Source organism: Somniosus microcephalus, chromosome 7 (genome assembly GCF_052327205.1).
Source record: "Somniosus microcephalus isolate GS21.2 chromosome 7, FLI_Smic_1.0, whole genome shotgun sequence".
In the NCBI taxonomy this organism is placed as follows: domain Eukaryota; kingdom Metazoa; phylum Chordata; class Chondrichthyes; order Squaliformes; family Somniosidae; genus Somniosus; species Somniosus microcephalus.
The window spans coordinates 268,306,412-268,411,411 of record NC_140993.1 but is presented as its reverse complement, the minus strand read 5'-3'; the positions used below and the strand labels follow the sequence as shown (position 1 = coordinate 268,411,411).

The 105,000-nt window shown below is 45.7% G+C and overlaps 2 protein-coding genes and 1 long non-coding RNA gene across 6 annotated transcripts; 2 read left to right on the top strand and 1 right to left on the bottom strand.

Moving 5' to 3' along the window:
* Nucleotides 1-13,166: 13,166 nt before the first annotated feature.
* Nucleotides 13,167-30,704, top strand: LOC147115318 (cartilage-associated protein-like). 2 transcript variants are annotated; one of them, XM_085993757.1, is made up of 5 exons: nucleotides 13,167-13,325; nucleotides 17,161-17,306; nucleotides 20,915-20,998; nucleotides 28,723-28,817; nucleotides 29,197-30,704. In XM_085993757.1, exons 1-4 carry the CDS (start codon nucleotides 13,292-13,294, stop codon nucleotides 28,780-28,782), a joined length of 324 nt encoding a protein of 107 aa, XP_085849883.1. In that variant the 5' UTR covers nucleotides 13,167-13,291; the 3' UTR covers nucleotides 28,783-28,817; nucleotides 29,197-30,704. The 2 variants fall into 2 exon arrangements, with proteins under 2 accessions (XP_085849883.1, XP_085849882.1); XM_085993756.1 differs by having other exon boundaries at nucleotides 28,723-30,704.
* susd5 (sushi domain containing 5) lies at nucleotides 30,353-58,091 on the bottom strand. 3 transcript variants are annotated; one of them, XM_085993755.1, is made up of 5 exons: nucleotides 57,624-58,091; nucleotides 54,130-54,307; nucleotides 46,238-46,353; nucleotides 36,824-37,012; nucleotides 30,353-32,642 (listed from the first exon to the last, which is right to left on the bottom strand). In XM_085993755.1, exons 1-5 carry the CDS (start codon nucleotides 57,706-57,708, stop codon nucleotides 31,390-31,392), a joined length of 1,821 nt encoding a protein of 606 aa, XP_085849881.1. In that variant the 5' UTR covers nucleotides 57,709-58,091; the 3' UTR covers nucleotides 30,353-31,389. The 3 variants fall into 3 exon arrangements, with proteins under 3 accessions (XP_085849881.1, XP_085849878.1, XP_085849879.1); XM_085993752.1 differs by lacking the exons at nucleotides 54,130-54,307; nucleotides 57,624-58,091 and adding an exon at nucleotides 46,467-46,799; XM_085993753.1 differs by lacking the exons at nucleotides 54,130-54,307; nucleotides 57,624-58,091 and adding an exon at nucleotides 46,532-46,799.
* Nucleotides 58,092-101,187: 43,096 nt separating this feature from the next.
* Nucleotides 101,188-103,102, top strand: LOC147115316 (uncharacterized). The gene is made up of 2 exons (XR_015079113.1): nucleotides 101,188-101,824; nucleotides 101,907-103,102. It is a non-coding gene; the product is annotated as an uncharacterized LOC147115316 (long non-coding RNA).
* Nucleotides 103,103-105,000: the final 1,898 nt, after the last annotated feature.

Sequence of the window (105,000 nt, the reverse complement as noted above, 5' to 3'; positions counted from 1 at the left end):
ATTTATTGTTTGTATACATTGATTTCATTACATCATATGTTTTTCCCCTACACCACTTTCAGTAAGTTTTAAGAATAGACCGTTGTGCCAAATAGAATCGAAAGCCTTCTGGAAATCTATAAAGCAGGCAAAAATGTTGCTTTTGTTTTGGTGAACATGTTTTGTCAATTAGGGTGTGTAGGGTGAAAATATGGTCCAATGTTCTATAATTTGGTAAGAATCCAATTTGGCTTTTACTCAAGACATTGTGCTCCATAAGGAAGTTTATAAGTCTTTTGGTTATGATACTACAGAATACCTTCCCCAGATTACTGTTCACACAGATGCCTCGGTAGTTATTTGGGTCAACTTTGTCTCCACTTTTATATATGGGCGTTATGAGTCCTTTGTTCCAGACATCAGGGAAGTAACTGACACTCAGAACCAGGTTGAAGAGTTTTAGGATAGCCAATTTCAGTTTATCATCAGTGTGTTTAAGCATCTCTTTTAAGATGCCATCTGCACCACAGGATTTTCTTGGTCGCAGGTCCTTGAGTTTTTTAAATAGCTCTTTTTCAGTTATTGAGGAGCCTAAAGGGTTTTTGTAATCTTTTATGGTCAGTTCGAGCTTTTCCAATTTTTTACATATTTGATCTTGCTCTGGGCATAGTGTGTTTTTCTGGTATAATTTTTCAAAATGGTTTTCCCATATTTCTCCATTTTGAATGGGCAATTCATCGTGTTGCTTTTTGTGTAATGTATTCCAGTTGTCCCAGAAACAATTAGAATCAATAGATTCTTCAATGGTGCTGAGTTTATTCTTAATATACTGTTCTTTCTTGGTTCTGAGTGTTTTTTGTATTGTGTTAGTGCCTGACAATAAGCAAGGCGTAGTTCCTCGTTTTCTGGTTGTCTGTGTTTTTGGTTTGATATTTTTCGGAGTTTTTTCCTCATGTTATAACAGTCTGAATCAAACCATTTTTTGTGGTTTTGTGTTTTGGATTTACTCTTGGAAGATTTCAAGTTCGACATTGATGCCAAATTATCAAAAATATTATTTAGATTATTCACTGCCAGGATTACGCCTTCTTTAATTTGAGTGTATGTGTTTTCCAGAAAGGTGTCTGAGAGATTGAGTTGATTGACTGCTAATTGCTTTCTGGTATTTTTCAGTGCTGTTCTGGGCCCATCTGTAGGATTTTTTAATGTTGTACAGCTTACTGGGCTGTGTTTCTGTGTTGGTTGTTTCTGTCCTTTTAAGATACGCAGTAATTTGGCTGTGATCTGACAGTGGTGTTAGTGGTTTGACTGTGAATGCTCTGAAAGAGGATGGGTCCAGATCTGTAATTATATAATCTACGGTGCTGATGCCAAGAGGTGAAGAATAGGTCGATCTTCCTAGAGTCCCCTCTGAACCTACCATTGACAATGTACAGACCCAGGCTTCGACAGAGCTGCAGGAGCTGCTTTCCGTTTGCATTTTTCTGTTTGTCGTAATTATTCCTGTGTGAATGAAAAGGAAGATCAAAATGGTTATTCCCAAATATGTAATTATTCCCCATAGTACTGATAAAGTCTGGTTCTTCACCAGTTCTTGAGTTGAGATCACCACAGATCAACACATTCCCCTGGGCCTGGAAATGGTTAATCTCCCTCTCAATGTTGGAGAAGGTGTCCTCTTTGAAGTACGGGGATTCTATATAGGGGGGATATAGATTGCACAAATGAAAACATTTTGCATGCTAGATGTTACGTCCATGTAATAATAAAAAAAGGACTGCAGAGAACGGTACAACAGGTGTTTACTCAACGTGGTTCAAACTGCAACTGAAACAACAGATTACTACTCAGCGTTATATACAGGTGTGGTCACTGCCGGTACTACAGTATACATGAGTTGTAGAAAGTAGTTCCCCCCCTTAAAGGTACATACATTACAATTCCTCCCCTTTTAGATTAACAGTACCATAACACTCATTTAACAATTAAATATCAAACTAATTACAATTAACACTTTTAACATGCAACATTAGCTGAAAATAGTCTATTTATAAATTCAGTCTTTGGGGAGGCTTCCTGATCCTTTCTGGATAGCGCCTTTCCCGAGTGTCTTGCTCTTGGTGCGGAGGCGATTCTGGCCCCCTGTCGTCGGTTGGTTCATCAGCTTCCGATGCTACTGTTTCTGGGGTAGATGTTACCTGTACATCGGGTTCATCACCAGGTACGTATGGGCGAGGCATGGGGTTGACTCGTTCCTGTGACTCTAGGATCTGGTCAGCATGGCGTCTCACAATGCTCTCCCCAACGTCCACTGTGTACATTAGTGGCCCCTGCCGTGTGCATATCGTTCCTGGTTGCCATTTCTCTGTTCGGTAGTCGCGGGCCAAGACTGGTTGCCCTACATTGAAGCTCCTTGTCGGCTTCTCATTGATGTGCTGGAATTGCTTACTCTCAACATCTCTTCGTACATTTGGTCTGAGCAAATCCAGACGAGATCTCAATCTTCGGTTAAAGAACATCATGGCCGGGGCCTGGTTGGTGACTGCATGTGTCGCATTTCTGTAGGCTAACAGGAAATTGTCCACCTTATGCTGCAGTGGAATGTCGTCATCGCACATGGCCTTTACTGCTTTTTTAAAGGTTTGTACGAACCTCTCAGCCAATCCATTTGTGGCTGGATGATACGGGGTGGATGTGTAATGCCTTACCCCATTCCTTTTCATAAATCTTCGAAACTCTTCGGACACAAACTGTGGTCCGTTATCAGAGCAAATCTGCTCTGGCAAGCCGTTCCTGGCAAAAATGGTCCGTAGGACTGCAATAGTTTTCTCCGTGGTGGTGGAGGACATTTTGATGACCTCAGGCCATTTCGAGTGCGCATCCACGGCTATTAAAAACATTGAGTCCATGAATGGACCAGCAAAATCAATATGCACCCGTTGCCATGGAGATGAGGGCCACTCCCATGGGTGTAGAGGGGCATGTGGTGGTGCATTTTGGATCTTCTGGCATCCTGAGCAGCTCTGTCAGGTCCTCGATTTGCTGATCGATCCCCGGCCACCACACATAAGCCGTAGCAAGGCTTTTCATTTTCACCCCTCCCAGATGACCTTCGTGAAGCTCATTGAGCACTCTCTCCCTTAACTTGGGTGGAATTTACCACTTGGGATCCACACATCAAGGTCCCCTGGCATACTGACAGCTGTTCTCTTCTGGATGAGAATGCTGGCAACAGTGAGTCGCCATGTGCTGGCCATCCCTTCACCGTCAAATCATATACCCGAGACAGTGTCGGGTCATTTCGGGTCTCCTTCTCTATACCAGCGTTAGTTACTGGCAAGCATTCAATTATAGTCGAATGAAATATTTCGACAGGATCCACTGCTGGTGCTTCCTCCGCAGTAGGCAGTGGCAGGCGTGATAGCCCATCAGCGTTTCCATGCTGTTTCGTGCCCTTATACTCGATTTCATATTGGTGCGCCCCTAGAAAAAGGGACCATCTTTGTAGCCGTTGCGCAGTCATCACCGGAACGCCCTTCTTTGGATTAAAGATGGAGACAAGTGGTTGGTGGTCAGTCAGCAAGGTGAACTTCTGCCTGTGCAGATAGTGATTGAACTTTTTCACTCCCCACACTAGGCTGAGGGCCTCCCTGTCAATCTGGGCGTAGTTAAGCTCGGCTGAGGTTAGTGACCGAGACGCAAAGGCTACTGACCTCTCCATGCCGTCCGGGAATTTGTGCGACAGCACCGCTCCAATGCCATAGGGTGATGCATCACACGCCAACCGAATTGGTAGTGCTGGGTTGAAATGAGCCAACACCTCTCTTGATGTGATCAATGCTTTGCTCTTCTGGAAAGCTCGTTTACATTCGTCACTCCACTTCCATGGTACCCCCGTTTGCAGTAGGGTGTTCAGTGGGTGTAGTACGGTAGACAAATTCGGCAAGAACTTATGGTAGTAGTTCACCAGCCCGAGGAACGACCTCAGTTGTGACACATTTTCTGGTGCTGGAGCCTTGACTACTGCCTCAATCTTTTCAGGGGACTTATGTAACCCCTCTTTATCAATAACGTGGCCACAATACGAGATCTGCTTCTGGAAAAACTCGCATTTGTGGCGATTAGCTCAGAGCCCATATTCCTTCAATCTAGTGAGCACCTGCTCCAGGTTGGCGAGGTGATCACTATCATTTTCGCCCGTGACCAGGATGTCGTCCAAATAACACTGGGTCCCTGGAATCCCTTGCAGGACTTGTTCCATTGCCCTTTGCCAAATAGCCGGAGCCGATGCTACCCCGAATACCAGCCGGTTGTATTGGTAGAGACCTTTATGAGTGTTGATCGTGAGGTACTGTTTCGAGGCTTCTTCTACCTCCATTTGCAGGTACGCCTGGGCCAGATCAATCTTAGTGAAGCGTTTCCCTCCAGATAGCGAGGCGAAAATATCTTCAATCCGCGGAAGCGGATATTGCACAGTGTGATGGACTGGGTTCACTGTCACCTTAAAGTCCCCACAGATGCGAACCTTCTTTGGTTCCCCAGGTGTATTACTCAACGACCTCTTCATTACAGGAACGATGGGTGTAGCCCACTCGCTCCAGTCCACTTTGGACAGTACTCCTGAACGTTCCAAACCTTCCAGCTCTGCTTCGACGGCTGGGCGGATCGCATAAGGTACCGGTCTGGCCTTAAAAAAAAAACAAAAAAAAACAAAAAAAAACATTGGGCTTGCATTTTCCTCTATTTTGATCATCGCTGTTATGCCTTTTAGTGTTCCGAGTCCTTGCTGGAACACTTCTTGTGTGTCAGTTAGCATTTTTGACAGTTGTCCAGGTGTGACGTCGTCATCCTTTTTGGCATCTACAGTCAGTGCTTGTATGGAATGCCAATCTAGCTGCATCTTCCGGATCCATTCACGTCCTAGTAGTGGTGGTCCTCCATCTGGCAATACATATAGGTCCATTTTTGGTGTTTCCTTGCCGTTATATATAACGTTCACCCTTATTTTTCCTTTGGGGTAGACTTTTTGCCCCGTGTATGTCTTCAAGACAATCTTTGTATCTCTCAAGGGTATATGTGAGAATAGCCACTTGTAGTCCCTTCGGTTTATGACTGTTAGGGCTGATCCTGTGTCCAATTCCATTTTCACTTGGACTCCTGCTATCTTGAGCGTGACCCAGATAGTTTGGTGATCCTCCGTTTTGATCACATTATGTAGTTTCAGACAACCCAGCTCCTTGCTTCCGGAGTCTGTATCACTCTTCTGTTCGTCTGAACTACTCTCCGTCACCTTATGTACCTTCTTGTACTTCTCCTGTGGAGATTTCTTGCTGCTGGTTTTCTTTCCCGACCTGCAGACTTGCTATGTGTCCTACTTTTCCACACTGTCTGCACACTTTGTCCTTGAACCAGCAATCATTATGGTCGTGTGTTGTTCTGCCGTAGCGATAGCACTTCACTGTTCCGTATGACATTTCATTTGTGCCATATTCTTGCGGTCTCCGTTGTATCTCTGCAGCGCCCCGTGCTGCTGCTTCGTGTGATACTGCAATGCTGAAAGCCTTGTCCAGCGTAAGATCCTTTTCTGATAGAAGCCGTTTCTGGGTTCCTTCACTTTGAAGCCCACACACAAACTTGTCCCTTAAGGTATCTGCTAGTCCCGTTCCAAACTGGCAGTGTTTCGATAGCTTGCGCAGTTCCGTTAAATACTCAGCATTACTTTCATCTTTATGCTGGTTCCTTTTGTGAAACTTAGATCTTTCTGCTATCAGCAGCGGTGTGGGGTTTAAGTGGTCCTGTAGGATTGACACTATGTTTTCAAAATCCTTTTCTACTGGCTTCTCTGGGGTTACTAGGTTTCGTAGTAAGCCATATGTTTTTGCACCCATTGAATTCAACAATAGCAGCGCTTTCTTGTCATCTGGCACTTCATTCGCCTTGCAGTATACTTGTATGCGTTCGACATATGTCGTCCAATCTTTGACTTCATTGTCGAACGCTGTGATACTGCCACTCTTCGGCATTTTTGGGTGTGGTTAGACTGGCTTAAAATGGCATCTCCTGCGCTTTCCTTTCTTCCCCGCTGCGGCTTAAAATGGTGTCTCCCGCGCTGCTGCCAACGCCGCTCTTGGCGGTCCTCGTGGCAAATGGCGACGCCCTGTGGGTTTCGTGCGCTGCTGCCAACGCCGCTCTCTGTGGTCCTCATGGCAATGGCAGCGCCTCTCCTCCCCCCCCCCCCCCCCCCCCCCGTTGACGCTGCTCGGCCCTTGACCACCGGCTGCGCTCTGCTCTCTCTCGCCTCTCTCCCCCGTTGACGCCGCTCGGTCCTGAACACCAGCTGCGCCCTGTGCGCTCTGCCCTCTCTCTCTTTCACCCCCCCCCCCCCCCCCCCCCCAGTCGACGCTGCTCGGCCTTTTTCTGTGCCGCTCGGTCGGGCTCTAGCCCGTCGCTGTCCGGGAAGGGTCTGCGCAGTACCTGTTGCCAGCCCGTTTCGCTGGACCACCGTGACTGGAAAGCCAAGCCTGGCTCTCGACAACCTCCCCTGCGATGCTTAAATCTCCGCTGGATGACTGGGCGGTTGCCCGTGGTCGACGCCCGTGCTTCTGGATTCGACCTTCTTCCACTGTTCTCCAGGAGCGAATCCCTGGGAGGTGATGCAGAGTTGCAGGTAGGTTCGAACTTGCTCGTCGCCACTGTTACGTCCATGTAATAATAAGAAAAGGACTGCAGAGAACGGTACAACAGGTGTTTACTCAACGTGGTTCAAACTGCAACTGAAACAACAGATTACTACTCAGCGTTATATACAGGTGTGGTCACTGCCGGTACTACAGTATACATGAGCTGTAGAAAGTAGTTCCCCCCCCCTTAAAGGTACATACATTACACTAGAAATGATGACTTAATCTTGAGCCATAAATGATTTTCGCCCTTTTTTATAAATTCAATGTAATTCCTAAGCTCTGCTTTAAACCAAATCGGTATGCCTCCAGAGTCTCTGCCCTGGGTTACTCCTGGCAGTTTATTGGAGGGAACCACCAGCTCTGTGTACCCAGGGGGACAACCAGTGGACCATTCTCCTCTACACCAGGTTTCTTGCAAAATGATAATGTCTAGATCTTTGATTTCATCTAAGAACTCAGGTCCTGCTCTTCAAACCAAACACAGAAGAGCGTAGGCCTTGGATATTCCAGGTTGAGATGCACAAGGATTTCATGTTAAGATTGGTCTTTTACTGTAATAGGTGTGTGTGTGAGTGAATGTGTGTGTTTGTCATGTTAAATGAGGAAAAAAGAACATTTCAAGTGTCTACAAATACTGAGAATATATAACTGCAACTCTTTCTAACAATCCCACCTTTTTTTTTGTCAGGTGTGAAATGGGCTAGTCATTATACTTCCTGTTCCATAAGGCGGGAGCAGATGATGCTGAGCATCTGCTGTATGTCTCTCAATGGATTGTCTCTGTCTGTAGTATTGCTTACATCCTGAGCATACCTCAATCTGCCGGGCTGGAGTTCCTGCTGCTGGGGTGGTCCTGCTCTCCGGGGGGGGCAGGAGTGGTGGTCTCTGTAGTGGTCCTGGGCTGTACCTCGCTGGTCTCTGATAGCTGGGGGGGTGTCCTTTTCCTCTTGGAGTCTGGGTGTGGTCACGGTTAAGAGCGACGTCCTTCAGGGCCTTAGCAAAGACAGGCACTAGCTCCTTGTAAAGATGGATGTGGTCGTAAAGGCATTCCACATCGAGGGTGGGATGTTGGGCCAGGTACACGTTTTGTTTTAATGCACAGTCTCGTGATATGCTGGCATTTACCTTTTGGATTGTTTTGTGGTGAAAGTCTTTTCTCGGCAACAGTGTGGAAACAGTGATCTTTATGTTTGGGAAGGTGGTGCTTGCCTTCTCAATCACTGTTCGGAGGGACGTTGCCACCCTCTCCTGCTGGGCCCTTAGGCTCCCCCCCAACACATCATAATACACACCGGCACTAATGACCTAAGTGGCTTGTGGACAACATTTCCAGGGCTTTGTCTGATGTTGGGCACCAGAGCTTGGCTACTTTGTTTAGGGAAGAGCTTTTTCTCCTGGAGGAATTTCCCATTTGAGTCTATTAGTATTACAATGTCAGCCTTGTTGGTGTTTGCTGGCTGGTGACTCTCGCCTGGACTCACAGGTTGTGTGTTGGACTGGGGGGGTCATGTCCGGTGTGGGTGCTTCTCTTGTGAGACAGAGGCTGAGGGGCTCGGCTGTGATTCCAAAGTGGGGTGGCGGCAGACTGGGCTTCAGTCATAGAGTCATAGAGTCATAGAGTTTTACAGCACAGAAAGAGGCCCTTCGGCCCATCGTGTCTGCACCGCCCATCCATCCCTGTCCAGTCTAATCCCATTTTCCAGCATTTGGTCCATAGCCTTGTATGCAATGGCATTTCAAGTGCTCATCCAAATGCTTCTTGAATGTTGTGAGGGTTCCTGCCTCCACCATCCTTTCAGGCATTGAGTTCCACATTCCAACCACCCTCTGGGTGAAAAAGTTCCTCCTCAAATCCCCTCTAAATCTCCTGCCCCTTACCCTGAATCTATGCCCCCTTGTTATTGACCCCCCCACTAAGGGGAAAAGTTCCTCTTTATCTACCCTATCTATGCCCCTCATTATTTTGTACACCTCAATCAGGTCCCCCCTCAGCCTTCTCTGCTCCAAGGAAAACAACTCCAGCCTGTCCAGCCTCTCTTCATAGCTGAGGCGCTCCATCCCAGGTAACATCCTGGTGAATCTTCTCTGCACCCTCTCCAAAGCAATCACATCCTTCCTATAGTGAGGCGACCAGAACTGCACACAGTACTCCAGCTGTGGCCTCACCAGCGTTTTGTACAGCTCCATCATAACCTCCCTGCTCTTATATTCTATGCCTCGGCTAATGAAGGCAAGTATCCCATATGCCTTTTTAACCACCTTATCTACCTGCTCCGCTGCCTTCAGGGATCTATGTCCATGTACACCAAGGTCCCTCTGACCCTCTGTACTTCCTAGCGTCCTACCACTCATTGTGTATTCCCTTGCCTTATTTGTCCATCCAAAATGCATCACCTCGCACTTTTCAGGGTTAAATTCCATTTGCCACTTTTCCGCCCATCTGACCAACCCGTTTATATCGTCCTGTAGCCGGAGGCTTTCCTCCTCGCAATTTACCACCCCACCAATTTTCGTGTCATCTGCGAACTTACTGATCATACCTTTTACATTTTCATCCAAATCATTTATGTAGATCACAAACAATAAGGGACCCAGCACCGATCCCTGAGGTACCCCACTGGACACAGGCTTCCAGTCACAAAAGCAACCTTCGACCATCACCCTCTGCCTCCTGCCACTCAGCCAGTTTAGGATCCAACGCGCCAAGGCACCCTGGATCCCATGGGCTCTTACCTTCTTGACCAGTCTCCTATGCGGGACTTTGTCAAAAGCTTTACTGAAGTCCATGTACACCACATCCACAGCATTTCCCTCATCCACCCCACTAGTCACCCCCTCGAAAAATTCGATCAGATTTGTTAGACATGATTTACCCTTGACAAAGCCATGCTGACTATCCCCGATGAATCCTTGCCTCTCCAAGTGGAGATTAATTTTGTCCCTCAGAATTTTTTCCAATAATTTCCCCACCACAGATGTTAGACTCACTGGCCTGTAATTCCCTGGTTTATCCCTGCTACCTTTCTTGAATAATGGTACTACGTTAGCTGTTCTCCAGTCCTCTGGTACATCCCCTGTGGCCAGAGAGGTTCTGAAAATTAGTGTCAGAGCCCCTGCAATCTCCTCCCTTGCCTCCCACAGCAGCCTGGGATACATCTCGTCCGGGCCTGGGGATTTATCCACTTTTTGGCCCGCTAAAACCGCTAGCACCTCCTCCCTCTCGATGCTAATATGTTCAAGTATGTCACAGTCCCCTTGCCCGATTTCTATGTCTGCATCGTCTTTCTCCATAGTGAACACAGATGCAAAAAATTCATTTAAAACCCCGCCTACATCCTCTGGCTCTACACACAGATTGCCACTTTGGTCCCTAATGGGCCCTACCCTTTCCCTGGTTATCCTCTTGCCCTTAATATACTTATAAAACATCTTAGGATTTTCCTTTATTTTGCTCGCCAGTGTTATTTCATGGCCCCTCCTCGCCCTCCTAATTTCTTTTTTAAGTATGCCCCTGCACTTTTTATACTCCTCTAGGGCTTCTTCTGTCTTTAGTCTTTTGTAACTGCCAAAAGCCCCCCTCTTATTTCTAATGCATTTCTGTATATCCCTTGTCATCCAAGGTTCCCTTTGCTTGTTGGTCCCACCCTTGACCTTTACAGGAACATGTTGGCGTTGTACTCTCTCTATTTCCCTTCTGAAAGTCTCCCACTGTTTTGATGTGGATTTTCCTATAAGCAGCTGCTCCCAGTCCACTTTGGCCAGATCCTGCCTTATCATATTAAAATCGGCCTTCCCCCAATTTAGAACCCTTATTTCCGGGCCGTCTTTGTCTTTTTCCATGACCACCTTAAATCTCACCGAATTATGGTCACTGTCGCCAAAATGCTCTCCTACTGACACTTCCACCACTTGCCCGGCTACATTCCCCAGAATTAGGTCCAGTACCGCCCCCTCTCTTGTAGGACTTTCTACATGTTGGCTCAAAAAGCTCTCCTGGATGCACTTTAAGAATTCTGCACCCTCTAAGCCTTTCACACTCTGACTGTCCCAATTTATATTGGGGAAGTTGAAATCCCCCACTATTATTACCCTATTATTTTCGCACTTCTCGGAGATTTGCCTACATATCTGTTCCTCTATCTCCCCCTGACTGTTTGGGGGCCTATAGTACACTCCCAGCAAAGTGCTTGCCCCCTTTTTGTTTTTAAGTTCTACCCATATGGCCTCATTAGAGGAACCCGCTAATATATCATCCCTCCTTACAGCAGTAATTGACTCCTTAATTAATATTGCAACACCCCCTCCCCTTTTACACCCCCCTCTGTCTCGCCTGAAGATTCTATACCCCGGAATATTGAGCTGCCAGTCCTGACCCTCCCTCAACCATGTCTCCGTGATAGCAACAATATCGTACTCCCATGTGTTCAACAACAACTTCAGTTCATCCACCTTATTTGCCAGACTCCTTGCATTAAAATAAATGCCTTCCAGCCCTGCCATATTCTCTTTTGCCTTCACATATTTGCTCTGCCTTCCCAGCTGACTTGTTTTTCCCTCTGTATTTGGCCGTAAATCACCCCCTACTATAGCTCCACTCTGTACCCCAACCCCCTGCCAGTGTGCTGGTTGGTCTGTGTGGCACTCCCTGTAGTGTGGGTCTGCTGCTGTTGCTCAGTGAATGAGTGCAGCTGCTCACTAAGGCTCTGTACTGTCCTGTCTCTGGCCTCTAGCTGCTGGGCCAATGTAGCTATCTCTCCCTGTCCCTCTGCAGCTCTCTCACCTGCTCTCCAAGTAAAGTCAGCTCTCCCTCTCTTGCTTTAGTGCTGAAAAGCTGCTTACTTGATCACTTTTCAGTTTTGTAACTGCTTTGTTGTGTGTTGCTCTGGATTCTGAGTAAGGACCGTCTCTCTGAGCTGAACCAGCTCTATCTCCAGCTGGGTGAACTCCTTTAATTGTACCAGGGAGCTGTGGGGCAACAGTGTGTGTGCTTGGTCAGAACTGGGGGGCTCACTCTCCTGGCTAAGCTGCTTTACTCCTGGTGAGCTGCAAGTGGTGGGGGGGAGTGTGTGTGGCTTTCTCCCTGACCGTTACACTGGGGCTGGTCTCTCCCTTCTCTACTAATCCTCTCAGTGTCTGGAAGGCCATTTCAAAGTCTTTGAGGTTGCCTTGCACCATTATTGTCCTGTTGTTGTACATGTTGACAGTTGTCATTGCTCTATCAAGGTCCTCTGATTCCCTTATTTTCAGTTTGAACCCATTAGTGGTTTCCTCATTCTGAACACAGGGATAGTGTGTGGTGATTGCTTTGTGCCCAAGCAGTGGACTGATCTGAGTAAAAAAATAAGATTACTCCTATTCCCATTTTTGTACAAGTCAGCAAAGAGTCTCTGGCCTCTCTCTCATCAGCTTTTGCTTGAACTGTTTTCTTTCACTGTCTTTGATGTCAGGGGGAAACTGAAAGAGGGTGCTCTCAGTGCAGTGGGGGAGGGGAGTACTGGTTGCTGCTCTGAGGGGCAGACAGTCTGTCAGTTCTGCTGCGCAGCACGGGAGCTGCTGCAGCTCTTCTGATTCGCTCATTTCTGAAGCTAATTTGCACACAACTGTGGATGCTGCGGGGGAGGGGCTGCAGCTCTTCTGATTGGTTCATTTACAAGTTAATTTGAATGGTTACATTTGAAATTGGAGGAGAAAATGTCTCTCGACTGTCGACTGTCAACTTTAGCATTAGCCTAGCCTAGCGCTGAGCAGAAGCTAGCTTTAGCAATATTACAACTGAAGAAGAAATGCAGGCTGTTTTTAGTGTAAAAGTAAAAAATTCTTGTTGTCCTTAGAATATATGGGTGTCCTCCTCAATATTGTTGTACTCACTCAATTCAGATTTTGATAGAAGGCAAGTTTCCTTGAAGTGTTAGTCTTCCCTGCTATTTGCTGTTCTGTGAATGTCAAATCCCATTAAAAGTGTATATTCCTTGATTTTTGTTGTTTTTCCTTAGTTTGACCTCTATATCCTCCTCTTGTTGCTTTTTGCCTGAGGTTTATGTTGAAATTAAACTTTTCCTCATTTTTTAATGACAAAAAACACAAGTTTCAGGAGCTCATCTTCAGCATGTCTCTCTCTCTCCCCCCCAGTCTCTCTCTCTCTCTTCGCCCCTCTCTCTCTCGCGCGCTCTCTCTCTCTCTTCGCCCCTCTCTCTCTTCGCCCCTCTCTCTCTCTCTCTCTCTCTCTCTCTCTCTCTTCGCCCCCTGAAGCTTTTGAGGTTAGGTATACGAATGCTGGGCAGAGTAAAGCTCCCTTTACTTTTCATTGACTGGGTAGTTATTGATACTGACATTCGGTATTAAGAATGGGATTCAATCTTGAACAGAATTTATTTTAAAGGTAAATGAATGATATTGCTTACTTTCCTGTCTTTTGTTGCAATTTCCAGTGTTTATTGCTGTTCAGAAATGACAAAAACCCAGATGAATGTAAACGAATGTTTGTTTGAGCTAGTACAGTGTCGCTGAGTAATGACAATGTGATTTAATTTTCAGATCATTATGCTGAGGTTCTGCAGTGCAAAGTGAATTGTGAGCATGATTTAACTCCAATCGTTGGTGGGTTTTTCGTGGAGAAGTTTGTTGCTACAATGTACCACTATTTGCAGTTCACTTATTATAAACGTGAGTAAACGGCTGGTAAATCGGGTTTGAGGAGTGGTGCTGGTTTAAAACAATTATATACACAGAATTGGCTGCAAATGTCATACAAGTGACCAAGTACATCTCTGCTGATGTCCAGTCGCTTCTCTCAAGTAAAGATGGAGTTCACAATGTGAGCTCCCAGGGCAATGACGGTGAGTTTCCGCTGAGCTTGTACCAGGGTATCTAACCGGCATCTGTAGATCCTGGTGTGGCACTGGATTTAATGTGGCCAATAAACCTGCAAGGGCAGGCTGGAGTTTGGCTCGCAGGATGCAGCACATCAGGAAGGCCCCTTCTTGGATATCAACCGTGGCTCTCTGACCTCTGCCATAAGGTCATGGGTTCAAGCCCACATAATCAAGGTTGACATTTCTCTATTATTGAGGGAGCGCTGCATTGTCGGAGGGGCAGTACTGAGGGAGCGCTGCACTGTCGGGGGGGCAGTACTGAGGGAGCGCTGCACTGTCGGGGGCAGTACTGAGGGAGCGCCGCACTGTCGGAGGGGCAGTACTGAGGGAGCGCCGCACTGTCGGAGGGACAGTACTGAGGGAGCGCTGCACTGTCGGGGGCAGTACTGAGGGAGCGCCACACTGTCGGAGGGGCAGTACTGAGGGAGCGCTGCACTGTCGGAGGGGCAGTACTGAGGGAGCGCCGCACTGTCGGAGGGGCAGTACTGAGGGAGCACTGCACTTTCGGGGGCAGTACTGAGGGAGCGCTGCACTGTCGGGGGCAGTACTGAGGGAGCGCCACACTGTCGGAGGGGCAGTACTGAGGGAGCGCTGCACTGTCGGAGGGGTTGTACTGAGGGAGCGCCGCACTGTCGGAGGGGCAGTACTGAGGGAGCGCTGCACTGTCGGGGGCAGTACTGAGGGAGCGCTGCACTGTCGGAGGGGTTGTACTGAGGGAGCGCCGCACTGTCGGAGGGGCAGTACTGAGGGAGCACTGCACTTTCGGGGGCAGTACTGAGGGAGCGCTGCACTGTCGGAGGGGCAGTACTGAGGGAGCGCTGCACTGTCGGGGGCAGTACTGAGGGAGCGCTGCACTGTCGGAGGGGTTGTACTGAGGGAGCGCCGCACTGTCGGAGGGGCAGTACTGAGGGAGCACTGCACTTTCGGGGGCAGTACTGAGGGAGCGCTGCACTGTCGGAGGGGCAGCACTGAGGGAGCGCTGCACTGTCGGGGGCAGTACTGAGGGAGCGCTGCACTGTCGGGGGCAGTACTGAGGGAGCACTGCACTGTCGGTGGCAGTAGTGAGGGAGGGCTGCACTGTCGGAGGGGGCAGTACTGAGGGAGGGCTGCACTGTCGAGGGGCAGTACTGAGGGAGCGCTGCACTGTCGGAGGGGCAGGACTGAGGGAGCGCTGCACTGTCGGAGGGGCAGGACTGAGGGAGCGCTGCACTGTCGGAGGGGCAGTACTGAGGGAGCGCTGCACTGTCGGGGGCAGTACTGAGGGAACGCTGCATTGTCGGAGGGGCACTACTCGGGGAGCGCTGCATTGTCGGAGGGGCAGTACTGAGGGAGCGCTGCACTGTCGGAGGGGCAGTACTGAAGGATAAATATTAGCCAGGACAATGGGGAGAGCAGCCCCTGCTCCCCTTCAAACAGTGCCATGGGATCTTTTACATCCACCTGAGAGGGCAGATGGGGCCTCAGTTTATCATCTTATCCAAAAGACAGCACCTCCGACAGTGTAGCACTCCCTTGGTACTACACTGAAGTGTCAGCCCAGATATTGTGCTCAAGTCTCTGGAGTGGGACTTCTGATTCTGAGGTGAGAATGGTAGCACTGAACCATGGCTGACACTGTTGTACGGAGGAAGTTGGCTCAGGCGTGGAGACGGACCACTGTGGCGAGGGGAGAGTTACCCATGTGAAAATACACCCCAACAACGGGTTGGTAGTTTGAAGGGGGGAAAGGAAAGGGCAGGAAAATTGGCAATGAAATATAATAATCGAAGGTGTCCCCATTGAGCACAATAAAAGCATCAGGATAAGGTATACTGTGACTTCCATTATATGCTTTAAATAACCTCCTTATCTCCACACCTCTCAGCAGTTTGAGTCAGTCCCCTCCTTCAGATACATTGGGGTAAATCAGATTTATTTTACAAAATGGATTCATGTTCTTTGAGTCTCCTTTCCTTAGAGCCCCAATTTCTGGCATCAACCTTTTCCTCTTCAAACTCTCGCCATTATGTTAAGCAGTCAACCTCCTTTCTCCTGTGATTCACAAGAACACGTTTCGAGTAAGCACGAGACTTCATAGTGTAGTATACGGAACAGATTTTATTGATGCGCAGTAAAGGTGGTGGGTCTTTAACTGTATACGGAGAATGGATATTCGGTTTCTGTATCTTTCGCGTACACTCTGACAAACTGTTGAAAACCATGTTCCTTTATACACCATATTTTGACTGCATCAAAGGAAAATGCCATAGATAAGCCTGTATGATGTATCTATTTCCCAAATCCTTTGAAAATAGAATATCCATGTCAACAGTTTGCAATTATCTACCTCACTTCCCCTACATGAGACTTCCTGATGTGACATTTGCTAGCATCATTGAAGTAAAAGCTGCACCAACTGCTATCTGTATCGAATGGATTCTTACTACCCTGTTTATTACCCTAAAATGAAACCACTCATGGCTGACGTCATTGCAAACACTTATTCCCTTACACAAGCACTTTACATCTCAGAAACAAGCAATGCGTTGCTTTTACCACCCTTCAAAGCCATCCTGCTTATATCTTGGGAAGCCTGTTAATCCAAGATACAAAGAAATTCGACTGTTAACCCTTAACTCCCCAAGATGTCCAACACACTTCAGGGTAGGGTCCATTTAGTGAAAATGGTCTGTTTGCTCTTTGTAACCAGATGTTGTATTTAATTAGTCTTTATCTTCAGGTTCCTTGATGATCTATGATTTAAACGCATATGCTGAACATTTACGTAGGGTTGAAATTCCTCTTTGAATGAATTTCTAGACTTTGTGAAAATGAACAGCAGCAAGAGATCCTCTGATACTAAAAGCCTTGGAGAGAGTTTCCCCTCACTGGTCAATCTGAGTTTGTTGCTAATAGACATTCGGGGAGATGTTGAGTGTTCAGACCAGTACAGTCTACAGACATTTCAGATACATTGGGGTAAATCGGATTTATTTTACAAAAATGGATTCATGATTAACCATGTTTCTCTCCACATTGCCTGGGTCCTTTTGTTCACACTTACCACAAATCAAAGTGATTATTGTGCAGAATGCACTGCGCTGCCTGAAAGGGCGGTGGAAGCAGAGTCAGTAATAGCTTTCAAAAGGGAATAGGATACATGAAGGGGAAAGTTTTGCAGGGCTATGCGGAAAGAGCACGGGGGAGTGGGACTAATTGGGTCGCTCTTTCAAAGAGCTGGCACGGGCACGATGGGCCGAATGGCCCCGCTATGTCATTCTATGAACACAAGTTTCCTGTAACTCAAGGACTCGTAGTCATGATTGAAAAAGATAAAGACTCATTTTTCTATAGTTCCTTTATCTTCAATGTCTCCAAGCACCTCGCATACAATGAATTACTTTGGAACAGTGAGGGTAAATCTTGACTTGCAATGACGTAAATCAGGTGATAGCAAATCAGCTGCCCGTTTTACACCTCCCCCGATTGACTTCGGTTGAAATAAAAATGGAGAACGATGTAGAACGGGCTGCCGACTCGATATTGACACTGTGTGTAACACTGGGTGCGACATGATGTAACATTGAGCCCCTGCACCATGTAAATCTAATGCTGCTGCCTTAACTGTGACCTGTGTGTTTTTGCAGTCAACAACATGAAGAATGCAGCCCCTTGTGTAGTGACCTACTTGCTGTTTGACCCTGAGGACTCGGTGATGAAACAGAATTTGGTGTATTACCAATACCATAAGGACAAGTGGGGCCTGACCGAGGAAGATTTCCTGCCCAGACCAGTACGTTAACAGCTGTGAAAACACGTGCAGCTAACCTGAACTTGATTGGAGGGGAGGGGAGGGGTGTCATTGGAGAGAAAAGAATATAGAATTATGTTGTTTCATATCAATAATTTATTTTTCAGAACACAAAAATGTCAGACAGAAAATGATCCACTGGTCCATGCAGCCTATCCCATACAACAGTGATGCCTTGAGCATCACAATATTTACACTCCCCTCCCCACCCCATCTGGAAGCAATATAACCTCCCTTTTGAGAGGTGATAAAAAACAGATAACGACTCAGGCTGATTAGGGGGTAAAAAAATCTGGAAAATTCCTCTCTGGACCCCCCCCTTAGGTGATCAAAACTAGTCCAGGAGATGACATCGGCCGTGATTAATGTTACACAGCACCTACCTCCTGTACGAGGTGATCTCCGCCCCAGCCAGAAACAGGTCCAGCTCTCGCTCGAAGGAATTCAGTGAATCGCCGTTTACCGCACGCGATGGCAGCCTGTTCCAGAGATCCACTATTAGAGTTATACAGCACAGAAAGAGGCCCTTCGGCCCATCGTGTCTGCGCCGGCCATCAAGCCCTGTCTATTCTAATCCCATTTTCCAGCATTTGGTCCGTAGCCTTGTATGCTATGGCGTTTCAAGTGCTCATCCAAATGCTTCTTGAATGTTGAGGGTTCCTGCCTCTACCACCCTTTCAGGCAGTGAGTTCCAGATTCCAACCACCCTCTGGGTGAAAAAGTTTTTCTTCAAATCCCCTCTAAACCTCCTGCCCCTTACCTTGAAACTATGCCCCCTGGTTATTGACCCCTCTGCTAAGGGGAAAAGTTCCTTTCTATCTACCCTATCTATGCCCCTCATAATTTTGTACACCTCAATCAGGTCCCCCCTCAGCCTTCTCTGCTCTAAGGAAAACAACCCCAGCCTGTCCAGTCTCTCTTCATAGCTGAAGCTGGGAAAAGATCCACCTCCTAAAAATCTAACCTAGTTGTGGGCTTGCATAACTTGAGATTGTGATCCCTGGACCTCCCTACTCATTGGATAAGGTGCACGTTAAAACAAAACTGTCTACTCAAACATAATCTATTCCCTTCATCATCTAATAAACAGCAGTCAAATCACCCCTAACTCTACGCTTCTCTAAAGTGTAGAGTTCCAGCTCTTGTAGCCTATTTTGCCAACAAAGATGCTTCAAACTGGGAATCAATCTTGTGTCCCTCCTTGCGCACCTTTTCCAAAGCCTCAATATCACCCACCATGTGTGGAGACCAAAACTGGACACAGTATTCTAACTGAGGCCTAACCAAGGTCTTGTAAAAAGACAATATACAGTAAACTCTTGTTTAAACGGCACTTAATCATCCGGAATTCTTTAATAACCGGTAATCTTGCCGAATCCATCCATTTTTCATTTTTCCGAGTCAGAGTTTCCCGCGGTGGCTGAGTTAGTCCGTGGTTTTTTTTTTGTGTTAAAAATTGCCTACCTTTCTGTTATCTGAAATTTTTCATCAACTGGCACCATCCCGGTCCCGGAGGTGCCGGATACGAAAAAGTTTACTGTAGTATGCTTTGTCTTCAAGTGAATTGTCCTGTGAATACACCCCAACACCCTATTTTCACCCCAACACCCTATAACAGTATTTGGCAGAATCTCGTCAGTGTGGTGTGGGGCAATGAGGCATATATTCAAATTGATCTGCAAAATATTAACTTATTTTTAAGTGGATGGGGATTTCTTTTTAAAATAAAAGGAAGCTTCTGGTATTTTGCAAAGTATGTTTGAAAGTGTCTCGTAGCTGTTGAAATATTTCTGTGCCAGAGTACTACCACGGAGAACAGTTAGTGGGCACACAACACACGAGTGACTGTGTAACGTGTGTATTTACATAAATGTAACAAAACGGGATAGTGAATGTGAGGTGGATGGTAGCGAGGGAGCACGGTTGATAAAGGAATGACGGAGACAGAGAGTCTGGGAGGGAGATGGTGGGGGGGGGGGAGAAAGATAGGTAGGGAAGGATAAGCAAGTGGGAGAAGGGGAGAAAAGAACATGTAAAATGCATGTTGTATCAGAAATCATCTTGAGTTTGCTCCACAGTGGGTTTTTGAGAATGTGATGGATTTTTCACAGGTCAATTGAGTAACCAGCAGGGTAGATAAAGGGGAACCAGTGGATGTAGTATATTTGGATTTCCAAAAGGCATTCCATAAGGTGCCACATAAAAGGTTGCTACGCAAGGTAAGTGCTCATGTGGTTGGGAGTAATATATTAGCCTGGATAGAGAATTGGTTAATGGACAGAAAACAGAAAGTAGGGATAAAAGGGTAATTTTTCGGTTGGCAGGCTGTATCTAGTGGGGTGCCGCAAGGATCAGTGCTGGGGCCTCAGCTATTTACAATCTATATCAATGATTTAGGTGAAGGGACCGAGTGTAATATATCGAAGTTTGCTGAGGATACAAAGCTAGGTGGGAAAGTATACTGCGAGGACACAGAGTCTGCAAAGGGATATAGATAGACTGGGCAATAAGCTGGCAGATGGAGTATAATGTGGGGAAATGTGAGGTTATTCACTTTGGTAGGAAGAATAGAAAAACAGAATCTTTTTTAAATGGTGAGCAACTATTAAATATTGGAGTTCAGAGAGATTTAGGTGTCCTCGTACAGGAAACACAGAGAGTTAGCATGCAGGTACAGCAAACAATTAGGAAGGCAAATGGCATGTTGGCCTTTATTGCAAGGGGGTTGGAGTATAAGAGTAAGGAAGTCTTGCTACAATTGTACAGGGCCTTGGTGAGACCACACCTGGAGTACTGGGCACAGTTTTGGTCTTGTATGGGGAAGGATATACTTGTCTTGGAGACGGTGCAACGAAGGTTCACTAGATTGATTCCTGGGATGAGAGGGTTGTCCTATGATGAGAGATTGTGTAGATTGGGCCTATACTCTCTGGAGTTTAGAAGAATGAGAGGTGATCTCATTGAAACATAAGGTTCTGAGGGGGATTGACAGGGTAGATGTTGAGAGATTGTTTCCCCTGGCTGGAGAGTCTAGAACTGGGGGCATAATCTCAGGATAAGGGGTCGGCCATTTAAGACTGAGATGAGGAGGAATTTCTTCACTCAGAGGGTTGTGAATCTTTGGAATTCTCTACCCCAGAGGGCTGTGGAAGCTCAGTCTTTGAGTATATTCAAGACTGAGAGAGATAGATTTTTGGACTCTAGGGGAATCAAGGGATATGGGGATCGGGCGAGAAAGTGGAGTTGAGGTTGAAGATCAGCCATGATCTTATTGAATGGCGGAGCAGGCTCGAGGGGCCGTATGGCCGACTCCTGCTCCTAATTCTTATGTTCAATGACCTCTTGTACCTCCTCGAATAAAGGGATATTGTAGTATGCTAGGAGGCCAGGAAAAGAACAAATGGTTGCAATTAAATAATGCCTCATCACATCATCAAAACTTCTCAAAACACTCCATGCAATGAATTACTCTTGAAGTGCAGTGACTGCTGTTATGTAGGCCAGATTGATGAGCGCACAGTAGTTTAATCACTGAACAAGGGTGTTAAATGTTGGTGTAGAAGTGTTCTCATTCCGCTGTTAATTTGCAGGAGGCCATGCGATATTACAACCAGACCAACTTTCAGCTGCAGATGTATGAATTCGCCAAACAACATCTACAAGCCGATGATGAGGTAAGTAGCAGACACCCTGTGATTAAACCATCACGGCAATTATTGGCCGTTGATCAATTTGAAGAGGCTATGACGGGAAACAAATGTGTGGATTCGATGCGGCGTCACGTTGAATGAAGCTGAGCGGATTTTCCCTTTGATTTGGGTTTGGGTATAGAGGAGCACCTGGGCAGGAAGAGAAGTCGGGGGTACCGCTATGGGCACACGACCCCTGCCCAACCCCTCCGATTTTCTTCCATGCGCGATCCTTTCCAGCTGCGCTCCATGAGAGCAATGTCTGCCCGCCATCTCCAGCAGGTCCCTGTGCAGGGAATTGCGCGGCGTAGCACCACCCGGACTTGCGGCATTCCTGTTCATCAATAAAATCGAAGTTAGAGCAACTTGTTTATGTGTAACGGGTGATGCCCACTGTGTGTGCTTGGGTGGCACAAGTGTACCGCAGCTTACTGTGCCAGCGCGCGTTCACAGCTGAGAGTTCCTGCCCGTTGGCTGTCCTGTTGTTGCGGGAAGGGGGAGAGCAGCAGTTTGGTGCTTTCTCACCGAGGGGAATGTGCAAGATTCTCTGTCCCTGTTCGCTCGCTTCCTGCTGCCTGGTCACAGGAGTGCACTTTGCACACTCTGTGTGGAGGTAGGCCTGTAACCGCGAAGGGAATCGAATAGGAAGAACATACAAAAAATGGGCCTGGTTTATCCAGGTAGACTTTATTTTACACTGTGGTGCAAGACATAGATTAATTGCTAAAGGTGACTCAGTGCTGATGAGGTTATTTACATGATCCCAGAGACCGATCACAGAACCTGTTCTTCAATATGCTAAGTTCTTTTCTCCCAACATTAGAACCCCAGGAAAGCTTTTTTATAATTTTATTATTCTGCATGTTTTGCAATCCTCTCTCAAACATTCCTCTGGGGAATTAATCATTTTTGTGAGCAGTTTGCATGGATTCCGGTAATCTAGAATTCTGGCAAACTCCAGCAGGTCATTAGCACAACATCACCACCAGGTGGTGGCAGAGACTGTACTTTGGGGAAAGTCTATCGGAGTGAGACAGCAGGCAGCTTTCAAACAACATTCCCTCATTTGTTTGTGTTGCTTCCATCTTGAAAGCGCCGCTCAGAGAAATGATTGAGCCTGACACTTAATTCTGAAGAAAAGATTTGTGTGTTTTGAAGCTGTATTTAAACCAGGTTCTACAGTGCAGGGTAATGAGGACATGACAAGGGAGTGCTTTTGTTAACTTCAGTCCCCACTGAGGCATCGTTCCCAAAGAACCTTGTTACCTTCACTTTAGTACCTTGTGTGTGTAACTGCTGTGTAACTGTTCTGTGTTACATAGAATATACATCACAGAACAGAAAAGCGGCCATTCGGCCCAACTAGTCTGCTGGTAAAATTGACTTGCATTGGAACGGACAAGCCCTAACTTTTTCTGGCTAGTTTTGTGGATATCTAATCGCATAAGTACCGTAACTTCACGCTGTTCCATGTAATTCAATGGCGAGTCTCTTGCCGAGATACTGTTATTGCACAGCTTCTGGAGGAACAGGACAACTCTGGTTTCCGTGGTTAACTGCGCATGTGTGGTCGCTGGAAGCTGCTTTCTGATTTACACTTTAATAAAAGTGAACGCTGTTAGCATAGAAACATAGAAGATAGGAGCAGGAGTAGGCCATTCGGCCCCTCGAGCCTGTTCCGCCATTCAATGAGATCATGGCTGATCATCCAAACTCAGTACCCTGTCCCTGCCTTCTCCCCATATCCCTTTAGCCTTAAGAAATATATCTAACTCCTTCTTGAATATATTTAATGAATTGGCCTCAACGGCCTTCTGTGGTAGAGAATTCCACAGGTTCACCACTCTCTGGGTGAAGGAATTCCTCCTCATCTCTGTCCTAAATGGCTTACCCCTTATCCTTAGACTGTGAGCCCTGGTTCTGGACTCCCCGCCATCGGGAACATCCTTCCTGCATCTAGTCTGTCTAGCCTCACCGTTTATTTCTGCCGCAAAACCCGGCCCATAATTAGTGAACCAGTTGGGTTTTTACAACAATCTGACCGCTTCATGCTCACTTTTTACTGATCTTTTTATTACCAGATTTTGTTTTAAACTAAATTCAAATTCTCTGGCAGGGGATGAACTCACCTTCCCTAGTCCAGGTCTCTAGATTACTTGGCCAGGACCCTGACCGCTACATTACCGTACCCACATGTGTGTAAACTCCCTGCTGGGCGGATAAATTCATAAGATCTATCCCCTCCCCTCCCCTCCTCCTTGAGCAGACGCTGAGACAAATGGGCATTGCTTGTTCAGAATCATCAGGGCTCTGGTATAAAGATGATTTTTCTGTTCTGTCTAGATTAGCATACTGGGCTATTGTTAGAAGACTCTGTGGAATAGTAAGGAACGCGCTTTAAGTATTATACAGGGAGTCCTTAGAATTGCCTGTTCAAAAATAAACACAAATTCTGAAGGACAAGATTGGCAACTTCTGGGACTGAGTTTGTTATTCCATGTTTGCTCATTTACATAATTTATTCTGGTGGCGAGACTGGGCTATTTCCCCATGAGACATTGCCCTCTGATTCTGCAATAATTTGCTAGCTTAAATTTCTGGCTATCCAATTTATTGGGACTGCAAATATTCCCTAAATACAAATTTTAAATATCACAGCACTGCTGCTGTCTGGCTTCTCGCTTGGCTCTGTGGTGAAATAGATATTCGCCTTTATTAAATTGTTACCTTCTTTACATCCCCAGTCAGTCACCAAGAAAGATATTTAAACTTTCGTTTAAAAACAAGACTTTGACTTGCGGCAACAAACAGGATCCAATCGTAACTCCAGATATTTTTTAAAAATCTGGTCACTGCTAAAGGCTGCTTTACAACGAGAAAGCCAACGGTTTTTTGAATTACTGTAATAATAATTACAAAACTGATTCAACAGTAAGTCACTGAATCAGAGAAACAGGCCATTCAGTCCACCAGCTCCATGCTGCTGTTTTTCTCCATATGAGGCACCCAGTCTAACCCACTCTCCTGCTCACTCCCCGCACCCTTTAATATCCCACCCAGTCTAATCCCATTCTCCCCCTCACTCCCCATACCCTTTAATATCCCACCCAGTCTAATCCTGCTCACTGCCCATACCCTTTAATATCCCACTCAGTCTAATCCCACTCTCCTGCTCACTCCTCACACCCTTTAATATCCCACTCAGTCTAATCCCACTCTACAGCTCACTCCCCATACCACCCAGTCTAATCCCTCACTCCCCGTACCCTTTAATATCCCACTCTCCTCACTCCCCACACCCTTTAATATCCCACCCAGTCTAATCCCACTCTCCCCTTCATGCTCCACCCCACCCAGTCCAATCCCACTCTCCTGCTCACTCCCCGCACCCTTTAATATCCCACCCAGTCTCATCCCACTCTCCTGCTCACTCCCCGCACCCTTTAATATCCCACCCAGTCTCATCCCACTCTCCTGCTCACTCCCCGCACCCTTTAATATCCCACCCAGTCTCATCCCACTCTCCTGCTCACTCCCCGCACCCTTTAATATCCCATAAATTTAATCCCACTCTCCTGTTCACTCCAGATGCATTTCTCTGTTAGTTATACTATAGGAGCAACAGATTCTATTTGGTGAGCTGTAAGTCCGGTTTCTAGTGCCGTAAATCTGCCATTCATGGCGGGAGCATTCTGCAATGATGTGCTGCTGTGCGGTACATAATCGGCAATATAGCACTGGGAGCAATGTTCCCTTTAAGCTGCACTCCTGGGAACCGCGCAGGACCAAAGAAATTGCAGGGAACATTGACTGAGAGTTGTTATTTATAGAAGTTCTGATTGAAGCATAAGCCTTTCGGTGCAAACTGACTGCATATGCTTTATATACATATATACATGAACAGGCTTAATCTCTAGAACTATATAAATATTTATTATAAAAGTACGTAAACGGATCCTAACGACTCTCCATCGACTTTGCTTAAGAAGCACTGAGATAACTTCTTTGTGTAGCTCTGGTGATCAGCAGCGTCTTTGTTTGATGAGTTTCTCCATTGAGTACGTTTTTTAATGAATTTCAGTATAATTCTCTCAATATAAATCAGTCCGGAATGGAGCAGCTTTCAAATGTTTTTTGGAAGGGAAAATGAGAATTAATACATTTTATTCATTCTCGGGATGTGGGCGTTGCTGGCAAGGCTGGCATTTATTACCCATTCCTGTTCGCCTTGAGAAAGTGGCAATGATCCTTCCTGAACCGCTGCAGTCTGTGTGGTGAAGGTGCTCCCACAGTGCTGTTGTGGAGGGAGTTCCAGGACTTTGACCCAGCAACGATGAAGGAATGGCCGATATATGTCCAGGTCGGGATGGTGTGTGACTGAGGGGCTGGTGTTCCCATGCACCTGCTGCCCTTGTCCTTCTCACCTGGGAATTCTTATCGAGACGGGGAATAAGAGAATGTTTTTGATTTTGGCAAATTGCTTTCAAATAACTGGGTCCACCTGATGACCACACAGAACTGCAGAAAACGGACCCTTGTTGTCACTGATTGGTGAGTCATGCTGAGAAGAGTTACACTGATGGCTATTGGGCAACTGAAGTCCGATTGAAGCCATCAAGGACTTTTCAGAGGTCGGGACTTGGGCAGTTAGAATCAGTAGATCTTCATCCTACATCTAACCTGTGTTAAACTCGATACTGTCACAGAGTAAAACATTCAATACCTTTTTACCTGGTTATTTGAAAGCAATTTGCCAAAATCAAAAACATTCTCTTATTCCCCAGCTATTGTGATAAATGTAACTAATGGTGACAGCATGACAAAATGTACATAAAACACTTCTTACCCCACAGTCTATATATTGGGCACATATTTCTCATGTATGTGAAGATATCCCTGTTTGCTTGCAAGAACACTACTAAAGTCTAACAGTAGCATGAAACTGCTAGTATAGGTGCTAAACATACAGTGTGTAATTACCATCTTACACTAAGACAAGACATGAAAGGAAAGTTGGACATATTTAGATGACCCTGAGAATATGTTCTGACCAAAATATTCTTTTTTAGTGTAGTCTTGGGTTTAATTGGCATAGTTTGGAGTAACTGCTCATGGTTTTAACTGCTGTTCAGTGGGAGAGTATATTTGTTACTTAACAGGATCAATCCTAGTTTAATCTGAGTGTACGATGGAAGATACTTAATGTAGGCTGCGTTCACACTATAGTGTCAATGAGAAGTGGCTTTGTTGCACACCAGTTGCAGTGCGACTGCAGCCTGAATCCAGAGTCACTGGACCGAAGAGGAGTGAGACTCAGTCGAGAAAGCAGTCCCACTCTGCTTTACTTCAGAGGCAGTTTGGGCCTCGATACCCAATTTACACTCCAAGTTGAAGCTTCGGTCTGAAGCGCAAACCACTTTGTACCAAAGTTAGACGTACAGTGTGACTGCACCATAAAACACAGCTAACTATGGGTATGGTTACGCTTCGAGTTTAGTGTTGGTGTGGAGCACTTTCCAGGATCTTATTGAATGGCAGAGCAAGCTCAGTATGGCCTACTCCTGCTCCTAATTCTTAGGCTGCCACTTCTCACTTGTGTTGTGTAGACCCAGAGGTCAGGTCAACTAGCTCTAGAGCGAAGCAACGTGAATCTCCTTCTTCCTCTGGAACATTTCAATAAATCTCAAAATTGCCAGTATTGAACATTTAATGAATTACTTACAAAAGTGGATTCTAATCCCATAAATATTTTATACTTGGGTCATCACAATTTATTTTTGATGTGTTTTTTCTTTTAGACAGTAAAGGGAGACCTAGTTACGAACAGGAATCCATGCTCATCCCATCACTGCAAGAGTATTTGTTGAATCAATAGCGCTGACAGGTTTTGGGTTTTACTCTTATTCCAGGCAATGCTGTAGCTCAGAGAGTCTAATGATCTGATCTCATTTATTCTACACCCTGCGCTCTCAACAATTACTTGAAGCTGCCCATAATGGGAACTGTAGCCTGGATTGCACAGAGAGACGACTAATTTAACCGTCATTTGTAACACTTATCACCTTTAATCCAGGATAGAGTTCAGCGTAATAACTATTTGTAACACTGTCTCACTTTTTATTTAAAATCTGTATCAATGAGCTATGCCATTGGTATTCAAAACTACATTTTCTCAAAAGTTTAAGAACAGGTGCAGTATCTTTTTCACTGGCCTCTTTTTGATGCAGAGACACAATATAGTCACGTATGAAATTTCACATGTATCATGTGGCGTTAGCTCACACGTGCAGTTTATATTTTTGGGCAAATATTTAATCATCTCTGCTGTCCTGTTGAGTTGGGCAGATATGTGCTAATGATGTAGAGAGTACAATCCAAAATAAAGCACAAGATCTGAAAACAACATATAATTACAGAGATAACAACAAAGTGCTGGAAACACTCAGCAGGTCAGGCGGCATCAAGGAGAGAGAAACAGAGTCAATGTTTCGGGTCGAACCCTTCAATGCTTAAGAAAGGACATACTTGCTCTCGAGTCAGTACAAAGAAGGTTCACTCGGTTAATCCCGGGGATGAGGGGATGGCCATGAGAGGAGAGGTTGAGTAGATTGGGACTCTAATCATTGGAGTTCAGAAGAATGAGAGGCGATCTTATTGAAACATATAAGATTGTGAAGGGGTTGGATCGGGTGGATGCAGGGAAGATGTTCCCGATGATGGATGAAACTAGAACTAGGGGGCATAGTCTTAGAATAAGGGGCTGCTCTTTCAAAACTGAGATGAGGAGGAACTACTCCACTCAGAGGGTGGTAGGTCCATGGAATATGCTGCCCCAAAAAGCTGTAGAAGCTACATCATTACATAAATTTAAAACAGAAATAGACAGTTTCCTAGAAGTAAAGTGAATTAAGGGTTACGGGGAGCGGGCAGGAATTTGGACATGAGTCTAGGTTCGGATCGGACACGGCCCTGTGGGTAGCGGAGCGGGCCCAGGGGCCGTGTAGCCTGATCCTGCTCCTATTTCGTGTGTCTAATTCTGTTCGATTCAGGAGATGGTTCTGTGATAGTAGATTGGCGGTTAGGATCAGATCAGCCATGATCTTATTGAATGGCGGAGCAGGCTCGAGGGGCCGATTGGCCTACTCCTGCTCCTATTTCTTATGTTTCCCAGCACTTTCTGTTTCAGATTTCCAGCACCTGCACTATTTTGCTATTATATAATTAGAGAATAGATTTTAACTAAATATTTCAAGGATTTTGATAGCTGAATTTTAAGGTATGTGATTAATCCATAACCGACTGTGATGTAAAATGAAATCAGCAAATGTGTGTGCGCCACATTTGACTATAAACTACAATCTTTCATATTTGTTGGAATTGTGGAAATTGAGTGTGTGATTTGCAACGAATTGCCTTCAGTGGGAAGTGACTGAACTGTGCTTTCCCAGCCCTGCACACCGTGATTTCAGAGTATTTCTTCATTGCAAATAAATGTCACTGCAGGATTAAATAGAAGAAATATGTTCAAAAATTGAGAAATTTTGATGGTTTGTTTAAGAACAAAAACTATTATTTCACAGGAAGAACAAAACTGGATCAGTGTGTGTATAAGTTGGTCATTTTGCAGTACGGCTAACGGTGAATGAACCTAGAATTATAATGTGTGTCGGGCTGCAGTCCGAGAGCTAATGTTTGCTTTTCCTGTGTAGGGTGAAGTACTGGAATATATTGACGACCTTCTGGAAGCACCAGAAGCACCGGACAGCTAATCTCAGCAACGGAACAAAATCTGCACAAAAAAGTGGTAAAACGGTGAAAAATCCATAATTAATCGGTTTCTGCAGCTGCCTCAACTCGGGACACTTTCTGCAAACCCTGAACTGTGTTTCTGCGTGGCAGCCCTGTAATTTTCTTTCAAAGATGTGCCTTTTGTTATTTAACAGAAATCCTTTTAGGTTTTGCCCCGTTTTGCATTTAGCCACCACTGTGCTAGTTTGTCCTTCAATTCATTTTTTCTCCAAACTAAATCAGAAATAGTTTCTACGGCTGAAAACCATTGCATCATCACTAGCTCCGCCTTCTCCTAGGCTGCTACCCTGACACTGTTGGAGTATTGTGTGTTTTTATTGGTAGAATGACTAGCTCTTTCCTTAAAAGGATTTTTATTCTCTTTTTTCCTACAGAATCTAAAATGATGTTTAAAGACACTGGCACACAGACGGCATGTAGTATCTTTAACTAACGTTCTTTCTGTTTTGTTTCTGTACAAACTCGGGGTGGGTTTCACTGCTGAATGTTGTCCCGGATCAGCCCCAAGCTTATGTTGTGCTTGGCCGGAGGAGAACTGGTTCTTGGGTGCAGTCTCTCTGAGCAAAATCCACTCCCTGGGCTCATGCTGCTGATTGCTGGGGCATCAGTCACTGATCGTTGTTCATACTTTTAATCCAGCTAGATGTGAAGGATAATAATTTAGAAATATCGGCGGACAATTTTGAGGGGGTGGAAACCATGGAGATGCCATTTATGCTGATTGGTGGCAGGAACCCCATTTAAAAATATTGGGAAATCCCCATATTTAGAATGGGACTGTGTGTGAGTCTTAGTCAGGTTCTTAATAAACACCAAAAGGGGGAATGTTTTCTGTAAGTTATTGGGCAAAGTTTGGGTAAAATTATTTTTGTTTAAATATGTGACTGAGAATTATACAGGTGGGAAATTCAGAAATGTGTATTGATAATTCTATTGCAAGAGCTTGAACCAAACTTGTTTCGTACTTTGCCTCGGGCTCCCGCTAGCTATGCTGCCTCGACGCCAGAGAAAACATTGACTCATTTATTAATGTTTGAACATAGACCCTTGATGCCGTTTGTAGCGAGTCAGTGCGAAAAACCCACAACTAATCCTTCAGTGCAGCTGCCCTGCTCCTGGACACTTGGTTGCAAGCCATGCCTGAAACAGCAACTCCTTTTACACTGTGACTCGCGACTTGAATAACCCAGTGTAGCGTTCCCTTCAACTCTTTAAACTCACTGAACGATTAGAGATTCTCACAAAACAACCGTCGCTTTGATAACCTGAATAATCTGCAACCTTTATGGCCCTAAAGATGGTTTAAGGGGGGGGGAAAAAAAAAGTAAATCCGATGCCATTTCAAATTGCGAGGCGGTGTGTATTACTGAGAATCACATAATGCAAACCTTTGTCGGCCACTTCCAGCCACCGCGACCAAAAAAACCCCTCCGAGCTTGCCCTTAAATTCTTTCCATATTTACCTCTGGTCACAAACTGTCTTTTTACGAATAATCTAAACCGAACAAACAGAAAAGAAATAACACTGAATATTTTTGACAGATTTATTGTTGATAATTTAAAGCAGATTGTCAGACAAAGTATGAAGTGGAAGGTCAATCGCTCACTGCTCTCACACAGTAACACCCCCACCCCCTCTCTGTCCCTGTGATATGATCCCGAGTCTTTCTGCTTCTTAGCTCATCCTATGTTGACTGTGAACTGCAATGTTCTTGCGGTAAATCTTGCTTCTTTCATGAATCATGTCAATGTAACAGTATTAATCTTTCTTTTTACACTACAGCCATTGTGTTCAAATATGTTTAAAAAAAAAAAAAAATTGGATAAGAATCTGTACAACTGACTTGGTGCCTTAAAACTAATAAAAATGTTTTTAACCTTTTCTGAAAAGATTACATTGATTTATTTATTTAAGTGGCCCCACACATAAGCCGACCACATTTTATGGAAAATGAGATCTCATTCCCTTGTAGGCATTTTTCAGAGCAGTTTGAAGTCATTTAGCAAAAGGTGGTTGCATATAAAAATGGAATAAATATGTAGGAAGTTTCCACCTATTGTACGCATTTGCGTTTTCTTTAGAAGTAACGTTTGTTTTGATTAGTTACAATAGTTTAAGATTACATTATAGTTAAACATATGCAAACTGACACAGAACCTAAATAGAAATTATTTACAAATCTTTACATGTTCCTGGGCAGCATCCACTTAAAGTTCCCACCCTCCCTTTTACAAGATTCCCGTGTGAATGTCTAGGCTAATTTATAACGGCCCCCGTCGCAAACCCAGTGAGACTGCGTCCCTACAAAGAGGGTCAATGCTACATTCATCTTCCATTGGAAAAGGGTTCCACCCTCCCCTCCTATCTGTGCTTGACTGATTAAACTCAGTGGTCATTCTGCATTTTCCAGGTATTTTAAGCAAACTTCTCTGTAACGTTGATTATTCAAAGCGTATTAGAATTAAGACAACTCATGCGGTATCGCAATGCTTCCCATTTAAGATGGGTCAGTTCTGGATGTCGCCCCTGTGATGGTGGCGCCTCCCTCAATAAGCGGGTTTTCCGATTACACTTTCTGCTGCATTTCGATGTGCTCACGACGTCTCACCTGCCCCTTCCCGTTCATCTCATACACTGATGTTTTCTGGTGTCTGCGTTTGTAGCACCACACAGCCAGGATAGCTGCCAGTACGAGCAGACCAATCACCGTGACGATGATGGCGATGATGGGGCCTTTGCTTGAGCTCGAGCAGTCCCCGCCCCTGCAGCTTTCAATGGTGGGGAGCAGTTTGGCCTCAGTGCCGTCGCTGAAGTTCTCTCTTTTGGTGAAGCCATCATATGTGTCTATTTCTGTAAAATCCAACGAAGTCTGAGTACTTGCTTCAAGCGTGCCTGAAGTCAAAGTATAATGGGTTGAAATCTCAGCTATTTCTGTGGGGACTGGGGCATGATCTACAGGATAGAAACTGTCACTTACTGTTTCTACAATGCTTGTGGCAGACTGTGAAGGTTCAGTAATTGCATCAGAGGATTTCCATGACCCCTCGGTGCCTATACCCGAGAGCGTGGTTGTGTAGAACTTGGCCTCTTCAATAGCTTTACTGGCACTGACATTTTCAGGTGCTGTGGTTGGTGTTAAGCCTATGTCCACTTCTTTAACACCTTGGTCAGGCATCCCAGTTGGTGCAGTTATGATCTGTGTGTAGTGAGGGACCGAGGTTGTGCTTGGCGTGTCTGCCCTGCTGATCTCAACATGGTTGGAATGATCTGTGGTGACAACAGTTTCATCCTCGGTTTCCAACGATCCATCAACCTTCTCACCTTCCTCTTCGGTTTCTGATGCAATGGGATAGCCATCTACCCACGATTCATCCGTACTGGCCACTGTTTCCTTCGTAACTTTAGTCTCGTTGTGCACAATGGATGGTTCAACAGGCAAGTCGTCATCTTCAGCTGTTTGGACCCCTCCGGTACTATCAGTCTTTACTCCAATTTGATTATCACTTGAAGTAATTTGGATTTTGGACTCCACACCTGGTTTCTTGGTGTCGGGCTGCTCAATGTCAGGAAAGGCCTCAGAGGGGAACCAAAACAGGTGTTTCTGGCTGAGTAATGAGACTGGTGATTCAGTTGGCTGTAGTGTTTCTCGGCTACCTTCTCCTATCGAGCCATCCGTTCCCTTGTCTAATTCATCGTCCATACCTTCCGCACCATCTTCAGAAACGATGACTTTATCCTGCTCCTCGTTAGGCTCTGGAAATGACATGGAGTCTTCATCGGGGAACTTGTCTTCATAGTCGACATGTCCCTCTGTTTCATCTGTAAAAAAAAATAAACAAGATTAGCATTGACTGGCTTATCTTGCATTTAGCTTTCAGCTGTAAATGAGTTGTGGTATTCATGGAATGTAGAAGATTGCATTACTAATTTACCAGTTTCTAACAACTCGATAGAAATGTGTTCAAATCCTCGATCTGATGGCCACTGAAATATATTTGTATCACGAATGGTCTAATGAGGTGAGGATTAATTTGCAATGTTGGTTCAAGCCTTCCCTCTGCTGAAGTGCAAGCATTCGATCCCTCTATAGACCCTTGTCCGAGCCCCACCCCAAACCCCTCTCCCAACCCCTGGTTTTAAGGAGTGTCTTAAAGGAGGAGAGAGAGGGAGGAAGCAAGGTTTAGGGAGGGAATGCCAGAGCTGAGGGCCTAGGCAGCTGAAGGCACGGCCGGCAATGGTGGAGCGATTAAAATCAGGGATCTCAGGCCAGAATTGGAGGAGTGCAGCAATCTTGGAGGGTTGTGGGGCTGGAGGAGGTTACAGTGATGGGGAGGGGTGAGGCCATGGAGGGATTTGAGAACAAGGATGAGAATTTTTAAATCGAGTCGTTGCTTAACTGAGAGCCAATGTAGGTCAGCGAGCACAGGGGCAATGGGTGAACGGGACTTGGAGCGAGTTAGGACACAGGCAGCAGTGTTTTGGATGACCTCAAGTTTACATAGGGTAGAACATGGGAGGCCAGCCAGGAATGCGTTGGAATAGTCAAGTCTAGAGGTAACAGGCATGGATGAGCACAAGCAATAATGTTACATTAGAAAATGACCTCAAATGCCTTGAGTATCTAAATCAGTTTTAGATTAAGGCTGAACGACAGAACTGAATACTTAAATATAAATAACAGAAAAATTAATCTTTTAAATTTTTCTTGTGATGTAAGGGTTAAACTGAATGAAGTTCTTATATATTCAGCACACTGGCATTTCAAAGGTTTTTTTTTACTAAATTGATGAGATTGGGCTGAATGCAGTTGTCAACTTATAGGTATGAAAACCATGCTTCCAGTTTGCAACAAATGGTAAGAGATTCCTTTTCCTCGCTCGACTCAGTCCAACTACAGAAAGTTAGTTCTGGCACAGACAACCCAGCCGAGATACTGAGTGTATAAAAGCTTCTATTCATCAGTCTAACATCAAAGAAAACAAACTCTGTTCCCCACCCCCCCACCCCTCACCATCCCAAGGTTCATGTTTCAATTCCCAAAATGACACTAATGGGTTTGTGCAATATTGGGTAATAATTTCTGTCTGGCTTTAGTAGGTTACCTTTGTAGAAAGTGACCCAGCCCCGGTGCTGGCATTTCGCAAGGAAATGCGATGGCAGTTATATTTAGCAGCTGCAAATGAATGGCATTTTATTTATCCTCTTGCAACCGTTATTTTTAAATTGCAGAGGTGAAATTGGACAGAATGCAGCAATACGGGTATGCCTTTAGTCACCAAACATGCACAATATTCTTAGTTTCATTTAAAGCCAGTTTCTGTGCTGCACAGTCATCTCTAACCAACCCACGGGGGGTTTAGAGACCCACACAGTGTCACAAGGTCAGTGCTATCAGCGCAGAGAGAGAAAATCTAACTTCACCCACAATCGCTGCCGCCTGGGCTCTCTCTCTCTCTGCCTCAGTCTCCATCAACAAGCGAACAGTTCTATGTGAGAACAGGGAGTGGCTCTAGCAGCATGATCTCACGTCCCCTCAACACTGGCCTCACTTCACGGCTGAGCTGTGATAAATTGTTTTGCAGTAATTGTGGTTCCCCCCTCCCCCGCCCCGATACAGAATAAATAAAGGAGGTCTCCAAAACCACACTTCTTGCCCCAGCCTGCCCCGAGTAGGCTGAATATCCCTATGTTCTCAGTGGAACAGTGTTCATTCACGCCAAGAAAGGAAGCAGGAAGCACTAACTATGAGCAATCATTGTACCTTTGAACGTCCCTCAGCTACTCACCAGCTCCCATTACTTCATGCCCATGACATCATCCTACCGAGTACTTGTTGAGCTATTTTATATATAACAGGAGATATATCTCAAAAGCAATGCTGTAGGAATATATATTTTAAAAAACTTGCATTTATATAGCACCTTTCATGACCTCAGGACGCCCCAAAGCACTTCACAGCCAATGAAGTACTCTTGAAGTGTAGTCACTGTTGTAATGTGGGAAACGCGGCAGCCAATGTAGATACGCAGCTCTGAGCGATACCTGCGGTTCCGAGAGTTTGGCATTCCATGTGACAAAACGTGTGCTAAGTGAAATTCATTTTAATCCTGTGTCTACTGGCAGACAGTGTGAAGAGTGACATTAATACTCAGAGTGACGCCCTCAGCCCAGGGACAGTCAGTCAGTCAGGTCCAGCTCCTCATGCGTGTTCTTGGAAGCCACATTGTTGCGCACTTTTAAGAATTAGCGAGCAATGGTTTTAAACTTCAAAAGAAGGGTAAAAAATCTCTCGCAAAAGTGTGACCTAGGCTGGCAGTTAGCGTTGGTGGCAACACTGGAGAAATTTGAAACGTGATCCCGTGTCATCCATCTGTTATTTCACCATCCATCTGTTGGCCATGTTTATTTTAATTTATTTTAAAGTTGGATTGAAGTCCTTAAAATATCTGTAACCCTTGCAGGTGGAATTAGTTTCAAATTGAAAGTTAGAATTATAAGAATGCCAGAAAATACACCAATTAAAGTTTCAAAAATTAAAATCCACTGAGAGGACTTGGCCTTAGATTCCTCTCGATATAAACCTCACACCAGCAGGACTCACACCCCATTCAGTCATTTCTGAATTCACCAACTGTGCTTTTGTGTACCTACAATAAAAGTGATCAAAAGTTGGGTGCATCTTAAGCTTAACCTATGACCTGTCCATGTCCCGCTGCACTTTCAGTGCAATCATTTATTTTCATGTGTCATGAGGCCTATATTCAAGGTTGTTCTTCAGCAGGAAGGTTTTCTGGGGGTGCATCAGCTTTTGCTAGTTTTCTCAGTTGGCTTGTCTGCTTATAGCCAGTGTGTGCAAGCCTGTGCTTATCTAGGCAAGTCACCATGAATGCTAAGGGACATGTGAGCAGTGAATTAGACACAGAAGGGGAATTTGGGTCACCCTTTTAATCCAATTATTATAATTCACGTTATTTATCTACCCTGTGCCCTAGAGGATGGGACCATTGGCCAGAATTTCGAGTTGGCAGGTGTCAGTTCCTATATTTAACGAGGTATACCCACAGTTTTATTTTTAGGTATTTTGATATGGGTCATATCCTGGTAAATAAACACACATGACTGCTAGCCCTGTTTCATAATGCCTCATAACTCCCTTTCTTAGTTATTCATGGTTAGCCATAAGCTCTTAACAGATTCATACAACTCACGTGACACTGTAATTATAAAACCCACCTTCCTAGAGCCCTTTAAGGTGCTTTGTCCCACTCTCTCTATTGGATAAACTGGCCTATGGTCCAATGGAATATGGTTTTTCCTCAGATAAATGCCCATGCAGAATTGGTTGCAATAAAATCATTGGCAATGAATCACTTTCCCTGACAACTGCAGTTTTGATCACATGGGATGGAATAAGAGTTGGGTCGAATCACGATGGAGGCTGGGATGGATGTGGTGGAGTGAGTTAGCACACTCGCTTTCACCTCTCCAGACTGGGGTTCACATCTCAACCCAGACTGATGTATTGAAGTAAAACAGCTCCTGGTTTCTAAAATTAAAACAGTCTCTCAACCCAGTTCCTGGAGGTCCCACAGTTGGAGCTAATTGTCTTGGGTTGGAGCAGAGTAGAGGAAGCATTACTCTCTGTATAATCCTACTTTAGAAATGCTTGGTACTGATACAGGGGCCTTAACCTGCAAAATGTTCCATTTCCTGAACACATTTCACCCTCTCTGAAATCAAGGAGTTCCGATGACATTGTAAAGCATCCCCGAGATGACCGGACCAGCCCTAGTTCATTCCTACTTAATCTACCAGTTGCATTCTAGTCGATTGGCACATGATGGGAAACAAAGACATTTCTTTTACAAATAGATCTTTAATATTTTAAGACAACTTTGGGGCACTGTAACTGACTGAGGAGCCAACTTACAGAGCGTCGCAACGCCTCCAATCACTGGGTGTATTGGTCGTCAGTATTTGGTGTTGCGCGTCTCTCTCACCTTTTATACATGCCTGGACGAACCCGTACCATTCTCCGCAGCTATCACACAACAGACTGAAGGCGTTCTCCCTGTTGGCCATAACGTAGCCTTGGGCGCAGACGTAAAGCAGCTCATCGCCCATTTCAATCCCGGTGTGGCCCTGGAGTATGGTGTTGGGAAAGGAGGGGGGGTCTCCACAAGGCTTACCTGCAGAAAAAGGAAGATGTTCAGTGATACACCAACTTCTAAAACATTCTCTCGGATCAGTTTTATCCCCCCCCCCCCCCCCCACCCCCGGAGATTTCGGCCCCTCACTGAGACTTTCTCTGGGAATGTAGAGTTCTGGAATCAGTGGAGAGGATTGTGACAATTCACTGTTAGTGACAGATCCATAAGAATGTATTTTAGATCAGAGACCGAAGTAAAGAAGCATGTTCTCCTTTTTAAAAAGTACATATTTAATAAGATGTTGCAGAGATACATCTCAATTATACAGTGAAACACTAGATAGAAAAGTATCCTAAATAAATCATATACCTCAAGAATTTTATAAATAAATTTACCTCAAGAAAAGTAATCTGCACAAAGTTATGATATTGCAGGTACTGAACTAGCAGTCCTGAGAGGGTGGGAGGGTAAGCTGTGAGGAGGATGTCGTGAAACTCCAGTACGATTTGGACAGGTTGGGTGATTGGGCAGAAACATGGCAAATGCACTATAATGTGGATAAATGTGAGGTTATCCACTTTGGTGGCAAAAACAGGAAGGCAGATTATTATTTGAATGGCAATAGATTGGGAGAAGGGGAAGTGCAAAGAGACCTGGGTGTCCTTGTGCACCAGTCGCTGAAGTTAAGCATGCAGGTGCAGCAGGCGGTTAAGAAGGCAAATGGTATGTTGGCCTTCGTAGCAAGAGGGTTCGAGTACAGGAACAAGGATGTCTTGCTACAGTTGTACAGGGCCTTGGTGAGACCGCACCTTGAGTATTGTGTGCAGTTTTGGTCACCTTACTTGAGGAAGGATGTTCTTGCCATGGAGGGAGTGCAGCGAAGATTCACCAGGCTGATACCTGGGATGGCAGGAATGACGTATGAGGAGAGATTGTGTCGATTGGGCTTATACTCACTGGAGTTTAGAAGATTGAGAGGGGATCTCATCGAAACCTATAAAATTCTGGCAGGTCTGGACAGACTAGATGCAGGAAGGATGTTTCTGATGGCCGGGGAGTCCAGAACCAGGGGTCATATTCTAAGGATAAGGGGTAAGCCATTTAGGACTGAAATGAGGAGGAATTTCTTCACCCAGAGAGTGGTGAACCTGTGGAATTCTCTGCCACAGAGGGCAGTGGAGGCTAGTTCATTAAATATATTCAAGAAAGAGTTGGATATATTTCTTGAGGCTAAAGGGATATGGGGAGAAGGCAGGGACAGGGTACTGAATTTGGATGATCAGCCATGATCTCATTGAATGGCAGAGTAGGCTCGAAGGGCCGAATGGCCTACTCCTGCTCCTATCTTCTATGTATCTATGAGATCGAGAGTTCAAATCCCAATAATTCTGGTAATCTGTGGGTTAGCGGCAGATAAAATTACCACAAAAACTGCCAGATCGTCGTTAAAAACCCAACTGGTTCATTAATGTCCTTCAGGGAAGGGAACCTGCTGTTCTTACCCAGTCCGGGCCTACACATGACTCCAGTCCCCACACCACACGGATAACTCTCAATACCCTCGGGGCAACTAACAAGAGGCAGCAGATGCAGCCTCAGGGGAATACAATGAAACGTTGATTGTCTCGTGTTCAGAGATTGATCGCATGTGATCACAGGGTGAACCATCTGATTCCCGGTGTTCCTGGTGTGGAGCCTTGCCCTCTGGGAGTGCTGCGTATTGGGATCATGTATGTGCAGCCCACAATTCTACAAGATGCCAAAACACAAAAGGTCGTCACGGGTTACGAGCACGAGTTTCCAGTATGAGCCCCAGGCGAGGCTCTGTATGCAGGACAACAAACCTACAGGCGCGGCCAACAGACTTACACGCCAATAAATATACAGGCGCGGGCCAATAAATAAATATTCATGCCGACAAACATACACGCATTAACCAAAAAATATATTTGCATAGACCAATAATTATTTACATACAAGTTTATATACATACAAGCCCATACATATATACAGGTAAGCCTATACACATATAAGCTGAAATATATATGCACCTAAATCAATTAATAAACAGGATAAAAGCCAATAAATGGTTAGCAGTGGCCAATGATGCCGTATCAGTGTCCTAGGCAGGACCTTTAACATCACCCGACTGCACCAAGGCAAAGCTGTGTTGGCCTTTCACCAGGGGCACGTCTCACACCAGTGAGTTTCCATGTGTAACTCCCACCCAATGTGAAACCACATTTTAAGAGTGACCAGCAGGTTAGGGGGGGGGGGGTCTTTTAAGGCATGGGGGCCCTTTTATATCTTTGTATGGAGTCTTTTACTGGCATGCGCAGACTCAGAATCTCCTGCTCACTGTCTTTAACATTAAAGTCCAGCAGTCCAGGGAACAGAGCTTCGCGCCTGCATCTAAACAACCAGGCTGACCTCACTGCCACCTGGACCGATGCGCCGCTAGCAGTATAACTCCAGTCTATTGGCTGCACACAGCACTTCACAGGTACGTGTTTTGGACTGGTAGCAGCAGTCTGAATCAAAGGTTTCCGCTGACATCATGAATTGAATGGTGAGGTTAAATTACAACCCTGCACATCTGCCAGGAATTTTTTTTTTTAATTCTTTGTAAGAAGTAATGTTTATACTTAGAATTAACGCTCAGTTACCCGTGCTGATTACTGTTTATTTTGGCAGTGTTTCTCTTCAGCCGTTGAAGAGTGAACTTTATGACTAATTTACCTCAGGTTAACCATACGGTAGAATACTGTGCACACCATTCCCTCGCTTTAATGAACATAGCAAGATATTGTGCTGAACTATATTCCAATTCGACATTAACATTAACCCGCAGGACATCATTGCGAGACACTCGCGGTGCAGGTGTCTTGCTTAACAGAGATCTGGATCAGAGGAAGAACTAAAGCCTCAGTTTTTCCACAGATGGTGCCCGACCTGCTGAGCATTCCCAGAGCTCTCAGTTTGTGTTGTCAGATCAGTGAATCGAGTGGGAGGTTAGCGCACTGACCGGCCGGCTGCACTCCCGATCATCCGGACACAGTGACCGCCGCACCTGAGCGAGATCCTGCACTGAGAGCGGACTCGCTGCTTTGGGATTCGCGTGTTTAAGTATGTCCAAAACATTCCCTTCCTCTGCAAGATTGTTTATTTTGTATTAATGTCATTTGAATGGATCCTTGAATCAAATACAGAAAGAAAGAACTCACATTTCTATAGCGCCTTTCACAATCTCAGAATGTCCCAAAGCTCTTTACAATTCCAAAGTACTTCATCGGCTGTAGTCACTGTTGTAATATAAGAAATGCGGCAGCCAATTTGCGCACAGCAAGATCCCAGAACCAATTAGAAAATGACCAGATAATCTGTTTTTAGTGATGCTAGTTGAGGGATAAATATTGGCCAGGACACCGGGGAGAACTTATCTGCTCTTCTTTAAATAGTGCCATGGGATCTTTTACGTCCACCTGAGAGAGCAGTCGGTTTAACGTCGCATCTGAAAGACAGAACCTCTTACAGTGCAGCACTCCCTCAGTACTGCACTGAAGGGGTCGATTTTCAGTGTGCCGTGAGGCGGGCTTTTAGGCGTGCGGGGGGGGGGTTAAAATCCCAAATTCGGGGGTCCCGACACCATCCCGCCCAAAACCCGCCTCCATGTAAGTTGCAAAGGAGGCGGGTACCCGCCCCACACTGGGACCCGCCGACCCGAGGCGGGAAGGGATTAGTGCCAATTAACTGCCTGTTAACAGGCAGTTTTTAGCCTAATCCCTATTTTGAAGGTTGTCGTGTGGGATTCCCGACGGCTCCAAACTACACCAAGTTAGAGTCGTCGGGTTGAAGGACTTGGAGGGGTCGAGATGTCGGTGTTCAGGTGAGTGATGGGTGCATGAGTGCAAAGGTAAGTGTGTTGAGTGTGTAAAGAAGTTTAAATTACCTGTCCTTACCTTTACAGCCTTCCTTCCTCATCATCTCACCGGCACCGAAAGCAGAATGGCCGCGATCTGTCAAAAGTGACAGCCTGCAGCTTTCAGTGCCGGTGAGATTTCTAACTGAGTCTGCGTAGAAGGACTCAGGTTAGAAGTAAGACGGTCAGTGTTTGACAGCTTCAAACAGCTGTGAAACACTGATATTTCATCTGTCAAGACGTCTTGACAGATGAAATTTCAGTCTGTGACATCACCTGTTGCCGGGTGGCCCTTAATTGGACTGCTGAGCCCGCTGGGCGGGCTCAACAAGGCCAATCAAGTGAAAATCGCGTGGATTGGCCGCATCTCGATGGAGGCGGGACTACAACCCGAAAGTTGTAGTCCCGCCTCCTTCCCGACTTCTGAATGAAAATCGACCCGAAGTGTCAGCTTGGATTATGGGCTCAAGTGTCTGGTACGGGACTTGAACCCAGAATGCAATCAATGTATGCACTTTGAGCTGCTACTTTGATTAGGGAATAAACACTCAAAAGTGGTGAGCTCTAGAAAAAAAAGAAAGCTTCTGAAGCTCTTCAAATGTTTTTAGCACTGGCACTTTGTTTGTTTAACGATTTGTTTTTTGGGCGAACTCTGTGCTGGAGGCGAGGACTGCTGGTTCAGAAGAAAGGATCTTTCAGAGACTTTAATTCCCAATGTCAATGCTAAGCACTGCTGGGTCAGTTATCACGCGCAATGACGCAGAATAAGTTCACTCTACTCCGCCCCAATAAACTGCTTTGACCCCGGGTCGCAGAGTTTGGTCCAGTGAACCATTTCCTAAATCAGCCATCCAGTGACCGCGCTATCCCCACCGCCCTCCGAGACCTCTATGGACGAGTTTGCCAAATTATGGAGAGTTTTGTGTTGTGGACTCCTGGTCACAATCATTCCATAAACTTGCACAGCTCTATCAGAGAGGAGACATTCAGCTCTCAATTCAATCCCAGATTCCAGGGATGAAAGGATAGTGTCCTGAACCAGTGCACTGACCAATCCTTGTAGCCTGCAATCTTTATTTCATTACAGTACTGGTCACTCAGGAACTGTCAATGGGGGTAATTTTGACTAAACCACACAGATTTACAGAGACCTCTTGCAGCTCTTTGCGAACCACAGTCTGCCCCCCATCTTTCCCCCAGCTCCCATCCCCCACTTTCCATTCCCCTCCCCACTCTCTGTGACCGTTCCATCGGGGTTTTGTACAGACCCCCCCTGTGGTGTGAAGACTCCATCCTCATCATTATTTGTAGTGGGGTCTTCATGAGAATCCTGCATCGCCGATTCATCGACCAACTTCGGATTCCCCGCAGACCGCCAGGTTTACGAAGGGCAATGAGTCTAGTCAAGGACGGCACTCTTGCAAGTTCCCCGTTTGAATGATCAGCTTTTCTTTAACCAGTCATCCACGTGCAGCCCGATGGGTGGTGAGACACCATGGCCCAGATTTTGCAGTCAGTATGACGGCGTACTTTCAGAATACACCATCATAACGCATTTGAAATAGATGATATGTCAAGTTCCGACTTGACAGATGATCTGCACCAACATGGAAATCCTAATTGCCCACCAATGGCCCAGCAATAACGCCGGAAAATTTTATGACTGGTGCAAACAGGTGCATTAAAAAATCTTCATTTTGGTGAAAATCCTTTCCTTTAATGGTTATTAACTGTCTGCAGACTTTGACACTTAAACAGGATTTAGAAAAAAATCAGTTCAGCAATGAATATTATTGCATTATATGATAATATGGTTTTATTGTGAGGGCTCCACAACAATCTTACTTTCTCCCTTTTACCAAACTGGAACCAGCTGGCCATGAACCATCTACAGCCAAGAGGGGAGACTTGTTCCCTGGCCTTTCTCCAAAGCCCACTCCATCCGAGTCACTGGAAGGTGTACAATCTGATTGGAGCACCGGCCCAAGTGATCCCAGGTACGCTTCCGCACACGGTCCGTGGGCCACTACGCTTCGCTCAACTCTGCGGCGTCTGACAGCAACTTTTCATTTGGGGCCTCGCAGCAGGTAAGTGCGCATTCTGTTCGGAGACCGGCAGCGTAATCCTTAATTACGCCGCCGACCGTAAAAATCCAGATCCATGGGTCCTCATTGCCTCACCAGCTCCTCAGTGAGCGGTGGGCGATTCTCGGACACTGAACACTTCATGTCGCCAGAAAAGGAAAGCCACAGGACAGTTGTTGATTTAGTTAAGGTCTCCTAGCAACAACCTACGGAATGCACAACTCCCAGCCTTAAAGGTGTATGACACCATCATTACAAAAAAAAACAAAATACACCAAGGGGCAATTGCCATTAACGATTAAATCAGGCTGGAAATCATTTTTTAAAAGGTTTATTTTACAGCTGTGCTTCAATAATTTTGCCAGATGAGGGAACAGAAGCAGCTCCCAGATTAAATGGAGATGGTGCCAATCATCTGACGTACAGGTCGATAGACTGGCGTTCGAGCAGGACAGAGATAGTCCTCCAACACTTCAGCCTTATTCAACGAACCTTACAATTCAATATAAACAACAACATGGGTTTTAAATGGTCACTTTCCACCATTTATTTTAGTCTTGATAATTAAATCGGGTTTTGAGGAGTTTTATTGCTTTATCATTTAACCATCTGCACAAAATATCTAACGAGATCACAAGTGAGCTTACTAACCTCTAAAACAAACATTTATTGTTGAAAATTAGTGGAATTAAGTGAAATTATTTTATTCAATTAATCTTATTAAGCAAACAATTTGGAATGGACAAAGGATCAATCAATTGGCATCTGCTCCAACATTGTTTAGTGGGATGTCCCTGTGGTTTAATGGGGTGCCCTTGTTAATACAGATATTTAAAAACACCAAGTCTATTATCAACCAATTAAGGTTAACTAAATGACAACCCATCCAAAACTATTTCCAGCTGAACCCACAGACCCTCAGTAAGATTGCAGCCCACCTTGTCCGCACCTCAATCATCAGCCTGCACTCAGCTCCCAGATCCCCCATTCCTTAACAGGAACTGCAGGAGTCTTCTGTTATCCTTCAATGAACCAGTGCAACCAGCAAATCCCAGCTCCTCCCACACCCAAACAGCTGACCCGGCCTCTCTGTCACCAGTGCAAACAGCAGCTGCTCAACTCCTTCAGACATCATTACAACCATAGCCATCCAAAAGCAGTTCCGGCAGAAACACCCCACGCAATGCCAACCCTCCGCAAAAGTAAATAACAGACCATAAAACAGGCTCTCAAAACGATTACACATATGACAGTAATGGGATGGAGTCTTTTAAATATGGAGCTGGGCCAGTGGAACCCAGGCTACACAGACATTTATGCTCTCAATTCCCTGATAGACTATTGTCCATATTCAACCATTTGCAAAGCACGGTCAGGATTGATACTTTGAATATTTAAAATTAAATCATTAAAAAGGACACCGTCACTTTCCCAGGCTGGTAACAGAATTGACCGCTGTCTCACACATGGTGGGTCAGTGGGAAAAGGAACTGTCCGTAATATTGAGCCATAGAGACAAAGAAGGTTCCAGTCTCTATCCCTGATCTGTGCGGCCTTAACCCATCTCAGCCAGGGCAGTACCGGGGGCTCTACAATTCCCTGCAGCATCCCTGGACTAGGGAGCAGAACCATCAGCAACGATCCCTGCTCCTGATCGTCATCTCGTGACTCCTCCCCCGAAAGCTACATGCGAGTGTGAGCACAGAAAGCGTGGCGAGAGCACAGGATAGGGCAGTGATACTCAGTGGAGTCACACCTGACAGTCAGTGCCTAGGATCAGAAGAATGGTCACTAAGGAGGTATTTGGTACCCATGGGAATGTGCTCCAGCAATGAATCACAGTGTACTCTTTTGTGTGGACACTTAAAACAAATAGACTGTAACTAATAAAACTTTAAAAGAACTTTAACAAATTAAATTAAAATTTCATTGGCCAGGGCGATGATGCACTCCAGTCCCCGCGGCGCCCACCGGTTGCGGAAGGATGAATCATGGTGTACAGGAGCAGAGGGGAAACAATCGAAGGAAAGAAGAAACCTCAAATAACATTCATTGTTTTCTTTGCACTAGCTTTCAGTTGCCAATTTACCATCAGCCAATGCAAAATCTTGCTCATCTTTTTAAGGCAAGGGGTGGCACTGTGAAGTGGTGACTATGGTGGAAATGATCCAGACTAACCAGCTGTAGACAATTAAAGGGGCAAGTACTTCATTTTTGCAGGGCAACCAGCTGTAAACTCATAGGAACAGGAGGAGGCCATTCAACTACATCATGGCTGAGCTGTACCTCGACCCCAGTTCCCTGCCTTTGCTCCATCCCTTGATGCCGTTACCAACAAAAATCTGTCAATCTCAGTCTCGAAAGCTCCAACTGACCCTCAACATCCACAGCCTTTGGGAGGAGAGAGTTCCAGATGTGGAAAAAGTGCTTCCTGATTTCACTCCTGAACAGTCGAGCTCTAATTTTAAAGTTATGTCCCCTTGTTCTCGATTCCCTCCACCAGAGGAAATTGTTTCTCTCTATCTACCCTAGCAACTCCTCCTCACATTTTAAACACCTCAATCAGATCACGACTCAACCTTCTATACTCAAGGGAATAAAAGTCTAGTCTGTGTAACCTGTCCTCATAATTTAACCCTCGAAGCCCCGGTATCATTCTGGTGAATCTGTGCTGCTCTCCCTCCAAGGCCGATATAGCCTTCCTGAGGTGTGGTGCCCAGAACTGAATGCAGTGACTCCAGAGAGGGTCTGACCAAGGCTTTGTACAACGGTAACAAGTCACAGAGCTCAATTTTCCGGTGGGTTTAACTGAAAAATATCATGAGTGAGGCAAGTTCAACGTAAAATCAGAACCCAATTTATTTTACAGAACACAGAGGATTATATTTCCAGACATTTCTAACTTCTACAAAACCGCACTAAACTGTCCCGACTGGAGGACTGGACACTCACTCTTGAATTTTCCTTCCTTTCTGGTCAATCTTGGGCCGTAAAAACTGACTGACTATACCTCGATTCCCAGTCCTGCCTCTCGGCCTTTGTGGAACTCCCTGAACACGTGTTTTCTCTTTCTGTTCCGTCAGCCCACGGGAAGAATCTTAAACCTGTGTGACCCCATTTCAATTTAAAACACCTCTTCAACATAACTGACTTCCAAATCCTTTCTGTGGAAAAATGGTTCAAAAATCCCAAAATGTGGCAGACATTGTTCCCATTTTAAAGGGCTGACATGTCGAGTATGTGAAGTGATGCAGCACTAACCTTGGTCTTTAATGCAGAATGAATCATATCGACCACTTGAAGAAGCTGCTTCAGTTTTTACATGGATGGTTTGGAGGTCCTGTTGGCCAAAGCCCACGTTACTGCACACAGTCATCCTGGGTGTAAATAGAAACACAATTCATCAGTGTTCCGCTATAATGTGGATTGGGAGTTGCTCGTTAATTTACATTCGATTTCTTTCTCACACTGTATATCTCTTATTGTTAACCTGTCTAAGATGCTCTAGAACTCCATCCTTGCACCATTTTGGGACCAGGAACTCCAGCAGATTACCTGTTCCAGGATTACACTGTGCATTCTTCACGTGGTTCTTATACACGTGGAAGACTCCATGGAATTGTTGACACTTTGATGTCCCCTCCCTGTGGGTAAATATCCCGCCGATGGGGGAGCCGAGATTCCTGTGGGGTTTGTCCAGTGAGAGATCGATAGAATCCCTTGGGAAATGGCGTAAACGGTTTTGTCTCCAGGGTTCCGCCAATTTCTGGCCAAGGTTATGGCGGGAAATTTGGGATGACCTCGTGGAAATTTACCGCGTGAGGATCCACAAGTGGGAATCAGCGCTCCAGTTAGGGACACCAACTCTAGTCGGACGTATTCCGGGAAGTTTCATCACATGACCTCCCGCCTTCAACCATCCCCCATCCACACTCCTGCCGCTGGTTGCCCATCCTCCTAGCGCTCCACAAATTATGAGGGGTTTTAATAGAGTAAATAAGGAGAAGCTGTTTCCACTGGCAGGAGGGTCGGTAACCAGAGGACACAGATTTAAGATAATTGGCAAAAGAACCAGAAGGGAGATGAGGAGACGTAAAATGTGGCTGCGAGGTTACATTCAGCCAGTCTCCTGAGATGAAAGGCTCCTCCTCCTGCTGTTTGTAAATCTTCAGTGCGATGCGTTTGAGTGACCGGAGCTCAGTGCAGACTGGGCACACAATGCAAAACTGTTCATATTCGGACACCAAACACCCAGAAGACATTTGAAATGTAAGATGTATGAGTGAAAACAGTATGGGATGCCCTCGAGAGAATGGGGTTGAGGAAGGAGAGGTCCCTTCACTCAGCTTCTTACTCTGCTCTCTTGGAACTACGTGAGGCTCAACAATAAGAACAGAAAACCGGAGAGTGTTCCATTCCTGAGCAGTGTCTCCGACCTCGGTACAATAAAACAAAGAACAATTTTGTTTTTAAACTAAAGATGTACAAATGCACACCAGACAACGGGAATGCAGAATTGTTATTGCCAAGACAAGGTTAGTCTCTGATTCAGATGTGGTCATGACCTGCAATAAATATTTCAGTCTAAAATTATGGTCTCTCTTGGATTTGCTTCCGTTTTTTACTGAACCTGTTACTTAGAAGGACAAAACTGTTAAAAATGTGGTCATTCTGTGTCATCTGGATAGGTTATAAATCTAAAAATGGGTTCATTTCTCACTATTTAAATAACATTCCTAGACTGATTGAATCAGTGATAGACACAGTATAGTAGGAGCTAGAATTGACTAGAGTGCGCAATGTTCATGAGTCATTGTAACAGACATTCTAGGGGCAATAAAAATGTCAATGGTGTTTTATGTTCTCGCAGAACATCTTCAGATAATTCTAATTACTGATTACGACATTGACACTTTTCTGATATTCACCCGACAGTGTAAAGAGTGACTCATTAAAACACAAGTCATTGGGCGGAGACTGAATAACAGGAGTCTCTCCATACTCAGCCAAAGCTTTCTCTCAGTACTTACTGACCCACAACCAGTTCTGTCCACTGAGCAACTAAGGCAACATGAACAGCTACACCATTTCTCCTCGGAGAGATTAGTGCTCAGCTGTGCTTCCTCGCCACAAAAGAAAGGTAACAGCACATAACCATCTCACGCCACGAGTGAGGGATTGGTGCCTGACCATCTCACACCACGAGTGAAGGATTGGTGCCTGACCATCTCATGCCACGAGTGAGGGATTGGTGCCTGACCATCTCACACCACGAGTGAGGGATTGGTGCCTGACCATCTCACACCACGAGTGAGGGATTGGAGCCTGAACATCTCACGCCACAAGTGAGGGATTGGTGCCTGACCATCTCACACCACGAGTGAAGGATTGGAGCCTGACCATCTCACACCACGAGTGAGGGATTGGTGCCTGACCATCTCACGCCACGAGTGAAGGATTGGTGCCTGACCATCTCACACCACGAGTGAGGGATTGGTGCCTGACCATCTCACACCACGAGTGAGGGATTGGTGCCTGACCATCTCACACCACGAGTGAGGGATTGGAGCCTGACCATCTCACACCACAAGTGAGGGATTGGTGCCTGACCAGCTCACACCATGAGTGAGGGATTGGAGCCTGACCATCTCACACCACGAGTGAGGGATTGGTGCCTGACCATCTCACACCACGAGTGAGGGATTGGTACCTGATCATCTCACACCATTCAGGTTACCTTCCCCATCACTGAACTGTACGGCTTTCTCTGGCATTAGAAATCTGTAAGTAAGTAGCTTCCACGAACACTGAAGAAAAGAATGTGTGACTATTTTCTCTAAAGAATGAGAGATGCTGGTGATTGACGTCACATTTGCTGCCATTGGACAGAGGCATCAATGAGCTCACTATCCTCTCCATCACCAGAGAGGCACAACTGATGCTTCTGTTGATCAGACCAAATCAATGGTTGGGCATGTTCATAGCTTCCTCTACCATTCAGGAGAGGTAACAGGACACGGCTGCAGTCTCCCTCCACTATTGTACCAGTGAGGAGCAGCACTGACAATCCATTGTATGGTGTGTCACTTATTTTCACACATACTGATGGTCTGTCCGATGTAAAGAGCACACTGAAACTAGAGGAATTCAAAAGTAGAGGGCATCAGTAACTGAAATCTAGAGCAATTAACTGTAATCTAGAGAGAGATTAACTGAAATCTGGAGAGAGATTAACTGAAATCTGGAGAGAGATTAACTGAAATCTGGAGAGAGATTAACTGAAATCTAGAGAGAGATTAACTGGAATCTAGCGAGAGATTAACTGGAATCAAGCGAGAGATTAACTGAAATCTAGCGAGAGATTAACTGGAATCTAGCGAGAGATTAACTGGAATCAAGCGAGAGATTAACTGAAATCTAGCGAGAGATTAACTGGAATGTAGAGAGAGATTAATTGGAATCTAGAGAGAGATTAACTGGAATGTAGAGAGCGATTAACTGGAATCTAAAAGAGATTAACTGAAATCTGGAGAGAGATTAACTGAAATCTAGCGAGAGATTAACTGAAATCTAGAGCGATTAACTGAAATCTAGAGAGAGATTAACTGAAATCTAGCGAGAGATTAACTAGAATCTAGCGAGAGATTAACTGGAATCTAAAAGAGATTAACTGAAATCTAGTGAGAGATTAACTGAAATCTAGCGAGAGATTAACTGGAATCTAGCGAGAGATTAACTGGAATCTAGCGAGAGATTAACTGGAATCTAGCGAGAGATTAACTAGAATCTAGCGAGAGATTAACTGGAATCTAGCGAGAGATTAACTAGAATCTAGCGAGAGATTAACTCGAATCTAGCGAGAGATTAACTGGAATGTAGAAAGATTAACTGAAATCTAGAGAGAGTTTAACTGGAACCTGGAGAGAGATTACCTGGAATCTGGAGAGAGATTACTGAAATCTAGAGCGATTAACTGAAATCTAGAGCGATTAACTGAAATCTAGAGCGATTAACTGAAATCTAGAGCGATTAACTGAAATCTAGCGAGAGATTAACTGAAATCTAGCGAGAGATTAACTGAAATCTAGCGAGAGATTAACTGAAATCTAGCGAGAGATTAACTGAAATCTAGCGAGAGGTTAACTGGAATCTAGCGAACTGGAATGTACAGATTAACTGGAATGTAGAGAGAGATTAACTGGAATCTAGAGAGAGATTAACTGAAATCTAGCGAGAGGTTAACTGGAATCTAGCGAGAGATTAACTGGAATCTAGCGAGAGATTAACTAGAATCTAGCGAGAGATTAACTCGAATCTAGCGAGAGATTAACTGGAATGTAGAAAGATTAACTGAAATCTAGAGAGAGTTTAACTGGAACCTGGAGAGAGATTAACTGAAATCTAGAGCGATTAACTGAAATCTAGAGAGAGATTAACTGAAATCTAGAGAGAGTTTAACTGAAATCTAGCGAGAGATTAACTGAAATCTAGCGAGAGATTAACTGGAATCTAGCGAGAGATTAACTGGAATCTAGCGAGAGATTAACTGGAATCTAGCGAGAGATTAACTAGAATCTAGCGAGAGATTAACTGGAATGTAGAAAGATTAACTGAAATCTAGAGAGAGTTTAACTGGAACCTGGAGAGAGATTACCTGGAATCTGGAGAGAGATTAACTGAAATCTAGAGCGATTAACTGAAATCTAGAGCGATTAACTGAAATCTAGAGCGATTAACTGAAATCTAGCGAGAGATTAACTGAAATCTAGCGAGAGATTAACTGAAATCTAGCGAGAGATTAACTGAAATCTAGCGAGAGGTTAACTGGAATCTAGCGAACTGGAATGTACAGATTAACTGGAATGTAGAGAGAGATTAACTGGAATCTAGACAGAGATTAACTGGAATCAAGCGAGAGATTAACTGAAATCTAGCGAGAGATTAACTGGAATGTAGAGAGAGATTAATTGGAATCTAGAGAGAGATTAACTGGAATGTAGAGAGCGATTAACTGGAATCTAAAAGAGATTAACTGAAATCTGGAGAGAGATTAACTGAAATCTAGCGAGAGATTAACTGAAATCTAGAGCGATTAACTGAAATCTAGAGAGAGATTAACTGAAATCTAGAGAGAGTTTAACTGAAATCTAGTGAGAGATTAACTGAAATCTAGCGAGAGATTAACTGGAATCTAGCGAGAGATTAACTGGAATCTAGCGAGAGATTAACTAGAATCTAGCGAGAGATTAACTCGAATCTAGCGAGAGATTAACTGGAATGTAGAAAGATTAACTGAAATCTAGAGAGAGTTTAACTGGAACCTGGAGAGAGATTACCTGGAATCTGGAGAGAGATTACTGAAATCTAGAGCGATTAACTGAAATCTAGAGCGATTAACTGAAATCTAGAGCGATTAACTGAAATCTAGCGAGAGATTAACTGAAATCTAGCGAGAGATTAACTGAAATCTAGCGAGAGATTAACTGAAATCTAGCGAGAGATTAACTGAAATCTAGCGAGAGATTAACTGAAATCTAGCGAGAGATTAACTGAAATCTAGCGAGAGGTTAACTGGAATCTAGCGAACTGGAATGTACAGATTAACTGGAATGTAGAGAGAGATTAACTGGAATCTAGACAGAGATTAACTGAAATCTAGAGAGAGATTAACTGAAATCTAGCGAGAGATTAACTGGAATCTAGCGAGAGATTAACTGGAATCTAGCGAGAGATTAACTAGAATCTAGCGAGAGATTAACTCGAATCTAGCGAGAGATTAACTGGAATGTAGAAAGATTAACTGAAATCTAGAGAGAGTTTAACTGGAACCTGGAGAGAGATTAACTGGAATCTGGAGCGAGATTAACTGAAATCTAGAGAGATTAACTGAAATCTAGAGCGATTAACTGAAATCTAGAGCGATTAACTGAAATCTAGTGAGAGATTAACTGAAATCTAGCAAGAGATTAATTGGAATCTAGAGAGATTAACTGGAATCTAGAGAGATTAACTGGAATCTAGAGAGAGATTAACTGAAATCTGGAGAGAGATTAACTGAAATCTAGCGAGAGATTAACTGGAACCTAGCGAGAGATTAACTGGAACCTAGCGAGAGATTAACTGAAATCTGGAGAGAGATTAACTGAAATCTAGAGCGATGAACTGAAATCTAGAGCGATTAACTGAAATCTAGTGCGATTGACTGAAACCTAGAGAGAGAGATTAACTGAAATCTGGAGAGAGATTAACTGGAATCTAGCGAGAGATTAACTGAAATCTGGAGGGAGATTAACCGAAATCTGGAGAGAGATTAACTGAAATCTAGTGAGATTAACTGGAATCTAGAGAGAGATTAACTGGAATCTAGCGAGAGATTAACTGAAATCTGGAGAGAGATTAACTGAAATCTGGAGAGAGATTAACTGAAATCTAGAGAGATTAACTGAAATCTAGAGAGAGATTAACTGGAATCTAGAGAGAGATTAACTGGAATCTAGAGAGAGATTAACTGAAATCTAGTGAGAGATTAACTGGAATCTGGAGAGCGATTAACTGAAATCTAGAGCGATTAACTGAAATCTAGTGCGATTAACTGAAATCTAGTGCGATTAACTGAAATCTAGAGAGAGAGATTAACTGAAATCTGGAGAGAGATTAACTGAAATCTGGAGAGAGATTAACTGAAATCTAGTGAGATTAACTGGAATCTAGAGAGAGATTAACTGGAATCTAGAGCAATTAACTGAAATCTAGAGTGATTAACTGAAATCTAGTGCGATTAACTGAAATCTATTGCAATTAACTGAAATCTAGTGCGATTAACTGAAATCTAGAGAGGTTAACTGGAATCTAGAGAGATTAACTGAAATCTAGAGAGATTAACTGGAATCTAGAGAGAGATTAACTGAAATCTAGAGCGAGATTAACTGAAATCTAGAGAGATTAACTGGAATCTAGAGAGAGATTAACTGAAATCTGGAGAGAGATTAACTGAAATCTAGAGAGAGATTAACTGAAATCTGGAAGTGCAAGTGCGAGACATTTATAAAGTAGAGGCTGCCTTAGAGTGTATTTGACAATTAGATGGCGTTTTTATTGAAAGTGAGAAGGCACATTACAGAATTGACAATGCGCACAAGCATGAAAATTAGCGGATGAGAGTAACTCAAAACTCTGGATGTTAGCGACAAAAACTAACGTAAAAGATGAAAACCAAAGGGTGTGAATATTGACTAGGAAGTACAAGTACAAGTACTGAAAAGCACAGTGGGAGCAACCAAAAACAGGAGATAAAATAATTAGAAATTAAAGGGGGCAGGTGACAAAGTCAGAGGCTGAAGAAAGTGGAGTGATGCCTGGGAATTGGTATTTATAAATCGGCAAGGGTATTAATATGCTTTAATTTAGATTGGATAGTCTAGTGTTACAGATATTCACTTAGATGTGTTCCTGATACTGGACTAAGAGGTCCGGGGGCACTGGTAGGAATCAGTCAGGTTATTTCAGTCACTCACCAGGGCAAACCAAACTTTTCCAAGAGGTAATGATCTTTTTCATTTGACACTTCATTTATTTCTACTGAAAGTGGCATGGTGGGATTGGGAAGCAAAGGTTATTCAGACATTCAAGAGTTCCAAGTTCTTGGATCTCCTCCAGATCCTTAACCAGTTAACTAGATCTGGATTGGCTCCTCCTTCACAGATTCACAGATTCACAGAATCTACAGTGCAGATAGAGGCCATTTCGGCCCATCGAGCCTGCACCGACACATATCCCACCCTATCCCTGTAACCCCACGTATTTAATCCCCTAACACTAAGGGTCAATTTATCATAGCCAAATCAACCTAACCTGCACATCTTTGGACTGTGGGAGGAAACCGGGGCACCCGGAGGAAACCCACGCAGACACACGGAGAATGTGCAAACTCCACACAGACAGTCGCCCGAGGCCAGATTTGAACCCGGGTCCCTGGCGCTGTGAGGCAACAGTGCTAACCACTATGCCACCGTGCCCCCCGCCTCCCGTCATTTTTCCCCAACCAGCACAAATGTGTGAAAGGTTTGGGCTAAAGCCTTGAACCAGTGGTCGCTTGGAGTCAGGATGACTGCTGGCTGATGCTGGTTCCCCCGTTATTTGAGGGTAGTCCTTACCCGATCCGGTTGCCTGCAATCCAGCCGGCGGTGCACTCTGTGAACGCGCATTCCTCCACCGCTCGCTGCAGCTCTTCAGCCGTGGCCAGACGTGCTCCCTGCTCTGTGCACAAGCCTCGGGCCGCGGTCATGTCCCATTGCGCGGTCCCGTTCTTTGGCCGGAGCACGAACATCTTCCCTGGGACAAGAGAAATGAATAAGACGCTGTCTCGTATCTCAGCTCCAGGAGTGACATAGGTGTAAAGTTCTGGAACTGCATCCACTTTTATTCATGTCACAATAATCCAGTTTTCATTGACTTTGATTCTCTTGGTTGAGAATTACACCCATCATGTGACCTCTACACTGTTCTAATGAAGCTCAATGGCAGCTCGAGGAACAGCACCTCATCTTTTGATTAGGCACTTTACAGCTTTCTGGACTCAACATTGAGTTCAACATTTTCAGACCATAACCACTGCTCCCATTTTTTCGGGCAGCAGGTGTTGGTAATGATTCTGCTATTGCCATTTACACCTCCTCTAGACCCATCTTTAGTTTCTTTACTTGTCCTATCACCACCCCTTTTCGCCTTGCACCATCATCCCATTTGTCATTTAATCTCTCCTGCCTTCCATCCTATCACAGACCTTCCCTTTTGTTCTTTCCTCCCTTCCCCCCCCCCTTTCCCAGCCTCTGCATTTCCTTAAAACCCGTTACATCTCTAACTTTTTCCAGTTCAGATGAAAGGTCATCGACCTTAAACGTTAACTCTGTTTCTCTCTCCACAGATGCTGCCTGACCTGCTGAGTATTTCCAGCATTTTCTGTTTTTATTTCAGTTTTCCAGCATCCGCAGTATTTTGCTTTTGACCGCTACTCTAACCCGCTCAGTCAGGTGACCTTCACTCCAACCCTTTCACTCCATCCCTGTGTAGCCATATTACAAATGTTGAGCTTTATCTGTTGAAATTATTTCACTCTCTTCACCCTCCCCCGCCCTCAGTTCTACACGGAGAGATTCTATTTATGAAAGAGTGCAAGATGGCCTTTCGTTTAACAGAAACTCAGAATTTACAACAGAGAAACAGGCCATTCAGCCCAACCAGTCTGTACTGCACAGGAACAGTGTCCTAATCCCTGTTCCCATATCCCTTTATTCCCTTTTCATTCAGCCACCTCTCTAATCTGTTTTTAAAGTTGGCATGGTTTCTGCTTCAATCACTAACTCTGCGAATGATTCCACAGCCTCACAACACTATTGTAAAGAAAGTTTATCCTGCTATCTCTCCCCAAAATCTTAATTTAATCTCATACCTACGTCCCCTCATTCTGGGCCCCTCAACAATTGGACTAATTATTTATCCAATATGTTTAATCACATTTGCCTTTACAATTTTTATTTTAAAAGAATATTTTCCATACTTTACACAATATTCTGGATCAGAAGGTCATGGGTTAAAGGCCAACTCCAGAGACTTCAGCACAAAATCTAGGCTGGCAGTCCAGTGCAGTACTGAACAAGTGCTGCATTGTCAGAGGTGCCGTCTTTTGGATGAGATGTTAAACCGAGGCCCCGTCTGCCAAGATCCCATGACACTATTCAAAGAAGGGCAGGGGAGTGCTCCCCGGTGTCCTGGCCAATATTTATCACTCAACCCACATCACTAAAAAACAGATTATCTGGTCATGATCACATTGCTGTTTGTGGGAGCTTGATATGTGCAAATTGGTTGCCGTGTTTCCTACATTACAACAGTGACTACACTTCTCATTGGCTGTAAAGCACGTTGGGACATCCTGAGGTTGTGAAAGGCGCTATAGAAATGCAAGTCGTTCTATTTCACAAATGTAGTTTTTTTTTACAAGCTATCTATATATTGAAGTTTTTTTTTGTAAATTGGATTTCAAAATAAAATGATAGCTCAGAACAGGCATCAAATATGCAATAAATGTAAACCTTTAAGTCGATAGAACATACAAGGGTGTAAAGCAAACTCATTAATGATCAGATACAATAGCAAAATACTGTGGATGCTGGAAATCTGAAGTAACAACAGAAAATACTGGAAACACTCAGCGGGACAGGCAGTATCCGTGGAGAGAGAAACAGAGTTAACGTTTCAGGTCTGGGACCCTTCATCAGAACTTTGATGCTGCCTGGCCTGCTGAGTGTTTCCAGCATTTTCTGTTGTCATTAATGATCAGAGGCTGTGCAAGATCAGGTCATGAAACTTCATGTTCCTCATGAACCCATTTTGATCTCAGAAACTTTTTGCAATTCAATAAATAATTTGGACTCTCCACAATACAATTTGGTTCTGATCAGAAAGATTCACAAATCAATGGCTAGCTTGTAATTGGGTCTAAGTCTCTTAGCAACTCAAATCAAAAAAGTTTACATTAAATTATAGCCATTTTATTACAACACAAATTTATTCAGAAAGATGGACCTACACAGTAGACCTCTGATACCTGGGCTAAAAGGGTTAAATTATGAGGACAGGCTGCATAGACGAGTCTTGTATTCCCTCGAACATAGAAGATTAAGGGGGGCGATCTAATTGAGGTGTTTAAGATGATTACAATGAGTTGATAGGGTAGAGAGAGAGAAACTATATCCTCTGGTGGGAGAGTCCAGAACAAGGGGGCATAACCTTAAAATCAGAGGTTCAGGGGTGATGACAGGAAACACTTCTTCACACAAAGGGTAGTGGAAATCTGGAACTCTCCCCCAAAAGGCTGATGAGACTGGAGGTCAACTGAAAATGTCAAAGCTGAGTTTGATAGATTTTTGTTGGGTAAGGGTATTAGGGTTACGGACCCAAGGCAGGTAAATGGGGTTAAGATACAGATCGGCCATGATCTCATTGAATGGCGGAACAGGCTCAAAGACCCACTGTTCCTATGATCTAAACTATATTCATGGATCCTATTAAATAGGCATAGGCCTCGGAGAGGGTGCAGAAAAGATTTACTGGAATGGTACCAAGGATGAGGGAATTCAGTTATGTGGAGAGACTGGGATTGTTCACCTTAGAGCAGAGAAGGTTAAGGGGAGATTTAATAGATGTGTTCAAAATTATGAAGGGTTTTGAAAAAGAGTGGATAAGGAGAAATTGTTTCCAGTGGCAGGAGGGTCCTTAACCCGAGGATACAGATTTAAGATTATTGGTAAAAGAACCAGAGGGGAGATGAATTTTTTTTTTTAAATGCAGCGAGTTGTTGTGATCTGGAATTCACTGCCTGAAAGGGTGGTGGGAACAGATTCAATAATAACTTTCAAAAGGGAATTGGATACGTCGGAAAAAATTGCACGTTCTAGAATTCTCTCTCTAAATCTTATTAGACACTCTCCTGCGGACAAGCTTCGTCTGTGCAACTTATCAGAAAATCACTTTTGAAAACAATTTAATTTGACACAAATCACAGCGAGAAATGACAGTTTCCAATGAACGAGACGGCGCTTGCTGCTGGCAAACTCTCATTATCAGAGGTTCTTGTGACTGGACTGACCGTGTGCTTGGACCCGAACACCGTTGATGATGAGAAGACAAGCGATCCTGAGCAGGAGGGAGTGTGAGGGAGAGCGTGGAGCCATCGCCGGGACACTGGCACGGTGGAGACCGACAAAGAGAACGGACCGGGCTGGACAGGGTAGACCGAGCCACAGACACAGACAGCGAGAGAGAGGAAGTAAACCACTCCACCGAATCCACACACACACGGCAGGCGAGCACCGGGTCCCCAGGGGGAGAGAAATCTACTGCGAGCGGACGACAAGTTCGGCAGCGGTTTTATCCACACGACATTGTAGAGGGAGGGTAAACTATTGGAGCGATGTGAAAACTCGCACCGGTCCGTCAATAAACAGGCGATGGATCGTGGCGAGGAAGTGAAGGAAAAGCGAGCAGATAAAAAAATCCCGAAACTTGTAATCCCGTTAGCTGAGCAAACCCATCTCAGGAACACCCAGCGCTGGGAATCCGATCCACTTTCGTCCCCGCGTCATTTCATTTCCGTTTTGTTCCCATGGTTTTTTTTTTCCGCGGTCTCTCCCGAGTTCAGTTCACGGAATTTCCAAATACCTGGAATCTCGAAGGAGCTCAGACTGGGGATTGAGGGATGGACAGAGTGTCCGTCAGTCCCGGGGGAGCCCGTCACAACACCAACAACTTGCCTGTATAGAGCACCTTGAATGTAGGCGCCCGGGGACAATGTCTGCGCTTCTGGTCTACTCTATAAAACCAACACCAGCCTCCACACTGCAAGCGATGGGCACTTACTGCTGTCCAGAGTTTATTTTGAAGTCGCTGGATTCTGAAAACATCAACAAACAGCGTTCACATATACCCTGATGCCGCTCTCCACTCTGGGGTGTTTATAGTTATTTAAATCCATTATAAAAATAAATAGATTTCTGAAATTCTTCCATCTCTATTTGTAGTTCTCAATCTCACTGCAATAAACAGGAATGGTCAGAAAATGAGCATAGCGGACAATCAGGTCGTTTGTGAAAAGGTTATTTTTAAAATCGCCTTATTCCGTTTTGAAACGAACCTCAATCTGTGGTTGCTGCTTTCTGGGGCCGCCAATATCAGCAGGCAACGAAATAAATCAGCAGCCAGACAGACTGGGCCGTGTGTTTCACCTGGTATTGGTAAATAGGCAAAGGAATAACAGGAATCTCCCGTCACAAAGGAGAGCGCTCGGGGTGCGCAGGGATTCGGGATTTAATGGCATCTCCTCACAGAAGGTGACATAACAAATAAATAATCCCCAGTCCAGCGCGTTATTAGACATTACTTGGTCCCACTTTCGGGATTTCTCCAGAGAAATCGAAAGAAAGGTTAGGCCCGTGTATAAATTCCCCAATAATAACTCGCTCAAACTAAATGCGCGACCATATCTGTTGAGATCCCTATTTGGACCACGAATACAGGGGAGAGAATACAGGGTAAAAACTGAAAATGTTGGAAACGCTCAGCAGGTCAGGCAGCATCTGTGGAATGAGAAAAACAGAGTTAACGTTTCAGGTCGATGACCTTTCATCAGGTAATCTAGTCCGAACAAGGCGAATGAGTCTGAAGGCAGTGCTGACGAAAGGTCATCGACCTGAAACGTTTAACTTTGTTTTTTTCTTTGCACTGCTGAGTATTTCCAGCATTTTCTGTTTTTTTATTTCAGATTCCAGCAGCCACAGTATTTTGCTTTAGTACGGGTGCGGGGTATGTGAGTACAAGCTGTCTCCCGGTGATGGTCGATCACCGAGCGAAATTAACAGCGGTCGGGGGAAAGGCGGCTCTCCCGTTCCGAATACCTTTTATGGAACAAGATGCATTGATCAGGAGATGTCAAGACTCTGGGAGGAGTGAGACTCTTGGTATTTTCTGCAACTAACCCACGCGGGGCTCTTCAGAGAACAGCTGATATTCTGCATTTTGTATTGTCTGCGGGTCGGTTACAGACTCTCTGGGGCCGGGGTCGGTTACAGACTCTCTGGGGCTGGAGTCAGGCCGGGGGTGCCGTGAGCTATAGATTGAAACCATTTTACTGATTATATCTTCACCGTCCTGTAGCATCTTAGGAGGCAGGCCGCAGGTTCTGCCCGGTGTCCTGGGGCCAACATTTATCCCTCAATCAACATGACACAAACAGACTATCTGGTCACCCTCTGTGCCAAATTGGTTGCTGCATTTTCTACATTATAACAATGACCACACTTCAAAAGTACTTCATTAGCTGTGAAGCCTTTGGGATCTCTCATGGGTGTGAAAGATGCTATATAAATGAAAGTTCTTTCTTTCTAAATCACCATGTCCCAAGCCATTCTACACGGTTCTTCCCGTCAAGCTCTCAGACACTTGCCACCAGGTGCCAACTTTCATACTGTTGGTCTTTTAAGCCAGTCCATGACACCTGGGGCCGAGCCAGTCCATGGCACCTGGGGCCGAGCCAGTCCATGACACCTGGGGGCGAGCCGGGGTCAAGCAAGGCTGTGTCATCGCACCAATGCTCTTCTCGATCTTCCTTGCTGCAATGCTCTATGTCACCCTCAGTAAGCACCCCACTGGAGTGGAGCTAATTTACAGAACACAGGAAACTGTTCAACCTCCATCACCTCCAGTCCAGATCCAAGGTCGTCCCATCCTCTGTCGTTGAATTACAGTATGCAGACGATGCTCAAGTCTGCGCTCACTCGGTGGTCGAACTCCAAACCATCGTCAACACCTTCACCGAAGTGTACGAGAGCATGGGCCTTACACTAAACATCCGTAAGACAAAGGTCCTCTGCCAACCTGCCCCCACCACACAGTACTGCCCCCTGATGATCAAAATCCACGACAAGGCCTTGAACAACGTCGACCACTTTCCATACCTCGGGAGCCTACTGTCAACAAGGGCAGACGTCGACGACGAAGTCCAACACTGCCTTCAGTGTGCCAGTGCAGCCTTCGGTCGCCTGAGGAAGACAGTGTTTGAAGACCAGGACCTCAAACCCGGCACTAAGCTCATGGTCTACAGAGCAGCAGCGATACCCACCCTGCTGTATGCTTCAGAGACATGGACCATGTACAGCAGGCACCTCAAAGCACTGGAGAGGTACCATCAATGCTGCCTCCACAAGATCCTGCAAATCCATTGGCAGGATAGGCGCACCAATGTCAGTGTTCTTGCTCAGGCCACCATCCCCAGTATCGAGGCTTTGACCACGCTCAATCAGCTCCAATGGATGGGTCACATTGTCCGCATGCCTGATACGAGACTCCCAAAACAAGTGCTCTACTTGGAGCTCCGGCACGGCAAGAGAGCCCCAGGTAGGCAGAGGAAATGCTTCAAGGACACCCTCAAAGCCTCCTTGAAAAAGTGTAACATCCCCACCGACACCTGGGAATCCCTGGCCCAAGACCGCACAAAGTGGAGGAGAAGCATCCGGGAAGGCGCCGAACACCTCGAGTCTCTTCGCTGGGAGCAAGCGGAAGCCAAACGCAAGCAGCGCACGTCAACCCAAGCACCCCACCCACCCGCCCCTTCAACCATCGTCTGCCCCACCTGTGACAGAGACTGTAGGTCCCGCATTGGACTCATCAGTCACCTGAGAACTCATTTTTAATGTGGAAACAAGTCATCCTCAGTTCCGAGGTACTGCCTAAGAAGATGATAAATGAAAGTTCTTTCTTTCTAAATCACCATGCCCAAGCCATTCTACATGGTTCTTCCCATCAAGCTCTCAAACACTTGCAACCGGGTGCCAACTTTCATACTGTTGGTCTATTAAGCCAGTCCATAACACCTGGGGCCGAGCCAGTCCATGACACCTGGGGCTACTAATTCCACAGAGCAGTCAGACCATTTGGCCAAGTGTGACTCTGCCCCAGGTAATAGTGCAAGTGTTGTAATATCAGACTGCTGTTATCATATAGTGACGTGCAGAAAGTGGATACTGGAAGTACACGAGAGGAAAGAAAAGGAGGTAATCTGGTCAGAGCAGGGTGAATGGGTCTGATGGCAGGGGCTTTGAATATCTTCGCAGAATGCAGGTTCAGGAAACTAGATCCACATTATGAGACTATTGATGCAGTGACAGTGGAGATATAAACTCAGTGGGAAGACAGAGACTGGAGGAGCAGAGAGAGCTAGGGACCAACACATAATGCTGTGAAACTGTAAGTGCAGGCAGAGAGAGTTACAAAAAGGCAAACAGCATTTTGGGTTTTAAAAATAGGAGCTTAAAGTGGTAATGATAAATTTGTATAAAGCATTGGTTAGACCACAGTTAGAATCTGTGTGCAGTTTTGGATGCCTCATTATAGAAAATACTTTAAAGCCATAGACAGCATACAGTGTAGATTCACCAGGATGGGAAACTATAGTGATGAGGAGAGACTTAAGATCCTGGGATTTTTTCCAATCAGTGCAGAGATTATTTAATTGAGATTTTGTTTTTATTTATGGGGAATGACTTTCCTTCAGTTGGGGTATTAGTGATGAGGAGCCATGAATATAAAATTATCACTAAGCAAGTGATTAGGAAAAAATTCTTTACACAGAGGTTTGTTGAAGCACAGAATCCATTACCACAGGGTGTGGTTGAAGCAGAAACCATTGCATTTTAAAAGGAAAATGGGATATATACTTGAAGAGGAGAAAGATACAAGGCTATCGGGAGAGCACGGGGTAGTGGGATTAGTTTGGGATTGATACAGGGCTATGTGGAGAGCGTGGGGCAATGGGATTAGTTTGGGATTGAGAAAGGGCTATAGGGAGAGTGGGGCAGTGAGATAGTTTGGGATTGAGACAGGGCTATGTGGTGATTTAACTCTGGAGTTATATTAAAGTATTTCCTGGATGAACTGTGAAAGAATCTGCCACACAGATGTGTAACTGAGCAATGGATATTATCCGGAGCAAACTGTTTTGTGCAAAGGGTATGGGTGGGTGACCTTATTGACAAAATATTTGAGTCGAGCTAAACAGTCAAGGGGCATATTTAATATGACATTATGGACTCGCCTCTGCATCTATCTGCTGCATTACTTCTACACGAAGTCATGTTTTGTTCTGATAACACTTGATTCAGGATTTACTCAGTCTGTTGATCTGAAGTGGCTCACTGCGGTGACATCATCCAGCAGTGTAGAGGGCTGGAGTTACTCCAATCTTCATCACCCAGAAACAGCTCACTGAACACAGGCCTATATCCAACACCCACCTGATATAGTTTTTGTCTCCATGGAAATGGGGCAGTATTCACAGTTGGGTTAATGATTAGCACCAACCAATCCAATTGACTGGTGTCCCCCGGACTCCATGTGGCGTTTTCATGCTTCATGGTTTCAACAATCTCAGCGCATGAATCCAATAAATTAATACCCCGATGGTACATCGAATACTCCTCAAACAACCAGCTGCCCAGTGCTGGTTAGCACAACAGGGCCATGAGGAGATTGTCCAATCCTTGTGGCCACTGCTTGAATCACATGGAGGAAAACAGAAGATTTAAGCAGTGGCCACAAGGATTGGACAATCTTCTCATTGGTGGCCTGTTTAAAAAAATAAATAGATGGACCTTTCAGCCCACTAGAGTGTCAGGCTGCCTGGAAGTGAATCTGAGAGAATCTGAACTCTGGGTTAGCAACACAAAGGGCCAGGAGGGACATCAGAAACAAGTTGCACCAATCTGCCAACATATAAAAAGAGTGAGAGAAAAGTCATCAGGGCCCACTCTACCCATGAGACCATGCAGCCTTGCACACCACCAGTAACGGGTAACAGCCAGTGCAGGCAAACAAAAATCCTCTGGGAATTTCCTCCTGATCGAGCTCCGGGAGTCCATGGTCACCCCTTCACATCACTAGACCCACTTAACCAAACCAGCCCCAATATCATTAAGAACCACGAACACCAGAAAAGACCATCTCTATCCATCAGCTGATCCCAGAGGTCACGGAGTTCATACTCAATTTTTATCGCTCACACCCTTGTGTCAAAAAATATTGATCACTTTCTTGAATGTAGAACTTCCTCCGCTTCCATACGTGGGTTAATCTTCATTTTCACCATCCTGTGTGTGAATAAGTTTTATCTCAACTCTGTTCATCTTTCCTTGCCTAAACTGAATCGATGTCAATTTGTTCTAGAGCTTGTATAAATGTTGAACATCTTTGTGGAATCCAGTTAATCACTTCCCCTGAAAGTCTTAAATACTGCGAGAAGTTGAACTCTAAGCTGTCTATATCCAGTGTAGATATCCCTAGTGCCTGTACTTTCTCAAAGCACAGATGTTGAATCACATTTACTAACTTCATTGCCCTTTCTACTCTTTCCAAGGCCTGGACCCTCCCCTCCCTATGGTTCAGTGCCCAGAACCATAGACAATATTCAAGTTGGTGCTGGACCACTTTGTCCTTTCCAACTACCTTCCCGTCTTGAACCACCCTTCCTGCTCAAAAGTTCATTGAATGTATCATCATCTCAACTCCATGCCCACCTCTCCCCAAACTCCTCTTTCTAATCTCTTCCAAGTACAGTTTCTGCCATTCTCTCAGCACAGAGAACAACCTGGCCAAAGTTACAGATGACATCCTCTGTGATTGCTACCATGGTGCATTATCCATCCTTATCCTCCTCGACCTCTCTGTAGAGTTTAACGTAGTTGATGATGCCATTCCCCTCCAGTATCTCTCCTCTGTTGCCCAGTTCCATGGGCATGCTCTTAGGTGGTTCCACTCCTGCCTGTCCCATCAGAGCCAGTGTATCTTCATCAATATCTAATTCAGACCCAACATCTTATCCATCACCGAACTGTTTACTTCCTGCAACATTGGTCTCTTCCATCTACCTCACTCCAACTCCACTAAAATCCAAATCCGCACTTTTGTCACCTGTAGAATCAATTACCAGAGTATCCGTGTTACTAGTCTTCCCTCCTCTACCTTCCATAGACTTCAACTTGTCTAGACCTCAGTTGCCCATATCCTGACCTATAATAGGTGAGTGTTGTCCAACATCCCATCTTCACCAGTCACCCACCACATCATCCTTAACTTCAAAATCACTCCTTTGTCTCTGCAATATCCTCCCCCACACCTTTTGTCCTCCAACTGATCTTCTGTGCACCCCCTCCTCCACCATTGGTAGGACAGTTTTCAGCTACCTCAGTGCCTCTATACAGATCTCCCTCTCTAAACCTCTCCACTCCTCTTCTCTCTCTACTTCAAAACCCATCTTCCCTACCTCAGAGCACTGGTGACCTTCACTCCACTGAGAGCAGTTCTTCCACTTCACTGTCTTTGCAAAAATATCTTGGACCAGACAATACGGGTTGGATTTTCATGGGGAAGGCGGGTTGGGGGCAAGGGAGCTCTGATGCGGGTGGGAAACCTGGGAGAACGGGTTTCCCGCAGGCCCTGCTGACTTTAATGGCGGGGCCTGATTTGCATCTGAAGCCTGTTTCCCATCCGCAGCCAGCCAGATGGAGAGGCTGGCTGGCTGCAGGCAGGAAGGCCACACAGAGGAGGGAAGGAGGGATCGGGTGGGGGCTGGTGAGAAAGATTGGGGCTGTTGAGAGACCGGGGGTGGGCGGGGCGGTGAGGAAGATTGTGGCTGGCCTCAAGATCATCAGCGGGGGAGGGAGGTCCGGGAAGGAGATCGGAGGTAACAACAGAAAATGCTGGAAAAACTCAGCAGGCCAGGCAACATCCGTGGAGAGAAATTAGAGTTGACGTTTCGGGTCAAACCCCTTTATCAAGACTAAAGAGGCACAGGGAATGAAATAGATTAAGAGGCCAGGCTGGGAGAGAACAAAACAGAAGAAGAGACATTAAGAGGTATTCAAAATGAGACAAGATGGCGATAGGACTAGTGGAGACAAAAGACGGCTCTAGGTTAGGTGTGAAATGCGCTGGCAGAATGGGAGACAGCTGCCATGTGGGAGAGAGAAAAAAAAGGAAAGCGGGGGGAGGGGGGGGGGAAGGGAAAAACCAAAACAAAGGTGTGGATAAAAAATAAGTAAAAATGTAATAGGGGCCGAGGTTATGATCTGAAATTGTTGAACTCTATATTGAGCCCGGAAGGCTGTAAAGTGGGACAGTCGTGAGACGGTCTTCAATTGTGGGGGGTGGGCTAGGCAGGGACTTTGGATTCAGGAAGTAAGTGTAAAGGCAATTACCTCCTGGATGTAGCAGTCCTCGCCTTGCTGTGACTGCTGCATGTTACAATGTGTGCAAAACCTGACTAGCTACAGTTAAACACAAAATGGTAGTTAAAGAGGCGGCTTCCAGTCTCATTGTAATATTTACATTGATGTCCCGCCTCCTGGCAGCGGGTTGGCTGCCTGCCCCCATCCCACCTCCATTAAAACCAGAAGTGGGCGGGTTGAGGTCGGGATTCCGATTTTTAACAATTTAACTACCCCCCCCCCCAACACTCCAAACCCACCCTTTTTTTCCCCCCCAGGTAAAAATGCCCCCACAACTCAGTGACTGTTCCCTTCCTGAAGCTGAGCTTCATCAGACATCGCTCCTCAGCAAGGTTCAGGCAATCGTATCAGGCGCAGTAGTTCCTTGCCCCGTGGTTGGCACCCTGACTATTCTATGACCTCCCCACATTCTCCCTGTCTCCTCCTCCATGGTATGATTACCCACACTTAGTCATGCACCCATTTTCTGGTGACTTATAACAACAATAACTTGCATTAATACAGCATCTTTAACATAGCAGTACATCCGAATGTGCTTCACAGAGGAATGTGGAAAATAAGGAGTAATTAGAAGGAATAACCAAAGGGTGTGGTCAAAGAGGTAGGTCTCGAAGGAAGATCGGGAGGTAATTCTAGAGAATGGGACCTCAGTAGCTGAAGATGTGGTCGCCAATGGTGGGGCGAAGGGAGAGCAATGCACAAGAGGAGGTCAGAGGAACAGAGAGTTTGGGGAGGGTCGTCAGACTGGAAGTGGTTACATTCCTCTCTTCCCCCCCCTCACCCGATCCCCAGTTTCCCGCCCTGGCTCACCTTTGGCTGTTCAGCACTTTACCCTTGGGAGGGATGGTGGTGGGAGTGGTACTGTTCATGATAATGATCCGCTGTTTATCTTTTGTTGCTCTTGACTTCCTGGAGAGAGAAAAAAGTAGCCCATATGGTGAAGGAAGCAGATGCGTCAGCACATCAGGTTGGTAAGACGTTTACAGGAAAATGATAAAATGTACCGAGGCTGCACGAGGAGTATCTGTGTTGTCAATACAAGAAATGTGAGGAAAGGAGGTAAAGAATGCTGGAACTCAAATAGAAACAGGAAATTCACAGCAGGTCAATCAGTACCTGAAAGGGAAAGAGGGATTAGTGTTTCAAGGAATCCTTCATCAGAAGAAATGTCTTGTGTTGCCAAAAAATCCAAGTGAACCACCCTGTGGTCAGGTGAACTCAGAAAGGACCCGTTCTGGTCCAATGAGTGTGTGAATAAGACCAGTGTCTGTTACCATCCCCAAAGTCAGAGGCAATTCCCTCATCTTCTAGGATTACATGCAATTGGACAGTTTGATTTCTGTGAAAATATTATAGACAGACAGGTCCATGTAGATGCGTGTCATGGGCTAGAACCACATGATCCTAACTGGAAATAGGTGGTTTGGAAGATTCCAAATAATAATAGCCTAAAACACACTTGGGCAGTTGTGAAGGATTTCCTAAAGCAGCAATGAATCAGTGATTTGGAATGGGCCACCCAGACTGGAGATTTACACTCAGTAGAGAGGGATGTTACCACAGTACTTCAAGGCTGAAGGCTAACATTCCTCCAGTAACTGTGGCCAGAGATGAGGGTCTGCATCGGATCGTACCCCTGCCAGTCCCTGACTGACTCTGTGCCCAGAAGGCTGCACCCCATGTTCAGTGCCAAAGCTGGCAACACCAAGTATTGACTGACCAAATAATTTCGGGATAGACTAAATTTTTCTTCAGAATTGTTTTTGTGTAGACTCTTTGGAAAAGAAAAATTCATCTTGTTAGAAATTTGCTTTGTATTAAGTTCACACTAACTGAAGCAAGATCTTTTTCACATTGCTTTAATATGTATAATCTCAACTGAAAACATATGTCTGATGGGCTTTTCACTAAAAGACCCTTGTATTTTCAAAGCAAGCAGTTAATACTCCCCTGTTCACCAGGAGAGTAAGCACTGGGTTCAATTTCAACTTGAAGCAGAGATTTAAATGATCCAGTGTGCTGCCCTGTTCAGAGTTTCGATCACTCATTTCTTGCATTTAACTAAAATAATAAGTGTAGAAGGGAGGATATTTATTTTAAAGGCAGTCAATATTTCATGAGCTTTCTCTGTGCTCCAAGCTAACTAGAGTGAGTGGTGACAAAGGCTGCCTCCTGACACATGCCACAGTTATACTGCACGTCTGGGGTTTGTGCAGTGAGATTTCTTTCACTGTATGAAACTAAAATTCTGCTAGTTTTTTTTTACTGCTATCTTTGTGCTTCAGTTGGGGTGTAACTCAGCAGAGAGGGGTTGGAATTTTCATGGTTAAAGTTTACAAAGACCCCAGGTCTCCTGGCCTCCCATCTTTAAGTTTTGGAATGAGTGAAGATGGTCCGAATGGCTTTCCTCATCCGTAATTATCTTGTGATCTTGTAGTGAATGAAAAATCAGGACTGTTGTAATAGAAATATATATTTGTAAGTGGCTTTCATAATTTTTGTGTTACATGGACTGTCATTTCGGAGTTGCGGCCATTCAAAATTATAGGCTTCCTTTTCACTCCAAAACATTGGGATAACTGAAAAGTAGGAGCTTGAGTAATATGGAGGAGCTGGATTTAGTTAAGAACCGTGCTATTTTTAACACCAGAGGTGCACTCTTGCCACCAACCCCTTGGCTTCATCGGATGCTGTAGTATTAGTTGGAGTCTCATCGAACTGCCTTTTCACAAGCTGCCTACACATCCAGCTCTCTGGTGACAGCTTCAGAGCAGCTGCAGACTCAGCGAAGTCTGGCCCGAGAGTCGTCACCTCAATGTCCCGACTAATGGTCATGACGCTGGCTGTGTGCCTGCTACAAATTACAGGATGTCGAGCTACGCAACAAATCACATTTCTCAACTAAACAGCCGGTTACAGCGCGAAGAATAGCTGCAGTCAGGCTGCCTAAATAAGACTTTTGTGAGAACACGGAGAAATCAGGTCAGGAGATTAGGAATAAATACAGGGTCCCAATTCTTCTGACTAAAATCTTATTTATTGTTGAAATTGTAAACACCGATTCAGCCGGGAAAATAGTGTTCGTTGCCTTGCACCAGAAACATATTTTTCCATTCAGGATTGCAAATTCACTTCACCCTTTCGCATACACAACTTGTTGATTTTAGCAACGCAGGAATTAATAATTTGTGCAGTGAAAGTGTGCGAGACACAATGCAATAGGTGTGTGTGTGTGCAAGCAAAGATGTAAAGTTTCAATAAGACACAGTTGCATATATAAGCATATACTGCAATAAAATCACAACTGGGCACATACACAAACATAATAAATAAAATCTAAACCTGGGAAATGTACAAATAAATGAATCAGATTTGGGTGTACAGGATAACCAAATAAATCAGACCTGGACATGTCGAGATACAAAATAAAACAGACCAGCCCTTTCAGAGCGGGTTATTTCGTTTCTTTCCATTGCTGCTTTAAGATGGTGCCCAGTCTCAAAAACCTTGAACTATTGCAGCGGTTACTATTGTCATTTTAATAAAAATTTGGAAGTTCCGCGAGCGAACAGACAGGTTACCATTTTGTGCCCATCTCGTGATCTCGAATGTGATCCTTCTGACACAGTTTGGGTTTTTTCCCCCCCCCAATACTTTACCTTGTATTCACAGATGTACGACAGTCTCCATAAGCGGACTGGGTTTCCCAGGAGTGACAATTGCCTCCTTATACAGACTGTGTTATGAGTTAGTGTGCCCAGGGTTAACAATTAACTCCCAATCACTGGGGATGCCCAACACATTCTCCCGTTCCCTTCCTAAAGAAGGAAAACAACACACTGTTAGAACAATGTCTACAGGCTAAAGCTACTTGGTCCGATTTATTTCCAGGTTAAATAATAGAGACGTCAGCAAGATACCAGAACAGCACAAAAATTCAAAAACGAGTAAGTTTTGAATCAGACTACAAGGAGTTAATACATCTTAGAATGATCTCCCTAACTGAATCGGAAAAGAAACAGGGCGGTTGGATGAAAGAGTCAAATGTGTCTCTTGATAAACCTCGAGGATGAGATGTTGGGGGTGATTTTCATACATGGCGTGGATCGGGCAGGTGCTGGTGGGGTGGGGGCGGTGCAGGGCTCGAAGGGGCATTTGCTTCACCCGCCTGATGACGTTGGCGGGAAGCCCGACCGACTTTCATGCTTGGGCCTGATTTACAGATGTAAGAAGTCACACAACACCAGGTTATAGTCCAACAGCTTTATTTGAAATCACAAGCTTTCGGAGCGCTGCTCCTTCGTCAGGTGAAGCTGTTGGACTATAACCTGGTGTTGTGCGACTTCTTACATTTGTCCACCCCAGTCCAACACCGGCATCTCCACACCCTGATTTACAGAGACTGACGAGCCGCCAGCGCTAATCGCCGGCTCCCCGTGTGGGAATTCTGATGGAGCAGTGCCTTAAACCCCCAAAGCTGCTTCATACTGTGGGTGCTCCAATAAATGAGCGGACTAGACGCCCAATAGATTTGGCACTTTGTGAGGTGAGGCTTTGCCTTTAAGTGCGTGGAAAATGCCAATTCTTTCATGCAATTCCCCTACATAGAGTCCCTCCCTCAGAGAGCCCAGCTAACAGTACAATATTTAAAGAAAGTAAGAACCTGCATTTATATAGCTGCTGTCACATCCTCAGGACATCCCAAAGCACTTTACAGCCAAATGAAACACTTTTGAAGTGTAGTTACTGTTGTAATGTAGGCAACGGCCGCAGCCAATTTGCACACAGCGAGGTCCCACAAACAGCAATGTGATAATGACCAGATCATTTGTTTTAGTGATGATGGTTGAGGGATAAATGTTGGCCACGAAACCAGGGAGAACTCCTCTGTTGTTCTGTCAAATAGAGGCCATGGGATCGTTTACATCCACCCGAGAGGGCAGACAAGGGCCTCGGTTTAACGTCTTATCTGAAAGATGGCACCTCCGACAGTGCTGCACTGAAGGGTCAGCCTCAATTTTGTAGTGGATCTTGAACCAACAGCCTTCTGACTCGGAGCCAAGAATGCTACATACTGAGCCAGAATGAGGCCGTGGAAGCTCTATGGCAGTCACAGTGCAAACCACAAACTACACATTTTCATTTTGATGCAGCCTTGTTTGGACTTACAAGGGACTTTACCCAGACAGGATTGGCTCTTAGTAGAAATAAATTTGCCTTCATCTATTGGAGAGATAGTGTCCCCTCGGAATGAGGTCCATTACAGGTAGCTCCCCACAATCACCCTGAGCTTTCTCTGGCAAAAACCTTAGCCCAGAAAATTAACTTAATTGCCTTGGCTCCCATTTTCTCTATCGAAAAGGCAGGAAATTGGGAGCACCTGGGAAAATCCAGCTGATACATTGGGTCGATTTTCATTGACCCGTGGAGTCGGGATTGGAGGCGTGCGGGGGGTTAAAGTCCCGAATTCGGGGGTCCCGACACCATCCCGCCCCCATGTAAGTTTCAAAGGAGGTGGGTACCTGCCCCACACTGGGACCCGCCTACCCGAGGCGGGAAGGGATTAGTGCCAATTAACTGCCTGTTAACAGGTAGTTAACAGGCAGTTTTTAGCCTAATCCCTATTTTAAAGCTTGAAGTGTGGGATTCCCGATGGCTCCAAACTACGCCAAGTTAGAGGAGTTGGGTTGAAGGACTTGGAGGGGTCGAGATGTCAGTGTTCAGGTGAGTGATGGGTGCATGAGTGCAAAGGTAAGTGTGTTTGGTGTGTCTAAAGTGTGTAAAGAAGTTTAAATTACCTGTACTTACCTTTTAAACCTTCCTTCCTCTAGGTTTTGGGAGTCCATCATCTAACAGGCACAGAAAGCAGAATGGCTGCGAACTGTCAAAAGTGACAGCCTGCAGCTTTCTGTGCTGGTGAGATTTCTAACTGAGTCTGTGTAGAAGGTCTCAGGTTAGAAGTAAGACTGTCAGTGTTGGACAACTTCAAACAGCTGTGAAACACTGATATTTCATCTGTCAAAACGCCTTGACAGATGAAATTTCAGTCTGTGACGTCACCTGTTGCCAGGTGGCCCTTAATTGGCCTGCTGAGCCCACTGGGCGGGCTCAACAAGATCAATCAAGTTAAAATCGTGTGGATTGGCTGCATCTCGATGGAGGCGGGACTACAACCCTGAAAGTTGTAGTCCCGCCTCCTTTCCGACTTCTGAATGAAAATCACCCCCATTAAATTTGCTGTTGTCAAGATCAGGTCAAAGGAAAAATAAAAGTTTATCGTTGGTCTGAGAGATCAACGTGCTTTGAAGCAGTCCTGGGCTACACACTCTCTGGAACCTACATTGTGTTCGGTCAGATAGGCAGGGAGACCTAAGCAGGCAGTCTCTGGCTGAAAGCTTGCAGCTGACTGTGGACAGAGTGAGGCAGTGATGGGGTCTGCAGCTGGTATTGGTTACAAACTTTGCTCTGCTCTTACTGCCTTTCGAGAACCGTACCGTGCTGCAGAGCTCACTGCACAATCACTGCTGTGTCCGCACCTCGCCCCATGGGGTTTCATACATCAGTGTTACATGGAATTACATTACAGCACAGAAACAGGCCGCTCGGCCCAACTGCTCCATGCCGACGTTTATACTCCACACGAGCCTCCTCCCACCCCATCAGCATATCTTTCTATTCCTTTCTCCCTCATGTGTTTACCTATCTTTCCCTTAAATCCATCTATGCTATTCACTTCAACCACTCCTTGTGGTAGCAAGTTCCACATTCTAACCACTCTCCGGGTAAAGTTTCTCCCGAATTCCCTACTGGATTTATTAGTGACTATCATATATTCACAGTCCCTAGTTTTGGTCTCCCCCACAAGTGCAAACATCTTCTCTACGTTAGAATGCAAGACACGCCTGATGGGATCTCAGTGTGAGCTCACCTGCATTGGCCATTTTATTCCTGGTTTCCCATGATTTCCCTTCAAAATTTCACTGGCGAGATCCATTCATTCTTTTAATTAAAGACAAGTTGTGTCGTGTCGCAAATTGCCCTTTCAGACATCTCTTCCCTCCCCTGTGGAATTGTCTTGCAAACCCACATTTCTCTCTTCCTGCTTTAAAAGCCTCCGCAAGACTCATCTCTCTGCGCTCATTCCTAACTCACATTTTCTGTCTGGCATCCAGTTTCTCCTCTTTAAACACTATGGGGTTGAAAGTCCTCATAGTTTTTGGGGTGCAATGCTGGTGCACCTCGGTTGAGGGCTGGATTTTAGGGCCCGACGTTTCTGCCAGGTTTACATTCCCTTGAACTATGCAATCTGGGTGGGACAGCATTTGGATGAGCACTTGAAATGCCATAACATACAAGGCTACGGACCAAATGCTGGAATATGGGATTAGATTAGACAGGGCTTGATGGCCGGCACGGACACGATGGGCCGAAGGGCCTCTATCCGTGCTGTATAACTCTATGACAGGCTATTTCCTCAGCCTGCCCCATCACCATAGTGACAGCTTGACTCCCACCTCAGTCAGAGGGCGGTGGTTTCCAGCTCATTACTTGCACTGTTACTGAGGGAGCGTGTCATTGCTGTCCTTTAGCCGAGATGTTTGAACAGGCAGACAAGGGCTCAGTTTTAGAATGTTTCAGCACAGAAACAGGCCATCCAGCTCATTAAGCCTGCATCAGTCGACATGAGTCATCAAGTCTAATCTCACCTTCCTCCTTGCTCATTGTAACACAGAAGATATGAGCAGGAGTAGGCCATTCGGCCCCTCGAGCCTGCTCCGCCATTTAATGAGATCATGGCTGATCATCCAAATTCAGTACCCTGTCCCTGCCTTCTCCCCATATCCCTTGATCCCCTTAGCCTTAAGAAATATATCTAACTCCTTCTTGAATATATTTAATGAATTGGCCTCAACTGCCTTCTGTGGTAGAGAATTCCACAGGTTCACCACTCTCTGGGTGAAGAAATTCCTCATCTCTGTCCTAAATGGCTTACCCCTTATCCTTAGACTGTGACCCCTGGTTCTGGACTCCCCTGCCATTGGAAACATCCTTCCTGCATCTAGTCCTGTTAGAATTTTATAAGTTTCAATGAGATCCCCTCTCATTCTTCTAAACTCCAGCGAGTATAAGCCCAATCAACCCAATCTCTCCTCATGTCATTCCTGCCATCCCAGGTATCAGTCTGGTGAATCTTCGCTGCACTCCCTCCATGGCAAGAACATCCTTCCTCACATAAGGCGACCAAAACTGCACACAATACTCAAGGTGTGGTCTCACCAAGGCCCTGTACAACTGTAGCAGGACATCCTTGCTCCTGTACTCTAATCCTCTCGCTATGAAGGCCAACATGCCATTTGCCTTCTTAACCGCCTGCTGCACCTGCATGCTTACCTTCAGCAACTGGTGCACAAGGACACCCAGGTCTCGTTGCACTTCCCCTTCTCCCAATCTATTGCCGTTCAGATAATAATCTGCCTTCTTGTTTTTGCCACCAAAGTGGATAACCTCGCATTTATCCACATTATACTGCATCTACCCAATCGCCCAACCTGTCCAAATTGTACTGGAGTTTCTCAGTATCCTCCTCACAGCACACATGCCCACCCAGCTTTGTGTTGTCTGCAAACTTGGAGATATTACATCTAGTTCCATCGTCTAGATAATTAATATATATTGTGAATAGCTGGGGTCCTAGCACCGATCCTTGCGGTACCCCACCAGTTACTGCATGCCACTTGGAAAAAGACCCGTTTACTCCAACCACTAATATTCAATTTTTCCAAGCAATTATACAATTCCCCTTTAAAAGAATTTATAGACTTGTTAATGGCAGAGAATTCCATATCGTAATAACTCCGTGTGAAGAGATATTTCTGTCCTTTTTAATTCTTTGGTGATTATTTTATTTGTGTCCTCGTTAGTACCTCTCTATCCAGTGGAAACAATTTATCATTATTTTCTTTATCGAAATCTTCATTAGCATGAAGACTTTAACAGGTCACCCCTTAACCTTCTAAACTCTAGTAAAGAAAAGCCCTCATTTCTCAAGTCTCTCTTAGTTACTGTAATCCCTCACCCATGCCAATATCCTACTGAATTTATGATGCAGCTTATCCACTTTTATATTCTTCCTATAAAAAACAGGCCATCCAGACATCACAATTTCAGGGCCATCGCCTTTGCTCCTTTACTCCATTTATAATTTTACCATGCAAGGTGAATTTTCTTTCCCTGTTTTTATTTCCAAAGTGGTTTATTTCACATTTTTGTACATTGAACTGTATTGTTAGTGAATGTGTTCTTATTTATAAGTTTACCCCTCAAATCAATAAGGTTCTCATTACCTTGAAAATCAGGTGTCACAGATTTATTAAGCTGACAGTACATGTAATAGAACTTAATCATACACTTAAAGGACAGGAAAAAAAGAAAAAGACTTACATTTATATAGCACCTTTCATGACCACCAGACGTCTCAAAGTGCTTTACAGCCAATGAAGTACTTTTGGAGTGTAGTCACTGTTGTAATGTGGGAAACATGGGAGAACTTACAATGGAGCTTGCAGGTTTAGTCAAGGGACTCGCGCATGTCACGGTTCCGAGCTCAGTATATAGATTGATCAGACCTGATCGAATCCTACGTATCTAACACCCACTTTTTATACCTTCTTCTTACTCCCTCTAGATGACAATCCACATGTTTCTGAATTATATGACTGTACAAAAGTTAAGTTACAACCCCATATAAAGTGAATTTTAATGAGCTTGACTGTAATCAATAACTTTAGTTTTCCTTAGTGTTATTTTTCTGTACAACTCCCTTACTTTGTTATCTTAGCAATAGCTTCACTTTTGCTATTCCACCAGGTGAAACCTTTAATTATAAGTCTTTGATCCAGTACCATTCCGTACCACTCAATCTTCTGCTTCTACAGAAACTCAAATTAAAATGAATGATGTATACCCAGATGTTTATAGAATCATAGAAATTTATGGCTCAGAAGGAGGCCATTCAGCCCATCATGTCTGCGCTGGCTGAAAAAGAGCTATCTAGCCCAATCCCACTTTCCAGCTCTTGGTCTGTAGCCCTGTAGGTTACGGCACTTCAAGCGCATATCCAAGTACTTTTTAAAGGTGATGAGGGTTTCTGCCTCTACCACCCTTTCAGGCATTGAGTTCCAGGCCCCCACCACCCTCTGGGTGAAAAACATTCTCCTCAACTCCCTTCTACCAATTACTTTAATTCTATGCCCCCTGGTTATTGACCCCTCTGCTAAGGGAAATAGGTCCTTCCTATCCATGTCATCTCGGTCCCTCATAATTTTATACACCTCAATTAAGTCTCTCCTCAGCCTCCTCCAAAGAAAACAACCCCAGCCTCTCCAATCTTTCCCCATAACAAAAACAATGAGGAGTGGAGACTTTTAGCTATCAACTGTTTAAAGTTCTCTCAAATATACGAATCGGTATGCAATGGCATGTTTTTTAATTAGGTTTACGAAACTGACCATTGCTTTAAAGGTCAGTGTCAGTTCAACTTCTTCTTAGGCAGTCTCTCGGAACCGAGGATGACTTGCTTCCACACTAAAAGTGAGTTCTCAGGTGACTGATGAGTCCAATGCGGGACCTACAGTCTCTTTCACAGGTGGGGCAGATGGTGGTTGAAGGGGCGGGTGGGTGGAATGCTTGGGTTGACGTGCACTCCTTCCGCTGTTTGCTCCCGAAGAGACTCGAGGTGTTCGGCGCCTTCCCGATGCTTCTCCTCCACTTTGTGTGGTCTTGGGCCAGGGATTCCCAGGTGTCGGTGGGGATGATGCACCTTTTCCAAGGAGGCTTTGAGGGTGTCCTTGAAGCATTTCCTCTGCCCACCTGGGGCTCTCTTGCCGTGTCGGAGCTCCGAGTAGAGCGCTTGTTTTGGGAGTCTCGTATCGGGTATGCGGACAATGTGGCCTGTCCATCGGGCGTGGTCAAAGCTTCGATGCTGGGGATGTTGGCCTGAGCAAGAACACTGATGTTGGTGCGCCTATCCTGCCAATGGATTCGCAGGATCTTGCGGAGGCAGCGCTGGGGTACCTCTCCAGTGCTTTGAGGTGCCTGCTGTACATGGTCCATGTCTCTGAAGCATACCATTGCTTTAAAGGTCAGTGTCAGTTCAATAGTTTGGAGCTCACTGCATCAGAATTGACTTATACTTCCCTGTTTAACAGGCAAAGGCTAAAGATTACTGTTACTACGATATAAAAAAAGAGAATCAATAGCAGTTTAACATTAACAGACTTCAGGACAGTCTGATTAACCCTTCCCTTACAGTATGTGTCATCTATTTACTCATCCTGTACATTATCTAAATCAACAATAACTTGCATTTATATAGCTCCTTTAATGTAGTAAAACATCCCAAGATACTTCACAGAAGTGTTATCAAACACTGAGCCACATAAGGAGATATTAGGACAGGTGACCAAAAGCTTGGTCAAAGGGGTAGGTTTTAAGGAGAGTTTTAAAAGGAGGAGTGAGAGAGGTGGAGAGGTTTAGGGAGGGAATTCCAAGCTTAGGGTCCAGGCAACTGAAGGCACGATCGCCAATGGTGGAGCGATTAAAATAAGGGATGCGCAAGAGGCCAGAATTGGAGAAATGCAGAGATCTTGGAGGATTGTAGGAGGTTACAGAGATAGGGAGGGATGAGGCCATGGAGGGATTTGAAAATGATGAGAATTTTAAATTGAGGCGTTACAATCCTCATCACAATTTGGTGTCATCAGTAAGTTTCAATATTGTTCCCTCAGCTCTTAAGTCCAGAGATTGTGAGTATAAATCCCACCATGACAAGTTGTGAATTGAATTCAATAAATCTGGTAATTTGTGGGACTGGAAAAAACCCCATGAAAACTGACGGATGTTGTTAATACTCAACTGGGTAACTAATGTCCTCCAAAGAAGGAAACTTGTCACCCCTACATGTGACTCCAGTCCCACACTGTGTGGATGACTGTTTATGCCCTCAGGATAGGCAATAAATACTGCCCACACCCCAAAATCAAATCTAACAAAGATTAACTAGTTATCCATCTCATCGCTGTTTCTGGGACATCGCTGGCACGCATTGGCTGCTCCCTTGCCTCCAATGTAGCAGTAGCTTTGTGTACATTTACCACTCCACTATTTTATAACACCATATATAACAACTTGTATTGAAATAGCATGTTTAACACAGTAAAACGCCCAAGGCACTTCACAGGAGTGTTAGAAAACAAAATTTGCCACTGAGCCACATAAGGAGAAATTAGGGCTGATGGGCAAAAGCTTGGTCGAAGAGGTAGGTTTTAAGGAGTGTCTTAAGGAGGAAAGAGAGGTGGAGACGTTTAGGGAGGGAATTCCAGAGCTTAGGGCCTTGACACGGCCACCAGTAGTGGAGTGATTGAAATCGGGGATTCTCAAGAGGCCAGAATTAGAGGAGCGCAGATAGTTGAGAGTTGTGGGGCTGGAGGGGATGACAAGAGATAGGGAGGGCGAGGCCATAGAGGGGTTTGAAAACAAGGATGAGAATTTTAAAATTGAGACGTTGCTTAATCGGGTGCCAAGTAGGTCAGCAAGCACAGGGGTGACTGGTGATTGGGACTTGGTGCTAGTTAGGACATGGGCAGAGTTTTGTAAACTTAAGTTTATAGAGGGTAGAACGTGGGAGGCCAGACAGGAGTTCGATGGAAGAGTCAGGTCTAGAGGTAACAAAGGCATGGATGAGGATTTCAGCAGCAGGTTAGCCAAGGCAGGGGCGGAGAAAGGCGATGTTCTGGAGGTGGAAATAGGCGGTCTTAGTGATGGCGCGGGTATGTGGTCGGAAGCTCACCTCGGGGTCAAATATGACACCAAAGTTGCAAACAGTCTGGTTCAGCTTCAGATAGTTGCCACAGAGAGGGATGGAGTCTGTGGCTAGGGAACGGAGTTTGTGGTGGGGACCGAAGACAATGTATAGTCATAAGTGGTACAAACACATCTATCAACACAAAGCAAATTAGATTTTGTGCACCAGTATATGAGTAATTTGAGACATGAGGTGTGGTAAGTGCAGCACGCTCAGAGGAACAGGTGATTCGACCTATGGTTCCCAAAGCTCTCCACCACTGGGGGTTTTCCTCGCCTCATGTCTGGGTCTGTTGGTAGAGATTGGTTGCTGTGATTAGTCACCAACTCCATTACCGTTGTATCATGGGACTACCACGCTGGTAGAAGGCGAACTAGATGGAACCAGCAATTCCCACATTCTTAAGTCCTAATTAATAAAGGGCTGATTTTCCTGTGATGTGTGCCGGGAGACGCTACTTCCCCGGGCGCAAAGCACAGGTAAAAGAGACAGAGTCCCAAGATACCGGTCCCGCTCGCTTTGTTAACTCGGGATTTCCGGAGCTCTCTTTAAAAGGGAGGGAGGGTGGGTGGTGGTTGTGGACTGATGGCCATGTAAATCAGGTAGGAGGCTGCTCCCTGCCCCTCCCTGTCCTCCAGTATTCCTGGTGGGGTCTGGACTAATGTGTGTGTGTGCTATCTAATTATGTATATGTATGATGTATGTATATCTGGTGGTGTGTGCGCGCACCTGGTTCTGTGTATATCTGATTGTGTGTGTGTGTGAGTGAGTGAGAGGGGTCCACTGAAGATTGATAAACATGTGGTGCCATCTAGTGGCAACAGTATCAGTTCCAGAATCTAGCTCAGACCTGACCCTGTGACTCCAGCTTCGCTACTGGAGATGCATTGAATTCCGAGAGAACTCGTCTCACCTTGTTGATTGACCCTTTAGAAAGTGACTGACTGCTCAGAGACCCTGCCCTTGATCTTGGTCACAACAGCTCTGCACTGCACCCATTGCCACAACTGCTCGACAGTAACTCGTCTGTGGAAGGAGACGAGTAAAGTCTGCAGGACAAATTAAAGGGATGCTGAGGAGTTTGCAATGTACTTTTCCAATGTTTGATCAGAACCCAATGTGCTATCACATGAATTAAACAGAGATACCCCACAGCTCAACAGTGTGTTGGTGTCACACGAGGGCGAAATGATATTCAGTTTATACCACGATTCAATTATTGTTCGAAATCACAATTTAAATGGTGGTTTGAACACAGTTTTCACTATTGTTCAGGAGGGCAGACGGTGGCTGGTGAATTCGACATCAGTCACTATGAAGTGGGTTTCCTTTGCCCCAGGGGTGAAGGCAGTTACCAGCCGACCTGCTGAAGTCTGGTGTTTCTAGTGGGTGGATATTGCAGCGGTTAGCGGACATGAGTTCACATCTGTACCCTGCCACCCCTGCAGCCTGCCACCCCTGTACCCCGCCATGACTGCAACCACTGTAGCTTGCCACCCCTGCACCCCGCCATGCCTGCCACCCCTGCACCCCGCCATGCCTGCCACCCCTGCACCCCGGCATGTCTGCCACCCCTGCGCGTTACCGACCTCAGCCACACCCAAGGGAAGGTGCAGCATGGCACCTGGGCATCTAACCAATGGGGAGCAAGGAAAACCCACTTGGGTCACTACCTAACAACCAATGATAGAGCAGTGCTGGGAGCAGGTCACCTGTTCACCTATTGGATGAGAATGGATAGGGGGAATTGAATCATATAAATAATAAACGCTTGTTTAGCTCCTCCAATGACAGCTTGTGTAGAGAGAGAGAGAGAGAGACTGAGACTATTTCCTCTGGTGGGGAAGTCCAGAACACAGGGGCATAATCTTAAAATTAGAGCCAGGCCATTCAGGAGTGATGTCAGGAAACACTTCTTCACACAAAGGGTAGTGGGAATCTGGAACTCGTTCCCCAAAAAGCTGTTGAGGCTGGGTGTCAATTGAAAATTTCAAAACTGAGACTGATAGATTTGTTTGGTAAAGCTATTAAGGGTTACAGAACCAGGCGGGTAAATGGAGCTAAGATACAGATCAGCCATGGTCTAATTGAATGGCAGAACAGGCTGGAGGGGCTGAATGGCCTCCTCCTGTTCCTATGTAACCTGAGTGTGCAGTGGACCCTGCCCCCGCATGGGTTAGTGGCCTCGGGGGGAAAAGAGGGGAAGAAAATGGTTCCTGTTAAACACAATACATCGAATACTCAAAATTAATGGTACCCCCCTCACCGACATTTCTTCCAATCAAATATAATTTTGGTTGGCTGCTGTGTTTATAGTTTTAGAAAGTGTAAGTTGGGTGTTGGTTTTTGAAGGAGGTAATAACACTTTAAATCAAATCAGTAACTAATGAACCAAATTGCTTTATAATCTCTATTTTCAAATGATGTGGCTGCAGAATGTAAAGGCATATCCCTGACAATGTGAGAATATATTGTACTGCTGCCTCCCTTGCTACATATATGAACATGTTGAGAAAGTGGCAGCGCTTCGTAGGATTACGACATCAAGTAACAGTTTAATTTTAATATACACGCGGAAGTATCTCCTCACATCATCCCCCAGACATTTCACTGAACTGATCCGAGTATCTGTGGCCTCTCCTCTCAAACAAATAACGGAAAATGTAAAAATCCAGCTTCCCTCGATAAAGTCACAGTCCTGGAGAGATTATATTTCCCATATGTGGGCAGCAAGGTGTATTTTGATAGGTTCATTGAAGGACTTTTAGGCCCACCATGATTCCTGCAAGCATTGCTTCAAGGAACACAGCAGCCATGACCTAAACGAGTTTAACTGGGCCAGAATACAAAACTACATATGAGGAATGTGACATTTAGGGATTCGATGATGATGGAAGATCGATTAGTGAATTTGAGTTACTTTGACTGTAAGTTAAGGCACAATTTTCAGGTTCCAGTTTATCCCAGAGATATGGCCAGAAATCGCTCTCTTTAAATCAACTGCTATGATTGAGTGGAACCCATCCAGTTGTCAGTGGATACGCGTTACTAGCACAAAACAGCCTCCCACTTGGCACTATTTGGGATTTAGTTAGTGATAAAGTTATGTGCAGTATATTTCCCTCCTTTGGAAGTGTTAGGTTCTCCCATTGCGGTTTGTGATCTGCACCAGTGTGAATGCTGGGTGTGTTTATGTTTACTCCAGTTAGATCTGTGCCTCAGGAAGTCAAAAATATCATGAAGGCAAAAACGAACCTATTGGCACATACTGGCTCTAATAATCAATTCACATTCCTAGGCAGCTATTGAGCTAATTGATTGTCATTCCTTGTGAATGAACAGTAAATGCAGGTGTGTGTGTATGTATAATAGATATAGGCGTGCAGTAAGTACAGACATGCTGTAAGGAAATCAGAATGCTCGCAAACCCCTGTTTTCACCTGTGACCATCTTTCTTGACAGGTTCCATGAAAAGCAGAACAGAATTCCTTGGACTAAGGGAAAGTCCAGTTATTAATTGGAGTTCAAGTTGCCTGAACAAGGATTGTTTTTGCATCAAAGTGGAGTCGAGGCCAAGATCAGATCAGCCATGATCTTATTGAATGGCGGAGCAGACTCAAGGGGCCGAATGGCCGACTCCTGCTGTTGTTGGAGGTCATTCATCTCAATCACATGACATCACTGCAGGAGTTCCTCAGGGCAGTGTCCTAGGCCCAACCATCTTCAGCTGTTTCATCAATGACCTTCCCTCCATCATAAGGTCAGAAGTGGGGATGTTCGCTGATGATTGCACACTGTTCAGCACCATTCGAGACTCGTCAGATACTGACGCAGTCCGTGTCCATATGCAGCAAGACCTGGACAACATTCAGACTTGGGCTGACAAGTGGCAAGTAACATTCGCACCACACAAGTGCCAGGCAATGACCATCTCCAACAAGCGAGACTCGAACCATCTCCCCTTGACATTCAATGGCATTACCATCGCTGAATTCCTCACTATCAACATCCTGGGGGTTACCATTGATCAGAAACTGAACTGGACCAGCCATATAAATACTGTGGCTACAAGAGCAGGCCAGAGGCTGGGAATTCTGCGGCGAGTGTCTCACCTCCTGACTCCCCAAAGCCTTTCCACCATCTACAAGGCACAAGTCAGGAGTGTGATGGAATACTCTCCACTTGCCTGGATGAGTGCAGCTCCAACAACACAAGAAGCTCGACACCATTCAGGATAAAGCAGCCCGCTTGATTGGCACTCCATCCACCACCTTCAACATTCACTCCCTCCACCACCGGCGCATTGTTGCTGCAGTGTGTTCCATCTACAAGATGCACTGCAGCAACTCGCCAAAGCTCCTTCAACAGCACCTTCCAAACCCGCGACCTCTACCACTTAGAAGGACAAGGGCAGCAGACGCATGGGAACATCACCACCTACAAGTTCCCCTCCAAGCCACACACCATCCTGACTTGGACCTGTATCGCCATTCCTTCACTGTCGCTGGGCCAAAATCCTGGAACTTCCTTCCTAACAGCATTGTGGGTGTACCTACACCATATGGACTGCAGCGGTTCAAGAAGGTGGCTCACCACCATCTTCTCAAGGGCAATTAGGGATTGGCACTAAATGCAGGCCTAGCCAGCGACGCCCACATCTCATCAATGAATAAAAAAAATTTCTTATGGTCTTAATGCATCACTCAGAAACACAAAGGAACTGGCAGCAGGTCAGAAGAAATGACGAGACTCAGGGAACAGACAGCAAAGACCGATACAAGAATGCATCTGTAAACCCTCCCGTCTGCACTGTGGACTGTAAGCATTTATCTGAATGTGGAAGGTTAAAGCATTCCAAAAAAAAGGCCTTGGAAACCACAGCCCTGCACTTAGACCAATTGCATTGCGCATGCTCACCATGGCAGGAAGCAAAGCTAACGGGTTATTAACGGATCTGCTGCATATTTCCAGCACTCTGCTGTAAATTCTCAGCATGGATACTCTTTTGACCGACGCCAACAGAGTGGCCGGGGGTGAGGGGGCAAAGCCTCCGTGAACATGTCAACAATACCCCTCGCTGGTTGAATTTTGCTTCCAAAATACCTCAATGGAGGAATATTTTTAGATTGAAAATACTCCATCCACCATTCGTCTTTTGTTTAAGGTTCCAGAGTCACAGGTGAAACTAATCTGGATCAGCTTTAACATAGACTCATCGTTGCCAACCATCTGCTTTTGGTCTATTCTGCATGAATGGGGGCGAGAAAGTTTCTACCCACGAATGCCCAGTACCCACTAGCACCAAAACTGGCGTCCGAAGTGCACATCTGGCGTGGAGAGTGAAAAGGTCAGAATTGGTCCAGCTGTTTCCAGTGGCAGTAGAATTGAGGCAAATCGATCAGAAAAAAGCCTGAAACCAGCTATAGAAAACCGTGTAGGCTCAGCACTGGGGGGAGTTACAGTCACGTCATTTCCTGTACAGTTGTATTTCACCAGCAACAGGGTTGCTCCAAACCCACATTAGTTGAGTGTTGACACAAACCTGTTTCGCTATCATTGTGGTGATCTGCTTCTTATGTCAGTGTTAATGTCGAACTGATTATTTCCCCTCTATTATTGTTGATGGTACCATTAAATAATTATTTTGTATCCTTTTCACCAGATGGATATCTCACTAAATTGACAGAGACTGCAAGGTTTCCTTGCAAGGGTGAAAGACGTTGATTGGAGCACCTGGCTGTTCACTGGTCCAGGCAAACTGCACAGAAAGGGCTGCAGCATATTTTAAGCTCACAACGGATACTATAAATGATGATGGTTTTCACACTCGATTTTCAGCTAACAAACTGACTGCAGACAACTTCTGCAATCTGCTTGTAACATCAGTCGAGAAGGCTGATGCTGGAATGTATTACTGCACAAACACCCAGAACTGCACGTTCCTCCTGTTCAAGCTGCTAAGGCACAAACCACAAGGGCAACGTTTTGAGATTTCCATTGCTGATATCAAGCTACATATGTCTTTCCTTGTCAAAGAAGCAAATGCAAAGAGTACAGAAGGTGATCCTGAAGGTTGATTTACCAAAATAGAGATTAGGAGTCTCAGATATTTGGGTCTTAGAGGCTAAGAGGGAAAGGATGCAGCCATGGGTCAGAAATCTTCTGATGGTGAAGATCTGAAAACCCAGAATCAAGCTGATTACATAGAATATACAGCACAGAAACAGGCCATTCGGCCCAACCAGTCGATGCCAGCGTTTATGCACCGCTCGAGCCTCCTCCCGTCTTTCCTCATCTAGCTCCATCAACATAACCCTCTATTCCCATCTCCCTCATATGTTATCTAGCTTCCCCTTAAATGAGAACCAGTTGATGTGGTGTATTTGGACTTTCAGAAGGCTTTCGATAAGGTCCCGCATAAGAGATTAGCGTGTAAAGTTAAGGCACATGGGATTGGGGGCAAGGTATTGACTTGGATAGAGAACTGGTTGGCAGACAGAAAGCAAAGAGTTGGAATAAACGGGTCTTTTTCCGAGTGGCAGGCAGTGACTAGTGGGGTACCGCAGGGATCGGTCCTTGGACCCCAGCTATTCACAATATATATTAATGATCTAGACAAGGGAACTAGATGTAATATCTCCAAATTTGCAGACAACACAAAGCTGCGTGGGTGTGTGCCGTGAGGAGGATGCTGAGAAACTACAGGATGATTTGGACAGGTTGGGTGATTGGGCAGAAGCATGGCAGATGCAATATAACATGGATAAATGTGAGGTTATCCACTTTGGTTGCAAAAACAGGAAGGCAGATTATTATCTGAATGGCAATAGATTGGGAGAAGGGGAAGTGCAACGAGACCTGGGTGTCCTTGTGCACCAGTCGCTGAAGGTAAGCATGCAGGTGCAGCAGGCGGTTAAGAAGGTAAATGGTATGTTGGCCTTCGTAGCGAGAGGGTTTGAGTACAGGAACAAGAATGTCTTGCTGCAGTTGTACAGGGCCTTGGTGAGACCACATCTTGAGTATTGTGTGCAGTTTTGGTCACCTTATCTGAGGAAGGATGTTCTTGCCATGGAAGGAGTTCAGCGAAGATTCACCAGGCTGATACCTGGGATGGCAGGAATGACGTATGAGGAGAGATTGGATCGATTGGGCTTGTACTCGCTGGAGTTTAGAAGAATGAGAGGGGATCTCATTGAAACTTATAAAATTCTGACAGGACTGGACAGACTAGATGCAGGAAGGATGTTCTCGATAGTCGGGGAGTCCAGAACCAGGGGTCACAGTCTAAGGATAAAGGGTAGGCCATTTAGGACAGAAATGAGGAGGAATTTCTTCACCCAGAGAGTGGTGAACCTGTGGAATTCTCTACCACAGAAGGCAGTAGAGGCCAATACATTAAATATATTCAAGAAGGAGTTGGATATATTTCTTAAGGCTAAAGGGATCAAGGGGTATGGGGAGAAAGCAGGGACCGGGTACTGAATTTGGATGATCAGCCATGATCGCATTGAATGGCCTACTCCTGTTTCTATACTATTCACCTCAAGCTACTCCCTGTAGTAGCGAGTTCCACATTTCCCACCATTCTCTGGATAAAGAAGTTCCTTCTGAATTCCCTATTTGATTGCTTGGTGACTATCTTATATTGATGGCCTCGAGTTTTGCTCTTCCCCACAAGTGGAAACACTCCGATGGAGCTGTTAACTGGGCAGTTACATCTAAGGGTGCATGTTACAAATCTGGGTCTGCCATAGATAGCTGTTCCAGTTCAGTGGCATTAGTCACTCCTGTTAATCATTCCGCCCATCCCTCTCTCTCTATTTACATTATCACATCCCCATCTCACTAGCCACCCCTCACACTCACCCGCATCGTTGTCCAATCATACCAACTAACAACACACAAGGGTAGGCACGTGTGTGTTTTAGCCAATGTTCATGTGAAGTTTTTGCTAATGTGTTGTCAAACATTGAAATCTTTATTTTGAACACTTTGCCTTCTTGGACAGATTTGTGTGCACCTTTGGAAATGGCTTAGTGAGTTGTAGTGAATGGTGAGACATAAAGCACCCCCCGCAATGGTGATGAGTGTGAAAGGAATGGTTTGGGCATTGCAGGGATGCTTTATGGTGTTGGTGTGGCGTGTTGCCAACCTGGTGCATCATGTGGCAGCCAGGGTGTGCAGTGTCAAGTGAAGTAAATCTGGCTATGGTGAGGCCAACCCTGGCAGCAATGAGGTCGGGTGCTGATGCCCGGTGTCCTGTCCAGCATCAGGTGATTGCAGAGAAGGTTGGTGTTGTTGGTATGCCTGGTGATGTTGGTGTTGGGGCTGATTGTGGTAGGATTCTGAGGACCAAGGTGAGATTTTTTGAAGGGCACCGATGTTGCTGCAATAGATGGCAGCTGAAGTTGAGATGACAGAAGTGATCTGTCAATGGTGAGATAGGTTGTTCCAAGGAGAGGACAGTGGATAGGGAGGTGACAGTGGATAGAGAGTTGACTCCAAACACTTCCAAACTGCATAAAGCTCAAAAGTGTCTTCCAAATCCTGAAAGTTCCAGCTTCTAATATTGGAAAGTGAACAGCTGTGACATGATAGCTGCAAAAGTGGTATAAAAGCTGTCACCTATTCCACAGCAATGGGGAGTTATTGAAAACCCGACCTACTTACCTGACGTGATCCCAGAATGCCTGAAACTTGTCAAAAAGCTGGAAAAATGGTAAGTACATGGTAAAATGGTGTTTAAGTACCTTTTAACAAGCTCTTAAGTATCTAAGTTGGCTCGCCCACCACTTGGTTTCGGCTCTGTAAAGCGTTGACAGGCCCGACACTTGGGAAACTGACATGGCCGATTTTGACAGCGGACCCGCCTCCGAACCCACCCTCTTGAGCGCTGGCAAAATTCCGGCCTTTGTGTGAGATGAGGCCAGAATGAAACATTAAGCTACTTTGTTTCTAAGAAAGCAAGTGAATATGCAGAGAAACGGTAATGATTGGATTTACTTAAAGTCAGTACAACTTGCCTTTGGGTAATAATGCAAAACAACCGCCTGGAATTTGCAGTCCGGATGATAGTGAACTGGCAGCGGGGGAGGGCCTGTACCAGAGGAAAACTAAGAAAAACAACAGAGCGGTATAGCTTTTGCAGAAGACCCTGATCCTAGGTACAGCACCGGGCAAGGGGTGGGAAGTATCTCAGGGACTGCTAGCTGATCAGCATACATTCCTACAGCCCGAGTTTCCTCTTGGTGCCGTGCTCAGGCAATCCGATATACCCAGAAACAGGAAAACCTCTCATAATTATAATAAAAAGGTATATAAATACCTCAAGCATAACTGTAAATGTGCACGTAAACCATCTTAACCACAAGAGCAGGTTAACTGCCTGAAGCAGTACAGGCTATTTTCACTGACATGGGTCCGGATACTAACGCATCAATGCTTAACAAGCTTTTTCTGAAATTCCCATTTCAGTGGAGGCATCAACCTATTGATTTTAAACCCTTATCCACGTCGAGGCTCGATATCTCCAGTGCCCTCCTTCCCACCTCTCCTTTACAAGACAGAACAGCCAAACATCAGGCCTTACCCACACCCCCGTCTTCCCTAGCTTCACTGGCTCCCTGTGGTCAGCCTATAGATTCTAAGATCTCAGCCGCTGCCTTCACAGCCCTCCACGCACTTTGCCCACCCCACCCCACCCCACCATACAGCTCTGTACATGCTCTCAGAAGGTAACAAGATAAATCCCCATCCCCTACACCACATGCAGGCTCCACATTGGGTGAGACTGATTCAGGTCATTTCCTGTTTCTCAACATCATTTTACAAATGTGAATCAGTTCAGTGTTCTACATATAACATGAAGTTTTATTTCAGTGTCATTCTGGTGACCTCCTTCCTATGTCAGTATTTAAAGCTCTAACTTGTCTTTGTCTTCCTGTTGCTGTCCGTGACATAAAGTAACAATTGTTTTGAATCCTTTAGCTCCAGATGGATGCGTTGCTCAAAGCTTGATTCAGCCTGAATTATCGATCACCCAAAGCCCGACAAAAAACGTACGGGTTACTTGTAAAGTAGACGCACAACTGATCAATGCCAACATTCATTGGTATCGACAGGTCAGACCCTCAAACGGATCCTCTATATTCAGGCTGCAACTGATTCTAAAAGGTGGAGGAAGAATTTCGTGAAAGATTTTCAGCTAAAAAGATTCCTGCAGACAATGTTTGCAATCTTGTAATAAAGAGCATCAAACAGACCGACACTGGCACCTATTACTGTGCCTTTAGGAGTCACAGTGATACAGAAAAGCTTTACAAAAACGTTCAGCTTTTTCCAAGTAGATTTGTGTGCTCTTTGAGTTAATACAGAAATCCACAACTGTACCATTCTACCTTTTACACTGCATCTCCTCCAGCAAGGGTTCACTGCTATAGTGAGAGGGCTACACTGCAAATAAAAGTCAGAACAGCACAAAAGGAGGCCATTTGGCCCATCGAGTCCTCGCCAGCTCAGTCCCATTCCCTCGCTCTGTCCCCGTAGCCCTGCAAGTTTATTTCCCTCAATTAAACTGATGTTAAACAGACCGGCCTATAGTTACTAGGATTGTCCTTACACCCTTTCTTGAACAATGGTGTCACATTTGCCACTTTCCAATCCTCAGGCACCTCCCCCGCATCTAGGGAAGATTGGAAAATTATGGCAAGCCCTTCCGCTATCTCCTCCCCCAATACCCTTAGCAACCTGGGATGCAAGCCATCTGGACCAGGTGACTTATCCACTCTAAGCAGACCCAGTCTTTCTAGTACTGTCTATCAATTTTCACCCCTTCCATTGTGTGGTAAACCACTTTTATCGTTCACTATCGTTACACTATAGTTATCACTGTTGTATTGTTATCACTGTTCTCACTGTTGTATCACTATACGAGGTCGCCTCTTGTCGCGCTGTTATACCTGGGCTGACCACCTCCGACTCCGCCCATGGCTCCACCTACCTGCCCAAGTATAAAGGTAGTCGACTGGCTGGTATTCCTCCTTGTTGGACCCGATCACCCACGAGGGTGGGCTCTGTTATTTAGTCAATAAAAACCTTTAGTTACGTTCCTAACTCGTCGCTTTTTATTGGACGAATTGATAGGTATATCAATTTTATTGACTAAATTTTAAAGATGTCTACTACTGGCCAGCCAGAAGCCCTCCCAGAAGCACAGCCACAGCAGCTTCCAGACACCGGGCTACACCAGCCACCTTGGCTGCAAGCCCTCAAACCACCGTACCTGGATCTAAACCCACAGGCAGCAAACTCAGCCCTCAACTTCAAACACTGGCTGGACTGCTTCAAATCCTACCTGGAAGAATCCGGCGTCCCTCAGAGATCCAAACTAAGAGTTCTGAACGCCCAAGCGAGCCCGAGAGTATACGCACTCATCCAGGACACGACTACATACGAGGCCGCTATCAACCTACTGAAACAGCAGTACTGGAGCCCGGTAAATTACATGTACACCAGGCACCTCCTAAGATCCCACCCGCAACAGCCAGGAGAGTCTGTAGCTGAATTTTTACGGGCGCTAAGAGCACTCGGCAGGAACTGTGACTTTAAAGCGGTGACGGCTGTTGAAAATACGGAAGATAATATCCACGATGCCTTTGTGAAAGGCCTACGGTCCGACTACTCACGGCAAAGACTGCTTGAAGCTAAAGACCTCGACCTGGACAAAGCTGAAGCCCTCGCTCTCTCCCTAGAGGTGGCCCATCAGGACCAGGAGGCGTTTTCCAGGTACTGCTCACGACCCTGGGACTCGGGCCCGACCCCTACCGCAATACCCTTCGCAGCGCCGCCCCCGGGACCTACCTCAGCGTCGGCGTCCCGGACCCGACCGGGACCGCCACCCCCGGTACCGGCTCCGACATCGGGCACCCATGATCGGGCCGCCGGCTGCTTCTTTTGCGGCCAGGAGAAGCACCCGAGGTCGCGCTGCCCAGCCAGGAACTCTACCTGCTCAACCTGCAGGAAGAAAGGCCACTTCTCTAAGGCCTGCATGAGCGGATCTTCAGAGGCCAGCAGTGCCTCATGCGAACTGTGGGGGCGGCCATCTTCTTTCAAGGCAACTGAGGCCAGCATCCCCACACGTGAGTCATGGGGGTGGCCATCTTTGATCAAGGCAACCGACCCCAATAGTGCCTCATGTGAGTTATGGGGGCAGCCATCTTCTCCGCCATTTTGTCCTACCTCGTGGGAGACGCCATTTTACCCACCACGCCCGACTGCCACCGGGCCCCCGGACCCGACGACCGCCTCGCCCGCAGACGACAACGACTCGCTTACCTACACACTAGCCTCCGTCACTCTGGATCAAGCCCGCCCACACCACCTGTCCAAGTCGATGATGGACATCAAAGTAAACGGCCACGCCACGACCTGCCTGTTCGACAGCGGAAGCACGGAGAGCTTCATCCACCCAGACACGGTGAGCCACTACTCCCTCCCTGTCCTGCCAATGCGCAACTGAATCTCGATGGCATCGAGGTCCCACGCCACGGACATTAGCGGCTACTGTGTTGTGACCTTGTCGGTTAAGGGTACGGAGTATAAAAATTTTAAACTCCTCATCCTCCCCCAGCTCTGCGCTGCCGTCCTACTAGGGCTGGACTTCCAATCCCACCTCCAAAGTGTAACCCTAGCATACGGTGGACCCCTCCCCCCACTCACAGTCGACAACCAGCGAATGTTAAACCGCCCACCGCGTAACACCTGCAGCCTATCCACCCTCAAGGTGCCGCCACCTTCCCTGTTCGCTAACCTCACCCCCGACTGCAAACCCGTCGCTACCAAGAGCAGGCGGTACAGCGCTGGGGACAGAGCCTTCATTAGCTCTGAGGTGCGGCGCCTCCTGAAAGAGGGCATTATCGAGGGGAGCAACAGCCCCTGGCGTGCCCAGGTCGTGGTCGTTAAGACCGGCGATAAAAATCGCCTGGTCATCGACTACAGCCAGACCATAAACAGATACACCCAGCTGGACGCATACCCCCTTCCCCGCATATCTGACATGGTCAATCAGATTGCACAATACCGCGTATTCTCGACCATCGACCTTAAGTCGGCCTACCACCAACTCCCTATCCACCCCGAGGACCGCCAGTACACCGCCTTCGAGGTGAATGGGCGCCTATACCACTTCCTTAGGGTCCCCTTCGGTGTCACCAACGGGGTCTCGGTCTTCCAAAGGGAGATGGACCGGATGGTTGACCAGAACGGACTGCAGGCCACATTCCCCTATCTAGATAACGTCACCATCTGCGGCCGCGACTGGCAGGACCATGACGTGAATCTGGAGAAATTCCTCCGTACGGCCCAATGGCTGAACCTCACCTACAATAAGGAGAAATGTGTGTTTAACACCTCGCGCCTTGCCATCCTTGGCTGTGTAGTAGAGAACGGACTCATCGGCCCCGACCCCGAAAGAATGCGCCCCCTCATGGAGCTACCCCTCCCCCACTGCCCTAAGGCACTTAAGAGAACCCTGGGGCTCTTCGCCTACTATGCCCAATGGGTGCCCAATTATGCGGACAAAGCCAGACCCCTCATGAAGTCCACATCCTTCCCCCTCACGGAGGAAGCGTGCGCGGCCTTCTCCCTCATCAAGGGAGACATAGCCAAGGCCACAATGCACGCAGTGGATGAGTCCATCCCCTTCCAAGTGGAGAGCGATGCATCCGACTTCACCCTAGCCGCTACCCTTAACCAGGAGGGGAGGCCGGTGGCCTTCTTCTCAAGGACCCTACAGGGCCCCGAGATCCGACACTCGTCGGTCGAGAAGGAAGCCCAGGCAATTGTGGAGGCGGTACGGCGCTGGAGGCATTACCTGGCAGGCAAACGATTTACCCTCCTCACCGACCAACGTTCGGTTGCTTTCATGTTTAATAACAAGCTGAGGGGCAAAATCAAGAATGACAAGATCTTGAGGTGGAGAATTGAGCTATCCACCTACGATTATGATATCTTGTACCGGCCAGGTAAGCTGAACGAACCCCCTGATGCTCTTTCACGAATTACATGCGCCAGCGCGCATATTGATAGACTTCAGACCCTCCACAACGACCTCTGCCACCCCGGGGTCACCAGACTTTACCATTTCATTAAGGCCCGCAACCTGCCCTACTCCATCGAGGAGGTCAGGACCATGACCAGGAACTGCCAGACCTGCGCCGAGTGCAAACCGCACTTCTATAGGCCGGACAGAGCAAGCCTGATCAAGGCCACCCGCCCCTTTGAGCGCCTGAGCATCGACTTTAAGGGGCCTCTACCGTCATCTGACCGCAATGTGTACTTCCTCAACATCGTTGATGAGTACTCCCGTTTCCCTTTTGCCTTCCCCTGCCCAGACATGACCAGTACAACGGTCATCAAGTGCCTGAACGACCTCTTCGCCTTGTTCGGGTTCCCGAACTATATACATAGTGACCGGGGCTCCTCCTTCATGAGCGAGGAACTCCGTCAGTTCCTACTAGCGAGAGGTATTGCAGCAAGTAGGACCACCAGCTACAACCCCCGAGGGAACGGCCAGGTGGAAAGAGAGAACGCGACGGTATGGAAGGCCGTCCTCTTAGCCTTAAAGTCTAAGGGCCTCCCAACCTCCCGCTGGCAGGAAGTCCTCCCGACAGCGCTGCACTCCATCCGGTCACTACTTTGCACTGCCGTTAACGCCACCCCCCATGAACGAATGTTTGTCTTCCCCAGGAAGTCGACTACGGGAACCACTCTACCAACCTGGCTGACCTCTCCGGGGCCCGTCTTGCTGCGAAAGCACGTGAGGGCCCATAAAACGGACCCCCTGGTCGAGAGGGTGAACCTCCTGCATGCCAACCCCCAGTACGCCTACGTGGCTTACCCAGATGGGCGGGAGGACACTGTCTCCTTACGAGACCTCGCACCCTCGGGCACTCCGGAGACACCACCTTTACCCCCCCCCCACCACCCCCCCAATTCCAGCCCAGGTAGACGGCATGCCGGAACCCCACGAGCCTTCGCCGACCACGCAGACACCAGCATTAACACCGGATAATGCAGCACCGCCGCTGCGACGATCGGAGAGGCTTACGAGGCCTCTGGACAGACTGACATACCAGAACTGGTAGTACACTTCACCCCGCCGGACTCAAATCTAAACAAGGGGTGAATGTGGTAAACCACTTTTATCGTTCACTATCGTTACACTATAGTTATCACTGTTGTATTGTTATCACTGTTCTCACTGTTGTATCACTATACGAGGTCGCCTCTTGTCGCGCTGTTATACCTGGGCTGACCACCTCTGACTCCGCCCATGGCTCCACCTACCTGCCCAGGTATAAAGGTAGTCGACTGGCTGGTATTCCTCCTTGTTGGACCCGATCACCCACGAGGGTGGGCTCTGTTATTTAGTCAATAAAAACCTTTAGTTACGTTCCTAACTCGTCGCTTTTTATTGGACGAATTGATAGGTATATCACATTGCTTCTACCTTTTCCACTGCTACTGATATTTTGTCAGCATCCACCTCCTTAGTAAACACCGATACAAAGTACTCATTGAGCATTCTAGCCTTGCCCTGCACCTCTAAGCATATATCACCTTCTTTGTCCCCAATAGGCTCCACCCCACCTCTTGCAACCCTTACAGTTCACATGCCGGTAGAAGATTTTTGGGTTCCCTACTCTATATTCTCTCTTTGCCAATCTTATTTTCATCTTCACGTCCCCTCTCAATTTATTGTATTTGGTCTGGTTCTCCCTTGAAGAATTCACCTGACATTCATCAAACATCCTCTTTTTTTGTTTCATCATCTTCTCAATCTCCCTCGTCATCCAAGGAGCCCTTGCTTTGGTTCCCTTGCCCTTCCCTCTTGTTGGAATGTACCTAGCCTGTACTTGGAACATCTCCTCCTTAAAGATCACCCATTGTTCCATTACAGTTTTTCCTGTCAGTCTTTGGTTCCATTTTACCCTGGCTAGATCCTTTCGCATCCCATTGAAGTTAGCCCTATTCCAGTTTAGAAGTTCCACTCTAGATTGATCCTTGCTCCTCTCCATTACTAATCTAAACCATATGATACGATGATCACTCATACCCAAGTGTTCTCCCAGACACTTGGTCGACCTGGCCCACCTCATTCCCCAGCACCAGATCCAGCGATGCCTCCTTCCTAGTTGGGCCAAGAACATACCGGTCAAGGAACTTCTCAAACACATTTCAGAATTTCCTCCCCCTCTTTTCCCTTTACCCTAGCATTATCCCGATCGATATTTGGGTAATTAAAGTCCCCCAATATCACCACTCTATAGCTCTTGCATGTCTGATTTCCCTGCAGATTTGCTCCTCTACCTCCCTCTCACTATTTGGGGGCCTATTCATGTGTTCAACTTATTTTAATGGAACACCACTACTCTCAGTTAGTGGCAGTCTCACCCAGCAATCAGAAGGCTTTGGGTTCAATCCTCACTCCAGGATTGGAGCACATCGTTCAGAGTGCTGGGCTGCTCGAGGTCCTGCCTCTTTGATGAGGCCCTGTATTACATAATACAACTCATTGTATGGAGACTTTTAATGAGCTACATTTCTGTAGACCAGTACAACACCCTGACTTGTTATCTTATTGATGTCCTGTTACATATAAATTGCTATTAGAGTCATAGAGTCATAGAGTTTTACAGCACAGAAAGAGGCCCTTCGGCCCATCGTGTCTGCGCCGCCCATCCATCCCTGTCCAGTCTAATCCCATTTTCCAGCATTTGGTCCATAGCCTTGTATGCAATGGCATTTCAAGTGCTCATCCAAATGCTTCTTGAATGTTGTGAGGGTTCCTGCCTCTACCACCCTTTCAGGCATTGAGTTCCACATTCCAAACACCCTCTGGGTGAAAAAGTTCCTCCTCAAATCCCCTCTAAATCTCCTGCCCCTTACCCTGAATCTATGCCCCCTTGTTATTGACCCCCTACTAAGGGGAAAAGTTCCTCTTTGTCTACCCTATCTATGCCCCTCATCATTTTGTACACCTCAATCAGGTCCCCCCTCAGCCTTCTTTGCTCCAAGGAAAACAACCCCAGCCTGTCCAGCCTCTCTTCATAGCTGAGGCGCTCCATCCCAGGTAACATCCTGGTGAATCTTCTCTGCACCCTCTCCAAAGCAATCACATCCTTCCTATAGTGAGGTGACCAGAACTGCACACAGTACTCCAGCTGTGGCCTCACCAGCGTTTTGTACAGTTCCATCATAACCTCCCTGCTCTTATATTCTATGCCTCGGCTAATGAAGGCAAGTATCCCATATGCCTTTTTAACCACCTTATCTACCTGTTCCGCTGCCTTCAGGGATCTATGTACATGTACACCAAGGTCCCTCTGACACTCTGTACTTCCTAGGGTCCTACCACTCATTGTGTATTCCCTTGCCTTATTTGTCCGTCCAAAATGCATCACCTCGCACTTTTCAGGGTTAAATTCCATTTGCCACTTTTCCGCCCATCTGACCAACCCGTTTATATCGTCCTGTAGCCTGAGGCTTTCCTCCTCACAATTTACCACCCCACCAATTTTCGTGTCATCTGCGAACTTACTGATCATACCTTTTACATTCTCATCCAAATCATTTATGTAGATCACAAACAACAAGGGACCCAGCACCGATCCCTGAGGTACCCCACTGGACACAGGCTTCCAGTCACAAAAGCAACCTTCGACCATCACCCTCTGCCTCCTGCCACTCAGCCAGTTTAGGATCCAACGCGCCAAGGCACCCTGGATCCCATGGGCTCTTACCTTCTTGACCAGTCTCCTATGCGGGACTTTGTCAAAAGCTTTACTGAAGTCCATGTAAACCACATCCACAGCATTTCCCTCATCCACCCCCCTAGTCACGCCCTCGAAAAATTCAATCAGATTTGTCAGACATGATTTACCCTTGACAAAGCCATGCTGACTATCCCCGATTAATCCTTGCCTCTCCAAGTGGAGACTAATTTTGTCCCTCTGAATTTTTTCCAATAATTTCCCTACCACAGATGTTAGGCTCACTGGCCTGTAATTCCCTGGTTTATCCCTGCTACCCTTCTTGAATAATGGTACTACGTTAGCTGTTCTCCAGTCCTCTGGTACATCCCCTGTGGCCAGAGAGGTTCTGAAAATTTGTGTCAGAGCCCCTGCAATCTCCTCCTTTGCCTCCCACAGCAGCCTGGGATACATCTCGTCTGGGCCTGGGGATTTATCCACTTTTTGGCCTGCTAAAACCGCTAGCACCTCCTCCCTCTCGATGCTAATATGTTCAAGTATGTCACAGCCCCCTTGCCCAATTTCTATGTCTGCATCGTCTTTCTCCATAGTGAACACAGATGCAAAAAATTCATTTAAAACCCCGCCTACATCATCTGGCTCTACACACAGATTGCCACTTTGGTCCCTAATGGGCCCTACCCTTTCCCTGGTTATCCTCTTGCCCTTAATATACTTATAAAACATCTTAGGATTTTCCTTTATTTTGCTCGCCAGTGTTATTTCATGGCCCCTCCTCGCCCTCCTAATTTCTTTTTTAAGTATGCCCCTGCATTTTTTATACTCCTCTAGGGCTTCTTCTGTCTTTAGTCTTTTGTAACTGCCAAAAGCCCCCCTTTTATTTCTAATGCATTTTTGTATGTCCCTTGTCATCCAAGGTTCCCTTTGCTTGTTGGTCCCACCCTTGACCTTTACAGGAACATGTTGGCGTTGTACTCTCTCTATTTCCCTTCTGAAAGTCTCCCACTGTTTTGATGCGGATTTTCCTATAAGTAGCTGCTCCCAGTCCAATTTGGCCAGATCCTGCCTTATCATATTAAAATCGGCCTTCCCCCAATTTAGAACCCTTATTTCCGGGCCGTCTTTGTCTTTTTCCATGACCACCTTAAATCTCACCGAATTATGGTCACTATCGCCAAAATGCTCTCCTACTGACACTTCCACCACTTGCCCGGCTACATTCCCCAGAATTAGGTCCAGTATCGCCCCCTCTCTTGTAGGACTTTCTACATGTTGGCACAAAAAGCTCTCCTGGATGCACTTTAAGAATTCTGCACCCTCTAAGCCTTTCACACTCTGACTATCCCAATTTATATTGGGGAAGTTGAAATCCCCCACTATTATTACCCTATTATTTTCGCACTTTTCTGAGATTTGCCGACATATCTGTTCCTCTATCTCCCCCTGACTGTTTGGGGGCCTATAGTACACTCCCAGCAAAGTGCTTGCCCCCTTTTTGTTTTTAAGTTCTACCCATATGGCCTCATTAGAGGAACCCGCTAATATATCATCCCTCCTTACAGCAGTAATTGACTCCTTAATTAATATTGCAACACCCCCTCCCCTTTTACACCCCCCTCTGTCTCGCCTGAAGATTCTATACCCCGGAATATTGAGCTGCCAGTCCTGACCCTCCCTCAACCATGTCTCCGTGATAGCAACAATATCGTACTCCCATGTGTTCAACAACAACTTCAGTTCATCCACCTTATTTGCAAGACTCCTTGCATTAAAATAAATGCCTTCCAGCCCTGCCATATTCTCTTTTGCCTTCACATATTTGCTTTGCCTTCCCAGCTGACTTGTTTTTCCCTCTGTATTTGGCTGTAAATCACCCCCTACTATAGCTCCACTCTGTACCCCATCCCCCTGCCAAGTTAGTTTAAACCCCCCTCAGCAGTGCTAGCAAACCTCCCCGCAAGGATATTGGTTCCCCTCTGGTTCAGGTGTAAACCGTCCGACTTGTACAAGTCCCACCTTTCCCAGAAGCAGACCCAGTGATCCAGGAAACTAAAGCCCTCCCCCCTGCACCATCCCTTTAGCCACGCATTCATCTGTTCTATCTTCCTATTTCTATACTTACTAGCACGTGGCACCGGGAGTAATCCAGAGATTACAACCCTTGAGGTCCTGCTCTTTAATCCTTCACCTAGCTCCCTAAATTCTTGCTGCAGGACCTCATCCCTCTTTTTACCTATGTCGTTGGTACCAATGTGGACCACGACCACTGGCTGTTCACCCTCCCCCTCCAGAATGCCCTGCAGCCGCTCAGTGACATCCTTGACCCTGGCACCAGGGAGGCAACAAACCATCCTGGATTCACGTCTACGGCCACAGAAACGCCTATCTGTTCCCCTTACTATAGAATCCCCTACCACTATTGCTCTCCCACTCTTTTTCCCCCCTTCCTGGGCAGCAGGAGCACCGCCAGTGCCAGGAAGTTGGCTGCTGCTGCCTTCCCCTGGTGAGTCATCCCCCTCAACAGTATCCAAAGCAGTATACTTGTTTGAAAGGGGGATGTCCGCAGGGGTTCCCTGCACTACCTGCCTGCCTTTGTTGCTCCGCCTGATGGTCACTCCCTGTGCTGCCCTACCCTGAGGCGTGAACAACTCGCTAAACATGCTATTCTACCAAGTGAAACTTCTAATTATAAGTCTGTACCATTCCACACCAATCGGCTGCTTCTAAAAATGATGTATTCACAGATGTTTCCTTCTGCAGAATGTTATTAACTGATTAAAGTTCTCTGAAATATGTTCATCAGTGTTCACTGGAATTTCTTTCAATTAGCTTTTCTGAATTGATTAAACAGACCATTGTTTCAAGGTTAATCTTAATTTAACAGTTCAGTGATTAAGCTAAACTTTTATTGACTTATGCTCCCCCGCGTAACAGGCAAAATCTAAAAGTTACTCTTGCTACAATATAAAGAGAAACCAATCACAGTTTAACATTAGCAGACTTCAGGACAGTCTGATTAACCCTTTCTTTAGCAAAAGGATATATTGGCCTTGAGTACAGTGCAGATTCACCAGAGTGATAGAGATTTAAAGGGTTAAATTAGGACAGGTTGCATAAACTTGGCTTGTATTCTTGAGTTTAGAAAGCTGAGGTGATCTAATCGAGGTGTTTAAAATGGAAAAAGGATTCAACAAGGTAGATGCAGAGAAACTATTTTCTTATAAAGGAATGAACTTGCAGAATGGACATATAATTGGCAAATGAATTTCAACACAACTTAGCATGAGGTGTTATATTTTGGTAAGAAAAATAAGGTGGTCACATGTTACTTGGAAAAGACAAATCTAAATGGGGTAGAGGAGCAAAGGGATCTGGGAGTACCATTACACAAATCACTAAATGTTGCGTCACAGGTTAATAAGGCCATAAAACAGCAAACCAAGCACTAGGGTTTATTTCTAGAGGGATAGAATTGAAAAGTAGGAAGTTATGCTAAACTGTATCAAACCTTGGTTAGACCACTTTTGGAGTACTGTTTACAATTCTGGTTGCCATTTTATAAAAAGGATATAGAGGCACTCTATATGGGTGCAAAAAAGATTTACAAGGATGATACCAGAACTGCGAGGTTATACCCATGAGGAAAGGATGAACAGGCTGGGTCTATTTTCTCCTGAAAAGAGAAGACTGAGGGGTGGCCTAATAGAGGTATTTAAAATTATGAAAGGTTTTGATAGAGTAGACACAGAGAGTGTTTCCATTTGTGGGGAAGAGCAAAACTAGGGGCCATCAATATAAGATAATCAAGAAATCCAATAGGGAATTCAGAAGAAGGTTCTTTACCCAGAGAGCGGTGAGAATGTGGAACTCGCTACCACAGGGAGTGGTTGAGGCAAATAGTATCGATGCATTTAACGGGAAGCAAGATAATCACATGAGGGAGAAGGGAATAGAGGGTTCTGTTGATAGAGTTAGATGAGGAAGGGTGGGAGGAGGCTCAAGTGGACTGGTTAGACCGAATGGCCTGTTTCTGTGCCATATATTCGATGTAATTTTATACATTTTCTCTGGTGGGGAATCCTGAACAAAGGCATAATTAAAATCAGAGCTGGGCCATTCAGGAGAGAAATCAGGAAGCATTTCTTCACACAAGGGGTAGTGGAAATCTGGAACTCTCTCCCCCTAAAGGCTGTAGATGCTGGGGGTCAATTGAAAATTTCAAGCCGGAGATTGATAGATTCCTGTTGGGTCAGGGTATCAAGGGATATGGAGCAAAGGCAGGTCAATGGAGTGGAGGTACAGATCAGTCATGGTCTAATTATATGGTGGAATAGGCTCATGGGGCTGAATGGCCTCCTCCTGATCCTATCTAATGAATAGAATCTATCAACAATTATAATGTTAGAATGAAACTAGAACACTAGCCAGAGATCAAGACTGCCAGGATGGCTCAGCAAATGTATAGGTGAGTATCAGAGAGGTATAGGCGAGTAGCTGAGCCCCTTGGGCTAGCAAGCTGCGGCCATGGTCCCTGTTCTGTGCTATTTTAGCTGATTTTACCCAAGGCCCTAGTAAGTTTATTACAATTGTCCTCAGTGTCCCGGAGTTAGGGTGGTAGAATCTATCAGGACTTAATCCTAGTTAGTTGAGCTCTCCGTATGGTTTCCCCACTCACAGCAAGTAGTATAACTCAGGTCGGTTTGCCCTGCCTTTCTAAGCAGGTACGTGTAGTATAACTGTGTTCAATGTCTTCGATATGAAAACATGTTATAGTGCAAGTGCCGGTATCACTAACTCCGGGCATTCCTAACAACATCGACCGATATTGGGGTTGCGTACAGACCATGTACCTTACCAATAATCTCAAGTTACAACAGTAACTATACTTCAATGAGTATTTCATTGGCTGTGTAGCACGTTGGGACGTCCTGGGATCGCTATATAAATACAAGTTCTTTCCATGCTTCATTCAGAATCCCCGAATGTTCTAAAATAACAGAAAATGCTGGAAACACTCAGCAGGCCGTGGAGAGAGAAACAGAGTCAACGTTTCAGGTCTGTGACCCTTCGTCAGAAAACTCTGTCTCTCTCTCTCCACGGATGCTGAGTTTTTCCAGCATTTTCTGTTGTTATTTCAGATTTCCAGCATCTGCAGTATTTTGCTATTGTGTTAGCCCCGAATGTTCCGGTTTGATGAGAAGCGAATCTTGCACCTGGTTACAGATCGAGACATCCGTTAACTCACCTGTAGTGGTGGAGGAGGCAATTCGCATCATTTCCTGTAGGAATGTATTTCATCAACTCAGCAAACCCACTCAGTCCGGCGGCAAACCCGGAGACATGAAGATCCATTTAATGGTCCTGTTTGTGGCCTCTCTCTCCGGTGGGTACTTTAGGATTGATTCATTTGAAAGTGTAACATATTCTTCTACAATAAGTAATAACAGTCATGTTCTTTTAAACAGGCGGCTGTGTTTCTCAGTCCGTCACTCAGCCCAAGCGATCCATCACCAGGCCTTTGAGAAAAACAGCCCGTTTTCGGTGTGTGTTTGAGGGGGTGGATTTCACCAGTGTGACGGTTCACTGGTACCGACACACTCCGAGTCAAGGCTTCCACCGCATTCTCCACATTAAGGCAGACGGCCGCCCAGTCCACGACGATAATTTCGACAACAGCTTCACAGCCGAAAACTTCGCCCAAGAAAAGACAAGTCTACTTGACATAGGAGACATCGTGGCGAGCGACGCTGGAGTTTATTACTGTGCCTTTTGGGCTAGCACAGTGACACGGGACTGTAGGGAGCCCTGACAAATACTAATCCCCCGACCACCACCTCATCTTCTGTCAGATGGGCTGTGGAGCGAGTGAACACATTACCCACCACACGGAATTCAATTCAGAATCGATGAGCAAATTACTGTTCACCGAGTCAGGTTCAACCTGCAGCCAGTCAGTAAGATTTAAGGTCGTATCTGAATTCTCTCATCCTTTCACCGATACACAGATTCTAAAGAGCTTTAAATACCCAGATTCACGAGAATATTCGGGCCAGGGGAGGGGAAGTACTCAGACCACATATCGGGACCAAGTGAGCCAATATTAATCCTGTGAACTGTCCAAAGATGTCACGCTGTGAGGATACTTGAGATGAGAGCAGCAGACCCGAGGGTTTGTTAATAAAACTACGGTTTCATGCGGTGATGGAAATACAGACACTTGCGTATATTTAGAGACAAAAACTTTTTTTTAGGTGTTCAGAATTTCTCATACTCGATTTAAAAATTCTGCACACCACAAGACAATTCCAACAACATCACATCAATAAATGAATGATCCCACACATCACACCCACAGGGGGTGTCGAATATAATTAAGTTACATGACGGGTTAACTAGAATTCACGGTATAAACCCGACTGCAGTTACCTCGGGGTAACTGGTGGATTTAATACAGCGACGATTCGGTTATTTACAACTAACTCTCCGAATGAAGCACTTAGTGTAGAGTTCTCTATGTTCAGGGAGTCCCATCTGTCAGTCTAACTGGTCTTAATGTCTTTGATTTTTTTTAAAAGTCAGGTTTTCTGGAAACGCGCTTTGTGTTGTGTTTTGTACTAGTCACTATTTTGCATCCGCACCAATAAATCTCACTGAGTGCAAATGAGAAGTGTTTAATCGTTAGTAATGAATGTCAGGCGAAAGATTGGATCGGCTGGGGCTGTTTTCTTTGGAACAGTGGAGGCTGAGGCGAGACTTGATTGAGGGGCCTAGAGTGGACAGGAAGGACCTATTTCACTTAGCAGAGAGGTCAATGACCAGGGGGCATAGCTTTAAAGTAATTGGGAGAAGGATTAGAGGGGAGTTGAGGAGAACTTTTTCACCCAGAGGGTGGTGGGGGTCTGGAACTCACTGCCTGAGAGGGTGGGAGAGGCAGAAACCCTCATCACAGTTAAAAAGTACTTGGATATGCACTTGAAGTGCCTAAAGGCCAGGGACCAAGAACAGGAAAGTGGGTTTGGGCTGGATAGCGCTTTTTCGGCTGACACGAGACACTCTGGGTCGATTGGCCTCCTTCTGCGCAGTAAGTTTCTATGAACCTTTGGTGTAATTTACTCAGACTCGGCCTCTGCCCCCGGAAGCTCTTCATGTTTTTTATCATTTCTAAACTCAATTGTTCCGCTGTCGCAGTTGATGACTCCCCCCACCTCCTTCATCATCTATCTGTCCAGAACTCCGCTCCCACCTCCTGCCCACCCACCACCCTTACTACCCAACACTGGCTCCCTGCCCCCCAACTCATCAGATTTTAAATAATTTTCATCTTTAAATCTCTTGATGGCTTCACTCGACTCCATCTCTGCAACTCCCTCCAGTCCATCCGACAGTCCTGGGACTCGGGTCCTTCTTTGCTGCACCTTTCGCGGCACGATCCCGCTGCCTGGAACGCTCTGCCTAAACCCCTCCGTCTCTCCCAGTAAAACCTTTTTCAACAGCCTCCGGTCACTCATTCTAATCTCTCCCGCCAGGGTTTTGGTATCCTGATCCCCAAATCTCAAAGTGTCTCCGGTGTTTCCTAAATTAAATGTTAATATGGCAAGTTGCCGTGAGCCGTTTGCCAATTCTCCTGCACTCTCTGTGCTATCTTTTGAGTTCTGATGCATTTGCACTAATGCAAAACGGAGCAGCCAGTTTGATGGTCTGCAATAGAGACTTTGCTTCATATGGGTGTGGAGGTTGTAATTTAAACCCGGGAGTCTGGGCCCGACCTAAATATAGAGACAAGTCGTGACGCCGCCAGGAGGAGCCAGTCTCGCACCGCTTAAGTTCGACATTACTTGGGAAGTAAATGCAATGCAGAGTCATACTGAGTTTAAACAGTGTCCCTTTAAAATGTTCAAATTTAACTCAAAGTCGGTTTAAAAAGTGCGGAGACTCTTCTCCCTCCCCACGCCCACAGGTTCCAAATAAGTAAAATGTAACTGCTGATGGGAGCTTTGCAACAGAGTTGGAGCGAAGCTGTATAAACAGGTCATTGTCTGATGAAACTGACATTGCAGCTGAAGCCGGTAATTACAATGTAACATTAATCACTCCGTTAACATGTCAGGGTTACCAATCGTACATTAAGCAGATGTGAAGATCAGTGGCGCCCGTGACGTGCAGAAAGACCACGTTTGTGTTCAATTAATACCCTGGATTGGTCGAGGGGGAGTGGCGGAAAGACCTTTACAGGTCTAAAGGGCATCCAACAAATTAGAATGGGTCTAGCGGACATTGAAGTCAAAGGGCACCGGGGTCCATGTGGTTTCTTAATGGTCGCGATAATTTCCAACACCAGATTTCTGATTGGTCATCTTGGAGGACAAGAGACACCTAGCAGTTTCTCTGGAATGTATAATTAGATCCTGCCTGCCTAAGTAATCAATTACTTTGCAAAGTGTAATTCGAGCCATTCGGACTGCCAGGCTCCAGACAAAACAAAGCTCACCTGGAACAGGGCTCACCCTGTTAAGACATTTTCCCACTCCTCAAACAAGTTCCTAACCTTTCTCCCAGCCC

Coding starts and splice junctions, on each gene's coding strand:
- susd5 (XM_085993755.1), bottom strand. CDS start 57,708: ATGGCTCCACGCTCTCCCTCACACTCCCTCCTGCTCAGGATCGCTTGT. Junction 54,308..57,623: donor TGTTCGGGTCCAAGCACACG/GTCAGTCCAGTC, acceptor CTCTTGTCCCAG/GGAAGATGTTCGTGCTCCGG. Junction 46,354..54,129: donor ATTGCAGGCAACCGGATCGG/GTAAGGACTACC, acceptor ATTTACACCCAG/GATGACTGTGTGCAGTAACG.
- LOC147115318 (XM_085993757.1), top strand. CDS start 13,292: ATGTACCACTATTTGCAGTTCACTTATTATAAAC. Junction 17,307..20,914: donor AAGATTTCCTGCCCAGACCA/GTACGTTAACAG, acceptor GTTAATTTGCAG/GAGGCCATGCGATATTACAA. Junction 20,999..28,722: donor ATCTACAAGCCGATGATGAG/GTAAGTAGCAGA, acceptor TTTCCTGTGTAG/GGTGAAGTACTGGAATATAT.